The sequence below is a fragment of the Pelobates fuscus genome, chromosome 5 (assembly GCF_036172605.1).
Source record: "Pelobates fuscus isolate aPelFus1 chromosome 5, aPelFus1.pri, whole genome shotgun sequence".
Classification (NCBI taxonomy): domain Eukaryota; kingdom Metazoa; phylum Chordata; class Amphibia; order Anura; family Pelobatidae; genus Pelobates; species Pelobates fuscus.
In genome coordinates, this window is record NC_086321.1 from 356,980,961 (window position 1) to 357,125,139 (window position 144,179).

General features: G+C 45.3%; 4 protein-coding genes across 5 annotated transcripts; 2 read left to right on the forward strand and 2 right to left on the reverse strand.

The window, feature by feature from the left end:
* Positions 1-38,943: 38,943 nt before the first annotated feature.
* Positions 38,944-42,780, reverse strand: LOC134611773 (protein S100-A13-like). The gene is made up of 2 exons (XM_063455988.1): positions 42,712-42,780; positions 38,944-39,640 (listed from the first exon to the last, which is right to left on the reverse strand). The coding sequence occupies exon 2, from the start codon at positions 39,589-39,591 to the stop codon at positions 39,307-39,309; it is 285 nt and encodes a 94-aa protein (XP_063312058.1). The 5' UTR covers positions 39,592-39,640; positions 42,712-42,780; the 3' UTR covers positions 38,944-39,306.
* Positions 42,781-43,032: 252 nt separating this feature from the next.
* Positions 43,033-69,774, forward strand: RPN2 (ribophorin II). 2 transcript variants are annotated; one of them, XM_063455982.1, is made up of 18 exons: positions 43,033-43,132; positions 53,718-53,911; positions 56,247-56,342; positions 56,520-56,695; positions 59,343-59,418; positions 60,334-60,468; positions 60,550-60,726; positions 61,289-61,407; positions 61,744-61,849; positions 63,005-63,096; positions 63,177-63,291; positions 63,998-64,192; positions 64,521-64,607; positions 64,986-65,081; positions 66,344-66,419; positions 67,030-67,159; positions 67,594-67,664; positions 69,290-69,774. In XM_063455982.1, the coding sequence occupies exons 1-17, from the start codon at positions 43,123-43,125 to the stop codon at positions 67,643-67,645; spliced, it is 1,932 nt and encodes a 643-aa protein (XP_063312052.1). In that variant the 5' UTR covers positions 43,033-43,122; the 3' UTR covers positions 67,646-67,664; positions 69,290-69,774. The 2 variants fall into 2 exon arrangements, with proteins under 2 accessions (XP_063312052.1, XP_063312054.1); XM_063455984.1 differs by lacking the exon at positions 67,594-67,664.
* Positions 69,775-71,156: 1,382 nt separating this feature from the next.
* On the reverse strand, positions 71,157-83,246 carry GHRH (growth hormone releasing hormone). The gene is made up of 6 exons (XM_063453338.1): positions 82,794-83,246; positions 81,673-81,753; positions 75,067-75,195; positions 72,516-72,620; positions 72,353-72,439; positions 71,157-71,387 (listed from the first exon to the last, which is right to left on the reverse strand). The coding sequence occupies exons 2-6, from the start codon at positions 81,747-81,749 to the stop codon at positions 71,339-71,341; spliced, it is 447 nt and encodes a 148-aa protein (XP_063309408.1). The 5' UTR covers positions 81,750-81,753; positions 82,794-83,246; the 3' UTR covers positions 71,157-71,338.
* Positions 83,247-129,050: 45,804 nt separating this feature from the next.
* On the forward strand, positions 129,051-138,265 carry MANBAL (mannosidase beta like). The gene is made up of 3 exons (XM_063453339.1): positions 129,051-129,116; positions 130,241-130,404; positions 137,758-138,265. The coding sequence occupies exons 2-3, from the start codon at positions 130,255-130,257 to the stop codon at positions 137,863-137,865; spliced, it is 258 nt and encodes an 85-aa protein (XP_063309409.1). The 5' UTR covers positions 129,051-129,116; positions 130,241-130,254; the 3' UTR covers positions 137,866-138,265.
* Positions 138,266-144,179: the final 5,914 nt, after the last annotated feature.

Below are 144,179 nucleotides of genomic sequence, written 5' to 3' on the forward strand. Positions count from 1 at the left end.
GAAGGATGTAATGGAGATGTTTGAAGAAGACTTGACGTGTCCCATCTGTTGCAGTCTTTTTGAAGACCATCCAAATGAGCTTTTTTTTGGCACAGCTTTTGCAATAATTTTATCAGAATGGATCCTTAGAGGAAATTCTACAAATACAATAAATATGGGATAGAGACAAATATAACAAAATTAGCTGCCCCGAAAACACCACTACGGAAAGAGCACAATGGTCCATCTCTGAATGTTACTTTTTTTTGTTCTACAGAAAAGAAACCTATCTGTTGGTTTTGTGCTACCAGTGGGAAAAATAGAGCGTGTGCATTTTTCTCGATTGGTAATGCTTATATCAATGAGAAGAGTTCCCTATTGGTCAACTTCAAGAACTTCCATTGTGATAGGACTTCCCACTTGAAATCACTGGAGGCAAATAAAAGAAATATTCTCCATTTGCTTTCTACAGATGCTGTTATATGGAAAAACTGAAACACATACTGAAAGATAATAAAAAAAAATACAAGGTTCTTTTTTTCTACAGCAAATTAAGGATTTGAATGAAAAAAAATCAGTATAGTCAATGAAGGTCTGATGTGACAAATAGCCCTTCTAAGGAGAATGTTGATACCAGCAAGTGGGATACCATTAAACCTAAAGATGCAGATAAACTCTGTTTGCAACCGAAATTAATTCTTTCTCTGATGGTGTTTTTTCGAGCAACCTTCAATGACCGTAATCAAAAATTTAATGAATAGGAATGGTCAATGCATCCTACATGTCGAACTTTACCGAAAAGGCAGCTCACCATATTTTCGCCTAATTATTGTCACATACACCAGCATCTTTACTGAGCCAGCATGCAGGCTCTATGTTTGTGAGTATGATAATTACCATCAACTTATTTCACTAAAGTATAATTGGATCTACACTATATTCTGTATATTCTGTATATTTTTACCCTGAGATAATCAGAGGAAAAGGGCGGGGGGGAATAAAAGTCACCACCATAACTACTACACCAACGAGGGGAGTGGTCGCCCAAAACGGACCAACAAGCAATACATACTGGAGCTAGGCTATATAGCTCTGGAAACTGTGAGTGTTAAATTGGCAACTTTTTTTTAAAGATTTCACACAATTACACTTTATGTCTTTGTTTACAAGGATATACGCTTGATTGAAGTTGCTCAAAAGAGAAAATTGAGCCATGTGCTTTCATGGTATATATAAATATATATGCATGGAATGTTTCTGACACTAAATATATAGCGCTCCACTATTTTTTATAAATTTGTCACATACACAAGGTGTTAAACCATTTATCCCATAGCCCATCAATGTGAGTTGATGCAGCATGAGAACTGTCTAAGAGAAGCATACTGTGTTTTTGCGGACACCAGTGCAACTAATGATGACCAATGCATGTCAAGATTGTCTTGAGCACTGTCTTACCCGGCTGTTAATGTAAACACCTCTTTGACCACCATATAAACTCCTTATAATCTGGCAGCCTAGGAGGTCCCAGTGGGTAAGTTCATCCCTCGAGAGCACTAAGAGTTTAGAGAAAACTAACCAAAGTCATACAAGTTTCATATTTACTCCTTATAGCATTTGGATGATAGGTTTTTATTAGGGCAGCGATGGCTAAGCTTAACACCATAAATTGTTTCTGGACTACATTTCCCATGATGCTCAGCTAGCTTTTAGAGTCTAAAAGCTAGCTGAGCATCATGGGAAATGTAGTCCAGAAACATCTTATGGTGTCAAGGTTAGTCATCACTGAATAAAGGCAATGGATGATGCTGTGAGATTGCAGTGCACTATCCTCTTCATGCCAGTGGACATAGTCACCCTGATCCCCTTGACAAAGTCCACCTGGGTTCTACTGTATGTTATCATTAACTTGAGCCATGAGTCATATATCCAATAACATAGAATATGTCAAGGTGTGTGCATGTGTCACTGAGTTAATAGTGTGTGTGTAAATAGTTGCAATATGTTGTTAATTAGTTGTATTCCATCATAATAAAATGTCCTGTCCTTGTTCATACATGTTTGGTGGCTGTTTGTCTGTGTGTGGTAGGGGTGAAGGGGTTCAGTGGCTGGTGAAGTGACCTACCTCAAACGTTTTTTTTACACGTTGGGATGTCTGGCTTTAGTAGTGGCTAGAATTAAATCAATCTAATTCAAGGAAGCAGAAGAGTGATCAACTACTGACATGTAGACAGGTATAACCATAGCCACGTCCTGGTCAGGATTATTGAGGTCAAAATAAATCTTAAAAACAAGTCGTTGGTCAGTACAGTCAGCAGACCGAACAAACCTTGGTCAGAGTAAATAAATGAAAAGTGACACAATGGGAGAGAATTATCAAAGTATCACTTAAACTGTTCCATCATTTTTATTATAAGTCACCTAAAATTTCTCAGAAAAGCCCGACCCTGGCTGCACCCCTAATATTACAATGTCCCTCTTTGTCCATTTGAAACATTGGGGAGAATGGATATTTACCGGTGAAACATAAACTACCAGCTTGACCATATATATTGGCAAGAAATTTCACAATTCAATATTAAACTGTTGGACTAATGTAGTACTCCAACAAACCGGCTTCTTTCTAATTCTCAGCCCACATTAAGCAAGCTACGATTACTGTTTATGGACAAAAAAACAAAACGGCTAAGAAGTTTATCAGTTAAATATCAATGTACTCAGCAGCACAGTTAGGGATGTTGAAAAAATAGACCCAAAATATGTTGAATTCAGCCATTCCATTTCCTCTTTTTGTTGATCCTGAAAAAAATGCAAACAAAACCCGATTGAAGAATTCAAATTCCTTCCTGACTCAATAGCGACGGTAAGATTACTCCATGGATCAAAAGCCTCAATCAAATTAAATTAGTATAACAGGATACGTTTCTCTTTGCCAAAAACAAAAAACCCAATTCTTCCTTAAAAATTGTTCACTATATCTTTCATCACCGTTTCCCTTGGTAATGCATTCCTTAACTTCACTCCCTTATATGTAAAGAATCCCCTGCTAAATCTGAAAAAATCCCTTTCCTCTAATCTTAAAATGATGGATCCTTATTGGCTTTGTTTATTTAACGAACATTTCCTTTGCGATATACTTGTGTTGATTTTGAATATACTGGTAAGCAATAATCAGACAATTTCCTAAGGTCCTCATTTCCAGAATGAACTAACTAGTTCATTGCTGATTTCATTAATATCAGTTATACTTTTTTTTTTTTTTTTAATTCTTTATTTTTGCTGTGCATTTGTGTAGTACAGGCAGGTGAGAGGTGCCCCAAGAGCAGTCCTCCAACATTTCCCACGCTCAACATGCGGGGCACAGGATAGACCAGCACAATTTTATATTGATAACCTGTATAAACAAACGATTGTATAGTAAGATGTATATGTCAGGGTGAAATATTCAGAGGTGTGACAAAGGTAGAGAACATGACATGTGCAAGTATAATATTAACATGGATATAGCAGGCTAGTAAGCTTCATCTTCTGGTATAGCATGCTAGATTTAAACAGACTGATAGCTTAATTGTATGCTTGCTTGCTTATTGACACGTTTAATTAGCTTAATTGTATGCTTGCTTGCTTCATGACACGTTTAATTAACATAAGTCAGAGTGTTTAGGTATTAGGTAGCATATAGGTAGGCAGTGAACTGTCCACATGAGTGATAAAAAACATTGCTTAATGGGATGCACATTTAAAGGTTATGCGTTATATGACATTATTGACATTTCCTGGTTTGGTTATAACCGGTTGGACTTAACAAGCTAGGTACACCTCCTGAGTGCACAGTAGCATAATATACATTAGATAGGGTTGCTGGCTATTCTGGCATGCCTCGCTACTAGATACAGAGCAAGCCTGCCCTAACAGTCTCAGGCTCACAATTCAAATGTGCACTGGTACTGCAGTTAAGTTTGAGTATTTAGGCATGTAGACATATGACTAGATAAACTGGAGTCTGTATTAGACCTTGCTCTTCAGAAGTGAGAATAATCAAAAGCAAACATACTAACTATATGAATAACTATATAAACCACTGTGTCCCCACGCACCCAATCGCTACTTGAGTTGTAGTGTAGAGTAGGCCCTGCAGAGTTTAGACTTATAGAATAGAGTGATGAAAGGTAGGAACTCAAGTCCAAATTAGTATTTTGCTAGGTTATAAATAGCACATTAGCGTAGGGTGGTGGCGTTGTCCAATTAGGTAACAGCCAAAAGTGGATGGGGACCAGACCTGTAATGTGAGTCCAGCTTCAGCCGATGCCAGTGCATGGGAGCCCGCTGAGGCAGGCATGGGGCATTTTGAGGCAGGTGTAGAGAGCGGCATCCCTCCAGCCCCAGGCCCTGATGAGAGCTTGCATCTCATTGCCACGGATTCGGTGGCTCAAGTTAGAGTCCGGATCCTTCCTGTCATGCCTTAACTATGGTATCCTCTTACTTCCTGGTTCCACGGAGCTTAGCCACACCTCTTTATGACACGGTCTCCCTATTTAATCCGACCGCACCAGCTGATCGACGCTGGATTATTGAACTACGTTCCGTACTCACGAACCGGCTACAACATCGTTGTGAAAGCCCTCTGTTACCGGACCGGACTAGAAGACTTCAAGTTCCCTTCACCTCTCCTCTTCCACGACTAAAGCTGAACTCTCTCCTTCCAGGATAACCGCCTCTGAGGAGATCTCGGGAACCAGTGTTCTATGTGCCGGAAGCTAAGTAAAACCTCTGTGATAAGCGTTGCATTTCAAAGCTGTTATTTCCTGTCCTTCGATAAAACAAAACCGTTACAGCTAACTTCAACTCATACTTTATCTCAGTTAGCTGCATCAGTATCGCTTCAGTTAAAGTCTATGGAACAGCTATTGTAACTTCTTATCACCTAATTCATTAATACTACTAAGAGACTCTTTCTGATTCAGTGTCTGCTAATTACTACCGTTTACTACTTAACCCCTTAAGGACCAAACTTCTGGAATAAAAGGCAATCATGACGTGTCAGACATGTCATGTGTCCTTAAGGGGTTAAAGCTACAGTGCCTGTAATTGTGGACTTCAGTTATCGTTTACTACTTAAAGCTACAGTGCCTGTAATTGTGGACTTCAGTTATCGTTTACTACTTAAAGCTACAGTGCCTGTAATTGCGGACTTCAGTTATCGTTTACTACTTAAAGCTACAGTGCCTGTAATTGTGGACTTCAGTTATCGTTTATTAATTAAAGCTACAGTACCTGTAATTGGACTTAAAGTCAATACCTTTTACTTTTGATAATAAATATTCAAACTATAAGAAATCTGCAGTTGTGTTCCTTCATAACAAATGTTTAGACGTGACACTTCCCATGTTGGGGATAGCATGAGCTCCAGGTGTTTCTTCGCCGCCTGCGGCGTCGGGGCTTCAGCGTTTGTGGATGATGCTGGGAGATTGCCTCCCTGTGTGTTCTCCGCCCGGGTGGGCCAGTGAATGCAGGTACTTTATGCGGCTTGGTAGTTGTGCCCAGAGGGGGCCCACTCTTTCCCCGCCCCTCTCCATTCCGCTCGCCACTCCAGCCCCGTGCCGGCTCCGCATGTGCATGAGCCTCCAATTTGGCCCAGAAGCGCTCGAAGGCTGCATCTATGCGCTGTGCTAGGGAATCCATTGTGCTCCCCTGGGTCGGAGCCGACAGCGTGTTCTCGTGTTGGGTCTGCACTGCCGCCATCTTGCGTGTTGTTGCTGCGGTCTTTGCTAGTGCCTTATTCTCAGGTTGTTGTGTGTTTGCATGGTGGGCCAGTGGGGACCAGGATAACCCCCGCCGGTCCAAAGGGGGGGGGGGGACAGCTTTAAGTGTAGGTAACACCGTCGGTCCTTGAACCGGGAGAGCGGCCGTCTCCCCTCGGTTCCAGCGCGGGTAGGCCGCAAGCCTCGAGTCGGGCAATTCAGCAGGGGAGACCCTTGCAACAGGTATCCCTGGGTGCTGCGTCGTTCCGTGAGCAAGAAGGTTGCAGTCTGCGGTCTGCAGGAGTGAGTGGACCGGGAGTAATCCCCATGAATTAGAGCAAGGCCTGGGAGCTCTAGCTGAGCACATCCAGGCAGCATGGCAGTCAAGCTCCGCCCCCCAGTTATACTTTTTATACCTAATAAAATGATGACAGCTTTTACAACTGCCTCTTGACACTGTGCAGTGTAATGCCTTCTAAAGTCAAAGATCAGAGTAGTTCTACTAAATAATATCCTATTGTTGTCTAAACTTTGCTACAAAACTGTGCAGTTAAAGTGACACAATTGCAAGGAATACAACCCTGTATTCCTAAAGCTATTGTGTCCATGTCCCGATATTTTCACAGGTACCCCAACCCTGTAATAAAAATCCCCCCCAAAAAATGAAAGCTTCACTTACCTTTTTATAGCGCCAAGGCTGCCTAAGTGACGCTTACCTCTCCTCCTCCTCATAAAGGAGCGCTGGGAGCCTAATGCGCATGCACGGTGGCATGCACACATTCAAGCTTCCCCATAGGAAAGCATTGAATCATTGGGGACCAAGTCCCCCCCCCCCCTCCTCCGTAATAGCCACTGAAGGTCGATTTAACCCTGCAATCTGCCAATCAAATCCTCTGTAGGAGCAACATTTGATAGAGAACCAAGTCTGACTCAGTTTTCACAGAGAAAGACAGCTACTAGAGGTGTGTTTAAACCTGCGATGGGAACATAGCTGTTTTTACAAAATTACAATGTTTTACATTGCAGGATTAAACCTAATGGACCACTCCACCCTGCCCACTTCATTGTAATGAAGGCGTCTGGATGATTTTAGTAAATGTTGTAACTGAAATCCCCTAAAGTAAGTGGACCCTCAATGCTTTTGAACGGCACCAGATAGTTTTGTTTTTCCGCTACAATAACCACTTAGTAACATAGTATTACCTTCCTAAAGTCCATAATGAATGCGCAGCCATGCTTCTTTCTCCTGCCGTTCCTCTCAAACGTCAACCCTCTGCCAATCATTACATTGGCTTCATGTACCCTATAGGATTCAGTTCAAAATATTAACCCTTACCTACAGATTTCTCAATAACTCTTCCCCCTCCTCTCAATCCCCCCCACACTACATTTCTTTACTAATTCGTAAGTATGTTCCTTTTCGGATGCTCCGCTCTTCCGGTGACCACCTCCTGTCTGTTGCTCACACCTGTACTGCTAACTCATGCTTACAGGACTACTTGTGGGCAATCTATTGTTATGGAACAGCCTGCCTACCACCATCAGACTCCCAGTCCTTTAAGAAGTTCCTAAAAACCCATCTCTGTAGAATAGTCTATTGAAACTCAAGGTAAGTGTCATTACTCTCTCAACTCTGCTACTTTCCCTACCCTGTTGTTTGGTTACCACTCTGCCCTTCCTATTGTGTGCTATATAGCCCAACACCGCAGACGAGCTTTATGGGGATGCTGACTTCATTTTCCAGCAGGACTTGGCACCTGCCCACACTGCCAAAGGCACCAAAGCCTGGTTCAATGACTGTGGAATTACTGTGCTTGATTGGCCAGCAAACTCGCCTAACCTGAAACCCATAGAGAATCTATGGGGCATTGCCAAGAGAATGATGAGAGACATGAGACCGAACAATGCAGAAGAGCTGAAGGCCGCTTTTGAAGCATCCTGGTCTTCCATAACACCTCAGCAGTGCCACAGGCTGATAGCTTCTATGCCATGCCGCATTGAGGCAGTAATTGCTGCAAAAAGGGCCCACACCAAGTACTGAGTCCATATGCATGCTTATACTTTTCAGAGGTCCGATATTGTTCTATATACACTCCTTGTTTTATTGATTGCATGTAATATTCTAATTTACTGAGATTGTGGATTTGGGGTTTTCATGAGCTGTAAGCCATAATCATCGCACTTATCACAAATAATGGCATGAACTATCTGGCTTTGCATGTAATGCGTCTGTCTCATATATTAGTTTCCCCTTTTACGTTGCATTACTGAAATAAGTAACAACCCCTGGATGTTGGGCTATGGTAACATCCCCAGGACGTACTTGGAAACCAGAGTAATCTGAATGTACCTTTCCTGGTTGTAACGGATCAACTGGCACCCCGACTGGGTACCTCCGTTGAAAGATGCTCCTAGCGCTTCCAGAGGACTCCAAGCACTCCACCAGACACCATAAGCACCGCAGGCTGCAGCTATCTCCCTTCAGAACGAAGCAGGAACAAGCTCTTACAAGAGCTCAGTGATTATAGCAAGGGAATATGCCTAGCATAGCAATCCCTTGTAGCAGATTCCCCCAATAAGAGACAGGACTCAAGTTGAGGGTAAAAATAGAACTCTCTGGCTGCTAGCTTGCAGGTGTGACACTGAATGTTAGCCCGGCCGTTGTATCGGGAGGGGGGTGGTGGAGTATTCAGTGCTGGCCTGTGCAGGGGTACGGTGGGGCCGGTAGGAGTAAAAGTATTGGGTGGCCCGGTAATCCGAGGGAGAGTCTTATTCTGGGGTCCGTGATGCCTCCTGGCATCAAAATGCTGATCCGCCAATCTAGCGGCTTCGGGTAGGGTGAGTGGTTTACGGTCTCTCACCCATTCTTGTGCCTCTGGGGACAAACCATTAAAGAACTGTTCCAGCAGCATTAACTGTCGCAACTCCTCCATATTCGTAGCGTTGCTGGCCTGTATCCAGCCTAGTGATGCTTGATCCAGTTTGTGCGCCCACTCTGCGTGAGAATCTTTCTCAGGTTTGCGCAAGCCCCTGAACTTGCGCCGGTACGCCTCTGGGGTAATAGCATACCTCTCCAAGATCGCCCTCTTTACTTTAGGGTAATCTTTGCTGTCCTCTCGAGGCACAGCACGGTAGGCTTCAGCTGCCCTACCCGATAATTTGCCTGCCAGCAGCGGCACCCATACTGCGGGTTCCAAATCGTGCAAATCGCACAGCCGCTCAAAATCCTGCAAATACCCATCAATCTCGTCCTTTTCTTCACAAAACGCTTTAAATGCGTGATGTGGGACTTTGGGCTTTACCTGTCCGTAGGTGGAGGCAGTAACAGACTCTGCCCTAGGCGGTGTCTCTGGGGTGCGGGTCGTCATCACATAATCATGTACATCTGATACCAGCACGGTCAATATTTCCAAAGGTACTGGTTGCGGTAGAAACGCCAACCTGGTTCGTAGCTCTTTCTGAAATGGGGTCTCTTCCATGGCTGGTGGAGGTGTAGCGCTGCGGGCTCTGTCTCCCTCCATCAGTTCAGCGATCAGCACAGCCTTAGATTTGTTGCTGGCTATCTTACCCCTGGCTTCCAGTAGCTCTTTTAAAGTCTGTAGTTTCAGTATGGTATAATCAATCTCCATACGAATTGCCCTTGCTTTCCTTGTTCGGTAGTTCCAGTTTACACGAACGCTGCTTTTCGGCTGTAAGGTTCGGATCCCGTCGCTTGCCACCAATTGTTGCGGACCGTTTCGCTCAGAAGGGGATAAAACCCAGTTTAGGTGATAATCCCCTTTTCCATAGACCAGCAGCTACTATAAGCACCAATTTCCCGAACTCCAAACTGCACGTATTCACCAACTCTCGAACAGCAGACACACGAACCCTGGAAGCAGCCGAACAGGAAAAGCAATACGAACAGCTTACACTCCTGGCAGTCAGCTTCAGGGTTAAGCAGGAACTCATTTACTCAGGGCTACCTGCCCAGTATTTATGCAGGTCTCCCACCTGGTGGACACTCCCCTAGGGGACCAAATGGAAGACTGTAACAAAGGACAGACATAAACCAATTACAGACACACAGCAGTAAACATTCCCACAATGCATCCTGGCTTCCTCCCTTCTGCCCTGTAGATAATTGGAGAAGTAATCCAATTATCTCCCAGGCCAGAGACAAAACTCCATTACACATGTGGGGACCTAAATGCAGTATTATGTTTTAAAATATATAAAGTCACTTTTATTACACCAAACACAGACATGTTACATATCCCCAGATAGCTCAGGTCTGGGTGCACATTATTAGGTGAATGGCACCCAGACCACACGAATACAGTTTAATCGCCATGGAGCCAAAGTCTTTAATCACACAAAATAGGCTCCATGGCATAGCTATCTGGGTTACTACAATTCACATGAAACATACTACCATATGAACGGCTGTTCGGCTACATCCCCACGAATAGGAACCAGGAGACGGACGGCTCAGCGGTGTTCGTGCAAGTAAGTGTCCCCTTATAGTTCCATAAGTTAGGTGCCGAACACCGATGGCCGTACGGTACTTGTAAAGTGGCTGCCGCCACGTGTTCGGTCGACGAACAAAGACCACCTGGCTGCAGGGTGGTCAATTGGCGGCACACTCCAGCTCCCAGGTGGCCGTGCAATCGGTAGTTTGTTCGGTAGATAAAATCTACCGAACACCCCGGCAGAAAGGGCACGAATAAGCCTTTCTGCAGGGAAAATAAGCTTTTTAAAGTCTGGTCCATAGTCCAAAGGAAGAAGGCGAGCAACCAGGCTTCTCCAGCTCATATTGGCGAGGTTGGTTTCGCCACACTGGTTAAATACTTTGTTATTATTATTATTATGAGCGCGTCTGAGCACGGTCTATTGCTCCTGACAAAATTTGTATAGATTGTCTCATATATAATTAAATTCCCATTAGTATTGCAAAGTGCTGCGTAAAAGGATGGCACTATAAAAAAGCCAATACTAATACTTTTCAAGTACTGCTGTAGGGTGATAACAGGAGGTCACATTTTCTAGCGACAAGTAAAATGATCTCTTTTAGAAAGAAGAGAGTGTAGAAAAAAAAGGAAAGAAATCAAAAGAGTGGAGGCAAAGAGAAGGAATTAACTGCTGGAAAATACACCTAAAATGAGTTCAAAAGCTCTATAAAGGCTAAGTTTAGCTCAGTGAAGCTAAACTCAAAAGACAAACGACAACTGCCCAGAGCACCTGTATTGCAAACACTGCTCATTGCAAAGTCTGTGATTGAACAGCCACAGAAAGTCTGGGCGGAGGAGGGCTTGCAAAGGTAGCAGACATAAGATTTGAAGGTTTTGGAAGCTGTTTTTAGATACACTCTCATTGAAAAAAATCCATAATTAAATGCATACATATTATCATTGAAAGTATGTATACTGGATTGTTGATTATTAATATTTTTTTCTGCAGTGTCCCTTGCAGTCTCAGTAAGTTAAAGGCACTGTTTCATTTGTCCGTAAAGGGTTACTCCAAAGCTTTTATTCAAACTTTTTTTTTCTTAACAGTGTCCTTTTGGGCACTGTATAATAGGTCTCCCCCTTTATGAGGCAAAAAAAAAAAAAAAATAGGTTAAAACTTACCTGGAATCCAAGGATCTTCCATAGCCTGTACCGGCATCACGCCGTGTCATTGGCTTCCTCTACCTAGTCCAAGCATGTCAAACTTTGGGGGAGGGAGGGGAGCAGTGTATTAAATTAAGTAAAGAAGGGGGCAGTGTGTTCGAGTGGTGAAAGTGGATGGGAGGTGCCAGGGTGTTAAATTAGGGAGGGGGCAGTGTATTAAATTGGGCACGCGCATTAGACTTCCCCATACAGCCGAACAGCCGTTCATTGAATCATTGCTATGGGGAAATATGTGTTTATTTGGCCCGTGTCAGCCTTTGACTTTGACATGCATGACCTAGTCCATTCAAATGCTTCTTCAAAAAACATTAGGGTATAGAGAGGTAGGAGACCTAAATTAAAGCAGAGGTGAAGGGGACATACATGCTTTGGGAGAAGCTAATTACGTCCGTTGCCAGCATGCAGGACACGCCGACGATGCACAGAATTGACATTTGGCAGTTTGGAATAGAGCTCCAGGCTGCCAAGGTTACTTGTTCCGGTGGTGGAACTAGCCCCTGGAACAAAAGTGCAAATATCGACGGTAAACTGCAGCATTCAAGCAGACAAGCTGCACATACAGACTCCGACCACAATGACCACTTCTAAAAGCAGACAGGTCACTCAGACAACCACTGGTTGTGCTGCCTGTTGCGGTTCAGCAATTGTTGCAGCACCGACGTTCAAACTCTGCATGAGGACGCCAAACGCTGCCCATAGAGAAGCACTTAGCCAATGCATCTCTGTGCTATTTGGGCAAGCGATACGTCAGGTACACTCAATGCTTGCCTGTCTGAGAAGAAGCCTGTCTTGTCTAAATGTGTTGGTTCAGATAGCAGAGGTGGACGGTCTTTCAAGTAAGAATTTAATAATTCTTGACTTTGGAAGGTAAAATTTTGAGAACGTGATGAACAAAGGAGTGAAAAATTTGTGTTGTCACGCTAATAAAAGAATATGAGACCCAGAGAGATGTCTTTAACTCTGTCAGGGCTATTTACTTAACTGTACATTTCTGAGAATTCAAAGTAAATTTCTAAATTTGGGGCCAAAATAACTGATACGGAAAAAAACAGCTTTGCTTTTAGTTTGGAGAGTTTGACTAGCTTTGAATTCTCTCTAAATTCTCCCCAAATCACATTTCAGATATTAATCCTGCGTGTCAAAAAGCTCCCCAATCTGTCAAGATTTAGTAATTCTCCCACAGACATCATTCAAGATTGGATAAATATCATAAGGGTGAAAAGAGTGAAACAGAGGAAGAGGGTGGGGGACGATCGTTACAGTAACACGGCAATATTTGTGTGAAAACAGAAAAGGCAGGAAAGGCAGATGGATTTAGAGAGAAAGTGAAAGGGAGTTTGAGGAAAGATATGTGGAGAAAATCTGAAGAATGAAAATGAGAGTGAGAGGCCGAGAAATGAATACAGAGTTAGGCTGAGACCCAGAAGAGATGGGGGAAGGAGAAAGGGGAGGCAGAGGGGGGCTGTGGAGTGCAGGAAGTAAGAGTGAGAATGGAGGTGAGCTCTGTCCTGGGAGCAGTAAATTTCTCCTGGACTTGCTGGTTTCCATTAATGTGTTGGCTCTGCATCACAATGTGTGTCACGGGATATGGAGCTGCTTCACGCATGCAGGTGCACAGTGTCCCATTACAGGCTGTGCTAAGAGAGAGGCAATCACTTCCACTGTACCTGTACTATACTGTGCCTGCACTGTACCTGCATTATATTGTGTCTGGGAGAGCCCTACGCCTGCACTGTACCTGCACTATATTGTGTCTGGGACTGCCCTGCGCCTGCACTGTACCTGCACTATATTGTGTCTGGGACTGCCCTGCGCCTGCACTGTACCTGCACTATATTATGTCTGGGACTGCCCTGCGCCTGCACTGTACCTGCATTATATTGTGTCTGGGAGAGCCCTGCGCCTGCACTGTACCTGCGCTATATTGTGTCTGGGACTGCCCTGCGCCTGCACTGTACCTGCATTATATTGTGTCTGGGACTGCCCTGCGCCTGCACTGTACCTGCACTATATTATGTCTGGGACTGCCCTGCGCCTGCACTGTACCTGCACTATATTGTGTCTTGGACTGCCCTGTACCTGCATTATATTGTGTCTGGGAGAGCCCTGCGCCTGCACTGTACCTGCGCTATATTGTGTCTGGGACTGCCCTGCGCCTGCACTGTACCTGCACTATATTGTGTCTGGGACTGCCCTGCGCCTGCACTGTACCTGCACTATATTATGTCTGGGACTGCCCTGCGCCTGCACTGTACCTGCACTATATTGTGTCTTGGACTGCCTTGTACCTGCATTATATTGTGTCTGGGAGAGCCCTATGCCTGCACTGTACCTGCACTATATTGTGTCTGGGACTGCCCTGCGCCTGCACTGTACCTGCACTATATTGTGTCTGGGACTGCCCTGTACCTGCACTATATTGTGTCTGGGACTGCCCTGCGCCTGCACTGTACCTGCACTATATTGTGTCTTGGACTGCCTTGTACCTGCATTATATTGTGTCTGGGACTGCCCTATGCCTGCACTGTACCTGCACTATATTGTGTCTGGGACTGCCCTGCGCCTGCACTGTACCTGCACTATATTGTGTCTGGGACTGCCCTGTACCTGCACTATATTGTGTCTGGGACTGCCCTGCGCCTGCACTGTACCTGCACTATATTGTGTCTGGGACTGCCCTGCGCCTGCACTGTACCTGCACTATATTGTGTCTAGGACTGCCCTGTACCTGCATTATATTGTGTCTGGGAGAGCCCTGCGCCTGCACTGTACCTGCGCTATATTGTGTCTGGGACTGCCCTGTACCTGCATTATATTGTGTCTGGGACTGCCCCATGCCTGCGCTGTACCTGCACTATATTATGTATGGAACTGCCCTGTGCCTGCACTATATTGTGTTTGGGACTGCCCTATGCCTGCACTGTACCTGCACTATATTGTGTCTGGGACAGCCCTGTACCTGCACTATATTGTGTCTGGGACTGCCCTGTACCTGCATTATATTGTGTCTGGGACTGCCCTGCGCCTGCACTGTACCTGCACTATATTGTGTCTTGGACTGCCCTGTACCTGCATTATATTGTGTCTGGGACTGCCCTGCTCCTGCACTGTACCTGCACTATATTGTGTCTGGGACTGCCCTGCGCCTGCACTGTACCTGCACTATATTGTGTCTGGGACTGCCCTGCGCCTGCACTGTACCTGCACTATATTGTGTCTGGGACTGCCCTGTACCTGCACTATATTGTGTCTAGGACTGCCCTGTACCTGCATTTTATTGTGTCTGGGACAGCCCTGTACCTGCACTATATTTTATTTGGGACTGCCCTATGCCTGCGCTGTACCTGCACTATATTATGTATGGAACTGCCCTGTGCCTGCACTATATTGTGTTTGGGACTGCCCTATGCCTGCACTGTACCTGCACTATATTGTGTCTGGGACAGCCCTGTACCTGCACTATATTGTGTCTGGGACTGCCCTATGCCTGCGCTGTACCTGCACTATATTGTGTCTGGGACTGCCCTGTGCCTGCATTATATTGTGTCTGGGACTGCCCTGTGTCTGCACTATATTGTACCTGCACTATGTTGTGTCTGGGACTGCCCTTTGCCTGCATTGTAATTTTTCTGCACTGTACCTGCACTATATGATGTCTGTAACTGCCCTGCGCCTGCACTGTAATGTGTCTGCACTATACCTGCACTATATTGTGTCTGTGACTGTCCTGTGCCTGAACACTACCTGCACTAGATTGGGCCCGTGGCTGCTATGTGCCTGCAGTCTAAAGTGTCTGCACACTACCTGCACTAGATTGGGCCTGTGGCTGCTATGTGCCTGCAGTCTAAAGTGTCTGCACTGTACCTGCACAATATTGTGCCAGTGACTGCCCTGTGCCTGCAGTCTAATGTTTCTGCACTGTACCTGCACTATATTGTGTCTGGGACTGCCCTGCGCCTGCACTGTACCTGCACTATATTGTGTCTGGGACTGCCCTGCGCCTGCACTGTACCTGCACTATATTGTGTCTGGGACTGCCCTGTACCTGCACTATATTGTGTCTAGGACTGCCCTGTACCTGCATTTTATTGTGTCTGGGACAGCCCTGTACCTGCACTATATTGTGTCTAGGACTGCCCTGTACCTGCATTATATTGTGTCTGGGACAGCCCTGTACCTGCACTATATTTTATTTGGGACTGCCCTATGCCTGCGCTGTACCTGCACTATATTATGTATGGAACTGCCCTGTGCCTGCACTATATTGTGTTTGGGACTGCCCTATGCCTGCACTGTACCTGCACTATATTGTGTCTGGGACAGCCCTGTACCTGCACTATATTGTGTCTGGGACTGCCCTATGCCTGCGCTGTACCTGCACTATATTGTGTCTGGGACTGCCCTGTGCCTGCATTATATTGTGTCTGGGACTGCCCTGTGTCTGCACTATATTGTACCTGCACTATGTTGTGTCTGGGACTGCCCTTTGCCTGCATTGTAATTTTTCTGCACTGTACCTGCACTATATGATGTCTGTAACTGCCCTGCGCCTGCACTGTAATGTGTCTGCACTATACCTGCACTATATTGTGTCTGTGACTGTCCTGTGCCTGAACACTACCTGCACTAGATTGGGCCCGTGGCTGCTATGTGCCTGCAGTCTAAAGTGTCTGCACACTACCTGCACTAGATTGGGCCTGTGGCTGCTATGTGCCTGCAGTCTAAAGTGTCTGCACTGTACCTGCACAATATTGTGCCAGTGACTGCCCTGTGCCTGCAGTCTAATGTTTCTGCACTGTACCTGCACTATATTGTGCCAGTGACTGCCCTGTGCCTGCAGTCTAATGTGTCTGCACTGTACCTGCACTATATTGTGTCTGTGACTGCCCTGTGCCTGCAGTCTAATGTGTCTGCACTGTACCTGCACAATATTGTGCCAGTGACTGCCCTGTGCCTGCAGTCTAATGTTTCTGCACTGTACCTGCACTATATTGTGCCAGTGACTGCCCTGTGCCTGCAGTCTAATGTCTCTGCACTGTACCTGCACTATATTGTGTCTGTGACTGCCTTGTGCTTGCACTGTAATGTGTCTGCACTGTACCTGCACAATATTGTGCCAGTGACTGCCCTGTGCCTGCAGTCTAATGTTTCTGCACTGTACCTGCACTATATTGTGCCAGTGACTGCCCTGTGCCTGCAGTCTAATGTTTCTGCACTGTACCTGCGCTATATTGTGCCAGTGACTGCCCTGTGCCTGCAGTCTAATGTCTCTGCACTGTACCTGCACTATATTGTGTCTGTGACTGCCCTGTGCCTGCAGTCTAATGTGTCTGCACTGTACCTGCACTATATTGTGTCTGTGACTGCCTTGCGCTTGCACTGTAATGTGTCTGCACTGAAGTTGCACTATATGGTGTCTATGACAGCCCTGTACTTGCAATGTAATGTGTTTGCACTGTAATTGCACTATATTGTGTCTGTAACTGCCCCTGAGCTTGCACTTTATTGTGTCTGCACTGTACCTGCACTAAATTGTGTCTGTGACTGTCCTGTGCCTGAACTGTAATGTGTCTGCGACTGCACTGCTATTGTATCTGCACTGTATGTGTTTAAGTTTAATTTTTCAATGACAACATTACCACCATATCCTCACTGTAATGTGTCAGACGAGACATTACTACCATCCCTGGAATGTATCAGAGATGACATTACCACTGTTCCCGCACTGCAATGTGTCAGAGGAGACATTACCACTGTACCCACACTGCAATGTGCCAGAGGAGTCATTACCACTGTACCCACACTGCAATGTGCCAGAGGAGACAGTACCAATATACCCGCACAGCAATGTGCCAGAGGAGACATTACCACTGTACCTGCACTGCAATGTGCCAGAGGAGACATTACCACTGTAGCCGCACAGCAATGTGTCAGAGGAGACATTACCACTGTACCCACACTGCAATGTGTGAGAGGAGATATTACCACTGTACACTACCCACACTGCATGGTGTACGAGGAGACATTACCACTGTACCCACACTGAAATGTGTCAGGGGAGATATTACCGCTGTGCCCACACTGCAATGTGCCAGCCGAGACATTACCACTGTACCCACACTGCAATGTGTGAGAGGAGATATTGCCAATGTACTCACACTGCAATGTGCCAGAGGAGATATTACCAATGTACCAACATTGCAATGTGCCAGCGGAGACATTACCAATGCACCCACACTGCAATGTGCCAGAGGAGACATTACCGATGTACCCACACTGCAATGTGTCAGAGGAGATATTATCGCTGTACCCACACTGCAATGTGTCAGAGGAGACATTACCACTGTACCCAAACTGCAATGTGTCAGAGGAGATATTACCACTGTACCCACACTGCAATGTGTCAGAGGAGATATTGCCATTGTACCCACACTGCAATGTGTCAGAGGAGATATTACCACTGTACCCACACTGCAATGTGTCAGAGGAGATATTACCACTGTACCCACACTGCAATGTGTCAGAGGAAATATTACCACTGTACCCACACTGCAATGTGTCAGAGGAGATATTACCACTGTACCCACACTGCAATGTGTCAGAGGAGATATTACCACTGTACCCACACTGCAATGTGTCAGAGGAGATATTACCACTGTACCCACACTGCATTGTGTCAGAGGAGATATTACCACTGTACCCAAACTGCAATGTGTCAGAGGAGATATTACCACTGTACCCACACTGCAATGTGTCAGAGGAGATATTGCCATTGTACCCACACTGCAATGTGTCAGAGGAGATATTACCAATGTATCCGCACAGCAATGTACCAGAGGAGACATTACCAATGTGCCAGAGGAGACATTACCACTGTACCGCCACTGTAATGTGTCGCAGAGATATTACCACTGTACCCACACTGCAATGTGCCAGAGGAGACATTACCACTGTACCCACACTGCAATGTGTCAGAGGAGATATTGCCAATGTACTCACACTGCAATGTGTCAGAGGAGATATTACCACTGTACCCACACTGCAATGTGTCAGAGGAGATATTACCACTGTACCCACACTGCAATGGGCCAGAGGAGACATTACCACTGTACCCACACTGCAATGTGTCAGAGGAGATATTACCATTGTACCCACACTGCAATGTGTCAGAGGAGACATTACCACTGTACCCACACTGCAATGTGTCAGAGGAGATATTATCGCTGTACCCACACTGCAATGTGTCAGAGGAGACATTACCACTGTACCCACACTGCAATGTGTCAGAGGAGACATTACCACTGTATCTTCACTGTAAAGATTTTGGGGTGGCAATGCCACAGACTGTACACTTGGCATGGAATGCTGCAGTAATTGTGTTGAGAGACTGTACAGTCACAATGCCACATACCATGGGTTAATGTTGAGCATAGTGAGACTGCATTGACATTAAATATATATTATTCATAGCAACACGCATGAGAAGGCCTTTAGTATAACTAATGTTTTTAAAATAATTCCCGGTCACAGTATGGTGATGTATGCATCCAACATTTGATACAGGAACTTTTAACTACTTGTGTGGGTCATATTTGTAAGTAGATGTGTGAGCGTGTATAAATATATGTAGACTTCCTGAGGTTTTCTATAGAACCGAAGAATGTATATTAACTTGTGATGGGGAGAAACTAGTTGGAGGGGTGGGATTTTGTAGAGGATGGGGGCTCATATTCCCATCTTAACCAACTCTGTATTTTATATTTTAACATTTTTCAGCTGTCTGTGACGGTCAGTTAGAAGAATGCACTGTTAGTGAGCTAAAGGAGTTGAGGGGGAGGTGAAATAGGCATGTATATAGGGATTAAGGGAGGTGAGGGTAATGGGGGGGGGGAGAGGGGCTCTGGTTTATGTTTTTCAGTTAATTTGAGGCTCTGGGGAATGAAAATGTGAAGCTATCAAGAGATCGCATCTGCGCAGCGGGAAAAGAAATTCCTATGTGTCTTGTGTAGACAGTGAGAGGAGAGAAAGGAATAGTTTAGGCAGTGATGGGAGAGGGAAAGAGGGCAAGATTGGGTGAAAAAAAGGTGGGGAAGGCAAAGGAAAGGGGTAAGAGAGTAAGGCAAGAGTGGGACAAAGCGACACTGCTGATAAATGCAATTAAACCTTATTTGGGGAAACTGACCATTTGAAAGAGAAGCAGAGGAAGTCCAAACCAAAATAAATTTGAAATATACAAATATACAAAAACTATATTTATAATAACAACGTGGATTGGTAAATGCATGCAGCCGAGCACCATTTATGGATGCATACGTGAAAAACGCAGAAACGCAGGGTTGCAGAAATGCATGCTTCTTCTCCAAGCGAAAAAAATAAAATAAAGCATTCCTAAAATCTGTAAATTATGAAAATATATGTACGGTCCACAGTGGAGACTTTGTCATCCAGGATTCAGCACCGCTGTGCAGCACACATGCAGGACACATGTTCATGCAGAAAAGAAACATTCATTTCTATGGGGAGATAATAAAGCATATTACAGGACGAAAGGGGGGAGGAGAGAGAGAGAGAGAGAGAGAGAGAGAGAGAGAGAGAGAGAGAGAGAGAGAGAGAGAGAGAGAGAGAGGTATGAAAGTAGATTTAAAAGAAAGAACAACAAAGGAGAAAAAGCATATATCCAGGGGAGGCTGGGATGGTTGGTAACTTTTGGCTTGTGGGAACAAGTTTAAATGTATGGCCTTTTTCTTTTGAACAAAACTCAAGGATCTCTGTGTGGATGTACCCACACACACTGCTGAAAAATTTGATTTGAAAGATGGAGACTGCGTAAGTTGTGAGGTGTGACATCATATATCCCTGCAACATCCAACAGTATGACATCACTGACTCGACTCATCTCACCTCCCACCCCCACCCCCCCCCACCCCTTCCAAACTTCTTTACATCATACATTCTCATCATCCTCTGGCTGCTTGGTTGGCCCCAGATAAAGCAGTCTATCAGGAAATATCCATGGATAGCATTGTGGGCCACCAGTCCACGCACAAACCCTTGGCTAGGAAGCCCTGTCAGGTGTCTGGGTGTCCCTCTAAGCCAGGGGTAAATGACTTTTGGGACACCAGATGCTATGGACTACATTATGGCTGTAAAAGCACAAAGAGATGTACTCCAAAACATCTGGAGTGCCAAAGCTTGCCTACCCCTGTTTCAAGCCACTCTACAAATTGTTAATATATTTGCCTATACCTGTCTACCTTTTCAATACGAAGTATCCTCTGACTTGTATTCCACAAGATGAGTGATAGGTTTCCGAAAGTCATTGTATGTTTACCAACAGACTGTGCAATAAATCTAGATGAGAAATATATCATGGTTGTTAGTAGGATTTGCTATAAATCAATGTGCAATAGAACATGATAATATGAAGACTCAGTATTAAATGATAATACAGCACGGGAACAGGCAAACAGCCTAATATTGTCTACTATGATTAATATAGCATGATTACAGGCAGGACATAATACACACACATGGGGAATGTGTAATGGCTACAGCGAGACATTGTAATAGACCCAAATGCATTATACAGTGTAATAAGATAGTGTGTAGAATATGCAGATGTGTAATACAGCAGACAAGACAATGTTTAAAATTATACTTGGATATGTAGACTACAATAATGTCCGGATATTATGTAGAAGTGCACAGCTATAAATTATACAACAGTATTTGACAGGGTTATTCAATAGTTAGGAAATGCAATTGAATGTCACATGTTAGACCAACATAGTTAAACAGGAAGCTGATACTTGGAATTTTCAATTCAGCCATTTTGGAGTTGAAGAATTAATCCAAGCATCATAAACTTTACAACTCGCTGTAATTGTTACAGTTTTCCCTCTGTCCCGCTGACCACCAGGTCTCCCCTGCTGGCAGGTTAACGTCTGTGCATAGAAATTTGCATAGAATAACATTAGCCAGCTGAGAACTCTTGTTCCAGGCTGGCTAGTGATGCCCCAATGATGCTGATATTGAACACCCTATCTAATGCCTTTTTGCCCACAACTGGTGTGTTTTTGTGGGACCCCCAGCCACCTAAGACAACATGGGATGCAAAACTAAGAAACAGATAGCAGACAAACCTCGACCGGGCATGAATATTAGGCATCTTCTATCGCAAAATGGACTATTTTCCTGAGGACTGCTTAGAGCTCTCAGATGATATGTCCTTTGGGCCTGAGGAGCAAAACTACCTGCTCCGGCAACATTAGAATAACTTGAAGATGTGAAGAGTTGTCTCGGAGAACATTTCGGGAGGCAGAGTTACCAAAATATTTTTTAGGTGGCCTTACTGTCACCTAGGTTGGCCATTTACCCAGACTGGCCAAGGCAGCAAATACTGCTCAATTGGTTTTGGTGGTCCACTTTCAGAATGAAAGGGATAAAGCAGCGGTCTTGGCTGCCCCCATGGGAAACTCTCCTTACCACTATAAGACAATGCCTCTTGCCATTTAGGCAGATATATCTGGCAGCACATTGGCATGGTGAAGGTCACTTCAGCAACTTACATCTCTTTTACAATAGTAACATCCGTTGGCGTTTATCCCGTACACCAAGCATGTCAAACTCGTGGCCCCGCGGGCAGTATGTGACCCACAATAAATATTTTTGCAGCCTGGCGATCCGCGAGTTTCAGACATGCTTACTAAGGCAGAGTAGGCACCTGCTCTCCTTACATTGCAGGTACCTACTCTGCTAAAAATTTACCCGGCCAGGGAGGAGAGGTCACTGGCGGCAGCGAGGGAGTTCAGTCTTCCTGCTTCTTGCGTGCGCCCCCTGTAGTGATGACGGAATATGACGTAATTCCAGCACCCAGCATCACTAAACTGAACGGAGAGAAGATCCCCACTGGACCTCAGGGAGAGGTCCCACACCAGCTCCCAAAGGTAAGGAACAATAAAGAAAATGATGTTAGTGTGTGCAAAAATGTGGAAATGTGTGTGTGTGTGTGTGTCTGTCTGTCAGTGAGTGTGTGTCTGTGTCAGGATTATAATGATCCAGCACGCAGAAAAGTATCACACCTTAGAACTAAGGGTAACGTCTTACCAGGTCTTAGAATGGCCGGACTTAACGTACCTGAGAATAGTCAGAAAACTAGCCGAGGTCAGGAACACAGAACAAGACACAGCGATAAGGAAAAGCCAAAAGTCAAGGTCACCAGAAATCAGGGATGTCAAAATGATGCCAAAGTCAAAAAACAGAAAAAACACGATCAGGAACACACTCTCGGATACCCATCTAAAGGAAACCACGACAGGGCAATGAGCTAAGGAATAAGTGAGTTGAAATAACCCTCTTGCAGATCCGATTGGCTAGCCCTTAACCCCAAAATGTGTGTGTGCGTCTTTTTTGACGTCATCTTCACCGTGGGTAAATTGCATGGGTCCGCAGCGGCCGGCATGCACAGACATGCAGCAAAAGCCAGACATCATGGCAGAAGACCACCGAGCAGCACTACCCTTGATCTTCGGAAGGTAATTATCTCCGTTTCTGCCACATGGAGACGAAGGATACGTGACAGTCTGTCAGTGTGTGTGTGTGCCTGCCAGTGAGTGTGTGTCTGTCTGTCAGAGAGTGTGTGTATGTGTGTGTCTGTCAGTGTGTGTGTGTCTGTTAGTGAGTGTGTGTCTTTGTGTCTGTCAGTGTGTGTGTGTCTGTCAGTGTTGCAATGGCCGCGGCTGGACAGTGGAGGACCTGAAGGTGCACAGAAGCACGCAACACCACGGCACAGTCTGACGTGATGTCAACGTGCTTCACCTTCACAGGTTTTCAAGGAGTAGCGTGAGAAACCAAGAATACCAGAGGCTGGACTCCAGAGTCGCATACTGGCAGTGGCAATGTGAGTGGAGTCTGCTTGTTGGCTAATATTGTTTTTTTTATTTTAAAACAAGGGCCGGGGTTAAATAGAGGGGGGTGCTGGGATTTAGTGAATGGGGAAGGGGGGGAACTGGGATTTAGTAGCTGTTTTTTTTTTCCCAAACCTACGTTTCTATGAAAATTTAAGGTTGTTTTTTTTTTTGCGGCCCACATTAACTTAAACCTTGTTTGTTTATGTGGCCCGTGCTAGCCTTTGAGTTTGACATGCTTGCCGTACACTCCTTGTTTCACACAGGGACACTTTGTATCCAATACAGGACCTCCAGGGAGCAGCAGCAATTTTGAGGGACTTGGGTCTCCCACCGGACTCTCTTGGCCAGAACAGGTAGGATACAATTACCAAATCACCTCATCGCTGGGACCCAGCGAAGATCACCCTGTTTACACCTCAAAAGTCCACATCCGACACCTATGCTACAGTCACTACCGGAGACCTACACAGGAACTACAATACAAGCCAAGATGGGGATCTCAACAGTTACTTTGTGTGGCAAACCTAGCCACTTCTGAACTATATGTATTGTAGGTTGTCCATAGGCTGAATGTATACTGTAAATCTTTACCTGTAATAATGCTATGTTACAGCCGTTCGCATACTGGCCGCCATATCCTGCCAGCACACAAAGCATTCGTTGACGGAACATGGCTATTCCGGCCGTTCACCGTACGACTGCGGGCTCCCCAGGTAGACCACACATTCACCAGTCGTGTGGCACCAATTAATCGATTGCAACAATGTTGCAATCGGTAATCAAGGGCTCTCCTAGGTGGCCGCCGATCGGCTACCGACCATGCGGCGGTCGGCCATCTTGGATCCTTTGTCTCTGCAGCGGTGTTCGGTCGTCGAGAGCCTGGAACCGAAAACGGCTACTCAATGATCCGAACACCGCTGGACTTCCAGAGCGTTCGGGAGTGCCGCGTTTGATATGTTGTGTTCCCCATAAATGTCCGGTACTGTTGGACCGAACTCCATGTTTGAATGTATTTTGTGCGGCGTTCGGTTGGTCTAGCTGGGATCGGAGCGGTATTCTCACTAAATGTGCCCGCCGACCCCAGCTATCTACCGAACGGTCCCTCGTCTAAAAGCGAGTAAAAATGTATAAAATATAGATTTCTCTATAAATTGTCGGTTTTGCGCCACGAGGGGATAATCCACTTAATCGTCCATTTTAGTGGGAGTATCCCTCTCGTGCCGCAATGCCTGTTGGGATAATTACAATGCCTGATGGGAGAAATCCCCTGTAATAACTGTAAGGAAACCCCTTGCACGGGGAACTGCATAAATACAGAAGTCTGTGAATAAAGCGAGTTAGTTGACTCCCAAACTGTGTTTCGTCCGGTTATTGGGAGGATGGGGAATATTGCCGTGCTTTCTGTCTTGACTGTGGATTTCCTGAAGATACCAACGGATATCGTGGACTAATATACTGCGTTCCGTTACAATTGGTGGCAAGCGACGGGATCCGAACCTTACAGCCGAAAAACGGAGTTCGTGTAACTGGAACTACCGAACGAGGAAAGCAAAGGCAATTCGTATGGAGATTGATTATACCATACTGAAACGACAGACTTTAAAGGAACTACTGGAAGCCAGAGGGAAAGTAGCCAGCAGCAAAACCAAGGCTACAATAATTGCCGAGCTGATGGAGGGAGACCAAGCCCGCAGCGCTACACCCCCAGTAGTTATGGAGGAAACGCTCTATGAAAGAGAGATGAGGACCAGGCTAGCTTTTTTGCCGCAACCGATATCAGATGCCATGTTGAATATGGTAATGGCAAATGTGCAGGAATATGTTATGGCACACAGCCCGCAACACACCCTGACTCGAACCGAGTCCAACACAGGGTCCCTCTACAACCCAGTAAAGCCCAAGATCCCGTACCAGGCCTTCAGGGCTTTTTGCGAGGAAAAGGACGAGATAGACGGGTACTTGCAGGACTTTGAAAGACTGTGTGATCTGCATGAGCTAGAACGGTCCGTATGGGTGCAACTGCTAGCAAGCAAACTAGCAGGTCGGGCAGCCGAAGCGTACCGTGCTGTACCCAGTGAGGACAGCAAAGATTATGCCAAAGTAAAACGCGCAATCTTGGAGAGGTATGCCATTACCCCAGAGGCATACCGGCGCAAGTTCCGACACTTACGCAAACCAGAGCGAGATTCGCACGCAGAATGGGCACACAAATTGGATCAAGCCTCCCAAGGGTGGATCCAGGCCAGCAACGCCACCACCATGGAGGAATTACGCCAGCTGATGTTGCTGGAACAATTTTTTAATGGATTATCTCCGGAGACGCAAGAATGGGTGCGGGACAGGAAACCCCTCACCTTAACGGAAGCGGCTGGATTGGCCGATCAACACTTTGATGCCCGGAGACCCCAGGGACCCGTAGCCAAAAGCTACCCCCGACCCCCAGGACTACCTAGCGCTACACCACCTCTAGCGCCCACCGCTGCCCCGTTCCGTCCCTCACAAGGACAGATACCGCCGCCTTCCAGATACAACGGGCGGGCCAACATCCAATGCCATTCCTGTAAACAATGGGGGCATATGGCCCGAGAATGCACCCAGAATCGCAGCAGGCCCACCTGGAATCAGGGCCGTCCAAACCCCGCACCCAGGGCGGCTGCTCACCATTACCAGAGGGAACCCGCCACTCAGGATTTATGGAGTGTGCAGGCGGAGGAACCTCTGGGTATCTTACACGAAGTCATGTCGGTCCGAGCCACTGATAACCGGCAGCATCACCGACAACTGGTAACACTTGAGGGAAACGAGGTTCAGGGACTGCGGGATTCGGGAGCTACCTTGACCCTGATAGCCCCCCATTTGGTTTCGGAGGGCACGCATACCGGCGGATCTGTGGCTGTTCGGGTAGCCGGGGGAGCTGTATACCGACTACCCACGGCGAAAGTACATTTGAACTGGGGTGCGGGAGAGGGGACAGTAGAAGTGGGGCGAATGCAGAACTTACCAGCAGATGTTGTGCTAGGGAATGATTTGGGTCAGATGACCTCTGCCTTTGTTCCACAGGCCCCCTACCAGGAAGCCCATCCAGTAACCACACGGCAACAGGCTCGCACCACGGCTACACCGATACACTCTGAGGCTCAGGTAAGAGACCACGACTCCCACCCGACTTCCCTATCCTGGAATACCCCGACTACCTTTGTCACTGAAGTACAGACTGATCCCACTCTACAAGTCTATAGGGACCGGGCACAAGCTGACCAGGCCGGGCTAGAGGGGGAGCACTACACGTGGGAGAAAGAGCTATTGTACCGTATCACGGCCAAGGACGTGGGGGGGTCTGTCACCTTGACTAACAAACAGCTAGTGGTACCCCGGAAGTATAGGCAGGAGCTGCTCAGAATTGCTCACGATATCCCCTTGTCCGGACATCTAGGGATGACCCGTACCCGATACCGCCTAACGCATGCGTTTTTCTGGCCCGGAATCTCACAGGATGTACGACAATATTGCACCTCCTGCGACGTCTGCCAGAGAGTAGGTAAGCGAGGGGATCGCCACAAGGCAAAATTATGCCCCCTCCCCATTATCGCCGAACCCTTCAGCAGGGTAGCAGTAGATATAATAGGGCCCCTGCCCAAACACAGTCCCTCTGGGAAAAAGTACATTTTAACCGTGGTGGACTACGCCACCCGATATCCCGAAGCGGTAGCCCTCTCTAACATTCACGCTGAAACCGTGGCGGAAGCTCTAATAAAAGTATTTTCCCGGGTAGGGTTTCCCCAGGAAATAATATCCGACCGGGGCACCCAATTTACTGCTGAGGTTACCCAACAGATGTGGAAGGTGTGTGGCATTAAGCCAATAGTCAATTCAGCCTACCACCCCCAGTCCAATGGACTATGTGAACGATTCAATGGGACGCTGAAGCAGATGCTTCGGACGTTCGGGGAAACCCACAAAGACTGGGAGAGGTTCCTACCTCACCTGCTCTTTGCGTATAGAGAGGTTCCCCAAGAATCGACCGGGTTCTCCCCATTTGAACTATTGTTCGGGAGAAGAGTACGGGGGCCCTTAAACTTGATTAGAGAGCACTGGGAGGGGGAGAGTACCGCTAGCGAAACCCCTATCGTATCGTATGTACTGGAGTTCCGAGACCGACTGGAGGCGCTAACCCAGGCTGTGCACACCAACCTCCAGGCAGCCCAGCAACGTCAGCGACGATGGTACGATAGGGGAGCCAGGGACCGCAGCTTTCAAGTGGGACAGAAGGTTTTAATTTTAAAACCTGTCCGCACAGACAAGCTGCAGGCCATCTGGCAAGGCCCATACCAGGTAGTGGAGCAGCGATGCGACACTACCTATGTGATCGGCCCCTGCTCAGGGGTGGGGAAGAGACGCATGCTTCACGTAAACATGCTCAAACCCTACCACGAGCGGATAGAGGATGTGACGGCAATCTGTGCCTCCGCCATAGAAGATCAGGAGAACTTGCCACTACCTGATCTACTAGAACCGGAAGAGCCGGTAGAGCCCTCCCGGGGAGTTCAACTGGGGGAGCGGCTAAGCCCTCGCGAGCGTGCCCAGATACAGGCGCTGATCGTAGCTAAAGGGGCTACCTTCTCCAATTTACCTGGGTACACTCCGCTGGCCACCCACCGAGTTGAAACTCCGGGACAGCTACCTATGCGACAGGCGCCATATAGGGTTCCGGAATCAGTCCGGACCCATATGAAGGCCGAGCTGGAGGAAATGCTGCAGTTAGGGGTTATCGAACCCTCAGATAGCCCCTGGGCATCGCCGGTAGTCCTGGTGCCGAAAAAGGACGGCACGACCCGATTTTGCGTTGACTACCGGAGGCTGAATGACAAAACAGTGTCTGATGCCTACCCGATGCCGCGGATAGACGAACTACTAGATAAGATGGCACGGGGTCAGTATCTCACTACCATTGACTTATGTAAGGGATACTGGCAAATTCCTTTAGCCGATGATGCCATCCCCAAGTCGGCGTTTGTCACTCCGTTTGGCCTGTACCAGTTCAAGGTCATGCCCTTCGGAATGAAAAACGCTCCGGCTACTTTTCAGCGGATGGTAGATCGGCTACTGGACGGCTTCCAGGACTATGCCTGTGCCTACCTGGACGACATAGCCATCTTCAGCCAGACCTGGGAAGATCACCTCCAACATATAGGGGCGATCCTAGACCGTATTGGGGAAGCCGGGTTAACACTAAAACCCAGTAAGTGCCACATAGGGATGGCCGAGGTGCAGTATCTAGGACACCGAGTAGGGTGTGGGCAGCAGAGACCCGAGCCAGCCAAAATTGAGGCCGTAGCTAAGTGGCCTACCCCCAGGACCAAAACCCAGGTGCTAGCGTTCCTAGGGACTGCAGAGTATTATAGGAAATTTGTACCCGACTACAGCACCCTGGCCAAACCCCTGACGGACCTGACCAAAAAGAACCTTCCTCGACTGGTTGTCTGGGCCCCAGAGTGTGAGCAGGCATTCCAACAGCTCAAGACCGCCCTAACTAATGCTCCTGTGTTAACGGCTCCTGATCCAACTAAAAGATTTCTTGTCCACACAGACGCTTCAATGTTTGGATTGGGGGCAGTGCTAAGCCAAGTGGGAGCCGATGGCGGAGAGCATCCCGTAGCATACTTAAGTCGCAAGTTGTTACCCCGTGAAGTGAGCTACGCCACCATTGAGAAGGAATGCCTGGCCGTGGTGTGGGCCCTTAAAAAGTTACAGCCGTATTTGTATGGACAACCTTTTTCCCTACTCACAGATCACAACCCGTTGGTGTGGCTAAACCGTGTATCTGGGGACAATGCCAGGCTGCTGCGCTGGAGTTTGGCGCTGCAGCCCTTTGACTTTACCATTCACTACCGGCCAGGAAAACAAAACGGTAACGCCGACGGGTTATCCAGACAGACTGAATTAGAAAAATGATCTGTGAGTACTCCCCCGGACATCCCCAAGCCGATCCGTTGGGATCAGACTGTGTATGCCGGCTTGGTTCTGGGGGAGCATTGTGGCAAACCTAGCCACTTCTGAACTATATGTATTGTAGGTTGTCCATAGGCTGAATGTATACTGTAAATCTTTACCTGTAATAATGCTATGTTACAGCCGTTCGCATACTGGCCGCCATATCCTGCCAGCACACAAAGCATTCGTTGACGGAACATGGCTATTCCGGCCGTTCACCGTACGACTGCGGGCTCCCCAGGTAGACCACACATTCACCAGTCGTGTGGCACCAATTAATCGATTGCAACAATGTTGCAATCGGTAATCAAGGGCTCTCCTAGGTGGCCGCCGATCGGCTACCGACCATGCGGCGGTCGGCCATCTTGGATCCTTTGTCTCTGCAGCGGTGTTCGGTCGTCGAGAGCCTGGAACCGAAAACGGCTACTCAATGATCCGAACACCGCTGGACTTCCAGAGCGTTCGGGAGTGCCGCGTTTGATATGTTGTGTTCCCCATAAATGTCCGGTACTGTTGGACCGAACTCCATGTTTCAATGTATTTTGTGCGGCGTTCGGTTGGTCTAGCTGGGATCGGAGCGGTATTCTCACTAAATGTGCCCGCCGACCCCAGCTATCTACCGAACGGTCCCTCGTCTAAAAGCGAGTAAAAATGTATAAAATATAGATTTCTCTATAAATTGTCGGTTTTGCGCCACGAGGGGATAATCCACTTAATCGTCCATTTTAGTGTGAGTATCCCTCTCGTGCCGCAATGCCTGTTGGGATAATTACAATGCCTGATGGGAGAAATCCCCTGTAATAACTGTAAGGAAACCCCTTGCACGGGGAACTGCATAAATACAGAAGTCTGTGAATAAAGCGAGTTAGTTGACTCCCAAACTGTGTTTCGTCCGGTTATTGGGAGGATGGGGAATATTGACGTGCTTTCTGTCTTGACTGTGGATTTCCTGAAGATACCAACGGATATCGTGGACTAATATACTGCGTTCCGTTACACTTTGTTTTTTACTTTTGAATGCTTTAAATATTTAGTTTTTTCACAGGGTAGTTCAGATACCTGAGCTTATCTCAGACCTATTGGTTTAATTACCAAATATACACCCCCTCCCTCTTACATTTCAAATTGGGAAATGTCAGCATCAAGCACTTGATGCTGACATTTCCCAATTTGAAATGTAAGATTTTATATGTTTTTTTAATAAATAATACTTTGGATATATTTCTAAAATTGGTGTTTTGCCTGCTCTAGTTCCCTCATATTTTGAGGTTCAAGCTCCAGCCTTGTGGACTTCAGAGGAAACTCCTCCCTAAGCGCTTTTACCTGAGCCAGTTTATTTATTGACAGGCTCCAACCCATGTGAGTGGGACCATTAAGACTGCTGTATTTGATTTATATTACACTGCAGTATTATACTATGACTTTTTTTGTTTATTATGTATAGGAGCTATGTTTATAGAGACCTATTATAATAAGGTATTTACCTTTATCTTATACATACACCTTGGGATATACCACTAATATATTACTGTGTGTATTTATCACGAGCGCTGCACACTTTCTTGTATTTTTGTGTTATGCTTACTGTGGGATTGTGGTGATTAAATCCCACTAGTGTGTTCCAGCAGCTGTTTCTTAGCGCCACAAACTACACCTTTTTTGTTTGTTAATGTTAGGTAGATGTATTATTATTATTATTGCCATTTATATAGCGCCAACAGATTCCGTAGCGCTTTACCATTTTATGAGAGGGGGGATTTAACTATAAATAGGACAATTACAAGAAAACTTACAGGAATGATAGGTAGAAGAGGACCCTGCTCAAACGAGCTTACAGTCTATAGGAGCTGGGGTATAACACACCTTAGGACAGTGACTTTGCACCTGCAAATAGATGCACTCACTCTGACACTGCATCACCAGATAGATTATTCACATTGACCTTATACTCACTACTAAAAGCATTCACACCGACACTGCACCCTCAAACAGAAGCATTTACACTGACAATGTGCCCAAAAACAGAATAATTCACATTACCTCTGTATTCATTACCAGAATAATTCACACTGACACTGCACCCAATACTACAAGCATTCACATTGACACTGTGTCCGCCACAGAAGCATTCACACTGACAATGTTACCATAAATAGAATCATTCGCATTAACACTGCACTGACTACCAGAATGATTCACACCAACACAGCACCCAATAGTACAAGCATTCCCACTCACACCGCTCCCAATACTACGATCATTCACACTGACATTGACCCCGCAAACAGAAGCATTTATTTTAACAATGTGCCCACAAATAGAATCATTCACATTAACACTTCACCAACATCCATAATGATTCACACCGACTCTGGACCCAATGCTACAAACATTCACACGGACACTGGACCCACAAATAGATGCATTCATGCTGACACTGCATAATGCATAGCCAGTAGACCTCTCAGGGCCAAATCCCAGTATGCCACACTGTCTGACGGTTCTTGTAGTCTTTCATTGCTGATACAAGCAAACACTCAAACGGTCACCTGTTTTCAAGTAAGGGAAGGCATTTTTGAAATGCACCATTGCCAGTTCTCTGTAAAGCTAGTCCATGGACTCATCAACCTTTCTGTACCATTGTAGACATTCCTACCACTAAACGATCTCCCATCTAACATTACAGGATGACCCCTGGTCTCCTTACTAAGAGGTTTTTTTGTGAAACTGCGCCATAAATCCATACTGGAGAGAGAAGGGGGGGGGAAACACATCACAGTATTCCCTTCTTTAGATGGTCTGTTTAGCTTTTTTCTTTCTCCCCTTGTGTTTGGGATTGTGTATTGGAAATAAGAGGCGATCTCTGAGGAAATCAAGACCAGGGGACAGTCCTTTGATGTGGCGAGAAAATTATTTCTTTATTTTTACTTTGTTTGGTATTTTAAGGCCTGCTTTTCTGGTTTTCATAAATCTAAACCAGAGAGTGAAAAGGCAAATGTAGGTTGGGGAGGGCATAAGAGAGAGTTAAGCAGAATGACGGGGAAAGAGCAAACATAAGGAAAACATTGGGATAGAAAAAATATATATACCATAACTTTAGAAAAAAGTAAATGTCATGAGCTCTATATCTGCCAGGTGTGGGATGTTAAAGAGAAGGGAGAAAAGGTTATTTAAAAGCTAGGGACAGTTAACCCGGTTTGGGGGCTATAAATCAAAGGCCATACTCCGCTTGTTCCTTTCAATCAGCATGCTCTACTGCATTGCTTGCCATAGCACAATATGGGCTTTCTTCACAGAAGGGCATGGGAGCATGATATATGAAGCACCTTGGGTACAATTCATGGTGCTCGAGAGATTTAAACTAGATTTCATATAGGAAGCAAAGGGTCACGCAAAAAAGCAAAGCATCTTCCAGTGATATTTAATGGAATATCATGGCAGAGGGCTCCCCCTGCAGGACAATATAGAAATAACATAGTCTATACTATTTGATCGATTAATTAATCTAAAACCTCAGATTTACATTTACATTCTATTTTTCAACTATGGGACGGAGGGGATGCAGTGGTACTGATAAAAAGCATGGAGAGAGGACAATGGGAGAACAAGCATTGGGTGGAAGGAAATGAGATTGATAAAAAGTAATACATAGTGCTAGACATAGGACACAAGGTCACGCATTTAGGCTGGAAGAAAGGAGATTTCATCTAAGGCAAAAAAAAAGTTTTTTTTACAGTAAGAGGAATAAGGATATGAATTGTCTGCCTGAAGAGGTGGTTTTATCAGAGTCCATACAGATGTTTAAACTGCAATTGGATAAATACTTCCAAAAACATAACATACAGGGATATCATTTCTAAATAGAGGGGTAATAGCTGCTTGATCCACGGAGACATCTTACTGCTATTTTGCGGTCAAGAAGGAATTTTTTCCTGGTTTGTTGCAAAATTGGAAGAAAAATTGCGGCAAAAGGAGATGGCGGCAATGAAGTCAAAGGGATGAAAACAACTAAAAGGCTGAGAAAACAACAATGAAAAATGGTGGATAGAGAACAATGCTGAGAGGAGGGGAAGCTGTGGGACTGACAGTAAGAGATCTATGGGCTAAGCTGTGACAAAGCATCTTCATTTTGTTGACTTTTCTGTATTTTGTCACCCAAAAGGTCTATTTTCACTACTCCTGCTCCTTCCCCTCCAAGCTAACTGCCCTGGAGCGCCTTCTCCTGACAGTAACAGGAGTCCAGAAAGCCGTAAAGATCGTAGCGGGACTTATGTGCAACCCGTCTGGAACTCTGGTCCAGTCGCGACAAGTTCCAACTCCCAGCCAATTTCCACCCCAGTTTTCCCCTACTTCTATACCAGCTACAAGAGAGCTTTTTGGAGGGAAGGTGCCTCAAGTGGTGTGAAACAATCACTCCCTAGGAGTCAGGAGGAGCACCCCTTACTTCGTTCACAGGCGCTCTGGACATTTCCCTGTGATATTTTGCCAACATGGGTGCTCGGATCAGAGCTATCCGGGGTTCCTGTATGTTTTTGTGTTGTGCTCTCTGTATCCGGGAGATAATTAGTTTAGCGAGCAGCAACTCAATTATCTCCCAGGCTCAGAAAGAGCAGAGTGGGATCACTGTATTGTGAATAGGGACCTCCTGCTGGGGGTCCGTGTATAAATGACCATGGTTGAACCTAATAAAACGAGATCCAGCATTAAGTCTCGACTAATGTATGGGGGGGCGGGGGGAGAACCAGCTATAGCAGCTATAATCAATACTCCCTCTGGAAGAAGCTATAACACTACGGGGAAGGGAATCCTTGGTGGTGATACTACGGTGGTCCGCCACATAAGATTGTGAATAAAGGACCTGTAGGTTGAATGTAAAAACACTCTCACTTTACAAATAAATATAATAGTTTGTAACGTACTAAGTTTTCCTTAGTAGCTATTAATCTTGCGTGTATTCCAGCTCTAAGACAGTCTCCTTTCTGCAGTCTGACCCACCTACTGTTAAATTATCATCATTCAGATTATGGCTATTTTAAATGTGGGCATGATTTATTGCACTGACACTTTAAATTGAATGTGTGGAGGAAAGATTACCAGGTATATAAAGAGTAACAGTAAGCAGGGCAACTACTGGTTTGGAAAAAGCCCATTGGATAGTGAAGAGCAGTGGTGTTGTCATCAGACTATAATGTCATCACGAACGTCCATCCATTTGGAACCCGGGAAACTGAAGGTGGGAAATTTGGTGATTTGATGAAGCAAATTTTTGTTGAGTGCAGTCATGCCATGCTGTTTATATTATAGCTAATGAAAAGGTGTGTATGTTAAGTATACCTCACTATTGCAAGTATAAGCACTATGAAGGGACCTCAATCACAGGAAATTGAGGAAATGTATTTTTCTGTAGATCTGTTGATTTACAAATGTGTATATGTTTAAAGGCATACTACTTACAAATGGTTTCTTAAGGGCAAAACTGAGGCTAATTAAGGGCAGAATATCCGCCATACATTTTTGCCATTTACCAACTGACACAAGCAACAATTGTGGGAAATGGATTTTTCTTGTGCATTGCCAGAGGCATTTCATGAAAGACCTCCATGCAGCTTTACAACATTTTCCATAGACCTCTGGCAGATGGCCAATATCTGAAGAATGACCCCAGAATATAAAATGGCAAGACGCATAAAGGAGAGCTTCAGGTAAGTATATCTCCCATTAGCTCTTCCTCCACGGCCATCACAATAAAATAGGCAGAGACCTCAAAGATGACTGAGCTGTTTTTTATTGTTTCTCCATCCACAGGTTTTTGGGTTCCTATTATGAAATTTCTCAGTAAATTCTGTCCAACAGCTTTCTTAAGAGTTTTAAAGGGATACAATAAGCACAGGCCTGCTGTACTGGTTTCAAGGAGTTTCACAAAAACAAAGGGTCTCTTGGCATCCTCACTTGACAGATTGCTATTGTGGAAGTAGTACTTCCTGATTAGCAACATCAATTTTGTCCAAATGTAGACAGCATTCACGGGCTTAGTGTCTAAGCTAACATTCAAAAACAGTTTAACAGCAGGAACAGTGCCAGGGAAGGCTGGCACCAAACAAACTACTCTGGACTGCGGTAGATATGAAGCTAAGAGACCACCTGTAATTCTAAGTTGAGCACCAACAGCTTTTTTTTATACTAATGAGTAATTAGAACAGCATAATTTTATCCAGAGAAAAAAATAAAAAGATATGCCTTGGTGGTCTTTAAAACAGACTATGAAATAAACATCCTTATTTATGCCTGTTTTATATTAGCAATCAAAGAAAGCATGTATTTTATACACACAGAGAACCCTCAGGATGATTCCGCAGTTTTGTTTTAAATTCCCCTTCCAGCTGCTATATGTTCTGGAATACCCTTGCAGGTTTGACGGGAGTTTGTGTTCAGCTCTGCCCACTTCCCGCCTAGGCCATCACTAAGCACCAGGAAGCCGGCCAGAAATTTTTCGTTTCCAGGTCTGGACAATTTAGCAAAATCTCTCTAAAAGACAAGTACTTAGAACAAAAGATATTTTAAGTTAAAAACAGGTTAAAATTTTAAAATATTTTATGTCCTTTTTTATGATTAGGATTTTATCCTCAAAAACATGTCTGATGGTAGCACCTCCCCGCCCCAAATACACACACACACATTCGAGGCAAAGTGAGCACATTGGGGGCGGGGCCGGGCCGCCGAGCTGAGCGGCAGCCATCCGAGCTAGCTCCGGCAACGAGCAGCCTAAATACAAACAAAATAATGCTTTAAAAGCCCACCTGGACCCGAGACAAATACGGGCATCGAGTGAGAGGTGGAACGGGAACACATCAAGTGAGCCTCAGTCGGATCATGATTGTAAAACCCGCCCGACTTGCAGGTTGAGCCCACGGGGCCTACACACATGTGGCGACGAGAGACAACACGGCAGAGGGAGAGAGGGGGACCCGGCCCCGCTCCCCCCCTCAGGCCGGCGGGGGTGATCCCGGCCCATAAGTCACATCTCCGGAGCCTGGAGGAGAGAGGCCTACATTGTGGGGAGCCCTTCCCTATGAAGAGCCAAGAGGGCCGCAGTATGAGCTATCTGCAGGGAGGCACGCAGGGTCGCCTGGGCCTCCGTGGTGACGGATCCCACAGATTGACCCCTCCAGGCGGCAGAATGGACGGCGCGGAGCCGGCCCCAACCCCAGGATTTGGTGGTGGTCCAGGGAAGGATGCCCCCAACTTTGTGAGCCCTGTGTCGCAGAGGCGCGCTGGACCCCCGGCAGACCGGTAGCCGGGGAGGCGAGCACCGGTGACAAGCGTGAGACCGGAGAAGGGTGAGGCACCATGGGGCTGGAGCTCCGACGGGGTACTGCAGGAGTTGGGGAGGTGCAGGGGATAAGGGGCCGAGGACTTTTCGTGGGTGGGAGTCTGCCGGACTGCCGACATCCCTGAGTGCCCACAGCACTGCGGTGTACCCGGCTGCACGGCCAGAGCAGGCCTGGATGGAGAAATGGGGGGGACAGATGCACCGGAGGTGCTCGGGAGACTCTGCACAGACCGACCGACTGGACATGTTTGAGCACCCTTGTCAAGAGCGCACCAGAGGCCAAAGTGTACCATACCGTGCCAGGCATGACTAAGCCACCTCCAGCGGAGAGACTTTTTTTTCTTTTTTTTTTCATTATTATTATTATTTACTTCGCCTGAGCTCTGTCCCAAACAAGGAATGAACAACGCAACGAAAGACAGATAAGGGTATAGGGACAGTATTTAGATAATTTGTTTGAGAAACCGCTCTCTATGTAATTTTAGATTTCCCCTGTTTTGCTTATTTCATCACTTGTAACTACACGTCATTGGCTATTTACATTTTAAAATGTATCTATCTCTCTTTACTTTATTATTTCCAAGCAAGCATTTAATTTTTAAACGGTTAACATCATTGTGCAGGTCCTTTAAGAACTCAGGGAACGTTAGCTGGCCAGTTAAACATATAAACTGCCTCCATAACTACATAAGTGATTGCACTCCCATCTTATGGCGTGCTTACGTTGTCCGTGCCTAACTGCCAAAAACATGTTAATAGCTGGGATTTACTGATGCCTCACGATGCTAGACTAACATTGTGCCTCTGTCATGTATGATTACAATATTACACACTTCAACGGTTACCTGAGCTTCTATAGGGAGCATATGATTAATACGCGCTATACAATACATCCCGGATGCAAATTGAGGCCTATCTTTATTTAATTCCTTTATTAGTTTCTCTATGTTTACTGAGTCTTTGATGAGGCCTAGCCAGAGCAGCACTAATTAAATTAACTATGTAGCTAATAGAGGAGCAGAATGTTTATCCTAAATGGTGCTTATGTTTTTTACATACTCCATGGCATGGTTAATACATAGATAATTACATACTCACGCCTCAGCCACAAATTAAATATGCTGCTAACGATTATACAGAGTGTAGGCTCAGTTGACTACCTGCGTTATACGTCGGACCATGCAGCTTTTAGTTTAACAGTGCACAGGAATACCCTGGAGCGTTTACCTACGTAAGGATCTATAATGTTTGCTTGGATCTTATAAGAAAAATTAACTACATAGAGTACACAATCAGCACACGAAGCGCTAATCCGAATTAATTACATGTATCAGTTGATAATGTGAACCAATATGTTCTGTTATAACAGTTATGACAAATCCGTTTCTACGTAAGCGACAATGTGTATGATGCACCTTTATTTACTGATGCTTATGCCCCTGCGCGGGCAAATACTTGCTTCATTACGAATCAGTTTGATATCTGCGTTTATATTGTGAAAACAATAAAAATATTCAAAACAAAGTGAGCACATTGAAGCATCAATACTTCTGCATTCGTGGCTAAATAAGATATCTGGGATGAGTATTTTGACCTGGAAATCTGATAGCCTACTGGTGTGCACTAGTTTGTGTTTACTTTGTACACTATTGGGAGAGATGTACAAAATTGGAAGCGCTTCAGACTGGGATTTTTGCCTTCTTTTGGATCAACAGCAAAAGCATATGTGAGGAAGGCTGAACTTGATGGACGCAAGTCTCTTTTCAGCTATGGAACTATGTCTTATATAAATAGACAAAATCACAGGGATACTTCTCTACCGCTCCCCTGGGACATCTGTGGATATTTCATTAATATATTTAATTATTTACATTGTATTCCATGTAAAATAATAAGAGGGCATCTACTTTATTTCCTCTGATACAATGTTACTGTTTTTCTGTGAAAGTTGAGTGATTTTGTTTGTTTTGGGCCACAAAGGAGCCCATTATGACGCATAGTTTCTTTTTTGTCTCGTATTTACAGGATTTTTGAAAAAGTTTATAGAATAACATTAATACATTGTTGTTCTATTAAACTTTTTCAAAGGTGTTTTATAAGTGGTGAAGCTGTCCTGTTTAGCATTTGGCTGTAGACATTCCAGCTTACTACACTAAACACATAAACAAATATATTTGGTAAATCTACCACAAGTATGTTTCGAAGGAAATAATCTTCTGTTATTTACTAAACTAGAAATTGTGAAGCCTTGAAAAGGAAACGGAAAACATTAGCCGAAAACAGACAAATTGTTTGCCACATCTAAGAATATGTTTTGTTTTTCGTTATCGGGAATGCTAAATTTTTAAGGTACAGAGAAAATCATATTCTTTATTTCGTGAAAATCTCTTTGTACATATTAAGTTAATGCATCCATGTTTATTTTGTGCATAGAAAATGTCAGGTAGCAGTGTTTTTACTAAGATATGCTCACTCAGTGTACAAACATTCCCCAAACAACACTTCGATGACAAATACACTGCAAATTGACAAAATTATTCAGCAAAAAAAAATAAAGTTATAGACAATATGTTTATGGTTTTCCATAGAGTAAAATATATGCTAATTTTCCCAATGGCTTTTTTTTTATTATTTTTTTTTTCAATTAAGGATTGCAGCAATAGATAAATTGCCAACCTGATGCTCTTCAATGGAAGATGTGCATCTTAACTTTTCTTGCCTTTCACTTCACTCTTTAGATCTTTAGCAATGTCTCCAACAAGCTTCCAGTACTCAGTAAAGGTCAGCTCATTATCCTTATTTATATCCAATTCCTTCATCTTCTCCTCTATGGACACACCCTTCATCTGACGCTGGAATTCCTTAGCGACCAGTTTATTGAATTCTGCCATGCTCAGTGAATCACGCTTGCCTTCTGCTTGCGCATGCACATGGAAGCACTGTATGATAGTGAAAATAGCCTTTTCGACTTCTGTCTGAGATGCTGCCATCTCATAGTTCAGCCTCGATTAGTGAAAATCCGCAAATTGCAAGGATAATCTAGAAAGACAAAAACAGAGTACCTTTACTGTCTTTTCGATAAACTGGTACTTATCCATAACTGCCAGGTGTCTCGATTTAGGAGGGAGAGTCCCTATCAGTCCTAAATCCTTCTGTTCCTCTTTCTTATCATAATTCTGCCTCCACCGCCGACACCCAAGTCCCCCAGGTTGCATCCGAGTTACAGGAGGCGCAGAGTGCTGTCAGGCAGGGGCGGCACTGATTGTTTAGAGCAGTCAGCTGACGCTCTAAGCCAATCAGTAGCTTTCCATTACTGATCTAGCCAATCAGCGGCACCCCTATCCAATAATTTTTTGGGTGTCCTCTATCTGAAGAAGGTCTAACAAAATTAAATAAAAATTCTTGCTACTTATGGGTATTTGTAAGGAATCTGTTGGCATTTGTCGGAGTACATCATCCAAAAAAATAAAATTAAATTAAAGTACAACTCAGAAAAGTTCTCAAACATTTTTAACCCCTTGAGGACCAAACTTCTGGAATAAAAGGGAATCATAACATGTCACACATGTCATGTGTCCTTAAGGGGAACCATAACCACTACAGCACTGTGTAATTAACATACTCTGAATGTTCCTCTAAAGGGACACTCTAGTGCCAGGAAAACAATCTGTTTTTTCCGGGCACTGCAGGTCCCCTCTCCCTCCCAGCTCCCATCCCCAGTTGCTGAAGGGGTGAAAACCCCTTCAGTCACTTACCAAAGGCAGCGATGATGTCCCTCGTTGCTGCTTCTTCCGCCACTCCACCCCTTCATCACGTCAGCTGGCGGGGGAGACTGATCCCGCCCACCGGCTGGGGAGACCTAATGCGCATGCGCGGCACGCGCATTAGACCTCTCCATAGGAAAGCATTGAAAATGCTTTTCAATGCTTTCCTAAGGGGATTTTAGCGACGCTGGAGGTGCTCACACAGCGTGAGGACGTCCAGCAACGCTATAGCACAGACCTGTGCTATGGACCAGGAAGTGTCCTTTAATGGCTGTCTAGTAGACAGCCACTAGGGGAGGACTTAACCCTGCAAAGTAATTATTGCAGTTTATGAAAACTGCAATAATTACAGTTGCAGGGTTAAGGGTAGTGGGAGTTGGCACCCAGACCACTCCAATGGGCAGAAGTGGTCTGGGTGCCTGGAGTGTCCCTTTAAGATGCCATGAAATGAAGCAGCATGGGCTGAAAGTAACAGTGCCGAGGTATACAGTCAGTATATCTCCCCAACTGCCACCACCATAAAAATGCAAAGACCCTACCAGTGACAGTGAAGAATTTAATTATAGTGGTAAGGATTCCCAAGCACTGTTCTTCGGATTTATGTCAAACTGTTTTAAAGCAGATATGTCACTTTTGTGGGTCTATGCAAAGACCCCCAAAGGCGTCATCTCCGGTGAGGTACAAGTGGCCTTGGGTTGCAGTGGAAAATAAGTTTACTCATGTGAAGCTCTCTCTCGCAGCCACCACCATCTTCCTCCTGCAGACTCTCTCTGTGGTTGCCGGAATCTCATCTGCCAGGGGCTACATCAGTGCTGTACTTAACCCCATGCATTGAGACACTGGACGTTCCTTATAGAGATGCATTGATTCAAGGCTGATTGGCAAAGCACATCGTTTTGATGCATCTGCAGTGCTGTACTGTGGGAAGTGGAGCGTAGCAGGGTAGGCCACGGCGAAATCGGCACTGCGTGGGAGATAAGGCGAGTAAAATCACCTGTTTACTGCAAGAAGGGGGTCATTATTTTGCCACTATGTCAGCGGTACATGTTTGTGTTCCTGACCCTATAGTGTTCATTTAAAGACACATTAATGGGAGTATTATTGCTGTGGAGCTCTGTTATACACTCAGACACATTACTGGGAGTATTATTACTGTGGAGCTCTGTTATACACTCAGTCACATTACTGGGAGTATTATTGCTGTGGAGCTCTGTTATACACGCAGACACATTACTGGGAGTATTATTGCTGTGGAGCTCTGTTATACACTCAGTCACATTACTGGGAGTATTATTGCTGTGGAGCTCTATTATACGCTCAGACACATTACTGGGAGTATTATTGCTGTGGAGCTCTGTTATACACTCAGTCACAATACTGGGAGTATTATTGCTGCGGAGCTCTGCTATACACTCAGACACATTACTGGAAGTATTATTGCTGAGGAGCTCTGTTATACACTCAGACACATTACTGGGAGTATTATTGCTGTGGAGTTCTGTTATACGCTCAGACACATCACTGGGAGTATTATTGCTGTGGAGCTCTGTTATCCACTCAGACACATTACTGGGAGTATTATTGCTGTGGAGTTCTGTTATACACTCAGACACATTACTGGGAGTATTATTGCTGTGGAGCTCTGTTATACACTCAGACACATTACTGGGAGTATTATTGCTGTGGAGCTCTGTTATACACTCAGACACATTACTGGGAGTATTATTGCTGTGGAGCTCTGTTATACACAGACACATTACTGGGAGTATTATTGCTGTGGAGCTCTGTTATACGCTCAGACACATTACTGGGAGTATTATTGCTGTGGAGCTCTGTTATACACTCAGACACATTACTGGGAGTATTATTGCTGTGGAGCTCTGTTATACACAGACACATTACTGGGAGTATTATTGCTGTGGAGCTCTGTTATACGCTCAGACACATTACTGGGAGTATTATTGCTGTGGAGCTCTGTTATACACCAACAATATGGAGCTCCTAGAAAGTAGGGACAGAGGTATCTGAGGCAAAAATAAGTTCACTTGGGATGTATGTGGTTAAGAACAATAATCACTACCCTACCATGGCAGCTGTCTGTGAGAGCAGCCAAAGCCATTATACAGCTCTCCAGACCATGGTGTGCCATTTGTGAGCTGTCAAGGCACAGCCTGGCACGTCAGCCATATTACATTGGCTTCCCATGATGCATTGCCCTAAAGGTGAGCCCATTGCATGCTGGGTACACTGAGCCTAGACCAGGGGAGTCCTATCACCCCATAACCAGGAATGTTAATAAAGTTACAGCCGCCGCCATAACACACTCCGTGCAACGTCATCACTCACAGCTCACGTCGGAGGGCAGAGTCACCCACTGGCTGATGACGTCCGCTCGCAGGCTGGTAGCTCCTCCCCCTCACTCTGACAGACAGCTGCTCTGCCCAATGACACACTAACACATGTTCGCCGCGTTCCCGCCCTTTATCAGACGATACCATTCCTGACCTGCGTAGGGGTGGCAGCCTATATATTACTGGTTTAAGCAGCTTTTTTTTTTTTTTTTTTTTTTGTTCCACCATAGATAACCGATTCCACGGTGACGCTGAGTGGGTGCACTCGTGTGAAGGGTGGCTGTGCCGCGCGGCCGTTACTCCGCGTCACCTCCCCCGCGAGAAGCTTTGGCTCCGTCTGGGCCCGCCCACAGGAAGTAGCGGGCAGTCTGTGTCCGTGACGTGGAGAGGGGAGGGATCCAGCAACATGGCGGCGGGTGAGTAGATCGCTTGGCCTGTGGGTAATGAATGGCGGGGAGCGGAGTCTCGGTCACAGTGTCCGCGCTCTGCTCAGTGCGTCATACTGTAACCGCGGGATCAGCCATTACTGCGGTGCCTGATCCCCCCCTGACTCGGTGTTATGGGATTCCATCAAACCCGGCACCCAGGGGCCTGTCACTGTGTAATAGCCACCAAGGGCCCTGTCACTGTCTGTCTGATACTGAGCACCTACCCACCCAGGGGGCCCTGTCACTGTGTAATACCCACCAATGGGGGCTCTGTCACTGTCTGATACTGAGCACCTACCCACCCAGGGGGCCCTGTCACTGTGTAATACCCACCGAGGGGGCTCTGTCACTGTCTGATACTGAGCACCTACCCACCCAGGGGGCCCTGTCACTGTGTAATACCCACCAATGGGGGCTCTGTCACTGTCTGATACTGAGCACCTACCCACCCAGGGGGCCCTGTCACTGTGTAATACCCACCGAGGGGGCTCTGTCACTGTCTGATACTGAGCACCTACCCACCCAGGGGGCTCTGTCACTGTCTGATACTGAGCACCTACCCACCCAGGGGGCTCTGTCACTGTCTGATACTGAGCACCTACCCACCCAGGGGGCCCTGTCACTGTCTAATACTGAGCACCATCCCACCCAGGGGGCCTGTCACTGTGTAATACCCACCGAGGGGGCTCTGTCACTGTCTGATACTGAGCACCTACCCACCCAGGGGGCTCTGTCACTGTCTGATACTGAGCACCTACCCACCCAGGGGGCTCTGTCACTGTCTGATACTGAGCACCTACCCACCCAGGGGGCCCTGTCACTGTCTGATACTGAGCACCTACCCACCCAGGGGGCCCTGTCACTGTGTAATACCCACCCAGGGGGCCCTGTCACTGTGTAATACCCACCCAGGGGGCCCTGTCACTGTGTAATACCCACCCAGGGGGCCCTGTCACTGTGTAATACCCACCGAGGGGGCTCTGTCACTGTCTGATACTGAGCACCTACCCACCCAGGGGGCTCTGTCACTGTCTGATACTGAGCACCTACCCACCCAGGGGGCCCTGTCACTGTCTGATACTGAGCACCTACCCACCCAGGGGGCCCTGTCACTGTGTAATACCCACCCAGGGGGCCCTGTCACTGTGTAATACCCACCCAGGGGGCCCTGTCACTGTGTAATACCCACCCAGGGGGCCCTGTCACTGTGTAATACCCACCCAGGGGGCCCTGTCACTGTGTAATACCCACCCAGGGGGCCCTGTCACTGTGTAATACCCACCCAGGGGGCCCTGTCACTGTGTAATACCCACCCAGGGGGCCCTGTCACTGTGTAATACCCACCCAGGGGGCCCTGTCACTGTGTAATACCCACCCAGGGGGCCCTGTCACTGTGTAATACCCACCCAGGGGGCCCTGTCACTGTGTAATACCCACCCAGGGGGCCCTGTCACTGTGTAATACCCACCCAGGGGGCCCTGTCACTGTGTAATACCCACCCAGGGGGCCCTGTCACTGTGTAATACCCACCCAGGGGGCCCTGTCACTGTGTAATACCCACCCAGGGGGCCCTGTCACTGTGTAATACCCACCCAGGGGGCCCTGTCACTGTGTAATACCCACCCAGGGGGCCCTGTCACTGTCTGATACTGAGCACCTACCCACCCAGGGGGCCCTGTCACTGTGTAATACCCACCCAGGGGGCCCTGTCACTGTCTGATACTGAGCACCTACCCACCCAGGGGGCCCTGTCACTGTCTGATACTGAGCACCTACCCACCCAGGGGGCCCTGTCACTGTCTGATACTGAGCACCTACCCACCCAGGGGGCCCTGTCACTGTCTGATACTGAGCACCTACCCACCCAGGGGGCCCTGTCACTGTATAATACCCACCCAGGGGGCCCTGTCACTGTCTGATACTGAGCACCTACCCACCCAGGGGGCCCTGTCACTGTGTAATACCCACCCAGGGGGCCCTGTCACTGTGTAATACCCACCCAGGGGGCCCTGTCACTGTGTAATACCCACCCAGGGGGCCCTGTCACTGTGTAATACCCACCCAGGGGGCCCTGTCACTGTCTGATACTGAGCACCTACCCACCCAGGGGGCCCTGTCACTGTCTGATACTGAGCACCTACCCACCCAGGGGGCCCTGTCACTGTATAATACCCACCCAGGGGGCCCTGTCACTGTCTGATACTGAGCACCTACCCACCCAGGGGGCTCTGTCACTGTGTAATACCCACCCAGGGGGCCCTGTCACTGTCTACTACACATCACCTATCCACTCAGAGGTATCTGTCATTATATAATAAAGCCCACTTATTTGGTATTACATAGTGACAGATGCCTCTGAGTGGATAGGTGATGTGTAGTAGACAGTGACACAGACCCCTGGGTGGGTAGGTGATGGCTATTATACAGTGACAGAGCCCCCTGTATAGGTAGCTGATGGCTATTATACAGTGACAGAGCCCCCTGTATAGGTAGCTGATGGCTATTATACAGTGACAGAGCCCCCTGTATAGGTAGCTGATGGCTATTATACAGTGACAGAGCCCCCTGTATAGGTAGCTGATGGCTGTTATACAGTGACAGAGCCCCCTGTCTGTATAGGTAGGTGCTGGGTATCAGACAGTGACAGAGCCCCCTGTCTGTATAGGTAGGTGCTGGGTATCAGACAGTGACAGAGCCCCCTGTCTGTATAGGTAGGTGCTGGGTATCAGACAGTGACAGAGCCCACTTATTGGGTGTCATTGTCTACCCACGTGTCTTTCTCACTGTCTACTGCCTCTCAACTCATGGAGCTCTCACAATTCTCATTCTGAAAATGTCATTGGAATAACCTGTATAGGTAGCTGATGGCTATTATACAGTGACAGAGCCCCCTGTATAGGTAGCTGATGGCTATTATACAGTGACAGAGCCCCCTGTATAGGTAGCTGATGGCTATTATACAGTGACAGAGCCCCCTGTATAGGTAGCTGATGGCTATTATACAGTGACAGAGCCCCCTGTATAGGTAGCTGATGGCTATTATACAGTGACAGAGCCCCCTGTATAGGTAGCTGATGGCTGTTATACAGTGACAGAGCCCCCTGTCTGTATAGGTAGGTGCTGGGTATCAGACAGTGACAGAGCCCACTTATTGGGTGTCATTGTCTACCCACGTGTCTTTCTCACTGTCTACTGCCTCTCAACTCATGGAGCTCTCACAATTCTCATTCTGAAAATGTCATTGGAATAAAACTGTTAAGGTTTCTGGTGGCACTTGCTTACTTTTAGGACAGGGGTGGGGAACCTTTTATCTGCCAAGGGCCATTTGGATATTTAAAACATAATTTGCGGGTCATACAAAATTATCAACTTATTTGGTGAAACATTTAATTAACTCACTCCTAACGTCATGGCTAGAACTGCTTCTCTTTGGTGAGAGAGAGAGTGCGCGCGCACTTGGCTCATTGGCTGAGAGCAATCTGGTGATGTGCTCTGCCAATGAGCTAAGCTATAATAAAACAATTCTGACTGCTTACAATGTGGGGGGGAGGCGTGCCAGGGCATTCATGGTACCTTAACCACTACAGCAAGCATATCAAACTCAAAGTCTGTATCGGGCCGCAAAAAAATACTGTAAATTTTCATAGAAACGTAGGTTTATTTTAAAAAGTACAGTATAACCCCCCCCCACCCCAGCATCCCCCTCTACTAAATCCCAGCCTCCTCCTCCTACTAAACCACAGCACCCCCCTCTGCCACCCTGTGACAAATCTGATCCTCCCGCTGACACGCACACACACACTCGCAGGCAGACACGCACACACACACTCGCAGGCAGACACGCACACACACACTCGCAGGCAGACACGCACACACACACTCGCAGGCAGACACGCGCACACACTCTTACACATACTTTTTTTTTTTATTGCTCCTTACCTTATGGAGCTGATGTGGGGCATCTCCCTGAGATCCTTCTGCTCCCTCGCGTGGTTTAGTGATGCAGGGTGCCGGAATATGACATCATATTCTGGCTTCACTTCAGATGACGCGCGCGAGGGAGCAGTGAGGAGCAGGAACACTGAGCTCCCTCGTTGGCTGCCAGCGTCCTGCTTCCTACCTGGCCGGGTAAGTGTTAGCAGAGTAGGCACCTGCAATTTGGGGAAAGCAGGTGCCTACTCTGCTATAACACCAGCATGTACTCGCGGCTCAGCGGGCCGCAAAGATGGTCCTTGTGGGCTGCGAGTTTGCCATGCTTGCACTACAGCCTAATGTAGTTGTCCTGGTGTAACAAGACTGCTGCAACACTTGAAAAAAGCAGTGTTTACATTGCTCCCTTAGGACACCTGTAGTGTCTGTCACTCAGACCACCCCCAGGTGTGCTTCCTATTATGGACTTGCAATTTTTGCAACATTCCGTGTCTTCATGCTCTGCATGGAGATGCATTTGGATTATGCATCTCTATGATGTGGATTGCTGCACATGCAGAATAGACTCAACAATGCTTCTCTATTAGCTAAGAGTGAAGTGTCGAACACGGTGGGGGATTGAAGAAAAGTAAATTGTTGTATAGTATGGGGGGGGGGGTCTAAATGTTAGGGATTTATGCCATATACTACACAGCAGCATATTCTGCTCATACACATGTAGAATTGATAGAACTCACGGAAAATATGGTGAATCGGACACCCCTAGAAGGGACAGATGCCAGAGCAAAGACAGCAAGCAACAAGTGACTCTAGTGAGATGAGGATGTAATTTAAGGTGTATGCAGATTGCGACCTCTGCCATTGTTTAGCTAAGTTTTGACTACCATTTCCAAAAATAAATGTTACTTCTGATAGCAGGAGAAAATATTACTACAATTGCTTATTTAGTGCTGGAACGGTTTCTAGCATTTGTGGACACAACAAACACTAAAGTAATTTTTAAAGGAAATCATTGTAATGTAAGTATGCATCACATTGTATGCCACACATATGTTTAGGCGATCACTGATTGATCAAAATTGTTTAGCTACTTACTGATTGCTGTTGAGCTGAATTGTGGATTCTGATCTGCAAATAGAACAATTCAGAATCATATTTGTTTATTCCTTTTGCTATGAAATAACTACCTGATCTATTCAAGCTCTGGGTGAACAGCACCTCTTTAATTCTCCAAGTTTAGGATGACCTCTTTCCTGTTTACTTTTGGTTTGCTAGTCAGCTCTTCTGGGTGTTTTGAATTCTCTAGAAAATAAAATCTATGCAAATTTTAAATGAATAGTGATATTCTCTTTATTTGATAGTGAAAATGTTCAAACTATGAATTTGATTATGCCATTCTCTATCCCTATTTGGGAATAATATACCCTACACACACTCCATGTGGTAATGAATGCTCTCTGTTTCATTGTCAACCTGCCATTATTAGATATTTTTTGCTAGTTGGTTTCCCATGCCCCTTTCTTTTTGCAAAAGTAAAAAAAAAAAAATAATACTCCCCTGTCACCCCACCTAGTGTGAGATTACAGCAGTGACGTTGGCTCCTGATGCTGAGGAGCAGCGCGAGAAAGATGGTGGCCACCGGACCCCCAGTGGCGATTTTACTGCCTGGGGACTTTGCAAATACTATATATATATATATATATATATATGTGTATTTGCATATTTATTAGACACTACACTTCAACCTAATTCTCTGCGCAAATTTGCAAATACGTGGATCTGCTTTTTTCAGGCTTACCTACAGAAATCTGCACTGTTTGCATACTTAAAGTGCAAGTAGCCAGCGGCAAATGGATAGGAAAAAAAATTTTTTTTCAATGATTTCATATTTTGATTGTGATATATTGAGCCCCTCTGTGGAGTATAAAGTATTTTCTCCTGGTAGTTATTTATTAAAGGGACACTCCACTACCAAAATGGAAAATAAATAAAATAGAAAAGGATTTAGTAGATATACCCTAAATGAAAACTTGCACGAGTTTACCGTATATACTCGAGTATAAGCCGACCCGAATATAAGCCGAGGCCCCTAATTTTACCCCAAAAAACTGGGAAAACTTATTGACTCGAGTATAAGACTAGGGTGGGAAATGCAGCAGCTACTGGTAAATTTCTAAATAAAATTAGATCCTAAAAAAATTATATTAATTGAATATTTATTTAGCGTGTGTGCATGAGTGCAGCGTGTGTGCATGAGTGCAGCGTGTGTGTGTGGGCAATTTTTTTTTTATTATTATTTTAATATTTTTTTATGATTTTTATTATTTTATTTAATTTTTTTTTTTTTATTATTTTAATATGTATTTTGTATTAGTAATATTTATTTATTTTATTTTTTTTCGTCCCCCCTCCCTGCTTTATACATAGCAGGGAGGGGGGCTCCTTCCCTGGTGGTCTAGTGGCATTGGTAGTTCAGTGGGGGGGAGGAGAGGGCTGTCAGAGAGTTTACTTACCGCTCCTGTCAGCTCCCTCCTCTGCGCCGGTCCGTTCAGCACCTCGGTCAGCTCCCAGTGTAAGTCTCGCGAGAGCCGCGGCTCTCACGAGACAGTGGGAGCTGACAGAGGGAGCTGCACAGACTGCGCGGAGGAGGAGGGAGCTGACAGGAGCTGCAGGAGAGTTAAGTAAACTCTCTGACAGCCCCTGTCTGTATTATGGCAATGCAAATTGCCATAATACAGACTATTGACTCGAGTATAAGCCGAGTTGGGGTTTTTCAGCACAAGAATTGTGCTGAAAAACTCTGCTTATATTCGAGTATATACGCTAATTATGCATTTATATCTAAAAACAGCTTGCAAAACGTGCAGTTCTCTTGTCTGCAGCCTTTGCAAGCCCTCCTCTTCTAACTCCGCCCAAACTTTGTGACTTTTCAATCAGACTTCCCAACGCAGCTCAATGAGAAATCTTTGCAAGACAGGTGCTCTGGGCAATTGCTGCCTCTTGAGTTCAGTGCAACTAAGTTAACCGAATCAGGAAGTAACAGGACCTTGTTCCCTGCTTGAAAAGACAGGGAGTGTATCCAGTATAATTAATTAATTAAATCTGCACTTTTTATAAAACAAAAATATAGGACATTTAAGCTTTTCAACAAGCTAATGTGCTTATGGGGTCTGGAGTGTCCCTTTAAAACAACATTAATCAAAGCTTTCTATAGTGATGTTTCCTGAAATTGCCAATTCTGTCTAATGATCACTGTATTTTTGTTATTTAGTCTTCTATTTCAATTGTCCAGTTCTGCCATTAAGTTGCATCGGGTGGAATTTTAGTCTACATTCTCTGTAATTTAGGGGCTCTATTGCAATTTCTGAGCATTGGTAGCTCATGAGAAGCCTGGATGGTTTATATTCGCTAATCATTGTGCATTTGGACTTTGTGAATGACTCTGTGAGCAAAGGAGGTAGTTTGAAGAGTAAGACAACAGACTAGACTGAGAATACTTGAGGGAGAGGGCAGGACAAAAATATTAACTCGCTTATTAAAAAAAAAAAAAAAATGTATTTCTCCACATTACAGAAATTGGGCAGTTCTGATTATCAATAAGTGAGTTATAAACACCTTCTTTTGAGTGATGAACTGTTACAGTTTAATTGCAGCATGTCACTGAGCTCTGTAGCTTGAATTGAACCCACACAATCATTACAAATAATAGGTCTTTATTAAGAGTCCTATTTTACATACTCTTCTGAATAGCATTTAAACCTATAAATATTGACACATCATACCAATTACAGATGAATATCCAACTTCCATCTAAAATAAGGCTTTAAAGAGACACTGATGTATTTTCCAAAATTCGTTAAGTTTCCTCATCCCGTTTGCTCTGCAACTGTTAAAGTTAACTACCGATTACTTGTCTCATTTCCAGCACAAAGGCTTCTCTGCTGCAGCTGCCCTCTCATCATGCCTGCTGATATCTTCTTCCGTAAACTTTTCCAATCCTATGCTTCTCATAGAGAAGCATTGGATTGGAGATATTCGTGCACAGCCAAACACCGCTCCCCTGCAGTCAAATGCTGCTATGAGTAGGCTTTGGTTCCAGAACTGAGGTTCACTCGGCTCTGGAGGTTGAAGTGCCTCTAGTTGCCATCAGGAAAACAGCCACTAGAGGTGTTTTACCCTGCAATATAAACGTTGCAGTTTCTACCGTTTGTTCGTTGAGGTGAAGTAATCTGGGTGACTTTAGTGGTCTCTTAAGGACGTTTTTTTTTTTTTTTAAAGGGACACTATAGTCACCAGTGCAACTACATGTATTCCTGACCCTGTAGTGTTAACACCACCATCTAGCCCCCCCCTCATGCCTCCATAAATATAGTACAAATCTTACTGTATTCAAGCCAGAATCTGTAGATCTGCATGCTGTTTGCCTAAAAAAACAGTCTGCTGACATCATCAGAAGTTGTAGCCTGATCCAATCACAATGCTTTCCCGTAGGATTGGCTGAGACTGACAAGGAGGCAGATCAGGGGCAGAGCCAGCATGATTCAAACACAGCCCTGGCCAATCAGCATCTCCTCATAGAGATGAATTGAATCAATGAATCTTTGAGGAAGGTTCAGTGTCTGCATGCAGATGGAGGAGATACTGAATCACAGGATGCTGTGCACAGTGCTGCCCTGTGCTCTGCTGACAGCAGATCTGAGTGGATGGAGGCATATTATGCCTCTAATTCCGAAGTCCCTCTGGTTCACTGTGAGTGACTGCAACTTGAGGTGTTCCTAGCTTTCAATGTAAACACTGTATTTTCTCAGAAAATACAGTGTTTACATGAGGAAGGCTGCAGGGAGCTATAGTTCTCACCTGAACAACCTCATTAAGCTGAAGTTGTTCAGGTGACTATAGTGTCCCTTTAAGCCCACCTGTGCCATTATAGAGAGAATCTGAACCATTTGCACTACAGACTTATCCCACCCAAAAGGGCAGTCCAGATCCAAAATGCTGTCACACAGAAACTGGACACTCTGCTTGATAAATACCACTATTGAGTTCAAACCTTGCTGAGCTAGTTTGTCCAAAAGGCAAATTGTTCATGAAAAGCTGAGATACTATGGTTTGTGTTTCTGTCGGTCAGAGGGATAAAAGGATCTTCCCTGACAGGTTTGCATAGGCTGCAAAGCAGCAAGTTGACTCTGTACGCGTCCAGGACCCAGTGGTTCAGTGTGCTGTATGTTTGTGCTAGGGGACCCCTGAAGCTGTCACTGCAGAAGACCTGTTATACCAATGTCTCCGAATCTTGCTCTTCAGTTAGTCCCCCACTCCACCCATACCAATTGCATAATGGACAGATCCCACAAACAAGGACCGTTTAGTAACTAAATATTAACAAAGATGATTGTTTCTGCCTTCTTTGGGCTTCATCGGTGAGGTGTAGCTTGTCATCATCTAAGCACAGTGAGCCAGTAAAGTGAACATTTGTATTTCCCTTTTGATGTTGGTAGACCTTGTGAAAATACACGTCAGAGCACAATGTATGAGAGCACTGATAATCAGCAGTTAACTCCAATTAATTTGCACTTCAATTTGTCCCCACTAAAATTTAAGCTCATGACGACAGAGAACATAAAACATTTACAAAGGAGACTGAAGTCCTTACTGCAAGAAATATACACTAACCCCAGATGTTCAGTCTGGCCTGCTGTGTACGTGTAATGTAGGAGATGGGAGAACTGTCACCCAAAATAACTGAGATGTCTTTACACCCACACACCTTATTTCACTACACCGTTTTGTTTGAGATTAGCTGGAGGTTGAGTGAGGCCAGATGGGAGGTGAACCAGTCATAGTAAGTTGTGTACCACTATTAAAATTCAACATGGAATCTGGTGAGACTTTCTTGGTGTCATCGACAGCAATACCTACTAATTAATAATCAACGACATCTACTGGTACATTACCCTAGCACCAACAATATATGTGGTAGAGAAATTGGCAACTCATAGGGCCCTAACCCTTCACCCCAATACGCAATAGGTAAATTAAGAGCACCCCTTTGCTTGTTTTTGGACGGAAAGGAACATGCTAAGATTGCATTTTCGTTTTACAAAGGGATCCTAGTGATTTTTTGTTTTTTTTTCTTGAGCCAGAAGGCTGTACGATTTTACTTTCTTGCAAACCACAGGACAGGTTTAAGGACATTCCAGGCACCATAGCAACCTACACTCGGCCATGGAGATCTACTGTCTCCCAGAACTTATTTGCTTATTACAGTTGTTTTAAATACTGACACCTCTGCCCATTCATGTATCTGTGTGGTGTGTGCATGCTATGAAAACCCATGTTCCCATACATGCTACGTGCAAGGACCCAGCTGCAAAGTTTAGGTTGTCAGGTTATAGCTCTGTTCACAAAACTGTCAATGAAGCGGTGTGTAAATCAATAACAGCTGTTGTGCTGATTCCAGAGTGAGGATATTTTCCATCAAACCTATGTGATATATTGAAATATTGTTAAGTGCAGTACTATTTGAACCATAAACTACTGCTAAGTTTATAGGACAAGTTGAGACATCATTAAACGTAATTGGTTTGCTTTGCATTAGTTACGCAGACTATTGTAATAAAACACAATATTTCTTTTTTCTTTTCAGTTCGACATCTGGTTTTCATCTGGGCTTTCACACTCTTAGCCAGTACCCTAGCCTTGTCCCCCAGTCACTACCTGAGCCGAGATGATGTGGAGCGGCTAAAGAATTTCTTGGAACGTCCCGTAACAGACCTGGAATCTGCTTACTACTATGTTGTAGGGTTTTACCATCTTGGTGCCAGTGTGCTCGATGAACAGGTAAGCTAGCTTTCTATTGAATACGAGTATGGGAGGTTGTAATTTTAGTGAACTGTAGGTGCTGCACATCTTATTCCTGTAAAACTTCAAACCTAATATTAGGGATATCTTTAAATGGAGACTAATCACTATCTCACTTTATTTGAACAGTAAACCTTTCATTTAGTTTAAAAAAAAAAAACATTTATTTTTTTTTTGGTGGGGAGGGAGGGGGTATTGTTGAAGAATGAACGTTTCCTCCAAGTCAACTTTTTAACCTGGCTGCTTGACTTGCATTGATACTGTGTTATAAGAATGCATTGCACTTGCACACATTGCTGTTATATAGAGTGTCACTGAAGCAGTCTTTATGCTTCATGCGTAGCTACCGGGTTAAGTGAGCAATATCAATACTGTTTAACTTGAAGATTGCCACTTACATGAAGGCAAACTCACTGCCAGGACCTCCCTAACACAAGCTCTTATTCTAGTCTCCACTAGGTGGAGCTGTAATTCCTTTTATGCTTCTACGTAGAGCACTTTGTTTTGTTCTAAACTAATACCAGAATTATTTTAAGTCCTGCTCTCTGTTCCTTTTTAGAAGCATAACAAGAATGATATGAGGCTTAAAGGCTCACTATAGGGTCACGAACACGCATGTATTCCTGACCCTATAGTGCTAAACCCTCCATTTAGGTGGCTTGCCTTCTATAAAAGTATAAAACTCGCCTTATTTCCAGTGCCGCGCGGGTCTGCTGGCGCTGGCTCCGCCCCCTTTGAGACACTATCAAAATGGCCGATTTTTTGCCAATCCAATGCATTGGATTGGCTAAAATTGGCACAGGGGCAGGGCCCAATGCCTTTTTGGCCAATCAGGATGCTGAATGGCAGGGCTGCTTACTGTGCAGCCCTGAGCCAGGAAGCCCCTCCAGTGGCCATCTAAGGAGTGGCCACTTGGAGGTGTCCCTAGGGGCAATGTAAATACTACCTTTTCTCTGAAAAGGCAGTGTTTACGTGAAAATGCCTGAAGGGAGCATTTAACATTAATGCTGTAGTTCTGGTGACTATAGTGTCCCTTTAAAGGATCACTATAGGGTCACGAACACATATGTATTCCTGACCCTATAGTGCTAAATTTAGCTGGCTTGCTCCCCTTATTTCTAGCGCTACGCGGGTCTGCCAGTGCTGGCTCCGCCCCCTTTGAGACATAATCGAAATGGTTGATTTTTGGCCAATCCAATGCTTTCCCATAGGGAAAGCATTGGATTGGCTAAAATCGGCACAGGGGCGGTGGCCAAATGCCGTTTTGGCCAATCAGGACCTCCTCATAGAGATGCATTGAATCAATGCATCTCTATGAGGAAAATTCTGCGTCTCCATGCAGAGCGTGGGGACGCTGAACGGCAGGGCTGCTTACTGTGCAGCCTTCAGTGGCCATCTAAGGAGTAGCCACTTGGAGGTGTCCCTAGGGGCAATGTAAACACTGCTCTCTGAAAAGGCAATGTTTACATGAAAATGTCTGAAGGGAGCGATTATACTCACCAGAACAACTACATTAAGCTGTAGTTGTTTTGGTGACTATAGTGTCCCTTTAATGTGATCCATTTTAGGTTTCAGAAGAACTTGATGGGTGTGTTGTTGTGTGTGGGTTTTTAACAAAAAAATTTTATTATTGCAATCTACTTATGTGACTGATGTACAGACTATCTCATTCTACGCTATTTAGGAGATACACTACCATGCATTTGTGTGCCTTAACAAATACAGCTAGGGAAAAGCTATGTGCCATGGGAGTATGGCACATAAATTGCCTCACTGGTCCTTCATCGCTCATTGGAGCAGGCCAGAGAGATCTGAGATGACTCTCAGATATTTTTTTTCCTGTAAGACTTGTGGCAATCTCCCCTTAAAGTAAACTGATGATTTAGTATTTTCTTAATTGTGTAATGCACAAATTTTTTTGGATTATACTCTAGAGCAGCATGTCTGTGTCTTTTATCATATTTCAGTTTCCAGCTACCACTTTGTATAGCATTAGGTCCTTCACTTCAGATTGAGATTGTCCGATAATGTATTAATTGAATTTGTATATTGTAAAAAAAAAATTGCAGGCTAATGTGTAAAATATTTATTTTACTGAGTTATGGCTCTCTGGTTCTGCTGTGTAAACTCATGGCAGCTTCCATATATAAATAGATGTATAGTCCTTATAGTTGGATAAACTCTCTGCACTGTGTTTAAGACAAGTTATGTTCTGTAATTCCGCCATGAACTGTTTGCATGAAGATGCATGTTAAAACCACAGCAACAAATAGGCACTTTGTGACCTAGCCTATCTATGATTTCTCTTTCCTAGACTGCGTGTGATTTCATCCGCTCGAAGGTGGATCATGGTAGTGTGGATTCACTATTTTATGCTGCCCAGTCCAGCCAAGCCTTGTCCAACTGCGAGGTGAGTGAGATTAACTGGAATCCTATCTGGTGGTTTACTCTGTCATAGTTAGAAAATACTGTAGGGACTTCCCAACCGGCCAATATATTGTAGGTAATCATGCCTTTGTTTAAAAGTAGATTATTCTTTTTCTCTTTTTTTTTTTTTTTTAAGTCTCTACTATATCTGTCCCTATAGGTGACAATCTCCAATGAAACCAGAGACTTGTTGCTTGGAGCAGTAAGTGAGGACTCCACGGTCAATCAGATCTATCATGCAGTGGGAGCCCTCAATGGCTTTGGTCTTCCACTGGCCTCCCAGGAAGTAGTTGGGGCCCTCACCACTCGGCTCAGCAAGGAGGAGAATGTGCTTGCGTAAGTTTCAGTATTTGTAACACTATTGTGTGAGCGTGGTTTGTATTAGTGATTGCGTTCACCATGGACTTCAACCTAATGTGCTGCTGTGTGCTTTTTAAGAGCCCTTACAAACTTTGTGTGACCTAAAAAAGTACACTCTAAAATATCTTGTGGGCACCTAGACCACTTCAGCTCAATGAAATGGTCTGGGTGCCAGGTCCCCCTAGTTTTAAACCTGCAGCTGAAAACATAGCAGTTTTAGAGAAACTGCTATGTTTACACTGCAGGGTTAATCCAGCCTCTAGTGGCCGTCTCCCTGACAGCCACTAGAGGCCGCTTCCGCGATTTACACAGAGTAAATAGCACTTATTTGACGCTGGACGTTCTCACGGTGTCCAGTGTCAAAAAAGATCCCCATAGAAAAGCATTGAGTAATGCTTTCCTATGGGCGAGTTTAAAGCGGGCGCGCCCCTGGCCGCGCATTCGGCTCCACTCGGAATCTGACGTCGATGGAGGAGGAGAGGTCACCAGTGCCGAGAGAGCCTGGCGCTGGATTAACCATTTATTCGCTGCGGAACAGAGCTCTAGTCACCTAAACGGTGACATGGGCTCTATAGTGTTAGGAATACATATTTGTATTCCTAACGCTATAGTGTTCCTCTAAATACCAACTCTAATGCACCCTGTGTCAATGCTTCCATTGTTTTGTACGACTTTAAATGTTTATAGCGATGATCCCTGAAGTCAAGTGATCTTGACCAGGAATACCAGACGGGTAATATGTAAATATATTAAAACATTGTTAATTGTGTAAATAGGGAAGGTATTGCTGCTGGATGTATACAGATATTTTATAATGGTTCCTGGGCTAAGACATGTAGATGGTAATGTTGTGGAAGCCTTAGAAGAGTGCAACTTGCTCTGTAACGCTACATTTGGCTTGGGAATATAACACTGAGCCCCGCGATACTGCAAATATTTCATAGCTGCCATGCAGCCGCATAACAAAATATACCTTAGAAATATGGCTGCCGCAGTTGGATATGAGTGCATCTGAATGCCCCCACAAGTCGCATCCGACAAACTTCTACCATGTACAGACACTGCTGTTATTCTGCTTTATAGTGCCCAGAATTCTGACAAGGCTCTGAAATTATGCAACGTATAACCTTTTAATATGCATATTTATTGGAGATTTTAAATTTGTTGTCCTACTTATCTGAGGTTTGACTGGTCGTCCACATGTTTGTGGATGACTGAGTTAATTGCTGCTTCTTGCCAGACCTTGACTACATAAATGCAGTTAAATATAGGTTCTCCGGACTTCGAATATTCTTCTATTTAACTTCAGGCATTTTCCATCTAATATGATAATTTCATAGCACCTTCCTCTCCTTTTTATAATAATGTTATTTTCTAAAATGGACCTGATTAAATCGGCAATTTAGTAGTCATTGTGCAGCCTGCAAGACATGTGACCTTTAGCTCATTAATTCACAGTAATTTTATTTTCCTCAATGTATAACTTGAAGAACTTTGTATTTTAAATCAAACAGGTTGAATGTTTTTTCTGGATAGCAGCACAAAGTGGGTTTTTGTTAGGACCTTATAGGCAGGTACTAATGAAAGGGTTCTCTGTGAATGCTGTTGGGTCCGTATGTATCACCACATAGCCCTTTATCAGTTTTGCATTAGAGATTATAATCCATTAACCATTTTTTATTTGTCCTCAAGGAGCCAAAATTCCAAGATCTAGAAATGCATGCTCTAATCAGCATTTTTGTTTCATTTGTAAACTTTGTAGCGTTATTGGTTAAGATACAATTCCAAGATGGACACGTTTACAATGAATACGATCATATTTTTAAAAAAAACACTTTATTGCAGCCAAATGTATTCTGTCTTTCTTAGAAGAAAATATGAACCTGTCTTAAACTGATTTGTGTGAATAAAGTTTTTAGTGACTCTGCTAATGACTAAAGCCAAGTCAGTGCCTCTTTAGACTGGTGTGAGGTCATTTTCATGGAGAGAACTGTGCTGGGGCAAGACTCCCAACAGCTGATGGTGTACAAATACCTGTGACAAGTTAATGTGACTCACTTTACATGCAAGGCTCCTTTATACATTTAATGAGTATTTCTAATCTCCATATAAATGGGGAAGCTAAACAACATGTTTAATTCTGAGTAAGAATGCAGATGCAGTATACAAGACCCCTTTTAAACATGCATTGTAGAGCTAATTGCTGTGTCCCAAGTGACAGTATGAAACTGTCATACCTATAATTCCTTAACTTGTAGTAATCCCATATGGGCAGGTCTGTCATCCTATCGTTGTGCGATGTGACAATGCCGGGTCTCTCTCCGCTTCCCCAGGGAGACCCTTTCCATTATGATGGAAATGAGGCTGTCAGATGAATATAGGAAAATTTACCTTTTGGGCTGGGATTCTTCCCACATAAGAGGTACATGTGGTCCTTTTAAGGGAGTGATTGGTAAGATGAGGCATCTTGTGTATGGAAATACATTCTACATAATGGAGCTATTGAGAGAGACAATAGTTTTGTGATTAATGTGCCAGTCCTTTTGTTCTGGGGATTCTGCTTTGTTTGATAACCCCTTCATTGCCAGTAACGGGATATACCTTCACACATCTGTCTCTGCAGAACCATCGAAGCACTGCTGACCGCATCACTTCTGTCCCAGCAAGCAGACATGCGGGGGATCGTGGAAGAGATAGAGGTTGGTAGACTCCTACCGTCCCTTATAATATTCATATATACATTATTGAAGGGGGGTGCATGACACCTAGGTAACTTAGCAGCTAAGCTTTTCACTCACTATAGTTCAAAGAAAAAACAGATCATATGTGCTTATTTCACCCTGTGCCTCTCCCAACTTCCTTTTTCGTGTCAGCTGTAAAACCTCAGGCCTTGTTTGATGACTTTTGTTAATCTCCCATGTGTGTTTTCAAGGCCTTCAATTGGCCTTTGAACCAATACTAAAAAGCCAATCCATAATTCTATCATTCTTTAAGGATACTCCCATGAGCATTAAAATGTCAATTCTAATATTCTAGCATTTTGCTTGCATTCCATCATCAGTTAAGGCAAACTAGCATAAGTAAAGAAAAATCACTTTTTCCCAATGGACGAAAACCTTTTCGCTGTCTTCCCATGTATGTGCCAGGGTGCAGTGGACTGCCGGCCATATTTTAGCACAGAGATTTGCAGGTTTCAACTTTTTACAGTGATATAGAAGGCATGCAGAAACCTGACTGCTGGAAATGCTGCTAAGACTTCAGATTTATCACCTGTCATGCATCAATTTCTCTGTGCACTCTTGCTAACCTACAGGAGGATTGTTTAATATGCCCTTTACATCCACTTGCAGAATTTGTTTACATTTCCAATACTTCGATGCAGCTGTTTAAGAATAGCACGTTAAATTTGTCCCTATAATGTGAGAAAATAGTGTAAAACAATGGTATATTTCTAACATATTGTTACAGTACCTAAATAATGTAAGTGCTTTTTTAAAATTAAATTTTTCTTCATTTTATACTTTTGCTTGAAGCCCCAATCCCCATTTTATTTCCTTATTTATTTTTTTATAGTCTTGTAATGTTTAAGAATGACTTCCCCCTCCTTTACTCAGGATTTGGTGGCACGTCTTGATGATTTGGGTGGTCAGTACCTACAGTTTGAAGAAGGGCTGGAAGCCACTGCTCTCTTTGTGGCTGCTACATACAGACTTTCTGACCATGTTGGCGTGGAGCCTGCACTGAAAGAGGTGAGTAGATCTTTCTACTAGTACCATTTCTCAATGTTCTTTTCAGAACCACCTTAATCTAATTCATCTCCTTTCTTCCAGGAACAAATCGTCCAGTTAATGAATGCTATCTTCAGCCGAAAGAACTTTGAATCCCACTCAGAAGCATTCAGTGTGGCATTGGCAGCTTCTGCTCTATCACACAACCGCTACCACATCCCTCTTGTTGTGATACCCGACGGTCCTGCTGCTGTATCCCATAAACAACCCCTCCTACGAGTAAGTGTACTGAAAGGAACTAACATTTTGAGATTGTGCTTGTGGTATGTTTTAGAGCAAAGTGTGTATTGTAATAGGGAATATAGGCAAGGATTTGTTCAATGGTTACTGAGTGACGGGATAACTAGGGCAAAGTCCTGCATGGGAGCATGTTTACGCACTTTCATTCTAGGAGTCGAATCTGGCCTCCTAGGACACTTGTCGTCCTAGAGTGGCAAAGGAGGGAACACATGTGCTAATTACGAAAAGCTAATTAAATCTGTCAGCGTGCATTGTGTGCGGACAATGGACATATTTTTTTGTGCTGAATTGACATTTGACAGTCTAGAACAGAGTTCTGGTCTACCAAAGTCACATGTGATAGGGGTGCAAATATTTCCTTATGTGCAGTGCTTGAAGCAGAAATGCCATCATGGCCCCTTCTAAAGGCAGTGGTGATCATGATGTTTTGAGTAACCCTTTAAGTTGTGGGAACTACTACTAATATTATGATGTCTAAGAGGGCAATTTGTGTCCTCCATCTACCGGTTGTGCCCTAAGCCTGCCTTTTCTCTAACTACAGCTGCGGGTTACAAATGTCCTATCTCAGTCTCTGACTGAAGCCAAAGTGAAAGTCAATTATGCCAAATCATCCAGCACCAAAGCCACAGTCCTTCAACAGACCACCTTCTCTGCATCTGGGTAAGGAAGGCAAGAATGTGTCTCTGTATTACCAATGCATGTTACTACATTTTAACCAATCTCTCCACTTTCCCTGGCGCTCAATCTCAAAGTCACATTCCTAATGTTGTTAGGTTTTCAAATCGAAATGAAGCAGAAGTGGATGCAAAGTAAACTTCCCTTTCACTAAACAGGCTGTTTAAATGAACCTGTTTACCTTTTAGATCACCTACACCTTCTCACTGGCTTTCTCATGGTTTAGTCCGTTTCTTTCATTCCTATATCCCCCACCCTGTCTATTGCTATGTCTCTGCTTTGTGTGGCTTCTCGTCTAATCCCTTTCTTTCCTTTCCACAGTGACGCCTTTGAACTAAACTTCATGGAGACCAAACCTGCCAGTGGTTATTATGACTTTTCAATTAGTGTGGAGGGAGACAGCCGCTACCTGGCAAGCCAAGTGGAGGTGAGTGGCCATTACCTAGGGCAGGTCAATTGCTGCTTCTCCTAAAATGTAGTTGCGCCTGCCGGGTGCCATAGTCTTATGTTGGACAGAGAACTGCTGCTGCTGCTTGCTCTAACCTGTCCCAGCCCCTTGTCTGACATAAACAATTAATCTGTCAGGTCACGCAATCATGCTTCAGGATATCATTTTAGAGAGCTTTCCAAACCCCAAATCATTTGATACGTACTACGCTAATTGCACTAATGACCCACTTGGACTGCTAGTGTGTAATTGGAGGACACGGCAAGTGATAAGACTGCTCCGTCCCTTGTCAAATATCTGAGGCTCTTGATATGACAGCTAGATGAGCGAACTAGCAGTAGAAATAGTTGAGTTAGATTGTGTAGAGCCACAGGATGTCTTCTACAGATTTAAATGTGTGAATATTAAATGAAGTGGAACTTGGTATATAAATGTTTTTTTTAGAAATATTACGCAGATTAATTGTTAAAAGAAAGCTGATTCAATTTTGTGGTTTATTTTTTTGTTTAAAAAAAATACATTATTATAAATGTTTATTGATTTTAAATTGTAGTTCTAAACAGAAAGGAAAAAATTTGCAGGCTCCTGGGGACCCTGAGAAAAAACAAAGGACATCGCCCTGGAACTACAGTCACCCAACAACTTTAGTGAGATTAAATGGTTATAGTTTCCATAGTGCTCCTTCATTCAGCTTAATGCACCGCATAATAACCCCAAACCCCTCTAATCTTTCTCTTCATGAAGTTTTGGATTAAGTGCTTCTTTATTAGAAGCATTGGATTTGCAGAGCTTGATGAATGCTTCAAGTCTGTCCTAAATTCTCAGCGCTTCTCTGTGAGAGACACTGGATTGGACCAGTGATAATCAGTCCTGTTATTACCATGGGTGGAAGGAGGAACAGTTGCTCCAGAGAAAATGTCATGGTGTTGGATTACAGTAAAGTTTAAAAGTACACTTGAAAGATGTATTCCGAACACTGACTTCCTTAGCTTATCCGATTCCAGCGCTAGGTCACAGTCCGCCTCAAAATTGAGTTGAGTATTGGGGAGCTTATAGAAAGCAAGTCTACTTAGGCCCTGTCCCCAAAGAGGCTTTTTGTATAAAATGTATGAATGTTTTTCTCCTCTCTCACAGCTCAAAGTGAAAGTATCCACAGAGGTTGGAATAGGAAATGTTGACCTCTCCATTGTAGACAAAGACCAAAGTATGTCTCCAAAGACTGCCAGGTAAAGAATCCAGTATTAATGATGTGTCTATGGGGACACAGGGTCAAGAGACAGAATTTTGACAGTTTCCTTTTCTGCAGGGTAGTGTACCCCTCTAAAGCTAAAGGATCCTTCACTGCTGATAGCCACCAGAATTTTGCCTTGTCCTTCCAGCTCACAGATGTGAACACAGGGGCTACTCTCACACCACACCAGGTACTAAATCCGGGTATATTCTGTGTCTTTAAGCATTCTTATGTTTTAGAACTCCTCAGTATTGAAGTTACTCCCCCACTGTCTAGTCCTTAAATCGAATCTCCAGTGTCAATATTAAACTTTTTATGAACTGGGGCTCTTCTCAGTGTCCAGTAACTGCCTCTGTCTGTCAAAATTATGAGGAATTTACACTTATCATTATCAGTGTCTGAGAACATTGGCTTATTGCAGGCATGTTAGCCCGGTACTTTCCGCTAGTCTGTCGTCCGGGTTTGACCAAATTGACACTGATTATACATTAGTGCTAATTTCGCATTATCAATGCTTCAGATTTATGTCAAATTGCTCGTAATGAGGATGTCCAGTATCAGGCGACCGAAAGTCTCCTAAAAAGCAGGAAGTGCCTCTCGTGGCTGTCTTAACCCTGCAATGTAATTATTGCAGTTTCTCAGAAATTGTAATAATTAACATTGCAGCTTTATGGGGACACGGTCACTACACCCAAACCAGCTCAATGCGATGAAGTGATCTGGGTGCCTATAGTGTCCTTTTATTTGTAGCTAATTTTGCCCATTGAATATGAAGTAATATATACCTGGTTCCTTGAGTATTCCTCTTATTTCTTTTCTGTATAGTAGATAATTTTGTGATATGACACTGGACTCTTTGTGTTGCTACATGTTTCTTTTCCTTAACATCCCCACAGACCTTTGTCCGACTGCACAACCCGAAGACCGGACAGGAAGTTGTATTTGTAGCTGAGCCAGACAGTAAGAACATCTATAGGTTTGAGCTTGATCCATCTGAGAGGAAGTCTGAGTTCGACTCTGCATCGGGAACATACACACTCTACCTGATCATTGGAGATGCCACCCTGGAGAACCCCATCTTGTGGAACATAGTATGTCTGCTTAAATGTTCTGTTGGTGATATAGTTTGGGAAGGCTTATCCTTGAGTTAATCATTATGTGTGGATTTTATGAGCAAGTTATAGTTTGAAGTTGGTGAGTACACAATGCAGGCTGTGTCCATGTATGGAGCACTTGTGGTGTTTGTATAAGCTCAAGGGGCTCCTTTACTGTATTTATCCTGTATAACTGTGCACTCTTGGTGTCTCTGCAGAGCACATGGGACTTGTTTTAATTTTAAGAAAACTGTTTAGTTTTGTAAAAAAAAATTTCAATGAGAGATGGCTGGCATGAGATTTTAATTTTGTCTCCTTTTTTCAGGCTGATTTGGTCATTAAGTTCCCTGAAGAGGACATTCCAACTCCGATCCAGTCCAAAAACCTGTTTACCCCCAAGCAAGATATTCAGGTGGGTATGCTAATGCATAAGGACAAAGAGCAACAGAAGTGACGAGAAGGCCCTAGATATAAAAAATAAACCCTCTAGAAACCTAGGTCAGTATTTAACAGCCTCTTCCAGTGTGCTAAAGGTTTGCTGTTGCCTTGCCCTTCTTAGTCTTATGTTAAGATATGGAGCTATACATAGTAGGCAAAGCATCCACAGCATCGCGTTAAATGGTGGGGAGTTTTGTGGGAACTTCAAATTCATGCATTATAAAAGCACTTTTTTTAAATTAAATTGTAGGGGTTGATGTCACCATTGCCTGTAGGATCTTTTGAGTTAAATTAATGGATTCTGTGTGTAATGTCCACTCAAGTTAATCTATGCTCTCTATTTTCTTTCCAGCATTTATTCAGAGAGCCTGAGAAAAGACCTCCTAATGTTGTATCCACAACCTTCACTGCGCTAGTCCTTTCTCCTCTGCTGCTGCTATTCATCCTTGTGAGTGATATATTGCTAAACCGTTTGGGGGGGGAAAAAGGGCCGTAACTTTAACCCTTGTTACAGGCCTCATTCATTCTTGCTGTTGCAGTAACTTTTTCTTATCAGGCTTAGTCCCTGTCAGAGGGAGTGCAGATCATGGGTGGGCTTTGATCCAATATCTTAAAGGGACCCTAGTCACCAGAAGCACTGCAGCTTAATGCGGTTGTTTGTGTATCTATAGCCTGTCCCTGCAGGCTTTTTAATGTAAACACTGCCTTTTCAGAGAAAAACTGTGTTTACATTGCTGCTTAGTAACACCTCTGCATGGAGATGCTCTACGCTCCTTATAGAGATGCATTGATTCATGCATCTCTTTAAGGAGTTGCGTACTGGCGCAGCATTTTGCCACGCATGTGCAATAGCATCTTGGATTGGCTGAGCTTGGTGATCTCCAACAAGGATGTGGGGGCCAGACACGGCGAGACTGAGAAAAGGTGAGCAAAATAAATTTTCTCTGCAATCTGAAAGTGTCCGACACTGACTTTTTGTCTTGATATTTACCTGTTATTGGACACAGCACTTTAATTTAAATATAAGAAGACGTTTTATCAGAAGAATAGATTTTACTATAAAAAAAAAAAAAGTAACTTCTCTCGCCTATCGATTTAATTAATTGACTTCCAGAATGGTCTATGGCTCGTTACGTATACTTAGGATTTAGTGGCCGGTGAGAATAGAACCTACTTGTAGGCTGCTCTCTGTCACAAAAAAGAGAACATGTAGTTGCAGTTTTATATATTTATTTAACTATTTTATTTGCTTTCCTGGTTGCCTCTTTCACTTTATTGGAGGTATATAGGAACATAAAATATCCATACCTAACTTATGTTAACCTTCTTTTTCTTTTATCAATTTTCTTAATGATACAATTAAATCAAATAAATGATCTCGTAGCAGTTTCAAAAGTGATTATGATTTTCAGCACCAAATATACCATCCAACTAAGTAGAGCTCTCCACTTCTTTGGATTATGGTTTAGGAATAGTCACAGATGTCACCCGGTTCTGACACCCAAGGAGTTGGCAATGAAGCCAGTGTCTTGCTGGCCAATTTCTTGGGAGATGGAGGGGGGGGGGTGACAAAGAAATTGTCTAATTCACGAACATTGACTATTGGCATACCAGATTTTTAATAAATTGGGGGGGAAATCAATAAAAACAATAAATATCAGAACAGTAGTCACTTTATATTGCTTTCTAATGGATATTTTCTTTCCACAGTGGATAAAAGTGGGCGTAAATATCTCCAACTTCAGCTTCTCTCCCAGCACCCTTATCTTTCACCTGGGACATGCAGGTATGTGCAGTAATCCCCTCTGTAAATCTGGGAAGGTGTACAGGTCAAAACTGATATTGATGTGGAACTATGCAGTGCACACATTCTCTTGGGGATCCTTATATCCTTTCGTACCTATATACACCCTAGCTGGATGGAGCCGCAATCCTTTCTGGTCTAGTCTGTGGCACCAAGATTACCTATTTTGTTGATTTACATGGTCGTAAATATATAAACTTTGTGTGTTTATATGTGGTGAAAGCATTCAGTACACACAGCAAGAAAGTGAAGTCTTTGCTTCTTCACATTAGGCTGTTGGGAAACCAGGCAGTGGATGGGTATATAGATTGCATGAGGTCTCCTCGTGGGGACCTATTGTAATGCCATCTCCAAGGTGGTAGGCAGCTAAAGGTATTAGTGTTAAAACATAAACAAGTGTTTTTGTGCTGGTGTAAGTGTAATTTCAGTGTTTGAGTTTGTTGTGCTAATCACTTACAGAGCTGTGCTTAGACCCTTCTGGTGTGTGTGTGTTTGATTTTTAAATATTCTTGTGAGATCAGGTTAGCTTACTGTACTTGAGTGTTTGCTGGCTTCATAAATCCATTATCACATGCCTTTGTATGCCTTACAGCTATGTTGGGCCTGATGTACGTGTATTGGACACAACTGGACATGTTTCAGACCCTGAAGTACTTGGCGATTTTGGGGACAATCACCTTCCTGGCAGGAAACCGCATGCTTGCTCAAAAAGCAGTCAAAAGGTAATCAATTTTAGAGTCTCTTACAGGTATCTGTCCCACTGTGTGTATAAAACTAAAATGCTAGCTTTATCCTCTCCCCACTGAGTTAATGACTGTAACAATAGGTAATCCAAGGATGGAGCACACTGCAGCTTTACACTGGCCAGCACTCGATGTACGTAGGCCGAGGATTGTGCAAGTTGTAGTTCATCAACACTTACAGGGCTACAGTCTCCCTCACACTGGAGATCACCGATGTCCTTTAAAATTGTATTAATTAATTTTTAGATGAGCATATACCTTCAAAATATTTCATAGAAATTCCTCTCTTAGAATACTCTTGTTCATGTGGAGTGTCTTTATTCTGACTCCACTCCACATCTCCCTTGCTTTTATCTTGAGCTTTCTCACTTCCTCCTTCCTGCCTTTTCTTTCTCCTACCTTTTTCAACTCAGGACTGCAGCTGAGCAGAGCAGTAGGCTGGCAAAGTATAGAACTCTTCGGTAATCGTGGGGCAATCCATGAAGTAAGGCTGCCTTTTCAAACCTGCTTTATTCGATAACCATTCTTCAAACCTACTTGCTTGCATGCCTTTTAATACGTCCTACCATCAAATTGACTGCAATGTTCACCATCTTCCATCTGAGTGCTTCTCCGTATACTCTACAGCCATTAACCATTTGAGCGCTTGAGATTGTGTTTTGTGTGTGTGTCTCTAACACTTGTAACATTAGCTGAAACTTAAAGATAACTACTGTCTTAATCTTCTGGCACATGGAAGGCCAGTTTAGCAATGCAAAGAGGAATGTATTCGGCAGACTTAGAATTTTAAAGAATTACAACATTTGGGCCAAATAGCCTGATTGGAAAAATAACTTTTTTTTTTTTTAGAATGGCTCACAATGTGCAATCCCTCTGTTCTTGGAAATACCTGATATTGGTTAATAACCCCTGAACTGGATACCCTAATTCTGAGCCATTTCCCATTATCCCTCCCTGGGAAAGTAGCGGCTTACTATAATACCTTGCCTACTAACCGTACATCGGTATATTTTCCAACGCATGCTTTTTTCAGGCACAATTGAACGACTGAGTGTTAACACAACTGTCTGAAACTTTCTGATGAACATGAAAAATCTGTATGTCTTGCATTCCTACAACCTTCTAGATTCTAATTTCACTAGAATGCACTGTTGTACAATCTTTTCTATCGTTTATGCAGATTATAGAGTCCCTACATTTTATAAAGTAACTGACTTGATATAAAGCTAACATGGTTGCAGTTTTTTTATTATCACGATTCCTGTAATTGAAGTGTCAGACTTTTTTTTTTCTTCCCAAGCAGTCCTGTCCATTTTAAAAAGAAAAGCAGCAATGTGTCTGAACAGTAAATACAAATAATAGCCCTTTCATGCTTCACCTGACACTGCATTCTCCTAGTTTTACCAGTTTCTAGTTTAATAACTAGCCAAAAAAAAAAAGTTTTATGGATAGACCTTATTTTGCCAAGTGTCTTCAGTCATTTCTTAATTTTCTTAATTTCTTAATTTCTTAATTTTCTGTAGCGATAGGTGAAAATGCAAAGTTTAGGCATCCAGTTTCCCTGGAAATATTTTTCAGTACTTTGGGCAGTATCTTTGGGCAGAGCAAACTGAACGGTATGGTCATATTTTAATATGCTAAACAAGGCACGGGAATCAAGCATTTATTAATGGAGAGCTTTTCAACGGACCACAAAAATGCAGTGCAAAACCAGATGAATCTCTATAAAAACTTCAGAAAATGAAAGTTCAGTCGCATATCTATCCTGTGGCATGTCTTTACCCAGTGATTTTTCTGCATAAAGACAAGTTAAGAAGTCTCTTGTTAGTTCATTAAAAAAAATCTCTTAGGAGTTAATCTGATCTGAACTACCAGAAACAAAATATGTATAGATTTGCACATAACTATTGAAGCTAACCTCACAGCACCACCTTTCCAGTATGTACAGCTTGATTTGTGACCACATGTAAAATCACCCTCCCCTGAGCTGGATTTATGGCCAGTTTTCTTTTTGCATGAATGCTATGAGGCTAGGAATTATTAGAACTGTAAAATGTTTTACATGCATCCTTTATCTGTCTTTCCCCCCCCCCCCCCCCTCTTTCTTAGGACGGAGAAATGAGTCTGGACCATAAAATGAAGATGATATGAAGATGCCAGCCTTCATACGTGCATTTGTGAAAGTTCAAACTGCAGTCTTGTTTGTTTTTTGGGTTGTTTTGTTAGTTTTTTTTTTTAGTTTTTTTTTTTTTATTTGTATTTTTTATTTTATTTTTTTGGCCCAAATGAAGTTTTCTGCCCTGATTGTTCAGTGACCACTCCCATACACATGGCCATCTCTCCTTTCCAGCAAAATCACAACGGAGTTAATGGCCGACATACATGGACATCTCATACTGTGCCAGACAAGGTTGTGATTCGGCGGTGTCACCATGGCAACCTTGTTCCTTTACAGGCAGTCATATGGGTGCGAGGCGTATCGGGATCACTTTTTTTTTTTTTTTTTGTGGGATGAGAAGGGTTTTGGATGTCAGGGGAATAAAGGACTTTGTACAATTATTCTCCTGAAAATAAAATGGAAGGTTGGAGGGTAATGGTGTATTGTGTACTATTTATTTAAACTTTAGCTATTCCTAAAGGATGATTGTTATCAATCAATGGATTAAAGAGTTCAGGATGACCCTTAAAAAAATGTTTTTATAACTTTCTGTGAACTAGCTAAAGCCATAAAAAGGGAATTTGTGAGCATAGTAAAACATTCAATATATAATTTATTAAGGCCAGGTGAAGCAATGTCCATGAGGAAAGAAGTAGAGCATGCTTCGGAATGCCCAGCTGTTTACACTAGGGAGCGCATATTTAAATTAATAGGATGGGTTACATGGTACACAGTGGACTTATGGTTTATATTGATACATATCAAATGTTCTATAGCGAATAGAAGCTCAAAATTCAGCGCTGGTGAATTTCATGGACTCTTCAGGCTTGCAGTAGCCAGTAACATTAAAAGAAACACTCTAAGGGCCATAACAAGTACAATGCCCTGTAGTGGTTATGGTGCCAGGGGTACCCTGGTGCCCTGCCATGGAAGTAGTCACACAGTTTGACTTCAAAACCAAGGTCCACTGGATGCAATACCCTGCCTCTCTACAGACAGAAGCTTCTGCTAGGAACTTCCATTAGCTCTTCTAAACGAAGACATCTGCAGTACAAGGCTAGCTCATTGGTTGTCAGCAGATCGCTGTCTGTGCCTAGCCTTGCACAGCCAGGCTTGGTCCAGGAAAGAACTTCCAGCAGCTGATAGGGAGGGAGCGGCACCCAACAGAGCCCTGGTAAGAAGTCCAACTATTAACACATGGTTTGACTGCTTACGTTAGAGAATGCTGGGACCCTCCTGGCACCATAACCACTACAGTGCACTGTAGTGATTAGGTGGTTGGAGTGTTCCTTCTTAGCTCTTCATGTGAGTTATATAAAGAGAAGTGTTCATAGTATAAAAAAAAGTGTATTTTTCTTTTCTAAAACTTCCTTTTACATTGATAATAATTTATAGGTAATACTAATGTGCTACATTATATTTCCCTATGAACATTGAAGTGTGTAAGTGTGTGTGTGTGTGTGTGTGTGTAAGCAATCAGTACTCTTGTTATATTAGTTAGATATTATATATTAGTTCAAGTATTTTGTTTCTTGAACACTAGAAAAATAGTTTTGGGTCATTCACTAGTATTCATTGTAGTGTTTCATTGCAGACTGAGCACCAGGTGTTGTAGTGACTAACCTTTTATATATAATTTTGTTTTCACTACAGTTGGGTTAAGTTTCTTCAAAGCCACTACACGACGTCACAATTTTGTCACATGAGGTCATAATATCTTCTCCATAAATTGGGCAGAAACAGCATATTTTCAGTAAAATGTTTTATTTCTAACAGAGAAAATACACCATAACTATTTCATGGAAAGAGCATGGACGCTTATGATATGAGACAATATTTATATGCACACCAGGAAGGAGTTAAGCCTTCATCTGCCATCTGAATATACATAGCAATTATATTCTTTTTTTCAGCAACTTCAGGTGGTTAAACCTCACTAATCCCTGCCTGTGGTTTTCACTTAACAGTGCAGTTCTCTCCTCTTTCCACCGGGGTAGCTGCTAAAGCCAGGCGTATGGAGGCTGCTCTTCTCTCCTTTCAGGACCTTCACTGGAATGAGACAGAGCTGTTACATGTTGTCTCTTTGGTATCCAAGTACAAAACATGTAGATGGACCCGTCTACAAATAAACACAAGCAGGCTGACACAAACAAACAAGCGGGGGGGGGGGGGGGGGGAAACAATGGCCCTCAAACAGACTTGCATGTTTCACGGTACACATAATACAGGTATAGTGGCACATGGTGCTTTTCATTACTGTTAGCATCAGAATGACTGACTCAGCAATGCTATATTATAATGTCTTTAACGTAAATTAAGGAGTAGTTAACCAAATGTTAGGCAAGCAGCTCTTCTCGTCAAATCTATGGTGCTGCTTTGGCACCATGGTCTTGTTAACAGTAGTAGGGCAGCTTGCTGCCTTTAGGAGGTGCCCTCGATGGAAGTGGTTACTTTTGTCCCAAGACATCGATCTGGAGAATAACTAGCAGGTCTAGACTGCACTTTCAAACATATGTTAAGAGAAAATCTATCCATAGATTTTGCCCCCGACCAACTGGGTCCTTAAAGAATACCTCCATAAATGATGAACTTGTAGTTAAGAGGATTAAGGTAAAATGTGTGTTACTGATAATGCCAAGTGCCTTACAGCTAATTTAACAAGCTCCAGTGCAGGGGTGCCCAAAAGGTAGATCCCCACATGTTTTAAAAGTACTGCTTCCATGATAAGGGATTCTGAAGGCATGCAAAGCATCGTGAGAGTTGTAGTCCAACATCTGGGGATCTACCCATTGAGCACCTCTGCTCTAGTGAATCAATAAGGCATTGAAATGAAGTACCAACGTAGCAGAATGTTGGAGATAATGTCTAATGAGCTCCTCCAACCAGCTCTGCTATTATGGCCTAATTTGACATTTGGTGTTTGGCGACTAAAAAATAAAAAAGTTTGATTATGAGAAACATCTGTACTAGATTATAGGATTTAACCGTAGGAACTAAAAATCATATCTGCTCACCTTTCCCTCAGAAGAGTCTCCAAAGCATCTCTAATTGTCTTGTCATTGTCACCAAGCTGCAGTCCTTTCCATTCCTTGTTGTCTTGCCTGTGGCACAATGAGTGTTCAGAAACCGTGGATAATAAGGTTTCCCCGTTTCCCCGTTTCCCCACTTCCTACTTACCCTAGTCGTTTTCCCATCATGTTCTGTAAGTACCGTCTGGCTGAGATCTGGCCCAGGAACTTTCTGTAGGTATTGGTGAACATAGCATCCACATGCCTCTCCATCCTAGTTATTGAACAAAAATGTTCTATAATTTGGTTTATGTAACATGTCAAAAGGCTTGTTAAGCACAGTGAGTCTTAATTCCTTATTGTCATGTTTGCAATCATTTTGATTCATGAAACTTTACTCCGGTCTGACGTAGTTTCTTTCTCATTCTTAAACCATAGGCTAACCTGGTGTTTGACGATTCATATGGGAGAAATATAGTCTTTGCTTTCCTTCTGTCTGACAAATCTCTTTTACCACACTGTATATTAAATGGCTATCATCTTAAAACACAAACAGCAGTGTGGTGGATTCTTTCAGATCCACAAAAGCTCTATATACTGCAGACTGAAGAAATCTGTTTTTATTATGTCATGTTTAATATTCTTGGCATTTATCAATCTCTTCAGATCTCTGCTGGGGAAGCTTCCTAAAAATCTACTTCTACCTCTATTCGGAGAAGCTGCATTAATAAGATTTAGTCGTTCTGGGACAGCGTCCAAAAAATAATTTGCCATACAAAAACATGTTTTAATACTTATTGCAGCATCTGTGATATTTCAACATACTAGTATGGGTTCTATAATATCAGTGGTGACACAGTTACTCAATGATCCTCAGACTCTGCACCCCTGAAATTTAAGATGGAACTGTTAGAATGGAGAATGTCATATCTGTGCAATAAATTAAATTTTTCTTGCAGAGGAGAGGGTAGAATTCTGGTCTCCTCTCGCTGGTCAGGGGTGAGTTCTTAATTCAAACATGTTTCTTACCCTTAGAACTGCGACTTACTTAACTAATTTCACTTTGTGGTTTTCATTTCTGTAATTGTATCCACACCTATCCCAGGTGCAATTTTCCCACAGCATTTATTATTGGGTCCCCAATGCACCTTTTGCACTGCAGCTTATTGCTGTTATTTGTTTTCTTGACACTTGTACAACATACCTTAAAAGTAATCTATAAAAATACATATATCTCTTTGGCGAACCTAATTCTTCTTAAAATGCGCACAGGCAAGACTTTTGCTTTTTTGGGTGGCGGGGGGGGGGATTTGCAAGTTTACCAACAATAATTTCCCTTTAAACTGTGGTTCAGTCATGTACGATATTAGTAATGAGGAACTTGTTGCTGGCAGACTAACAAAACTTGCGAACAGACATGATTTATTGTACAAAGGGATCATGGGAAATTTAGCTTAGTTTGCATGAAGTGCCTTGTCTGTGCCCTCTTAGAAGGGAGATGTGATGTCACAGCACAGGTCTATCAAATGGAATGTTTAAAAAAAAAAACGTGTTATAGCTACATTTGTGTGCTAAATACAAAACAGGGCTATTTAGTAAGGTGAGAATTGTCATGAATGCAAAATTAATTTTAGATTTAAGGCCAAAGTAGCTAATTGGACAAATTCTCCAAGTCACCTATGCTTCCAGGGCAGCTTCTTTGGGCTTAAATGTGAAATTCCCTTTCAATTATTATTATTTTATTATTTATTTAGAACCATTCGGCACATCTAGTCTGCCCAGTTTCCTAAATACTTTCATTAGTCCCTGGCCTTATCTTATATCTACAATAGCCTTATGCCTATCCCACGCATGCTTAAACTCCTTTACTGTGTTAACCTCTACCACTTCAGCTAGAAGGCTATTCCATGCGTCCACTACCCTCTCAGTAAAGTAATACTTCCTGATATTATTTTTAAAAAACCTTTGCCCCTCTAATTTAAGACTATGTCCTCTTGTTGTGGTAGTTTTTCTTCTTTTAAATATAGTCTCCTCCTTTACTGTGTTGATTCCCTTTATGTATTTAAATGTTTCTATCATACCCCCCCTTCTCGTCTTTCCTCCAAGCTATACATGTTAATATCCTTTAATCACGGGGGTAATAAAGTCATTAGATAGACAGAAAAGTAAACCCTTAAAGGAACACTATAGGATCAGCGTGGTGGTGTCTTCCCCTGTTGTGCAGTCTTAGCTTTGAATTATAAATGAAGAAATAAAGGAAATATGTTTTACATGCATTAATGCCCATTTGGTTTTTTTCCCCTGCTTGCTCGGCTGGCTGGAGTCCTTAAACATTCATACCCCATTAACACGTGTATAGTAAGACGTATACTTTTTAATATTATTTCAAGATAATATTGAGCATATGGAATATAGCGCCTTTCTCCCAGTGAGACTCAAAGCAATTTTCAGCACACCCCCTTAGAATTAACCAAATCAGCAGCTGAATAATAATAGATGTTATTATTACCAAATTGCTGATACTCATTTATCGACCTTGGATTTGAATTTATCTTGATTTTTTTTTTTTTTTTTTTTTTTTTTTTAAAACCAGCTCTGTAGTCGGGAGATTTACCAACTGAGCTACCTTACCAACACTGTAATTGGAGGACTTTCTCTTCCAGAGCTGTCACAGTTAAATTCATTTTGAGAGCAAATAAAACATTGATCGTGAAACTCACCTATTGTCCGAAAGTCCCCTTACAAAGTCTTCTTCTTGCTCATCCATCGATCGGTCATTACTCTGTATGGGATCGTCGCCCTGTGTCTGCAAGTATATCTCTCTGATAGATCTGGGCTTCTGCTTATAACTGTAGGATATAATGTGCGTTAATAAGAATAGACACATCACAAGCTGTTCCCTCTCTTAAAAAAAAATAACATAAATGGTTTATCTTGTAGAGTTGCTTCAATTTTAGCATTTAAATTCCTGCGACTGCTTCTTTAAGTTTGTTTCGGCAGGGCCTACTTCACCCGTCCTGTCTGTCAGCATTTATTTAATTATACAATTACTTTCTGTTGTATACCCCCACTGTATAACTGTAAAATAATCTGGCGCTCTTTGAACGCTTAGAATAATAAACATACCCCTGCCGTTTTTGTTTACTTTTTCCCTTATGTATATTCACTAAGGGAAACATTTACAAACCAGAGGTAAAATGAATGATTTGTTCTAATTTTACCGTGTTATTTTTATGGTCACTCCTTTTGTATCATCTTGCGAAAAAATTGCATCTACATTTTTTTTTTTTTTTTTTTTTTAAATAGCCACAAAAACAAAAAATTGGGTCATAGTTTGGCGTTTTTTTGCCCACATTTTGCAATATAGAGTTTAATTACAATTTGAAGTTTTTTGAGAAACCCAGCGAAAAATTGTGAACAACTGACACAGGAATTTCCCATTTTAGCCCTAAATAACCGAGCTTTAAACCTGCTGAGCTGAAATGCTCTAATTTATCTTAATGAGAGATGGCCGAAGGGTCGAAGTTTGTTGATCTCATGAGAACAGAGTGAAAAGCGGGGGTAACCCACAGAGAATTGGGAGCCCTCTACCCTAGCTGCCACTATTGACTTACTGTCTAGTTAGACAGCTACGGCCGAGTTTCTTTTTCCAGATTGGTGTCTCTTACCCAATGATTAAAGTATAGTTCAGTTTTTACACTGTTTATGTGAACCTAATATAGGCAATGGGAACAGACTTTCTCTCTCCCTATTTGCTCTAATTTATCTATTTCAGTCACACCTATGCAATCAGCTTGCAGATCGGCATAATTCCTGGTTTAGTAAATAAGATGTATGCAGGAGCCTGTGTTACAGTCAATTAGGGAGAAAACAAAAAAGTACATTTGTAATACAGAGTACCATGTTAAATACTCTACACCAGGAGTGCCCAAAAGATAGATCCCAGATGTTGAAGTACTACAACTCCCATGATGCTTTGCATACCTTTGTAATGGCTTTAGAATATCAAAGCATTATGAAAGCTGTAGTTTTTAAAACATCTGGGGGTCTACCTTTTAGAGACCCCTGCTCTACGCTATATATTCCTGAATTGGTTATCTTAATTTAACCCCTTAAGGACCAAACTTCTGGAATAAAAGGGAATCATGACATGTCACACATGTCATGTGTCCTTAAGGGGTTAAATGTATCAAATACAGTGTTTAGTTCACCACAATTTACAGTTTAGTAAATTGTTAATAAATTCTTCACAATTTAAAAATAGGGCTTATCTAGACTATCCCACCGCAAAGTCATGATTAAAAAAACAAGTATAGACACATGAACACTAGCCGCTGTATATCTTCCTAAAGCCGACATTGAAACACATTAAAATAATAAGTCAGGTGTAAAGCACAACATACACCGTCAAATCAATGGGATTTTCTTTACTGAACCTCCAATAATCAGTTTCCAAGCGTTCCATCTTTCTTTCATTTTCCAGCCTCGTGATATTGTATGGGTTAATACAATCGTGATCATGAAGATGAAAGGATTTATGGATGGGCAGAGAAAGAGCAATCGAGAGGGAGAAAGAAGAGAGAATGTCTTCAAACAGATGTCATCGTGACCCAACTCACAAGAGGGTACACTTGGCTCTTATCTCATCTCATAAAGAGAGAATATCATTGGTCGGGCTTATAGCAAAGAATACACAGGGTTAACAGTCACCGGTAGCATCTGTTTCACTATATTGCTATTGCAATTTATATACAGCTCTGGTTACATTTATACTTTCCGTGTTCACCTCCATCCCAACATTCTCCTTAATTTTCTTACCAGGGTATATTGGATAGATATGTTTAATTGGGATTGGGGGTTGCAGGCTATAGCGTTGAACTGTATAATATTGGTGGCACTATTGCGTAATTGCTATAGATAATATTAGGCCGTTAAAGTTTTTTACATTTTTTTTTTTTTATTCTTTATTTTTATTGTGCATGAGGTAACAACAGGCTTGTAGAGCCACAACAGCTGCTACAGGCTTTTTCATAACATTTTAGTATTTTAAAGTGTGGCAGATTAAACAGCACATTTTACTTTTAGGAAAACATGAGAGTAACTAACTACATAACATCGATGAGTTGGTTTAGACATGCTAAGCTAGACAAGTTTATGAGGAGTTAGGTCACGTTTACAATTATGTTAACTACATGACTTTGCGTTCCTGAGGGGGTCAAACAGGTATACTTATGCCTTATTTACACCTGCTTGGGTGCTCGCTTTAATTAAGGATCCAGAGGAGCCTGGCAGGAAGGGGGGGGCCAAGGGATAGACACAGAGTGGAAGGGGTGTCATAGTATCAGATTATCAACGTTATGGTTCAAACATAGCTGTAGGTTATACAGTAAGTAGTGCTGCCGTCAGCCGATGCCTTGCGGGGCAACAATGTCGTCCCGGTATGGTGCTCTGTGTCTCGCTTTCGGTGATCCGAGAGAGCAGGCAGCTGTGTCTTCCGTGGGGTGGTGTGGTTCGTCCATTGGGTAAGTCATAGTCCCGGTCGTAGGTCGTACTTTTGGCTGTAGTTGTGAGCCGCTGTGGGTCCGCTGCAAGTGCTCTGGGGTCGCTGCTTTTTCCGGCTTTACCGGTCGGCCATATGGTGCTGAGATTCTCCGGGGTTGTGGTATCGCCATTGTTTGTAGGCGGTGTGGCCTTTGCTGTTTGCAAGCTTGCGTTGCCTTCTTTCGGGTTGTTGCTCCCGTACCACGTTTGCCCCTAGTGTGTCTCCGAGCAGCAGCCTTTAATTCAGCCTCTCTCTGTTGCCTGGGCGCCTTGGTAGGGGAGTTCGGGAGAACTTCCATGCCCCTTTCCCTGGCCTTCTGTGCCCGACCCCTTGGTGTGCCGTCGGGTGTTGTTGCCGGTTCCGGGGGTCTCTGAAGTGCCTCCAGCTTGGCCCAGAATGCTTAAAAAAATTTGTTGAGTCTGAGCTCGGTTTCGCTGGCGGCGGTGCAGGAAACGGTGGTAAGCGAAGCGTCTGCCATATTTTGGGCCTTAGGTGTGCCGCCTAGACCTTGTGGCCGTTCTGTGTGTGGTCGGCTTGTCCGCGGGCTCTTGTGAGGGTGGCCCGGGATAACCCCCGCCGGGCCATAGGGGGCGGAACGAGGGCTCCTGGCCATGTTTCCAGCCACTTTTGGTGGCAGGAGAGCAGCCGCCTCTCCCGCGCTTGCCACGCTTGGAGGCCGTTTCGTGGTATCTGGTGTACGTCTCATGGAATGTCGCTTGACAGGTATCTGTGTATTCCTCTCGTCGTGCCCCTACACCGGGTAACCTTTAGTTTTAGTTTAGTCGCTTATTTTCCTTTTTATTTCGTTTAATGTGGTCCCCTGTGCCGGAGCTCTGGAGGCACGCGTCCTCTCTGCTCCACGGTCAGGCCCCGCCCCCCAAGTTTTTTTAATTTATTATATTTCTTAAGTATTACATGTATTATGACATTAGGTAAGGACTGATAACGTTTACACTGATATAAAATTTTTATTAATGGTATATTTTATTAATCGTTACTGTGTTTCTGATCTGATGCCAACTGTTTCATTGTCTTTGTATGTACACTGCATGGTGATAGTTGAATCTTATCTGAATAGACGTCAAGGTGCTTTTAGGCTACAACTCCCATAAGGCTAAGGCAGCCATTTGCCTACAGAAGATGTCAAGTGTTTCAACACAACAGTAATTTTAGGAGCACATGTGGGCCAGCCCTTTCCTTTATTTCAATCCCCTATGCCAGGTATAGGCAACCATCGGCATTGCAGATGTTTTGGACTACACCTCCCATGATGCTTTGCCAGCATTATGGGTGTAAAAGCATTATGGGGGATGTAGTCCACAACATCTGGAGTGCAAAAGGTTGCCTACCCCTGCGCCTATGCACATCTTACATGTATATTTGAAAGTAGTGAATCCGGGTGGACAAATGCCTCCAACAAGCTATGCGCATGTATGTCTGTCCAGTAGCAGGGGCTGACTGATGGACCACCACCCATTTGTACCCAATTGTCTGCATCCACGTTGTTAAAAAAACATATTGTGTGGTGCTTTCATTCTGCATTCTTCAGTCTGCTGCCTATGAAGTGAGATAGGGTATTTAATTTTGTTAGTTGGGCAAGAAATTGGGTAGCAGTGACGGTATTCTCACAAAAGGTTCATGAAACATTATTTATATTGTATCATTTTTATACTGTTGTAAGCTTGTTTTTTCCTAATTACTTAGCTATTCATTAGACTTAAGTGAATGGGCACTTCTGTACCTGTGTGTATATAGAGCTAGACTTGTGCTTGAACGCATCAATGTGTCCTGATTTACTTGTTGAGTCTTTTTTTTATTGAATAAGGCTTCACAGGTAAATACTGGACAGATCGATTCATTCGTACCAGCTGAAAAGCATTAAATCACAAGTCTGCTATTCATTATTATTCTATAATGCATTCTGTTTCTGATTAATATCTAAAGGCTTGACAACATACATGGCACAAAGACAGTCCCAATCCCATCTGTGTACACCTTTATCTTTACGCCTAACTCCATATACATAGAGCTACAGAGGCGCCCACCTAATTACTTAAATAGATTGTCTTTCCAACACGCTTATTTTTGCCAAAATGTAATTCTGTCTATTCGCCAAAGACAGAATAGTGTACAATTAACCTGGAAACTGGTTAAAATAGATTAAAATAGCATATTGTAGGGGGCGGGGCCGGACCGCCGAGCGGGAAAGTCGCATGAAAGAGCAGCTCCTGCTACTTTACAGCCAAAACCGTGCATAAAATCGACAAAAAAATGTTAATTTCGGACCGACAGCAACAGTTCTCAATGCCGAAGAGGTGCTGGTTCCAGGGAGAGGCCGGCTATTCAAGTTTCAGTCCCCTGGAGGGAAGGTCGCCGTCAGACCGGGCGAGGCCTTCACCGGCGGTGAGTGGGGCAGACGGCCGCTGCCCCACTATCCTGCCAGAAAGCACCCGGCCAGAGACCCAGCCCCGGGCGGAACCGGCCCCGCTTCCCCCCCCTATGGACCGGGGGGGTGATCCCGGTCCTCACCCAAAGGCTACACGAGCAAGGCCCAGGGAGATTGTCGCCCCGCATGGGGACCCAGGCGCACTACCTAAAATGGCGGACGCCATGTGTACTGCAGCGGGAGAAACGGGCCACCACCACAACGAGCCCTCGGCAAAGATCAGCACTGCGGGTAGGAGCCTGGATGTAGCGGAGAGGCCTGCGACCCTCATACCTCGCACCATAGCTCACCAAGCGAGGCCTACACTATCTCGCCACCGAGAGATACCACGGGTAAGCGGGGCACGTAATGGGACAAAACTGCTGAAAGTGCTTACCTACCATGGCGTACAGGGACTACTACACACAGCGACATGCCCTCACAAACCGACCACAAGCTTGCCCGCTGACCATAAGCTCTGCAAGGCGGCAGCCCAAACGAAGGGGCGCAGACGACACCAAGCGACAGACCTCCTCAGACATAAAATGTATCCCAATGGACTCTGCCAAGCTGAGGCCCGACCCGGGCGGCCTGCAGGACACCAAACACTTGACTCTGCCCAAACTCCCACTCCGGCGGAAAAGTGTACCCGACAACCCTATCTAGCCCAACGAGTCATCAGCTGTACAAGAAGCGACGCATATCGAAGAGGCAGCTTCTCCGTCCCACGGACATTTCCCAGGGCCTACACCAGCAAGCGCAAATCAGACCAGCCTGGGTGATACTACTCATCTAGACCCATCTTAAGAGCATGTTAAACCTCAGAACTCCTGAGTAAATATATTGAGGCTAATACATGGTTAAACATAGCCCACTTAAACGCCACGTACAGCCTAACCGAGCGCATGACCTTTATTTTGGCCTACCACTTATATTTTTTGTTTTCCTCACTATACATCTCAATTGTATCTAGCATGTTCCAACGTAATACAAAAAACAAAATGTGCAGTTTTTACGTGCCTATCTGAAAAATCTGTTGACTAATCTATGCGTGCTGTTGTGGCACTTTTGCTATACTTGTAATTCTTCTTGCACAGTAAAAATAAAGAATTAAAAAAAATAAAATAAAAAAAAAAAAAAAAAAAAAAAATAGCATATTGTAAATATGGAGTTGGAGATTTTTTTTTATTTGTCTATTTTCAATTTAAATTTGCGGTTCAGTTTTCAATTCTTCACATTTACTGGTTTTGAAAATAAACCGCAGCTTTGAACTAAGTCACTATTTATTGAATAGACCCTTCCAAAAAATATTTGCCTTTTGCCGAGACTACTGGTGAAAGCAGTGAGGATGGTACATACCTGTAATTCGGATACAGAATGTCACATTGAACACACCAGCCGAGATGGAGCAGCACAAGGTATAGGGACAAGTGCATTGTTCTGAGGGAAAGGGAGATACAAAGCACACAGTCATAATTTCACATTGGGGTGGGGGGGGGGGGGGGAGGGGAAGATACAATATTTAACATTCCCCATATTTGTTTGCTGAGATAGGTGACTTTAAGTAGCCGTGTAAAATTAAAAACTGTATTATCATGTGTGTGTAGTAACTTAATCTGCATTTTGTATACATTTTGGTCTCTACAGCAGCACCATTGCTGAGCAATGCATGTGCCGTCTTTGCCCCCAATTTCCTTTTTTTTTTTTTTTTTTTTTAACTATATCCAGACCAGATTCCTTTTGGGTTAAGCACCCCATCCTGCCCCCAGGTTCAGATGCCTCTTTGTAGGTGACCACAGGAAAGTATAAATTTGAGGAGGTTTTGGATAGCAAATGCAATGTCACTTTAATTACAATTTTAATTTGGTATAGAGCAGATATACGATATGCATTGTGAGTATATAAATCTAAGTACTATCACTTTAATTGTTTAGTTTTGACACTCTTTTTTTTTTTTAATTGTGTTTCTTATCACTTCAGTTTGCAATATATATATATATATATATATATATTTTCACAATGCTCTTACAACAGATTAATTAAATACACTCCAGTGATTTAGCACGAGCATTATTGAATTTGCCTCCTATGTTGGAATTAGTGTAGGACCCACCACCATTGAGGTACTGTGACGTAGTGGTGGGCTTAACATGATATGACCTTATGGTAGAACTGAATCCCCATGATTTTTAGTAGCCTTGTAAAATGTAAAGCTGTGTTTTTGTGTGTGCGCTTTTCCTTAATCTGTATTATGTGTTAATTTTGGTCTCTATGGCAGCAGCTTTGCTGAGAAATGGAGGTACTAGGTGTACCTCCAATTCCTTTTTTTTTTTTTAACTTCTTATCAACAGACATTTTTTGTGAGGTGGGAGGAGAGTTAAGTCATAAAGTATAACATTTTAAAATCTTGTCATGTAACAGAGCAATAATTGTATATACATTGCATTCTGTACCTCTGTGCTGGTTACAGAGTTACTTACGGTCTTTGGGATATTCGATCTTCTTCCCTGTTTCCAAGATTTAGGTTTAGAGTGCGCACTCGATCGCTGGAAGTGCTGAAATATGTGCCGAAGAGCAGGAGAGATTTAGTTTCTCGATATAAAAGAACTTCTTTATATACCCCTTAGGCTGGGGGACTGGAGATAAAAGGAAAGGAGGGGATGACGTATACGGGGTAATTATCCTCTTACACACTCATCTTGGACAGATCTGTATGTGACAGTGATAGATCTAGATTAGGGCTCAGCGTGTTCATTTCCAGTGCGGAGATACTCTGCATTATTATATAGTGCAGGATGTTCTTGCACATCATCGTGCTCTGGGTCCGTGTATCCACTTTGCTAATTTGTCTTTTTCCCTTACAGCAGGCTTGCTTTAACTCATTATACAGAGCATGGATCGTGGTTAATATAAAGCGTTTAATATTATACAGTGAAATATTTCATCGCCAGTATAAAGAAATTAAACAACGATAGGAAATTCATTGTTTTGACTGTTCATAAGAAATTTTCCGCGTTACAGACATGGAAAACCTTAGCAGCCCAGATGTTTGTGAATTACACTTGTCATAATGCACAGACATCTGGTTGGCCAGGTTATACCTGACTTTGCTATACGCACACATAAATGAAAACTAAAAAGGCCAACATTTTAACCTCATCAAACAGAGGTTCTTCATCACGTAGAACAAGCCACATAACTCTGGCAGTGCATGAGTTAAAGGAAGAGTCCAAGCCCCTGAAGACAGTCTGCTTGATGAGCTGCTTGAGAGGTTTAATAGCATGTCCTATTTATCTTATTTTATAAAAGTGCTGATTTGACGACACCTCGTTGTAAAACTGACAGCTGGGAGAGTTTCCTTGATGGGAGAGCTAGCAAAGCATGGGAGAGTGGGGGGCAATAGGATGGAGGAGCTGGCAAAAGGGTTGTGGGCTGCAGCCTCAAGGCATTCATCTGAAAAATAAAATACGGTGAGGTGTGTTGAGATGTCTGTTGGCACCGTCCTGCAGGAGAAGAAGAAGGAAGTTATTGTGCAGGGCATTTGCTAACTGGACACTGTGTGGATTGTGCATGGCTTGGAGCCCTGTGTTCTCAATGCTCTCCAGGCCTGGAATGGGGTATTTCTGGGTGGCCACAGGTACCAGAGACTGCCAGACTATTATAAATATGTACAATATCCCTGCAAGTGCTTACAGGTAATTGCACATCAGTAATGACATTCGTAACATACTCCAGTTGTCAATGGTGGCAACGGATTCACAGAAAAAGAGTCTGTAACTCATAGGCGTGTACAGATTTATATGAAAGTTCATTCCTACTGTGCAGGTCAAACTAAACGAGGGTATATAAGATGGCACACCTTGGACCTCCAGCAGCCTCCATCTTTCAATCCAACATATATTGTATGCTCCACGTGTGTAGACCATCCACACTGAGATCTGCTCCACGTGTGTAGACCATCCACACTGAGATCTGCTCCACGTGTGTAGACCATCTACATTGAGATATGCTCCATATGTGTAGACCATCCACACTGAGGATTGCAGCAAATACTGTGCATGGGCCTTGTGTCCCAATGATTCTCTGTTGGGTTGGCCAGGAAGCCATCACTAGTGGTAATCACTAGACAATCTTGCCACTCAATTAGATGTAAGAAAAATTTTTTTTTTTAATACACTGGCCCTAAATCTAAAATAATGAAGAACAATCCAGCATTAAAAAATTTATTTTGTTCTAACTATTGAATGACCCTTTTATTAAGGATGACCACAAACCCCTATTTTCATCAAGAAGGAATGAATGTCCGGGTCACTTAAAAGCATTCTGTACAGATATTTCTGTGGACAGTCTTTCTGCCAGGATAATAGAGGATGACCTTACGGTCCAAGCAAATAGTGCAGGTGTATGTATGTAAGCATGGCTTCTGACAGCTTTTGATATACTTTGAGTGCATTTGCTATGATGTAACTGAAGTTTTCCCTTTGGTCTTGATGAGATGAAGGTCAATGGTGGTTCCACGACAGTGAGTGTTGGTTAACAGTATACTTAAAAATTCCCTTTGACTATAGCACATGGGATAAAAAGGATAAAATACTTCATATAGGCAGGAATATAGGGTGTATCGGTTTACTGAATACATAGAAATAAAACTGGCAGAAGATTCTCATTAGTATGGTTTATTTCTGTATGTGTTGTTTAATCTAGGTAATTATTCTGTCACCTTCCAGGAGTTTATTCATAATGTTTTCAGGGGAGATTTGCAGCAAAATTAGATACATTATAATTCTAGTTAATAAAATCGACTACCCACTGAAGACTTTTTAAGCTGGTCCTACCGAGACTTTGTGAGCACAATCTATAAACACAAAGAGGCTTCCTCTGGTTATATCATGATGGCCAAGGATTACAAGATGGATACAAAGAAACTATAAACTATTATCCGGTGTCCGTGGCCTATATGATACCATATCTGCAGTAGTTTTCCGTGACCCAAAAGACTAACATATCTGCAGTAGTTTCTCAAATGTATAAATTATTTTAGATGGTCTGTACAGATCTATCCTAATATACCTGCTGCATTCAGTAGGTCTTCTAAGGGTGAGTACAATTAAATCAATTAAGGATGTATCCACTTTCTCTAAGCCTCATTTCTGGTTCACCAGGATTCACATTAACTATCTACAATGGAGGTGAATTGCTCTGAGATAGGAGCTGGGACAGTGTTTTTTCTGCCTGGAGATAATTGGGTTAATACAGTATCTGACTCAATTATCTCCCAGGCAAAGGGGAGGGATTGTATGCCATGTGTGGGAGTGCATTACATTGTATATGTGTTATTATTGGCAGGGGTCAAGTCCTGGGGGGAAAAGTGTGGGAACTCACCCGAAATCCCCCCCCCCCCCCCCCCCCAAAGATACACTTGTATGCATAGACGCACGCACACACACACACATACTGATGACATTCATGTGCACACACTCTGACAGGCTCACACACAAATACACTCACAGACAAACACACTTCCAGACACACACACTCACAGACAAACACACTAATAGCCACACATACATAAGCTCACACTCACAGACACGCACACTCCCATAGAAAGATACATACACTCACAGACAAAGACACATACACACACTCACACTTCCAGACACTCACAGACAAACACACACACACACACTTCCAGACACACACACACTCACAGACAAACACACGCTCACAGACAAACACACTAACAGCCACACACACATAAGCTCACACTCACAGACACACACACTCACAGACACACACAAACAAAGATACATCCACTCACAGACAAAGACACATACACACACACACACACACAGACAAACACACTCACAGACACACACACACACACACACTTCCAGACACACACACACTCCCAGACACACATAAACTCACACTCCCAGACACACACACACATATACACTCCTAGATTCACACTCACAAACATACATTTTTACAAAATGCTTAACAAATGTCCACCCAGCCTCCCTACCTGGAGAGCTGGCGTGGACTTATCCCTGGGATCCAGTGGGGCTAAAGCCCGGCGGGCGGCTGTGGTGCCTGATACACGCGGCGAGGGAGCTGCTGGTCTGTCTCCTCTGCTCCCTCGCGGGCTGTCTATTAATGCCGGGAGCCGGAATATGACGTCATATTCCGGCTTCTGTAGACAGCGCACGAAGGAGCAGAGGAGACAGACCAGCAGCTCCCTCGCCGCGTGTATCACACCACAGCCGCCCGCCGGGCTTTAGCCCCACTGGACCCCATAACAGGGGGAACATGGGGGTTCCTGCAGGAGCAACGGGAACGGCGTTACCGCTGTAAACAAAAGTGCAGGAACCAGGGGAGGGCTGGCAGCCTTAGGCCTGGGGGGCAAAACCAGTCAATTGGCCCATTGCGCCACCAAATCAGTTCACCATCCATGCCCACCTTTTCCTGGTTTTATAACGGATATTGATGTTATGGTAATCAGTAGCTCTTTGCCATACCCGCTCCTTCCCGGCTCTGACTTTCAATGTTGTCAGAGCACAGGCTGAGAATCTCTGAGCCTGTGCTCTGACTCACTAACTGAGCGCCGGAACCACGAGGGAGAGGATATAATCTGACTGCACCTACTGCTGGTGCGCACCAGTGGACCACCAGCGAATTGTTTAAATTAATTATGCTGGTGTCCCCAACTTGTGAGCTGTGTTGGCCGCCGGGTGCCTCTGTTGTCATGGCACCCTGCGTGACCGCACAGCTTGCCCACCCTAACGGCTGGCCCTGCTGACACACACTGATGTTACTACTTAGACATCCCTCAATATTAATACAGACATCAGAGTAAACACCAATAAACTGTGTAAACAGAGCTGATCCCCCCAAATTTATAAAGGTTTGCTTAGAGGATTTATTGTAAGATTAAATCATGCCTCCTCCTCTCTCTCCCCCATGCGCTGCTCTGTAGGCTGGGAGAAAGTAATCACAGTCTCCCAGCACAACGCCACCTGTGGCTGCATGGGGAACAGCTGTTTAATGTAATGCTTGCAGGACGGCCAGCTGCTGCAGAACCTCTTTGTTTCCGTCTCTGCAAAGGGCTCCAGGCACTGCTTGTTGAGAGTGTGAGCCACTGTAAATTAGGGGCAGAGGGCATTTGCACTGCGGTCAAGACGGGTCTGGGCAGGAGGAGAGTGCAGTGCAATCAGTGCACTCCCCTCCTGTGGGTCACCAGTAGACTGGTGCACCTGCCCAGGATCAGAGCCGGTGCAAGGATTTTTGCCGCACTAGACAAAATATAAATTTGCCGCCGCCCCCCCATGTGACATCACAATGCCCCACCCATATGATCTGCCATATGAACTAACACCAGTGCTGCACACAGTGTGTGTTTACATTAAAAAGCCTGCAGGGACCAGCTATAGACACCAGAACCACTTCGTTAAGCTATAGTGTCCCTTTAATGTGAGGTAAATTATAGATTAGTGTCACTAATAATATACTAGATTGCCTACTTACAATTAGATGAGGATGATGATGGGCTGCAGTTTGGCTCCACTGGTCTGGTGTAGAACAGGATCTCTGGAGGCTGTTTTCAACTGTGGTCACAAAATTCAATGTTCTGGGAGAATTGGAAGCAGCTCCATTTTTTGGGGCCCCTTACACAGCTCAAGGTCTGGGTCCCAGGGCCTGACGGTGGGTATGCCCATAAGGCCCACTCATAAGTCCACTTATATGTTCCACCCACCCATGAGTTCGCTCACAGGGAGTGGAGTGTGTAGGGGATGTGTTATGTGTTATTGTAAAGGATCTAATATGTGTGCTTATGGTATGTAGTGTATAGGGATACCAGTTTGTGCAGGTGATGCAGTGTGTTTGTGTGCAGTGGAAGCAGTGTGTATTTGTGTATAAGGGATGTATTATGTGTTTCTGGTTGTGTGTAAGGGATGCATTGTGTGAATCTGTGTTTGTATGCATAAGGGATGCAAGGTGTGTGTCTGTATGTGTGTGCATTGAGTGTAAGAGATGCATTGTGTTTCTGTGTGTATGTAAGAAAAGCAGTGTGTGTGTGTTTGCATTGTCTGTTTCTGTGTATGTGTGCAAAGGATGCATTGTCTTTGTGTGGGGGTTGCATTGTGTGTGTGTGTAATGGATGCATTGTGTGTTTCTCTGTGTGTAAGGGAAGCATGTTGTGTTTCTGTGTATGTATAGGGATGCATTGTGTGTTTCTGTGTATGTATAGGGATGCATTGTGTGTGTGTGTGTGTGTGTGTGTGCGCATAGTGTGAAAGAGCTCCCAGTCTTGCCCCCTGTCCTATAGAGCTGTCCCTTCTGTCCCTTAGAGCTTCTTAACCCTCCTACTTCTTCTTACCCCCCTTCTTTTTCTTACCCCCTCTTCTTCTTCTTCTTACACCCCCCTTCTTCTTACCCCCTTCTTCTTCTAACTCCCCCTTCTTCTTCTTACTTCCCCTTCTTCTTCTTACTCCCCCCTCTCCTTCTTACTCCCCACTCTTCTTCTTACTCCCCTTCTTCTTATCTCCCCTCCTTCTTACTCCCCCTCTCCCTCTTCTTACTCCCCCTCCCCTTCCCCCCTCTTTTTCTTATCTCCCCTCCTTCTTATCTCCCCTCCTTCTTACTCCCCCCTCTTCTTCTTACTCCCCCTTCTTCTTCTTCTTACTCCCCACTCTTCTTACTCCCCCCAATTTTTCTTACTCCCCCTTCTTCTTCTTACCCCCTTCTTTTTCTTATCTCCCCTCCTTCTTATTCCCCCTCTCCCTCTTCTTACTCCCCTTCCCCCCTCTTTTTCTTATCTCCCCTCCTTCTTACTCTCCCCTCTTCTTACTCCTCTTCCCCCTCTTCTTCTTACCCCCCCTCCCCCTCTTCTTCTTACTTCCCCTTCTTCTTCTTACCCCCCTCTTTTTCTTATCTCCCCTCCTTCTTACTCACCCCTCTTCTTACTCACCCCCTTCTTTTTCTTATCTCCCCTCCTTCTTACTCCCCCCTCCCCCTCTTCTTATTCCCCCTCCTCCTCTTCTTCCCCCCTTTTTCTTATCTCCCCTCCTTCTTACTGCCCCTCTTCTTACTCCCCCTTCCCCCTCCCCCTCTCCCTCTTCTTACTCCCCCTCCCTCTCTTCTTACTCCCCCTCCCTCTCTTCTTCTTACCCCCCTCCCCTCTTACTCCCCCTCCCCTCTTAATACTCCCCCTCCCCTCTTCTTACTCCCCACGTCCCTCTCCACCTCCCCTCTAACTCCCCCCTCCCCTCTTACTCTCCCCTCCTCTCTTCTTACTCCCCACCCCTTCTTCTTACTCCCCCCTCCCCTCTTCTTACTCCCCCCTCCCTCTCCTTACTCCCCCCTCCCTCTTCTTACTCTCCCCCCTCCCCTCCTCTTACTCCCCCCTCCCCTCTTACTCCCCCCTCACTCTCCCCCTCTTCTTACTCTCCCCCTCCCCTCTTACTCCCCCTCACTTTCCCCCCTCCCCTCTTCTTACTCCCCCCTCTTCTTATCCCCCCTCCCCTCTTCTTATTCCCCCACCTCCCCTCTTACTCCCCCTCCCCTCTTCTTACTCCCCACCTCCCTCTCCACCTCCCCTCTAACTCCCCCCCTCCCCTCTTACTCTCCCCCTCCGCTCTTCTTACTCCCCACCCCTTCTTCTTACTCCCCCCTCCCCTCTTCTTACTCCCCCTCCCTCTCCTCTTCTTACTCCCTCTCCTTACTCCCCCTCCCTCTCCCCCTCTTCTTACTCTCCCCCCTCCCCTCCTCTTACTCAGCCCTCCCCTCTTACTCCACCCTCACTCTCCCCCTCTTCTTACTCTCCCCCCTCCCCTCCCCTCTTCTTACTCCCCCCTCTTCTTATTCCCCCCCTCCCCTCTTCTTATTCCCCCACCTCCCCTCTTACTCCCCCACCTCCCCTCTTCTTATTCCCCCCTCCCCTCTTCTTATTCCCCCCTCCCTCTTCTTATTCCCCCCTCCCTCTTCTTATCCCCCCTCCCCTCTTCTTATTCCCCCCACCTCCCCTCTTACTCCCCCCTCCCCTCTTCTTATCCCCCCCTCTTCTTATTCCCCCCCTCTTCTTATCCCCCCTCTTCTTATTCCCCCCTCTCCCCTCTTCTTATTCCCCCCTCTCCCCTCTTCTTATTCCCCCCCTCCCCTCTTCTTATTCCCCCCCCTCCCCTCTTCTTATTCCCCCCTCCCCCCCCTCTTCTTATTCCCCCCCCTTCCCTCTTCTTACCCCCTCCCCTGTAGCGTGGCCGAGCTGCTTTCCGGTCCGCGGTGCCCGGCCGGAGTGATAGGAAGGTGCACACTCAGTGTGCACTTCCTGTCAGTCCGGCCGGTTACAGGAAACAGGAACTCCACGCGGAACAGGAGTTTCTGTTTTCTGTACCCGGCCGGACTGACAGGAAGTGCACACTCAGTGTGCACCTTCCCATCACTCCGGCCGGGACCGCGGACCGGAAAGCAGCTCGGCGGCCACGCTACAGGGGAGCGGAGGGAGGGAAAAGCTGCTGCAGCCATCTGAGCGCTCTTTACAGAGCGCTCGGCGACTGCAGCATTTAAAGGGCCGGCCCACCGCGGCCGGTCCTAAAAGAATTTCGGGCGGCGTGGGGGGCAATTGCCTCCCTGCCCCCCGGCCCAGCCCGCCCCTGGCAGGAACGCCGTTCCCACGTGTTCCTGCAGGACTCGAGCCCTGATTATTGGTTTGTAAGTTTGGGTCCCTGTCCCCAACAGGGTCCATATGGGCATACCCCTTGCTTGGGGACTTGCATAAAGGCCAGTGTGGCACCATTAAAATCAGTTCCTCTTCACCCTCATCATAGAGTCTCATGTTTGTGTGGAGGGGACAGCTCTATTCACACTGGCGATTGCTATACTCCTTATACTCCCCTGGGTTCTAATCACTAGCTCTTATAAGAGCTGTTCCTGCTACACTCTCTGGAGTAGGAGAGGTCCACCCATGGAAAGCTCGATCCTGGTCTTGGGTCCAGGGTGGGTGGTGGACAGCAAGACACCAACCAAGCTGCAGTGGTTCGTGGGGGTCTACAGTGCTTATGGTGTCTGGTGGAGTGCTTGGAGTCCTCGGTAAGCACTAGGACTGATGGAGGCACCCGGTTGGGGTGCCAAGCAGTCCGTCACACTACACATGTGTGTTAATAGTCAAAACGAGTATGAAATACAGAGTATAACGACTGTGTTATACGATTGTCTTTCAGTAATTAACTACCAACTGAAAGAGTGGGATAGAAAAAAACACTCACTCAAAAGTGAATGGGATTCAATCTCACTCTAGAAGATTACCTCCTAAAGTAAACGTAACAAAGAAAATGGTAATAACCTTTATTAAACTAAAATTAAGCAAAGAAAATATATATAATAGGTATAAAGCTTACCCTGGATAGAAACACCATAGAAAGTTGTGTTAGTGAAAATCACATAAAGGTGAGGAATTAAAAACCTGGGGATATGTTCCTTAATCTCATAGAAAATGATATATATATTTTATGTGCACATACGTATAAAGTCCACTAAAATAAATAGTAGTAAGGCCTCTAAAGAGGACCAAGTAAAACTATAGGGACATCCGATATGTGGACCAATATATAAGAGAAACGGAACATAAGTACAGACTGCTCCGTACAAAAGGTGAAAATTAAATAAACCAAGTCGCGCTAAAACTGTAAAATCCGTAAGTAATATATATAGCTGGGATTGTAGTACCTAACCATAGTAGAAATTCCGATATGGTACTGGAGTTAAACTGCGGTCATTATAAATAGTGTCTCAATAGAGTATATCAAGATAACTCACTGGTGGAAAATAAATTCACGAAGAAGCACAAACGGGTGTAGAGCTATGTTGCCGACCCTGCTGTACAGACTCTCTGGGAGGATATATGTCTTGTTTGGCAATATAAACTATAGGGGAAATCCAATAGTGATATATCCCCTAGTGTGAGACTAAAAGATACATTAAAATCCACAGCGGTATATAACAGCAGTACCTATATAACAGCAGTACCTTAAATCAAAATTGTCGTTTGTTGATGTAGCTGCTGGAGTTCTGACATTCAGTTCTCTAATTGTTCTGATTTTCTGTTGAGACCCGGTTTGCTGTACTAGATTTTATATAAATTTTCTCTTCACATCCTCCTTTCACAAATAAATAAATGGAATTAACGCATAGCAAAAAAAAAAAAAAGAGGAGATATTGCTCTGCATCCAGAATTGAGCCAGGGCTCATCTAGCTGTTGGGGAAATTTTGCATACTAGCGTCTGTTCTCTTGAAAAACTAAATGTCTAGATAGGAGATGAGCTCAATGATCCAGGGTTAGTGGTCCACGAAAGATGCTGCTGGCTACCAATGTACAGATTTCTCCTCATAACCTAGTGACCTTGGGGTAACACCACCACATGTGCACAAAGTGCCTTGGCCTCCACACATGAGCCAACAGCTGTCTGAAGCGGATCTATCCATAAAAAAAAAACACATTTGGACTGGTGTGAGGTACCACCGAAAAGGCATTTTATATGATTGCTCCTGGAGTGACACAAACACACAGGTTTTTTTTACAGCAAGCCCCCCAGATCTCCTCTTAGTACCCTCCCTCCAGCTCCTCTCCCAGGTCGGCATCCAATTGTTCCACATATGTAAGTCTTTTCCATTTACTGTAAGTTATCCCTGTGTGGTTTCCTTCAAGTACATTTAAAAAAAAAAAAAGGTTAAGCTGGTGATGGGGACTTGCTTCACAGTGGCTTGTTGTGCAAAATCTGTGATTTGTAAATGTCTCAGACGGAGTCAAGTTTGCATTTTGTTGGAATTCAGAAAAACTGTCAAGCAATTGATTATTATACAAATGCAAGTATCTCAGCCCTCATGCCTGGTAGGATGGCTCTATTTAGTAGCATGAGGGTATTTGTAACTGCCCCGTGTAACAGATTTGAAGAGAATTTGTGTGGTGCGAAGAAGCAACATTTGTGGCCTTGGAACCCAAACTTAAAACTGGGAATCTTCACCCATGAAGAGAGACTCACGGGACTCACAAATATTTCCAACTGGGCCCATAGACAGTTTAGTAATTATACGCCAGGTGCTATCACTCTGGCACGTGTAAAATACAGTAAAGATTCAGAAGTAAAAGACGTCAGTCCGCAACATAGTAGGTCCATAGATTACTCTGTCCAAATATTCTAGGAATTCTGAACTGTTTGCCAAGCAAGGATGTGCTGATGGATACAACGGGTATTGCGTAAATTTGATACCATTTTGGCAAAGCAAAACATGAAAGGACTTATTCATTGACAGCAACAAAGGAATTGTATAAAGAATAATCATGCTTGTAATTTTTAGTTAAGAAAGACATTTGTTTTATATTACCGGCTATGTAACTTCATATAGGATTAATGCATTGCTCTACAAGCTAAGTTATTTAAACTACATTAGCACAGCAATGGATAGAATAAATCTCTTTGGGCAATATGCAGCTCGCCAGCACCCTCTGCTGATCACTAAGATTATCAATCATACATAGAATGAAGACATGCGGGGTGGGGAGAAAAGAAAAGGGGGAGAGCAGGAGATAAGACTTCCCTTTAAACTTACTAAAGGGCATATCGCTCTCTTTACATTGTCTTTAACCGTAGTCTCGAAGCACAGTTTAGACAGTAATCCACATACCTGATTGTGCTTCTACTTGTTGTTAGTCTCCGACATGTGCTAACCCAACCCTGTAGGGCATTTTCTTTCCCAGATATTATGTGAAACCGTAGCGACGCACAGTTTAGATAACAATCCCCAAACTATGCTGGTTATCTTGACCGGTGTATAGTCGCCATATGGGCTGGCGGAACCTTGGACAAAACCCCCCCACATACCTAACCCAATAACACACTGACACCTGGTATATGGGAAAATTTGTCCACAGCTTTATTAAATAATTTATATAATATATAACGATAATATTGCTTTAAATAAATTAACATATAAACATGGGTCATTGCCCCCACCTTCCGCCCCTCTCATCCGTATCCTTCTTTTTAATAGAGGGCAATGACCCCCAACATAACAAATACAAATATATAACGACATTTTCCAACCTCGCCAACTTGAACCGAACAAGTGCCAACCATAAGTAACCATGGCAGGGGTATACCCGGATACCCCTGCCCCACCAGGTTCTGAGCCACCTCCAGGACTCGAAACCACCATTGACCATAATTCCAATTTTTTCCATGTTCCTCACGTTCCTCATAGGGAGCCTATGTCCTCTCTCTCAGCTCCCTATCCCGCCGCTGTGAAAAAACGGGATAACTTCTATCTAAACATAATTATACAGGGAGGGTGGGCGGGACAAACTAACCGGGTAGGAAATTAGAAGTGAACCTCACAAAATGGCTCCTCCCTTAAATAGCCAAACCCCCATATCCCATAACCCACCTGTCCTGTCTGTTCCTCCTGGGCCCGCCTCCTAACCCCTGTCAAGGCCCTGTTCCGCTTAAGCTGTGCTTTTGGCTACATGGGGCTACATGACCGGTGTATAGTCGCCATATGGGCTGGCGGAACCTTGGACAAACCCCCCCCCCATACCTAACCCAATAACACACTGACACCTGGTATATGGGAAAATTTGTCCACAGCTTTATTAAATAATTTATATAATATATAACGATAATATTGCTTTAAATAAATTAACATATAAACATGGGTCATTGCCCCCACCTTCCGCCCCTCTCATCCGTATCCTTCTTTTTAATAGAGGGCAATGACCCCCAACATAACAAATACAAATATATAACGACATTTTCCAACCTCGCCAACTTGAACCGAACAAGTGCCAACCATAAGTAACCATGGCAGGGGTATACCCGGATACCCCTGCCCCACCAGGTTCTGAGCCACCTCCAGGACTCGAAACCACCATTGACAATAATTCCAATTTTTTCCATGTTCCTCACGTTCCTCATAGGGAGCCTATGTCCTCTCTCTCAGCTCCCTATCCCGCCACAAGCTCAGACCTTGACCCCTTAAGCTGTCTGAGCTCCGCCACCCCGAAGAAGGAACGCCCTCTGCATCCCTGCCTGCAGACCCAAGTTCAGCAGGTCGTAACCCACTGCCGAAAGGTGTACACCGTCCGAGCGGTAATACCCATCCAACCCCTCCTCCAGTTCCTGGTGCCTTACCACCACTCCCCCCAGTTTCCTGACAAAACTCGCCATCAGGCTGTTCACCTTACCCCTGCATCTGTCAATGGCTACTGGGTCCCGGGCGTAACGCCACCGCCGCCTCGGAACAATCTCAGACCATACCAGCATCACCCCGGGAAGCAGATCAACCAACCGGTTAAGATCCTGCTTCATCCATTTTACCAGCCTCCGCTGCGGGGTGAGGCCCAGGTCATTACCTCCTGCATGTAAAACTAGCATATCCGGCCGCGCCCCGCCTGCGACCATACCAAATATTGCCCTGCAGACGTCCCCCCAGCAGAAGCCCCGATACCCCCACCAGCGCACTACGAGCTGGTCCTCCGGAAAGCCCAGCTGCTGGCCTTGAGCTCGAGCTGCAGCCCTCCGTCCAGCCCAGAAAATGAAGGAATGACCCACGATCCAAGCGACCCGGCCTGGGGAAGAAAGAAAACACAGGATAAAACCACCCGTACCCCCCAGGCCGCCCCAATGCCCCTTAGTGTTCCAACAAACCCAAGCGTACATATGAGCGGAACCTAACAGATTCCCATCTCCCAATCCGCTTGACTACCTCATCCCCCAAACCTAGACGTGTGGCCTCCGTGGCCGCCCCAATACGAAAGGAGTGGGTACCGTATGTGCCGGCATCCAACCCCATCCGACCCAGACTGAAAACTTTCCGAAATTGGAAGCGAGAGAGCGACGAGCCATCCGCGTGGACCAACAGGGACCCGCCAACCGCGGGCCTCTGATCCAAATACTCCGACACCGCAGCTACTGGGCACAGTGCCGAGCCCGGCAGGGCCCCCAGCGTAACGTCCCGGCCCTTACCTTCCACATCCGTCTTGGACCTAGCCAAGTGTACCACCAGCTTCCCATCCAGTATACGTACCCCGGACACCTGTAGGCCCCCCGTGGCCGCCCGGGTGTTGCTCACCAACTCCCCGACGCGGAACGCCCCAAAGAAAGCCAAAAGAAATGCCACACGGAATAGCGACACCTCAAATGCATTGAAACAAATGGTGGGCAGCGCCTGAACAAGCCCTTCCAGCACATGCACCGACACCGGGCGCCTAGCGTCGGGGGCCCTCCGAGCCCTCCGATACCCTTTGAGTGCTTGCCGGACAATAAACGCCTTGGTAAGGTCCGGTCCCCCATGGAGCTTGAACCAGAACGCCATTGCAGCCATGTTCCTGTCAATCACCGCCGGGGAGGCGCCCCCCGCCAGTAATTGAAAGGTAAACCACAAGAAGGCATCCAGAGGCGGCTCCCCTCGTACCCCTCGGCCCAGCCCGCCCCAGGAACGTTCCCATGAACTCCAGACCTTACTGTATGCGGCCCATGTGGCCGGTGCCAGCGAAGCCTTCACGAGTCCGCCAAGCAGGACGCTCCTAGCTGCCACATCTCGATCGGGCACGGCTGACCCCTTTCCTGGGCCTCCGGGGCCATCGGTCGAAACCGGGACCACTGAAAACGAGACAGAGCGTCAGCCACCTCGTTCAAGTACCCAGGCACATGGCGCGCGCGAAATACCACATTCAGGGACATGCACAACAATACAAAGCGACGCAGCAGAGTCACCACCGGCCTCGATGCTGCAGACTGATTATTAACCGCGTGCACCACGGACATGTTGTCCGAGAAGAAAACTACCTTCCTGTCCCTCAACCGGTCCCCCCACAGCGCCAACGCCACCACCAGTGGGAACAGCTCCAGAAACGCCAGGTTACGCATGAGGGGGCTCTGCCCCCATGCCTCCGGCCACTTTTCTGCACACCAGCTCCCGCTGAAGTAGGCCCCAAAACCCACGCTACCCGACGCGTCGGTGTACAGCTCCAGCTCAGCTGTCGACACGCCCCCTTGCCGAAAGAACACCGTCCCGTTAAAGTCCCTGAGGAAGGTATCCCACACCCCCAAGTCTGCCCGCATGGACGAAGATACCCGGATGAAATGGTGAGGGGACCTAATCCCCGCGGTAGCCGCCGATAAGCTGCGGCTAAACACCCTACCCATGGGTATCACCCTACAGGCGAAATTGAGCATTCCGTGCCCGACGCACCTCTGCCACCACGCCGCGCAACCCTTCCAGCTTTGCCAGCGGCAGCCGACATTCCCCCCGCACTGAATCTATCTCCAGACCTAGGAAACTAAGGCACTCAGTCGGGCCCTCAGTTTTATCCGCCGCCAGCGGCACCCCAAAGCAGCCCGCCACCCATTGAATAGTACCTAATAAGTGCTGGCACGCGGGAGATCCGGCCGGCCCCACACACAGGAAATCATCCAGATAGTGCACCACCGCTTTATCTCCCGCTTCCGTCCGCACCACCCACTCGAGAAATGAACTAAACTTCTCAAAGTAAGAGCACGAAATGGAACACCCCATGGGAAGGCACAAATCCACAAAGTAGCCCCCCTCAAAGAAGCACCCTAACAGGTGGTGACACGCCGGGTGCACCGGAAGCAACCTAAAAGCAGCCTCGATATCCACCTTGGCCATCAACGCACCACGCCCGGCTCTCTTCACCAGCTCGACCGCCTGGTCAAATGATGCATAAGAGACCGAGCATAGGTCCCTGTCAATGTCGTCGTTCACCGACTCCCCTTTAGGATAGGAAAGATGGTGAATGAGCCGAAACTTCCCCGTTTCTTTCTTGGGGACCACTCCGAGGGGAGAGACCCGAAGGCCCTCCAGCGGCGGGGCCAAGAAAGGCCCCGCCATCCTACCCAACCGCACCTCCTTGTCCAGCTTCTCCCGAACTACCTCTGGAAACTCCACCACTGACTTGAGATTATGAGGGCACGCAGTGCCACCCCTCTCCCGAAAAGGAATGACAAACCCTTGCCCAAACCCCGTCCTAAGCAGCTCCGCGTCTGCCCTGTTACCGTAGCGGTTTAGCCAGGGCTCCATCGCGTCTAGTTTCACTGGGGTTAGCCCCCGAGGTAGTGGGAGACCCTCCACCGCCAACCGCGGCAGAGGCTCCCGTCCCCCCGGACTTTCCTTTCTTGAAACAACGTTGGAGCCCATGAGCCCCCACCGCAGCCCGAGCACTCGTGCTTGAAGCGGCAGGCTGCGCCCCACTTGCACTGGCCCTCATTAAAGAGCCAGCATAAGCCCTTCTGCGAGGCGGCCGACGAGGAGGACTGACCCTTAGCGCCAGCCGCGTGCTGAAAGGGCTGCGCCTTCTGCGCCATCATGAGCTTCATCCAGAGAGGCAGGTCCATCTGGTCCCACCGCATGCCCGGATTCGCCGCCAGCCGCTGCCGGAACTGCTCATCATACCGCCACCATGCCAATCCGCCATAGGTGCGGTATGCCTCCCATATGCCATCCAAGTAGCAAAACAGGGACGAGCAGGAGCCCGGCGATTTTTCCCCGATTACGCTGGCCAGGATACAGAATGCCCTTAGCCAGTTACCAAAAGACTTCGGTATCTTGCGATACCTCCGCCGTTTCTCCTCCTCCTCTTTCTTTTCGTCCTTCTTGTCCTCCTCCTTGAGGTCAAGAAAGTCCTCCAAGGGAAGAAGCGAGAAGATCTCGCAAAATTCCCCCTTCCAGATTTTATCTTTCACCTCCTGCTTGAGGTGCACCCCCAGCGGGCCCGCGAAGGACACATACGCATGTTGCCTCGCTGCTTCCGTCACCCCACCCGTCAACTCCGCCCGTTCGCTTCCCTCCTCACCCGCGCTGGAAGCCGACACCGCTTCCCCGCCCGCAACTGCCGCCGGGGTCCCTAGACCGGACCCCGCCTCACCTCCCCCTTGCGTCCACACCTGCCCTACGCTACCTTGTGTGCCACCCCCCGCCCCCAGTGAGTGGAGTAGTGACTGCAGTGTTTGTACTAGTGCACTGGACTGTAGCGATTCATTAGACTCACCGGCCAAGCCCCTGGATCCGATGATACCCGGGGCTGCGCAGTCCGTCACTGCCCGTCCAGGATGAACGCCATCCGCCGATGTCCCGCCAACCAGGGATCCCACCCGGTGCCTGGAAAACTCAGATGAGGAGCGACTCCGGGACCTGGAAAGAGGAGAAGAAGTCCTGGGCAAGGCGTACTGTTCCCCCACCACCTTCCCGTCCCGAACCGGGGAGCGCCTGCCAACCGCCAAAGCCTCCCGCCGGGTATCCTCCCGCCGTCGTGCCCCAAAGGCCCTGAGAGCCCTGCCACGTGGACTGCGACTCCTACCGTCGCCTTTGGATGCCAACCCCCGTCGATACAACCTGGGGGACCCGGACCCTGCCGAACTCCCTGACGTTGCGCGCCTGCGCCGGGGCCTCCGTCTGCGTGTCCTGGGGGCCCTAACCGGCGAGGGGCTAGCACTACCCGACTCCGAACTAGACCCGCCCTCCCCGCTTCCCGCCCCGCGCCCCAGCCCCGCTGCAGCCCGACCTACCCCTGCTCCTACGGAACCCAGACCAGGGACACCTCCCCCGGGGCCCTCCACGGACGCGGACGGTGACTCCCCGCTCCCCGAGACAGCTATCCCCGACCGACCGGACCTCGGAGCCTTACCTTTCCCCTTACCCTCTACCACCCTCCTAACAACCACCGAACCCGCAGGCACTACCTTCCGCCCCGCAAGCGAACTACCGAGAGGCCCCCCACCCTCCCCCACGGAAGCCCGCCCAGTCTGCACTCCGCGAGACCCCTTTGCAGCATCCCGCACCCCCCCCAGGGGCCCTCCGCCCGACCCCTGCTCCCCTTGGGCCGCTCGCCTACCCGCCCCCCCGTCCGCCCGCTCCCTGGAATCGGGCCTCACTCCCCGCCTGCCCACCACGCCAAGGGGACCCCCGGAAGGGGCACCTGCACTTGCCTGCAGTACGTTGGGCCCGTCGTGGACCGTCCCAGTCCGCGTGCCGCAGTCCACTGCCAAGACCGATGGGGGTGCCCTCCTGGGCCGAGACCCCGCCCCGCCAGGCCCCGCACCAGGCCGTCCGGCCGCCATTTTGGATCCTGCTCCGCGCACGGCCCCATCCGTGTTAGGGGGTGGCGCAGCGATGTCCAGGGCAGCCGCCCGTCTCGACTCACCACGCCGAAGCCCCGGCCGCACACTGGGAGGCAAAGCCTCGACCAGGCAGCTCCTGGGCCTGCTGCGACTTCCACTGGCTGTCTCCTGCACTCCCGTGCCACCGACCTCCGGTTCTCCTCCCGGGCTCAAACGCCTCGGGGGCCTCCTGGCCCTCGCCGGGCGCGAGTCTCCGGCCTCCTGTCCTGCCGCCGCAGCAAGGACCGGGCCCAGCTGGGCCTGCACCCAATCCGCTCCTTGTTGCCGCGCCGCTGTCCTGATCCCCTCCAGAAGCTTCTCCACGATATCCATGGCCCTGCAGAGGAGACAAAGAGAGAAACCCTACCCAGCAAGTATAGAGAGCACCGGGATGCACACAAACTAACCGGGTAGGAAATTAGAAGTGAACCTCACAAAATGGCTCCTCCCTTAAATAGCCAAACCCCCATATCCCATAACCCACCTGTCCTGTCTGTTCCTCCTGGGCCCGCCTCCTAACCCCTGTCAAGGCCCTGTTCCGCTTAAGCTGTGCTTTTGGCTACATGGGGCTACATGCTGTTAGTCTCAGACAGGTGTTGTTTTTATTCGTACACTTAATTTAAATACACGTGTGCTTGGTGGTGTTTTAATACCAACGAAGAGGTTGCACTTTATGTTCTTGTATGTTCCCTATTTCGTTTCCCATTACCAGTAGGGAACCCCACTCCTTAGGATATTCTATCTTAATCCTGTTTCTCTTGCTCTCCCCCTTTTCTTTGTGCATTATTAGTGAATTTTCTTCCTAGGGGTTAACCCCCACTGAGGAGAAAAGTTATTTGGTACCTTCTCTACTTTTGACTAACCCTTCAAATTGTATTTAGTTTGGTGCACACTTGCTATCTCAGTGTTTTAATCAGGAATGGTTAATAAATAACCGATACTTTAGGCTAAGGTAGATTTCAGTCAAGCTTAGGCAACACCATTATACAGTACTACTCCTGTCCTGCTAACCACCATCACGATGCACACATATGTGTTTTTGAAGAAGGATGGATCAGGCAACCATAAGTATGCAGCACAATGTAAGCCCAAGTGTCCCTATTTATGAGGGGCAGTCCCTATGTTGTGCCCAAATCACTCTTTTCTATCCAATTGTCCCTCTTTTCTAGGAGCTCCGTATTGTTGGTGTGTCTGACTGTGTATCACAGAGCTCCACAGCAATAATACTCAAAATAATGTGTCTTTAACCCCTTAAGGACACATGACATGTGTGAAGTTGTTATGGTACTTTTTAGCAGTAAACCAAAATGTTTAAATGTCTATCTGTTCCTGTCCAAATTAAAGAAAATTGAATTGCGTATATACGCTGAAGTAATTCAGTCTGACACACGGAGTTCAGGTTAAAATAACTTCGAGGAAATTTATTGGCAAGTGAAGTAAGAACGGGCTCGCAGGCCCTTTTAAGAGGCATTTTGCGTCATCATTGATTATCAAGATATCAGTAAATAAACATCATTAATTGGATTAATTGTTAAGTGTCTGGATTAGTGTCCACCTATCAATATAATTAATTGGCTCAAAAACTAAGTGGTTAGCTAAGTGTCCACCCACCGAGAGGTGGTATTGTTTGGACACGGGTGGGGACAAGGGGCTCAGGCGCCATTTCCTTTAGCATGAGGTTTACTCGGTGGAAAGGGGGGCTTGAGCGTCATTTTACACGGTTAGTGATGTCAGGTCTTGTGGTCAGGTGCAAGGTCTCTTATGAATAGAACATTTCATTACTACAGTGTTCTCATGGCCTTCAAATTATACTATGTTGCGAGTTAGGGGAAATTCAGCAGTTCCTGAGTTAGTCATGTCTTTATAGAAAATACAGTCTTTGTCCATTGTGTTAGATGTGCTGGGAAATTCTGTCATGTAATGAAGTCTCAAAATGGAGAAGTCAGGTTATGAGGACAAAATGGAGGATTTGTGTCAGTATGGGGTTAAAATGGAGTTAGAGCAATAATTCAATACAGGTTCAAAAAAGATTTTTAATAATTCTACATCAGTCCCCCCTATGAAATGTTAGATTCTAAGAGATAAACTTTATTTGTTAATACCAGAAGACGAATTAACCCAAAGGCACAGAAACCCCGTGGGTTTCATCCATGGTGGCCCATAATTTTGCCATGGGCCCAAGATCATTCCATGACCTTGTTTTCAACTTGGTAACGGGAATATGTGGAATAGCAGTATCCCAATGACGGTACAGGTAATTGAGTTCTGGAGGTAGTTGGATCAGGACCATGCTATTACCTTCAGAGTCACAATAGAAATCTTGAGCAGTGAGCTTCACATCAATCCAGTGGTAAAGCTCATCTTCGTAGCAAGGTTCAGGAGTAATGTTTGGCTTGTACCACATGGTACAGAAGGCATAATCCGGGCCTTCACAGAGAGGTGTCTTGTCTTCGTAAAATGTTAAATGTGGATGCATTATTTTCTTGATACATCCACAGAGAAGGTAGATGTAGGTTTCATCTGTGATAAATCCATAGTAGATACCCCCCTCAGGGAGTGGAAGAAGAGTGGATGGATTAAGAACTTGACATCTTTGTATGGAAATGTTGTCAGGCAGAAGAAGATGACATTGTAGGCGCAGGTGTCTGGCAGGAGACACGTGCTTGAGCTGGACTTGGTTGATAATGGCAGAGATGTCATGAGGGGCCAAAACAACCAGAGGGTGGCCAAGGACTAGGTCTGCAGTTCTTTCAATGAGTTCTCTTGCAGCAAAAACAGCCCTAAGGCAGGAAGGGGTCCCTCTGGCCACAATGTCCAGTTGACATGAGAAATATCCAATAGGCCTCTGGCGGCCTCTTAAGTCATTAGTTTGGGTAAGAACTCCTGTAGCATGGCCTTGTCTTTCAGAGACAAATAATTTGAAAGGTTTGGTATAGTCTGGTAGACCCAAGGCAGGAGCAGAAGCTATGGCACGTTTAAGAGATTTGAAATTATCCAGAGCTTCATTGGTCAGGCAGAATGGGTCTGACTTGAGTGCATCATAGAGAGGTTGCATAAGCAGAGAGGCTTCTGGGATCCATGCTCTGCAGTAGGAAATGAGGCCTAAGAAGGAATGAAGAGACTTAGAAGTCCTTGGAGGTGGGATATCCAGTACTGCCCTTACCCGGTCCCGAGTAAGGTGTCTGGTACCTTGAGATAGGCAATGACCAAAGAAAATGACTGAAGGTTGGCAGAACTGCAGCTTAAGGAGTGAAGCTTTGCATCCTTGTTCTGCCAAATAGCAAAGAAGACTAATTGAACACTTTTCAGTAGTGGGTATATCATCTCCACAGAGCAGTAAATCATCCACATACTGGACCAGAACAACTTCTGGGTGTTCAGCTTGCCATGGGTCAAGGATGGTGCACATGGCTCTTGCAAATTGACTTGGAGAATTTTGTGCCCCTTGGGGCATGACAGTCCAGGTATACTGTTGCATTTCATGGGTGAAAGCAAACAGGTATTGGCAGGATGGATCCAGTGGAACACTGAAAAAGGCATTAGCCAGGTCAATGACTGTGAAATACTTAGCAGATGGTGGGACTCCAGAGAGCAGAGTGTGAGAGTTTGGTACAAGAGGGGTGTCCAGGACAGTTGCTTCATTGACGGCACGGAGATCCTGAACCATCCTGTACTTCTCTGGCTCACCTTTTGGAGTTTTCTTCTTCACAGGAAATAATGGAGTATTACATTCTGATTTACATTTCACTAGAGCACCCTTCTCCAAGAGTGCTTTGATTTGGATAGAAATGGCTGCAGCCTGTGCTGGTTTTAAAGGATATTGTGGTTTTCTTGGTAACTTAGCTTAGAATAAGCTTTACCACCACAGGTGGGACATTTAGGTGACCTATGTCCTCTGGGCCTGAGGACCATAATTTAGCAGGCACCTGTGTTTTTAATACCTCTAGGAAATTGGACCTCGGTTCAACTGCTTCCCCACGGGGTCCCTCTAAATGCAGCATCAGAGGTAGGGAGCACAAGGCTGAGGTGTCTGATTCAGATAGAGGTGTAGACATTTCTACTTGTCCATCTGGAGTGAAGGTGATAGATGCCTGCAGGCGTGAGAGGACATCAGCGCCTAACAGGTTAATTGGGCATGTGGAGGATACCACAAAACGAGCAAGCAGGCTAGTGCCAACTCGTAGTGGAGTTGTTAAAGGACTGTGTCTTGGCTGGCCATCCACTCCAACACAAGAGACATCAATATTAGACAGAAAAGATGGGTCTGGCAGGTCTTGTTCTCGCAGAACACTTCGGGCTGCACCTGTGTCAACAAGGAATGTGGTGGGTTGGCCTTCAATAGGTAAAGTCACTGTAGCAAGTGGCCCCCCCTTGTCCCCTGTAGACACTGCCATGACAGGGGTTAATGACACAGGCTTGCCAATTTCCTAATCATCTGGTTCCTCAACTATTGGAACTGTTTTAGTGGCTTTGGAAGCCGGGGCAGGCTTGGGCAGCCTCTTGGTTTCTTTCTTGGGTTCAGGGCAATCACTTCTAAAGTGTCCCTTGGCCCCGCAATTAACCCCTTAAGGACACATGACATGTCTGACACGTCATGATTCCCTTTTATTCCAGAAGTTTGGTCCTTAAGGGGTTAAAGCAATGTCCATCCTCAGGTTTGGTGCCTTTTGGGACAGGGGTGGAGCGGGACACCATGAGAGGAGCTGAGGTGGGTCTTCTTGGGGGCTGGGCAGATTCCAGACCTCTAGCAACTAAAAGTAAAGTATCCAGAGGAACAACCTTATATTCAGGGCGTGCAGCAATGATTCCCTTGCGTATGGAATCTTTAACACCTTGGACAAATGCACCAGACAGCATTTGTGAATGGATCTTATCAGTAAGATCAAACCCCAAATCTGTAAACATTTGATACAGTCTTGCATGAAACCTTTCCACTGATTCTCCTTTATCTTGTATAACATCAGTAAGGCCAGCAGCCTGATCTGCAAGTTTGTCCTTAGCCCACTCTCTCTATTGGTTGCAAAAAGTTACTCCGGAGGGGTAATCAACATCACTGGTGAGCAGATCTGTACTCAGGGGCGGACTGAGCACTCGGGCAAATCGGTCATGGACCGAGGGCCCGAGGCTCTAGGGGGCCCGCCTGCCTGCCATGCACTAAAATAATAGCTGGGCTGGGGAGTTAAACAATCTCCCCAGCCTGCAGTTAGTCAGTCAGGGGCCCCGCCCGGCACTCCGCGGGCCCCTGTTACCAAATACATATCCCCCATGTTCGGGCAGGCACAGTAAGAGACAGCTAAAGGGCCCTCCTAAAGACCCACTATGCTGTCTCTCACTGTGCCTGACTGGTGAGCGGAGCAGGAGAGCTGTCTGTAGTGCTGATCAGGCAGCTCCGTGCGGCTCCTCATAGAGGAAATGACATCATGTGTCAAAAGGTCAGGGAGCCGTGCGGAGCTGCCTGATCTGTGTTAGAGGCAGCACTTCAGGGAGAGACAGCATGCTCCAGTGCTGCTGGGAGAAGGATTAACCCCTCTGGCCAAAGGTAAGGCTCCTCTTCCCCCAGCAGCTCCTCTTCCTTCTACCCCCTACAGCCCCTCTACCCTCTGCTGCCCCTTTGCCCCCTACTCCCTGCTGCCCCTCTACCCCCAGTAGACCCTCTGCTGCTTCTCACCCCATACTGCTCCTCTACCCCCTGCTGTCTCCCACCCCTCTGCCTCCCTACTGCCCCTCTACCCCCAGTAGACCCTATGCTGTCCCCCTGCTGCTCCTCACCCCATACTGCCCCTCTACCCCCTGCTGTCTCCCACCCCTCTGCCTCCCTACTGCCCCTCTACCCCCAGTAGACCCTATGCTGTCCCCCTGCTACTCCTCTACCCCCAGCAGCCCACTACAACCCCTATACCTACCACAGCCCCTACCCCTACAGCCCCTATACCCTCTACTGCCCCTTTGCCCCATACTCCCTGCTGTCCCTCTAGCTCCTGCTGGCCCCCCTATCCCCTGCTGCCCCTCTACCCTCTGCTACTCATCTACCCCAGCAGCCCCTTTGCCCCCTGCTGCCCCTCCACCTCATGCTGGCCCCCCTGCCCCCTGCTGCCCCTCTACCTTATACTGGCACCCCTACTCCCTGCTACCCCTCTACCCCCTGCTGCCCCTTTGCCTACTACTCCCTGCTGGCCCCCTTACCTCCTGCTGGCCCCTTTGCTCCCTGCTGGCTGCCCCCTACTCCCTGCTGCCCCTTACCCCCTGCTGGCACCCCCCTGCTGGCACCCCCTACCCCCTGCTGTCCCATCTACCTCCTTCTGCCCCTCTTCCCACTTACTCCCTGCTGCCCCTCTACTCCCCCGCTGCCCCTCAACCCCCTGCTGCTCCTCTACCCCCAGCAGCTCTTCTACCTACTACAGCCCCTACCCCTTACAGCCCCTCTACCCTCTGCTGCCCCAGCAGACCCCCTGTCGACCCTCTAGCCCCAGAAGACCCCCCACTGTCCCTCTACCCCCTGCTGCCCCTCTAGCCCCAGCACACCCCCTACTCCCTATTGCCCCTTTGCTCCCTATTCCCTGCTGGGCCCCTTACCTGGTGCTGCCCACCCTACCTCCTGCTTGTCCCCCTACCTCCTGCTGGCCCCTCTACGCACTTACTCTCTGCTGGCCCCCTACTCCCTGCTGCCCCCCATACTCCCTGGTACTCCTCTACCCCCAGCAGCCTTTCTACCTACTACAACCCTATACCCACCACAGCCCCTATCCCTTACAGCCCCTCTACCACCCCAGCAGACCCCCTGCTGACCCTCTAGCCCCAGCAGACCCCCGCTGTCCCCCTACCCCCTGCTGCCCCTCTAGCCCCAGCAAATCCCCTGAGACCCCCTACTCCCTGCTGGCCCACCTACCTCCTGCTGGCCCCTTTGCCCCCTACTCCCTGCTGGCCCCTTTGCCCCCTACCTCCTGCTGGCCCCCCTACCCCCTTCTGCCCCTCTACCCACTTACTCCCCGCTGGCCCCCTACTCCCTGCTGCCCCCCTACACCCTGCTTCTCCTCTACCCCCAGCAGCCCTTACCCCTGCGGCCCTTCTACCTACTACAACCCCTATACCCACCACGCCCCTCTACCCTCTGCTGCACCAGCAGACCCCCTGCTGACCCTCTAGCCCCAGCAGACCCCCTGCTGTCCCCCTACCCCCTGCTGCCCCTCTAGCCCCAGCAAACCCCCTGCTGCTCTCCTACACCATGCTGCCCCTCAACTGCCCTGCTGCCCCCCTACTCCCTTTTTCCCCCTACTCCCTGCAAACTCTACAGACCCTGTACCCCTATACCCACTACAGCCCCTTTACCGCATGCACAAACCGCATGCCTATATATTCCTTACAGCCCTTATCCATTATTATATTATTTATATAGCGCCATCAGATTCCGTAGCGCTGTACAATACCCCACTACACCTCCTATAGTCCCTATACCCACTACATTCTCTATATACCATGCACCCACTACAGCCCCTATATCCCATAAAACCACTAGAACCCCTGCAGCCTCTACACCCACTACAGCTGATATACCAACTACAGACCCTAAACACCTGCATCCACTACAACCCTATATCCATGAAAGCTCCCATGCCCACTACTGCCCTTTTTCCCTGCACCCACTACTGCCTTTATTGCTGTCTGCACTTACTACAGCTCCTATCCCCCTGAAACAACCACAGTCCCTATGCCTCCCCTGCAACTACCACAGTCCCTATCACTCCCCTGCACCCACTGTAGCTTCTATTACCCCTTGTCTCCACTGTAGCTTCTATTACCTCTATTACCCCCTGCCCCTCTATAGTCACTATTTCGCCTTACCCCCACTATAGCCCCTATTATTCGCTGCCCCCACTATAGCCTCTATACCCAATACAGCCTCTGCCCCCACTACAGCCCCTATAACCACTACAGTTTCTATGCCCCAGCACCCACTTCAGCCTTTATTCCCCTGCCCCCACGGCAGCCCCATGTCCCCTACACCGACTACAACACCCCACAGTTTTTATCTACTTAAAGGGAAACTATAGTGCCAGGAAACATGTTTTATTTTTCCCTAGCACTATAGCTTCCTAATGTGCCCCCCTCCTTTACAGGGTTAAGGGACCTGGGACACTGTACCTACACCACTTCAATGAGCGGGAAAGGTCTGGGTGCCTATAGTGTCCCTTCATAGATACTCTGTATTTCGTGTTAGGATATGAGGATTCAAAGGCCTTCATATATCCACTTACAGTAAATATACACAGAAACATACATTCACTTCACATGCACATACAATCAAATATATTTTGAATCCTAATATCCCAACACGACTTACAGTAAGTATACACAGAAACATACATTCACTTTACATGCACATACAATCAAATATATTTTGAATCCTAATATCCCAACACGACTTACAGAGGGTATACACAGAAACATACATTCACTTTACATGCACATACAATCAAATATATTTTGAATCCTAATATCCCAACACGACTTACAGAGGGTATACACAGAAACATACATTCACTTTACATGCACATACAATCAAATATATTTTGAATCCTAATATCCCAACACGACTTACAGTAAGTATACACAGAAACATACATTCACTTTACATGCACATACAATCAAATATATTGTGAATCCTAATACCTCACACAAAGACATACATATATTCACTTACAGTGAATATACACAGAAACATACATTCACTTTGCATGCAAATACAAGGTACATCTATATGTATGTATGTATGTATATATATATATATACATACATACAATCTCTGGAGGGGGCCCAGGTCCTAATTTTGCCCGAGGGCCCAGGACTCTCTCAGTCCGCCCCTGTCTGTACTGAGGTGGCGGGCCATGCTGGGCCAATATGCATCCCCTGCTTTAATAGCACAAATGCTCAGTAAATCACGCCATGCGGCGGAATAAGTCTTTTGAATTTGAACTATCCCTCGGTAAAAAGGCATAGGCTGCTTTTCTGGGTCAGGGAGTGATTTCATTAAAGCACTAGCTTGAGTGGGGTTAAAGGCAACATATTTAGGAGGGGCCCGTTCTCCCCGACCCTTGTGTCCAAAAGGATCATCGATAGAACGATGAGCTGAGGCTCCCGCAGCCTCCAATGAGTCCTGGGATACCCTGTCATCCTCTTCCTCCTCTATTTCTACGATCTGGGCCCTTCTACGTGAGGGGCCCGCTTGAGGTGACAGAACCGGGGGATGGGAGGGAGTCCCAGATGCGGGGGTGGCTTGTGGGTCATAATCTTGGGATAAGTAGTCACCGGGAAGTACCGGCATCAGGGGTGCTGAATGACTGGGGGCCGCCATATTGGGGGCGTGAAAGGAAGCTGCATTGGGGTTAAGGGAAGAAGTGGCGGCCATGTTGGATGTGGGCACATCCGGGGCAGACTGTGCCGTACTGGGCATGACCGGAACCTGGGGAGTGGCTTGGGGAAGGGGGTATGGATAATTTGGATAGGGCAGGGCCATGGGATATGGGAAAGGGTATGGCCAGGCTGGGGAGGGCAGGAGAGTTGGGTGGGGAGTTGGGAAAGAGGTGGGATATTGGGCCGGGGTGGGGGCGGGTATGGGAGAGGACGGAGAGGGATTAGTAGGGGTGGGTGTAGAAGGAGGAGCCGGAGCAAGGGAGGAGGGGGTAGTTAGCTGGGCGGACGCAGATGGGAGGGTAGGGTTATCAACGGAGAGAGAGTGTAGAGAAGAAATGGCAGATGAAATGTTAGGATTAGGTACAGAAGGTAGTGTAGGGATGGATGAGGATGATGGGAATGTTAGAGACGGGGAAGGGGAAAAGAAAGATCCATCAGAATTCAGGACCGGGCAAACAGGGGAGGTGATGGGATGGGCATCGGGAGGATTGGGAGTGGGGAACATAGTCAGCTGGCTATCACCTATTGCTGACTGAACCTTGGGGATAGACATCCCCCGGGCGCCATTTTGGGGCGCTGGCTGAGGGAATACCCCAGCAACACAGTTATTATGATACACAAACAATTTCACACCTTTGTGATTTATTTCTTCCTCAACCCAACCTTCCTGCTGAATAGCCTTCGCTACTCTGTACCACGCTTCAGCAGTCTTTAATAAATCATTATCTGTGAGCTTGCCTTTCTTCTCTGTCAGTAATCTACGCCAGCTTTCTGGCTGCAATCTACCACATGAAGGCACAGCAATTTTACACACTTTAGCAATTCTTTCAACACCTCTAACCATTTCCTCTCCCTCTCTGTCTTCAACTAAATCACATGCGAGCCAGCCCCTACCGGGCTTACTCAATTCCTGCCCCATATTCCCCCTCCCCCTACACCAGCGTCCTAGATATAGGGAAAGAAAAGGAAAAAGGAACAAGAACGTCTACAATGCTCGACTGCCACTCGAGGAAAGGGTGGGTCCCCCTCAAGTGCGTCTTCCCAAAACGTAGACTAGTCACTGAATCCGCCTACCCGGGGTGGTGGACACGGATTGGAGCGAGGTGAGAAGTGTGTGACCAATCACTTCTCTGTCAAGGGAAATAGGAGTGGATAGAGTAATAATATAGGAAGTGTAGAGAAGGCAAAAAGGTAAGGAGAAATCCTTAGAGACAGATACAGGAGTTTGAATGACTCCTTATTAAACAAACAAGACAACAATACAATTGAAATACAGTGCATGCATCACAGTTCAAATAAAATCAACAGTAAACCTTTCCTTTACTCGCGTGACCTAAGTCACCTCCCTCAACCTCGTAGTGTCCCCGCTCGGAGAACGACTTCCTCAAGTCTCACTACCAGCGGCCACAGGAAACAGCAATCCTCTCCGACCCGAATCCTGTCTAGCCTCCCTCGTTACGGCAGTCCACTAACAGTGGCCACCTCTATCCTCACTCCCGTAGTGCCCCTATGAAACCCACTCATAAGTCTCACTACTACGTGGTGCTGGAGACAAGCAATGCCTGCTTGAATCCGCCCGCCACAAATAAAAGAAAATTGGAATTCCACCAGCCTCAGCGCTCGAAGCTGTGGGTTACCACCTCTCTGCAAGCAGAGTTACGTGCACAATGGAGCTAGCTAGGCTGTCAAAGTGACACAAGAAGGATCACAGGAAATTATGAGTCTACACAAAATCCACAGTTCCAACACTCCTCTTTTTCCATACAGCCACAGCCACGAGGCTCCTAAAAGAGGTAAACAGGCAAAGAAGACCCCCAGGAAAACTTCCACAGGTCAACCCCCCTTTTTCCCTACAGCCACAGCCACGTGGCTCCTAAAAGGAGTAAACAGGCAACAGGACTCCAGGCAAATCCCCCGGGTCCACCCCCCCTTTAACCCAAAAGGGGTAAACAGGCAAACAGGCGAACAGAGGACCCCGGGCAAAACCCCCGCAGGTCCACCCCCCTTTATCCCAAAAAGGGGAAAACAGGCAAACAAAGGACCCCAGGCAAAACCCCCGCAGGTCCACCCCCCCTTTATCCCAAAAAGGGGAAACAGGCAAACAATTCAAACACACCCAGGCAACAGATAGACTAAATGCAGGTAAACAAGTGAGTAACGAGACCCCGGGCAAGATATTACCTGTCTTTGATGTCCTCCCGGGAAGCAGTCACAGACACGTGGACGGGTCAATCAAAGGGGCCGGAACATACCGGTGGCTCTGCAGAAGTCTCTACCGTGTACCTGGAGGTGATCAATCTCCTTTCCTTCCCCCCGGATTCCTCCGTCCAACAGCGTCTTCCTTAGGACGGCTCACCGGCCAGACATAGCCCGGGGCCCCACGTTGGGCGCCAAAGTTGTTATGGTACTTTTTAGCAGTAAACCAAAATGTTTAAATGTCTATCTGTTCCTGTCCAAATTAAAGAAAATTGAATTGCGTATATACGCTGAAGTAATTCAGTCTGACACACGGAGTTCAGGTTAAAATAACTTCGAGGAAATTTATTGGCAAGTGAAGTAAGAACGGGCTCGCAGGCCCTTTTAAGAGGCATTTTGCGTCATCATTGATTATCAAGATATCAGTAAATAAACATCATTAATTGGATTAATTGTTAAGTGTCTGGATTAGTGTCCACCTATCAATATAATTAATTGGCTCAAAAACTAAGTGGTTAGCTAAGTGTCCACCCACCGAGAGGTGGTATTGTTTGGACACGGGTGGGGACAAGGGGCTCAGGCGCCATTTCCTTTAGCATGAGGTTTACTCGGTGGAAAGGGGGGCTTGAGCGTCATTTTACACGGTTAGTGATGTCAGGTCTTGTGGTCAGGTGCAAGGTCTCTTATGAATAGAACATTTCATTACTACAGTGTTCTCATGGCCTTCAAATTATACTATGTTGCGAGTTAGGGGAAATTCAGCAGTTCCTGAGTTAGTCATGTCTTTATAGAAAATACAGTCTTTGTCCATTGTGTTAGATGTGCTGGGAAATTCTGTCATGTTGATACCGGAGAAACTGACGGAAGCGAAGCACAGAGAGATGGACACAGGTTTCTTCAGGAAGGAAGAGATTCTTTATTGGATCACCGATCGTGACTCAGAGGGACTAGCGTCACCAAAATACCACAAGTTCTGAGCCCCGGACAATAGTGCAGGCTCCTTATATAGGCATATAACTCCTCCCATATTAAGCTCCACCCGCACATTCTCTTAACCAATCAACACAAATAAGAATTAACTTCCTGTTTGACCGCATGGCCTGTCCAGCACAATGGAGGAGGGGAATACTATATCCTGTATTCTTGCACATGCTCCGTACACTACTGATCGTATCTTGCCACGTGCAACCAACTGATCGATACGTCAGCATATGCACGTACACATGCCACGTGGTAATCTCGGCCTACTAAATTTATTTTTACCGAGATTCCACCACATTCCCCCCTTTGATGCCTCTTGATATTTTACAATTACTTGAGGCATCACTTAACCTTAGTTTGCATACACCGCAAATTACCTTGAACCAGACCAGACTTATCTTATGATGTGAATCTTCAACATTCATCTTCCTGCATTGGTTCTCCCTGATCTAGAGCCTTATATTTATAAATTGCCATTATCTGTGCAGCAGCCTTCCCCTCTGCTATATTTTCTATCAGGCTTTGCACAGACCTAACTACTAAGGGTATAAGACACGGTAAGAGTAGACACAACATTAAAATCAGTAGGACTCCACCTACCACTGCCTTAAGCCCTCCAAACCACTCATACCAGCTACCAAACCAACTACTTGGATTGTACCCTTTCCATACCTGAGTAGGCACATGCGCTAGTTTAACCATATGGCTAGTAAGCTCAGCTATTGCTTGCCCTTCGTCATCTATTTGAAGACAGCAATTGCTTAGGTTAAACTTCCCACATACACCTCCCTCTACTGCCAAAAGGTAATCCAAGGCTAATCTATTCTGGTATACTGCTGTCCTCATCCTGGTATTATGCTTCGCTAGGAGATTGAGCGCTTGTGATGTCTCGTTAGTGATAATCTCAACCACCGCCTGTAATCTTATAATGCGGTTGAGCATATAAATAGGGGTTCTATAACCAAAGGTACCATCTTCTGCCCACGTGGCTGGCCCATAATAATCTATAATACGCTGGGGAGGCCATTCATTATCTTCCCAGGCGCCTATCTCTATGGGTCCCCTTTTCTTCCTATGATTCACATCATACACTTTAACACCTAAAGTCTCACCTGTTTCAATAGGTAACAAGAAGAAGGATGGTTTGAGCATACCCAACACACATGCCCCTTCCCAGTCCTGTGGCAACTCCGAATAGGCTTTCTTACCACAGATCCAGTACAAATTTGCTGGGGCTCTCCAGGTAGATGTGATGGATAGATCAAACCACACATCCTTTAAATTGGCGTATCTAGCAAACGGGTTAGATGGTTCTGAGACATTTGAAGCCGACCACCAAGTTGTATTTTTAGTATCATCATCATAAGCTTTTTGCCCTAGACAAGTTAATTCTCCTACAGAAGTATTATACATTATTCCTTTCCTTGCTATGCAAACATAACCTATGATGGAGGTCTTTAATCTCCACTCAGATTTACCTCTAACACTCATATGATAATCGGCTTGTGTAGATATTAGTTGGTCAACTGCCTCAGAACCGGACATTACCTCCTTTGCTTCCCAAGGCCATTGGTCTCCCATGTTAGTACCTCCACACACATAGCAGTTGGTAACATTAAGACTACCGGCAATACTTTCAGCTAAATCGATGAACAGGTTTTTAGCATTATGGGGGATCTTATTATCTATACTCATCTCTTCATAAAAGGAATGGTATACTTGATGAGTCTGGGAGGATACCGTATCAGTCTCTATCCCTATAAACAATATTGTCCCAGGATCTAAACCCGTCCCGTATATCTGAAACCCAAATAAATTGCCATATTTGTCTAAGAACTTATCGGGGTTATTTATAAGTATATGGACTGGGTTGCATTCCATAGACTTACAATATGGACTAGTCGGCAACTTAGTCACTATCATGTCTTTGTCTACTGTCTGTCCCCAAGTCGCCCACCCCACACAAGACCAATATGGGCAAAAGTTATACTCTCTATTTGGGCATCTAGGACTCACATATTTATTTTTACTACTGGGACAAATATATTTATCGTTAGATCCATACGTCCTCTCCCATCTAAGATCCCCACATACATTCCACGGCTTTCTACCACTTGATATCGCCTTACATGCATCAAATAGCAGAACACCCGAAGAATGTACGGATTCTAACACCGTCTTATTAATTAGGGTCCCCTGAGGATCTCCATTCCTGAGAGTCAACCAAATTGAATGGGGTTTATTCTCCGGACTGAAGCACTTAGGTTCTCCTACTCCTAAATGGCACACACTATAGTCTATATTTAGGTATCTACATCTCGATACATCTCCTTTACACCCGTATTGTGAATGCCAAATTAGGGTTTGGGAAATATGGTTACCTGTTCTCGTAGTCTTAATGCATACCTCACAGCTAGGAGTGTCGGTACCTCTACCTTCCTGAATATAAAAACACACATAAATAAACACTATCAAAAACACATCTTTCGCCGTCATCCTCAGTCTTCGTCCGTGCAAAGGCACCTCAGCTTCCAGGATGTAAGGGCTGCAGGGAATGGAGTTCTGCTCGTCTTCACAGGTGTCCCTTCGAGACTTTCCTGGCTTATATACTATGTGTTGGTAAGCGGACAGGCTTTATTATGGCCTTCTCACTCACGCACCAAATCCCAAAAATAATAAAATTTGCAATCCACAATAATTCCTCGTTACTCCGACTGAGTAGTGCGTTTTAACCGGATCTTGCATGGATTCTCTGGATCTGCTGTAACTTGCCAAGAATCGACTGCTGCTGGTTTAACCCTGGAGTGATGTATCCACGGAGTCACTTCGGCTACTTTTATCGCTGTAGGGGTAGACAAAAGAACAACATAAGGACCTCTCCACTTGGGCCCTAACGGTACATTATTCCACTCTTTAATCCACACTTGATCTCCTGGATGATAACTATGAACAGGGGGATAAATATTCACAGGTAATCTATCTTGTACCCATTTCTGTACCTCCTCCATAGTCTTACCCAACTCTACAACCTGCTGCCGGGTAATTCCTTCTCCCAACTGACTCAAATCCCCCCTTAAGTTACCAAGTACGGGAGGTGGTCGCCCATACATGATTTCAAAAGGAGAGAGGCCCATCCTTCTGGTAGGGGTACTGCGGATTCGCAATAGAGCTATGGGTAAGAGAACATTCCACTTAAGTTGGGTTTCCTGACACATTTTAGCCAACTGGTTCTTAATAGTTCTATTCATTCTCTCTACCTTACCAGAACTCTGGGGTCTATATGCCGTATGAAGCCTCCACTTTATACCAAGCATATGAGTCAGTTGTTGTAGGCACTGGTGAACAAAAGCTGGACCATTGTCCGATCCTATAGAACAGGGTAGTCCATATCGAGGTATTATTTCTCGTAGCAGGAATCTCACAACTTCTCCTGCTTTCTCTGTGTCAGGGTACCTGAGGCCTCTACCTCTAAGGGAGGTAGAGACTTGGTGGTGTATCCGTCCAGGCGAGCGGTTTCCTCCGTTCCTCGCGGTTCATCCAGTCACTTAAACACCGGCCGCGAGGAATCCACGTCCTTTTCTAGCAGGACGCTCAATACGTGACGTCATGACGCTATCACGAGCGATCTGTCACTCAAGTGTCCGATATCCAATCGGTACTTGTCAGAGGCGTGATTTCCATCCAGAGCCAGGGTATTTAAGCTTACTCCTTACTTCAGCTCATTGCCCTGTCGTGGTTCTAGCTTGTCTAGTCACTCAGTGCTCTGGTATTCTAGTTTGCTCTATTGGTTTTGACTCGGCTCGTTGTACTACCCTGCTTCTCTGTTATCCCTTGACCCGGCTTGTCTCTCGCTTATCTGTCTTCTCCTTCCCTCGACCTCGGCTTGTCTCTGACTATTCTTTACTCTCGGTACGTTAGTCCGGCCATTCTAAGGCCCGGTATACGTACCTTTCCACTCTTTGTACGCTGCGTGTTGGATCCCTGTCCCGATCCTGACATTACGACAGGGCCAATGGATCCTGCAGGTACAAACAGTCAGCTTGGTTCTTCGGATCCCAGGTTTGACGCCATGGAACATAGGATGGATCAGATGGCTTTGGCACTACAGGCACTTTTGTCTCGTGCTAGTAATCCACCTGAGGAGACACGTACTCCTTCTATCTCTCCTGCAGTCTCAGGTCTAGAGGTAGCCACTGTAGGTGCTTCTTCCCGTATTACCCCACCAGTACGTTATGGCGGGTCACCGGAGAAGTGTCGTGGCTTTCTAAACCAGATTAGCATCCATTTCGAATTACAACCCCGCTCTTATCCTACAGATAGAGCAAAGGTTGGATTTATTATTACTCTGCTCATTGAAAAAGCTTTGAGATGGGCCAATCCTTTATGGGAGAATGATAATCCACTAGTCTATAATTATAATGCCTTTGTAGCTGCGTTTAGAAGAACTTTTGACCCTCCTGGCAGAAAGGTCAATGCAGCTAGATTAATGTTGCGCCTTAAACAGGACAATCGAACACTTGTGGATTATGCACTAGAGTTCAGATCCTTGGCGGCAGAAGTTAAGTGGAACGAACAGGCTTATATAGATGTGTTTCTGAATGGGTTATCAGACGTAATTCTTGACGAGGTCGCTACTAGAGAACTCCCTGAAAATTTGGAGGATTTAATTTCTTTTATATCTCGTATTGATGAACGCTTAAGAGAGAGGCAGAACACTCGAGATAGGACCCGTAGACCCTCCTTTAAACTAGCGCCTACCTTTCAAATCTCTGAGTTCGAAGACTTACGTATTCCTGAACCTATGCAGATAGGCAGTACTCATCTCACTGAAAGGGAGAGACAGTACAGGAGAAGGGAGGGTTTATGTATGTATTGTGGAGTCAGGGGTCATTTACGCCTAAATTGTCCCAATCGTTCGGGAAACGCTCGCACCTAAGTTCCTCTAGAGGACAGGCCTTGGGTGTTTCTACTTTGTCCTCTATTCACAACTACAAGGAGCTCAGGCTTGTGTTACCCGTTTCTTTAAAGTGGGAGAAGGGAGTAGTTAAGACTATGGCACTAATCGATTCTGGAGCTGCTGAGAGCTTTATAGATCAGGGTTTTGCTGCCAAGCATACTATTCCATCCCAGTTAAAAGAGACACCTCTGGCTGTCGAGGCCATCGATGGTAGACCATTACTTGAGCCTGTTATTTTCCATGAGACCATACCGATTAACTTGACTGTTGGCATCCTGCATAAAGAGGATATATCCTTAATGCTCATCTCTTCTCCGTCTATTCCCATAGTCCTGGGGTACTCCTGGCTGAGGAGACACAACCCTATTATTAATTGGGAATCAGGGGAGATAGTTTCGTGGGGAGAGAATTGTCAAGAAAGATGCTTGCGGAAGGTCTTACCTCTTGGATTAACTAATACATCGAATACCTCTGACAATCCTACAGAGACACAAATTCCGCCTCAGTATCTAGATTTAAAGGCAGTATTTGACAAAAAGAAAGCCGATACCTTACCCCCACACAGGTCCTTTGATTGCAAAATTAACCTACTCCCTGGTACCATGCCTCCCAGAGGTCATGTATACCCATTATCTATAAAGGAGAACTCAGTCCTAGAGGAATATATTCACGAGAATTTAGACAAGGGATTCATCAGGAGGTCCTCCTCCCCTGCCGGGGCTGGATTTTTTTTTGTTAAAAAGAAAGATGGTTCTTTGAGACCTTGTATTGATTATCGAGGCTTGAATAAGATAACCATTAAAAATGCCTACCCGATTCCCTTGATCACCGAACTCTTCGATCGTTTGAAGGGCTCTACAATTTTCACCAAGTTAGACCTCAGAGGGGCATATAACTTGGTGAGAATCCAGCAGGGACATGAGTGGATGACGGCATTCAATACTCGATATGGTCACTATGAATATACTGTTATGCCTTTTGGGTTATGCAATGCGCCAGCGGTATTCCAAGATCTGATAAACGAGGTTCTTAGGGAATTTCAGCAAGAGTGCGTCATTGTATACCTAGATGATATACTCATTCATTCTAGTGAGATTGAGATTCATCACAAGCAAGTCAGGAGGGTTTTGCACAAGCTTCTCCAGCATGGCTTGTACTGCAAGTTGGAGAAATGTAGCTTTGATCAAACCCAGGTAACCTTTCTCGGCTATGTGATCTCTGGGGAGGGATTTAAGATGGATCCGGATAAGCTCCAATCCATTCTAGAGTGGCCTTTACCCACAGGTCTTAAAGCCATACAGAGATTTATTGGCTTTTCCAATTATTATAGGCGCTTTATTAAGGGCTATTCTTCCATTATTGCACCTATCACGAACATGACCAAACAGGGGGCTGATACTAAAATTTGGACTACTGAAGCTCTCCTTGCGTTCAAGACTCTCAAGGAGCTTTTCGCTTCCGCTCCAATTTTGGTTCACCCTGACACTTCTCTGCCTTTTTTGCTCGAGGTAGACGCATCAGAGACTGGTTTAGGTGCTGTTCTATCTCAAAGGTTGGGTGTTGATAAACCATTACATCCATGTGGATTTTTCTCTAAAAAATTGACCGGTACTGAAAGCAGGTATGACATTGGTGACAGAGAATTACTAGCGGTTATCAAGGCTTTGAAAGAATGGAGACATTTATTGGAAGGTACATTACATCCTGTTACCATTCTGACAGACCACAAAAACTTGTCCTATATCGGAGAGGCCAAGCGCCTGTCCTCCAGGCAGGCTCGTTGGTCGTTGTTTCTTACCCATTTCAATTACGTTCTGACTTACAGACCTGGGTCAAAGAATTCTAAAGCCGATGCGCTATCTCGCCAATATGAACCCTCTGCTTCAGTTGAACCACTTTTGTCTTCCATTGTACCCAAATGCAATATTATTGCTAATACCAGTCTCAAAATTCATTCTCCGCTACTTGACCAGATCTTGAAGTCACAACATCTAGCTCCCGGAAACACTCCTGAGGGAAGAAACTTTGTTCCTCCTGAACTTCAACTGGAGCTCTTACAATGTTTTCATGAAAGTAAAATAGCTGGTCATCCTGGTATTCGCAAGACATACTCTCTGATATCCAAGGATTTCTGGTGGCCTTCACTTCGAAAAGATATTGAGGAGTTCGTCGCAGCTTGTGAGACTTGTGCCAAGACTAAACTACCTCATGCATCCCCATGTGGCCTGTTACACCCCTTGGACATTCCTGAGAAACCTTGGTCCTGTTTGTCCATAGACTTTATCGTTGATTTGCCTGCTTCCAAAAGACAGACTGTTATTCTCACGGTGGTGGATAGATTTACTAAGATGGCCCATTTCGTGCCATTACCTAAACTTCCGACTTCTCCTGAATTGGCGGAGATTTTTGCGAGAGAAGTTTTTCGCCTACATGGGATTCCTTCAGAGATTGTTTCTGATAGAGGTTCTCAATTTGTCTCACGTTTCTGGAGATCCTTTTGTTCTCAAATGGGCATCAAATTGAACTTCTCCTCTGCCTATCACCCTCAGTCTAACGGAGCTGCTGAACGTACTAATCAAAAGATCGAACAGTATCTGCGTTGCTTTGTTTCCGAACACCAGGACGATTGGGTCGGTCTGATTCCTTGGGCGGAGTTCGCACACAATAACCTTGTTTGCGATTCAACTCGCTCTAGCCCTTTCTTCATGAACTATGGCTTTCATCCTTCGATTTTTCCTTCGGTTTCCTCTTCTCAGGGGATACCGTCGGTTGATGATCATGTCGCCAACCTGAAGAAATTATGGGATCAGACTCGGCAAATTCTATTACATAGTTCCTCGCTGTTCAAGAAACACGCTGACAAACATAGAAGAGCGGCTCCTGTTTTTGTTCCTGGGGATAGGGTATGGTTGAGTACTAAGAATATTCGCCTAAAAGTTCCATCCATGAAATTTGCTCCTCGCTACATAGGCCCTTACAGGGTTCTCACTCGTATCAATCCGGTTGCGTATCGCCTTGCTCTGCCACCTGCCTTGCGCATTCCTAACTCTTTTCATGTCTCCTTGTTGAAACCCCTCATTTGCAACAAATTCTCCTCTAAGGTCCCCTCGCCTCGTCCTGTTCAGGTGGAGGGTCGGGAGGAGTACGAGGTCAGCTCCATCATTGACTCCAGAATTTCAAGGGGAAAATTGCAATATCTGGTCGACTGGAGGGGATATGGTCCTGAGGAGAGGAGTTGGGTACCTCAGGAGGACGTCCATGCTTCTCGCCTTCGCAGAGCATTTCACCTCCGCTTCCCATCTCGCCCCGGTTCATTCCGCCCGGTGGGCGTATCTGAGAGGGGGGGTACTGTCAGGGTACCTGAGGCCTCTACCTCTAAGGGAGGTAGAGACTTGGTGGTGTATCCGTCCAGGCGAGCGGTTTCCTCCGTTCCTCGCGGTTCATCCAGTCACTTAAACACCGGCCGCGAGGAATCCACGTCCTTTTCTAGCAGGACGCTCAATACGTGACGTCATGACGCTATCACGAGCGATCTGTCACTCAAGTGTCCGATATCCAATCGGTACTTGTCAGAGGCGTGATTTCCATCCAGAGCCAGGGTATTTAAGCTTACTCCTTACTTCAGCTCATTGCCCTGTCGTGGTTCTAGCTTGTCTAGTCACTCAGTGCTCTGGTATTCTAGTTTGCTCTATTGGTTTTGACTCGGCTCGTTGTACTACCCTGCTTCTCTGTTATCCCTTGACCCGGCTTGTCTCTCGCTTATCTGTCTTCTCCTTCCCTCGACCTCGGCTTGTCTCTGACTATTCTTTACTCTCGGTACGTTAGTCCGGCCATTCTAAGGCCCGGTATACGTACCTTTCCACTCTTTGTACGCTGCGTGTTGGATCCCTGTCCCGATCCTGACACTCTGTACGAGTAGGACATGCTTCTACCCAGCCTGAATAGGTGCACACAATTACCAGCAGGTAACGATGTCCACCCGATTTAGGCATCACTGTAAAGTCTATTTGTAGATCGGACATGGGGAGTCCCCCCATAAACTGGACTCCTGGTGGCTTTACTGGTCCTTGTCTTGCATTATTTTTAGCACACGTTACACATCTGCGTACAATGGCCTGAGTCAAGTTGGACAATCTTGGTATGTAGAAATGTTTTCTGAGAGATTCTTCAGTACTGTCTCTCCCAGAATGTGTCCCGTTATGATAATTTTGGACAATTTCTACCGCTAGTGATGCTGGTATGACTATTCTTCCATCTTCTAGCTGATACCACTTGTTCTCCAAATACTTTCCTGGTTCAGTCTTTAACCACTCCTCTTCTTGAGCTGTATAAACCGGAGTCCATTGAGACAGTGGAGTTGGTATAAGAGCAGCTATATGCCCCACATATTCCTGTCTTCCTGATTCAGCGGCACGCTTAGCTGTACTGTCTGCCATCCGATTTCCCTTGGTTACATCACCATCTCCTCTCAGATGCGCTCGACAATGTATAATACCGACTTCTTTCGGCTCCCACACTGCTTCCAATAGTTGTAGGATTTCAGCTGCGTATTTGATTTCTTTGCCTTCTGAATTCAGTAGTCCTCTTTCTTTATACAAAGCTCCGTGGGCATGAGTGGTTAAAAACGCATACTTGGAGTCCGTATAGATGTTCACTCTTAAACCTTCAGCCAATTGTAACGCTCGTGTCAGTGCTATCAATTCTGCCTTTTGTGCTGATGTTCCTTTCGCCAGTGGCCGAGCTTCTATCACCTTGTCTATTGTTGTTACTGCATATCCTGCATAGCGGATCCCTTCTTTCACATAACTACTGCCGTCGGTGTAATATTGAACATCGGGGTTCTGGATGGGAAAATCACGAAGATCTGGTCTACTTGAAAATACTTCATCCATTACTTCCAAACAATCATGTTGACTTTCAGTAGGTTGTGGCAAAAGGGTAGCTGGATTTAAGGTGTTTACAGTCTCTAAATGCACTCTTGGGTTTTCACACAACATTGCTTGATACTTGGTCATACGGCTGTTACTAAACCAATGATTTCCTTTGTAATCCAACAACGTCTGTACTGCATGTGGGACTCGTACATAAAGTTCTTGACCCAGAGTGAGTTTATCGGCTTCAGCTACTAGCAGGGCGGCTGCAGCTACGGCTCTTAGACAAGGTGGAAGTCCGCTGGCCACTGCATCCAATTGCTTAGACATGTAGGCAACAGGTCTTTGCCATGATCCCAAGTACTGTGTCAATACTCCCACAGCCATTCTTCTTTGCTCATGTACATACAGGTAGAATGGTCGTGTGTGATCAGGTAGACCTAATGCTGGGGCACTCATCAAAGCCTTCTTCACATCTTCAAATGCCGTTTGCTGTTCTTGAGTCCATAAGAAGGGGTCGTGCTCTGTACCTTTGATAGCTGCGTACAGAGGTTTTGACAGTATCGCGTAGCTGGGAATCCATATCCTACAGAAGCCTGCTGCCCCCAAGAATTCTCGCACTTGTCTTCTATTCTTGGGTATTGGTATTTGGCAGACAGCTTCTTTTCTCTCTGGCCCCATAATTCTTTGACCTTCAGAGATATGGAATCCCAGATATTTGACAGTTGGCAAACACAACTGAGCCTTCTTTCTAGACACCTTGTATCCTGCCTTCCAGAGAATGTGTAGTAGATCGTGCGTTGCTTGCTGACATTTTTCTTTTGTAACTGCTGCTATCAACAAGTCATCTACATATTGTAACAATACACACTATCCTGGGATGGACTCGAAATCCAGTAGATCTTGACTTAGAGCTGAACCAAATAGGGTAGGTGAATTTTTAAACCCTTGGGGCAGTCTTGTCCAGGTCATTTGGCGTTTTGAGCCCGTTACAGCGTTCTCCCATTGGAAAGCGAAGATACATTGACTTTCTGCGGCAATTCGAAGGCAAAAGAAGGCATCTTTGAGGTCTAAGACTGTAAAATAGGTTGCCCCGCCCGGAATTAAAGCAAGCAGGTTATATGGATTGGGCACGACTGGATGTATACTAACAACCGCATCATTGACTGCTCTCAAGTCCTGCACAGGTCGATACTCATCTGTACCGGGCTTTTGAACAGGCAGCAATGGGGTGTTCCAGGGGGAAGTACAGAATTTTAGGATACCATACCGTATGAACTTATCCAGATAAGATTGGATGTTCTTCTTAGCCTTCTGCGGGATGTGGTATTGTCTTAGGCTTACTGGATAAACCCCAAGTTTTAGTTCGATTTTAATAGGTGGAATATTGCGGGCCAGTCCTGGTGGGTTGTTCTCTGCCCAAACTCCTGGTATGTTGAATAAGGATTCATCACTCCTAGGGTTTTGGCTAGTCAACACTGTATAAAGTCGCCACTCTTCTTCCTTTGGTACGGATAAAGTCCTGAAGGATAAAGTCCTGAAGGTCCGTTAAACTTTAAAGATGTTGTTCCATTTGGTAGGAACGTAATCTGCGCTTGTAATTTAGATAGCATATCACGTCCCAGCAATTGGACTGGACATTCAGGCATATAAAGGAATTGATGTTTTACTACGTGGCCTCCCAATGTACAGAGTCGACTTTTAAGAACCGGTTTTTCAGCACTTCTTCCAGTTGCTCCTATCACAGTAATAGTCCTTCCAGATGGAGGAGCAACTAGATTAGTCACCACTGAATGTTCAGCACCAGTGTCGATCATGAACGCACTCCTTTTTCCCCCTATTGATACATCGACCATAGGCTCCGCTCGACCAAGGGGGATGGAGCCCGGTCGGTATCAATAGTCCTCCATGACCGTGTCAGCCAATCCTACAAAGTCCCTACCTTCTCTATCGCGGGACCTTTGCGCTGCTGGAATATACCTGTCTTCCCTAACACTTCCTCTGTTCCCATTACTCCCTCTATTACCATTACTCCCTCCGGGGCCTCCTCTACCTCTCGCTCTGCCTCTAAAGTTTCCATAACCTGTCCTAGGTCTGTCTCTCTCAGACTGTTCTCTTCGCGGACACTCATTTCTCCAATGCCCTTCTTCCTTACAGTAAGCGCACTGATTTCTACTTAGAGGTTCCTCATTCCACTTACTATCGCCTCTATCTGGACCCCGTCTATCTACGCCTGCGATCGCTACCGCTAGCATATCAGCCTTTTTACGCATCTTGCGCTCTTCCTCTTTCTTACTTTCTGTATCCCTATTCATATAAACCTTATTCGCTACCTCCATTAGTTGGGTGATGGACATACCTGCAAACCCTTCTAACTTTTGTAGCTTGCGCTTAATATCTCCGTATGCTTGGCTGACAAAGGCGGAGTTCACCTTTCGGGAATTATCTGCGTCTTCCGGATTAAAGGGGGTATACAAGCGGTATGCCTCCAATAATCGGTCATAAAAGACACTGGGCGCTTCATCGCTTTTCTGAATCACCTCAACTGTCTTCGACATGTTAATAGCTTTCTTTCCTCCTGCTTTCATGCCAGCAATTATAGCGTCTCTATAGGCTCTGAGTTGAACCATATCAGCACCATTTACGTTCCAATCGGGATCGGTGTTGGGATAATGTGTTGCGGCCCATGCTGCTGGATTAGCTTGGTTCAAAGCACGGGCTCTATCCTCTAGTGCTTTAATGGCTGCTTGATTAATTCTTGTCCTTTCCTCATTGTTAAACAAAGTCATTAATAACTGCTGGCAATCAGCCCATGTCGGATTATGCGTCTGTACTATTGAGGTGAACAGATCAGTCATAGCTTGTGGTTTCTCAGTATACGAGGAATTGTGGGTCTTCCAGTTTAAAAGATCGGTTGTAGTGAATGGGACATATACGAAGACTGGGTCAGCATGTGCCATTTGACCTGCGGCATCGATATAGGCTGACCCGGGATTCAGGCGAAGAGGCATCTGATAGTGCTTTAATTGTTGGGTACCGGTCAGTTGTCGGGTTTGGATGGGGCTACGTAAAGGGGCGTCAGTCATGGGTTCCGGTCGGGAAGAGATAGGGTATGGGGATGTGGGAAGTTGGTTTTGGGAAAAGGTTGTAAATAAAACACTTCGAGTCGAGCTAGATGAAGCTTGACCGGAAGTCTGAAGTTGCGCCAAATCAGGATATTCGTTTTTAATGGGGGTTGGTTCTGATTCCGGAAGGGGAGATTTAGTACGAGTGGGGGTGGATCCTGTACTGGAGGAGGAAGCGGAAGTGGATGAGGGTAATGAGGGGAGGGGTGCAGGACTTCCTGCATTTGCGTCACTTCCTCTTAACGGAAAGTAAGGGGGCGGCAAAGGGATCTCGGACTCAGGGGGCGTGTCCAAAATAGGCCTAACACCAGTCCTAGTGGACAAACAAGTTCTAGCTACCATGAGGCGACACTGCTCCTCGTGGCATGTCTGAAGCCATTTTGGCGAGTCATTTACGGCCTGTCTCCAACAATCAATATAAGGAAACTGGCCGTAAAGTTCAGGCCTACCTGATACAGCCACGTGTAAGCGCTGTACCAGAGTTGGATCCAAACTGCCACGTGGCGGCCATGCCGCAACCAAAGTAGGCCACTCCCTAGTACACAGAGTGACCAAACGTACAGGAGACATTTTAACCCCAAAATCACAAGTTTTGAATCCCTTTTTAAAATTCTTCACCATACAACCTAAGGGATCCGGAATCGTTGACTGCGACGCACCCATACTTAACAATGGAACGTCGTCGACAACGAATACTATTCACGCGTACTATTCAACAGTCACACCCGTTTCCTCTGGCAACAGCACCACGTGGTACGGTTACCAAGTGAAACGTACACAATAATACAATGAACACTCAGGGAATTCCCGTACACACACAGCTGTTACACCAGTCACTATATAATCAATATTATGCCCTTTGGCGTAACTATACAGTCACCCACGCTATAATTCTCTATATACGAATTACCCGTCTATAACACACCCCAGTAACATCGTCTTTTACAAATAGCGGTTACAGTACGGTTAGCATAGGTCAAAGCACAAGTTAAGGTCACAATACAATTATTAGTGGTTATGGTGTTAAACATGCAATGGACGACAATAATTAGTACTTATATACAGTGTCAGTAAATATACAGGGTTATGGTACCGTGCACTATAATACAGCAACACACTATTAACACTCTCGCTAGACGGCTGAGCTCGCGCTATCTAACAAGATATACACTTTACTAAACAATCTTTATCACATTTACAATTCCCAACTAAACTATTGGCCAGTACCTTGAATGGACTACCTAAAAACAATCTACATACGTTTTGGTTAGCCACACTGCCCAATCACCACATATATAGCGAGCTAGAGGACCGAATTTACACAGACGCCTCTTAGTCGCACTATCAAAAGTCTAGTGGGTTCCAAATTTACACGCCTTCCCACTTAGCCCAGATAGATTGAGAGCTAGCGAACCGAATTTACACAGACGCCGCTTAGTCTCCCGGTCCCTCCGACCTAGCGAACAAAATATACACCCTAGAACGCTAGTCTAGACAAGACACCGGTGTCCGGCTAGGGCTATTTACACCAGAGCCCCGCCTGACTAACAGAATCAAACGGTCTGACTAAAGAGCGTTCGATCGAGCGGTGCGCCTTCGCTCCTTCCCTCCGACAGAGGGGGCAGATACACAGATTCAAAACCCCTTTGGGCCTACCGCACAATCGGTATACCCCTAGTGGGTCCTGCCGTCTAAAACAGCAGTTGTCTTACCTCCTCGTTCCTGAACCTGAGTTCACACTCATCGACGGGGACACCCCAGCACTTCTCACGTAGAGGCCGATGATCTCCTGGACAACGGCCCAGTGGCGCCGAGACGAAGGGAGGTCCACGCAGAAGTTCAGGGGTGCAGCCGTAGAGAACGTGGGCAAAGATAGACCGTCTCACGCCTCTGCCTCTCAGCTACCGTTGAACGATGAGCTTCCCGGCCAATGCACCAAATGATACCGGAGAAACTGACGGAAGCGAAGCACAGAGAGATGGACACAGGTTTCTTCAGGAAGGAAGAGATTCTTTATTGGATCACCGATCGGGACTCAGAGGGACTAGCGTCACCAAAATACCACAAGTTCTGAGCCCCGGACAATAGTGCAGGCTCCTTATATAGGCATATAACTCCTCCCATATTAAGCTCCACCCGCACATTCTCTTAACCAATCAACACAAATAAGAATTAACTTCCTGTTTGACCGCATGGCCTGTCCAGCACAATGGAGGAGGGGAATACTATATCCTGTATTCTTGCACATGCTCCGTACACTACTGATCGTATCTTGCCACGTGCAACCAACTGATCGATACGTCAGCATATGCACGTACACATGCCACGTGGTAATCTCGGCCTACTAAATTTATTTTTACCGAGATTCCACCACAATGTAATGTAGTCTCAAAATGGAGAAGTCAGGTTATGAGGACAAAATGGAGGATTTGTGTCAGTATGGGGTTAAAATGGAGTTAGTGCAATAATTCAATACAGGTTCAACAAAGATTTTTAATAATTCTACATCAGCATGTCATGATTCCCTTTTATTCCAGTAGTTTAGTCCTTAAGGGGTTAAACTACAATAAATGTGTTAAGAAATCAGTCTGTGTAAATCCGATACGTTGTTCTTGTTCTACATTACATTTCAGTTGGATAGTTATTAGTAAGTCACCAAATATTTCTCAGAACTATCCCCCTGCCCACACCCCCCCCCCCCCCCCCCTAAAATGTAAATGTCCCTCTTTGTCCTTTTGAAATGATGTAATTGTGGGACATGGTTAGCATTTTTTATTTGGATAAATATTTTTACAATAAATCTGAAAATAATGTACAATAACAAATAATAATAATAATAATAAAAACCTTCTCCATTATAAACTATATTGTATCTACTATTTCTTTATTTAATGGGACTAGTAAGATAAAGTATTAAACACTAGAGTCACGCTGCAGCTGGGTGTGTATGTCCCCATTACAGTAGGCGTGTCTGGTGTTTAGAACGCAGAGGATACATTGTAACAAGCAAAGCGTTCTCGGTTGCTAAGGCAGTGGATTGCGTCAGATCCAGTCTGTTGGAGAACCACTTCCGGTTTCCAGCTGTGGATTCCTATTGTCTGTGAGTTGGTGATAACTCTCTCATTAACCCTCCAATGACCAGTCCAGGCACCCTTTACCCTTTAATGCCAGCTTTCACATTACATAATTAGTGCATGTTATCAGTTGCTATAGAAACCCCTTCTTAGTACCCCAGCTACCCACACCTTGTTTCAGCAACACACTTGATTAACCTCCATATTTCCAGTTCATCAGGTTAATGGGCTGCACATGACTTGTGCTGTCCTACTGTATGTAGAATTGATATGCTGTATTTAGTATTACTATGCTGTATGTAGAATTGATATGCTGTGTTTAGTATTACTATGCTTTATGTAGAATTTACATGCTGTATTTAGTATTACTATGCTGTATGTAGAATGCATATGCTGTATTTAGTATTACTATGCTGTATGTAGAATTTACATGCTGTATTTAGTATTACTATGCTGTATGTAGAATTTCCATGCTGTATTTAGTTTTACTATGCTGTATGTAGAATTTCCATGCTGTATTTAGTATTACTATGCTGTATGTAGAATTTCCATGCTGTATTTAGTATTACTATGCTGTATGTAGAATTTGCATGCTGTATTTAGTATTACTATGCTGTATGTAGAATGCATATGCTGTATTTAGTATTACTATGCTGTATGTAGAATTTACATGCTGTATTTAGTATTACTATGCTGTATGTAGAATTCATATGCTGTATGTAGCATTGACATGCTGCAGGATTCCTGTCTTCATTTCCTACATGCACTCTTTTTGAATCAAACATACTGCAGGGCAGCACCTTTCCTTTGTTGCTCATCAAAATGTGCAAGTGATATGTATCCAGGAATATCGCTAACGATGTGGAAGCAATGCATTCTAAACTCTCTGTAACCCATCCCTAATATTTTAAACTTATGTCAAACTCTTTATAAACTTGCACAATCAAAGCGCTTCCTGTTTTATAAATTAAATATGTATATGAGGGGCGCTTTATATCACATTGTTTCTCACAGCTTATTAATCCAGATCTATTTATATTCCTATTATTTTTAAAGGTAGCCATCACATGTATACTGTCTGTGATGGGAAGCATGCATGCTACTGTTTGACAGCAACTAATTGTTTCACTGTTTCATATTTCTAATGTAGGATCCTCCTGCATCATGGCAGAACCTTTGGACCTCTCCCCACCAGACATCCCAGAACCAAGCTTTTTGGAGATGCTACTCCGCTATGGCCTTTTTTGTGGAGCCATTTTCCAGCTGATCTGCATATTGGCCATTATCTTTCCAGGAAGCAAAACACAGGATGTGGTAAGACATGAATTGGGTATTTTATCCTTTATGGGATTACGTTAGTCTGAGTCAGACATAAAACCGCATTTTTTAATGCAATATGTGACACTATATCCTACTTCAGTAATTCTATAAAATAACATAGCACTCAGAGCGAGCACCTGCTATGCAGTGTTTAGCTAATGTATCCAATGCATGATTAAGAAAAGGGTACATTTGTTTTACAACAAACATTGCATTATGTTCTCCAGGATAGATTTACGTGCAGTGGCAATGGTTTGATAGTCTTGTGTGCTAATCTAAAGTACAGTTACACTGCCTACAGAGATCACAACAGACAATGGTCTGTGAGAAGACCGGGGCATTCATGTGAACTATTAGGACATTTCATTTTGTCAGTGTCCTAATTTATTACCATATATAATTTCAGTTTTATATTTTGTTCCCTATTTTGTATGCGGTAGGATATTGTATTCAGATTCATTATCGATCCATCTGAGGCAGTTATGAAACCACACCTTCTACAACTTCATCTAATCCTCAAATGAGTCATCACGGAGAGATGAAGATAGAAAGTTCATATTTGAGGGATGTATATTCTGTATAAAAGCTGTTCATGTCTTTTTCCAGAATACTAGATGTGGTGTGACAGAAAAGTAGCCAATAAAACCAGGAATGTAAAATGTTATATTAAACTGTTCTAGAGTTAAAGGGACATTATAGTCACCAGAGCAACTACAGCTTATTGTATCTGTTCTGGTGAGTATAATCGGTGCCTGCATTCTTTTTGTTATAAACACTGCCTTTTTAGAGAAAAGACAGTGTTTACATTACAGCTTAGGAACATCTCTTATGGCGACTTCCCAGACAGACACTAGAGGTGCTTCCTGGGTCATTGCTGCACAATGTGCAGCACTGACGTTCAGTGTCTCCACGCTCTGCATGGAGGCGCTGACCGTTCCCCACAGAGATGCACTGATTCCGTGCATCTCTATGAAGAGATTATGATTGACCAGGGTGGCGTACCCCGCGGTGCTGGAGATAAGGTGAGTTTTGACCATATTTAAGGGATAGCAGGGTGGACAGGGTAGCTAAATAGTGTTGCTAACACTATATGGTCAGGAATACGCATTTTTGTTCCTGACTGTATAGTGTTCCTTTAACCCCTTAAGGACCAAACTTCTGGAATAAAAGGGAATCATGACATGTCAGACATGTCATGTGTCCCTAAGGGGTTAAGTACCTGGGATTATTTGGTAAATCACCTCTGTTGGCCCAGGAAAATTAATCTCAAATAATGGTCAACTTAGTTACATAGTTACATAGCTGAAAAGGGACTTGCGTCCATCAAGTTCAGCCTTCCTCACATTTGTTTTTTTGCTGTTGATCCAAAAGAAGGTAAGAAAACCCAGTTTGAAGCACAATTTTGCAACAAGCTAGGAAAAAAATTCCTTCTTGACCCCAGAATGGCAGTCAGATTTATCCTTGGATCAAGCAGTTATTACCCTACATTGAAAGATTATATCCTTGAATATTCTGTTTTGCAAGTATGCATCTAGTAGCTGTTTAAACATCTATATGGACTCTGATAAAACCACCTCTTCAGGCAGAGAATTCCACATCCTGATTGTTCTTACAGTAAAATTGAAAAAAAAAAAATAATAATGGTCAACTTTGACTCAATGCATTCAGTGTCAAATGCAGAGATATGGCATAGTCTACAGTGTTTCAAAAATATTGAGGGACATGGCATCTACCAAAAATATGGCATCCACTCGTCAAGGTGCAGGATTCAGGCAAACACTGATATTTGGGCACAATTACTAGATTCTGATATTCCCCACTCAGAAACCCACCTTGCAGAGGTGTTTCAGCTCCTAGTTTGACGTTAAGATTTCATTTACTTGCCAAACATTTTTACATGTGCCACTACTCAGATTTCCATTGGGTGGGAAGTAAATTTATTGGTCTACTTTATTAAAAAGCACCTCATATTTCATCTACCAAATATGCAGAAGTGGCATAAACTACTCAAAATGTCCATCAGTCTCTAAATTGCTCCGTAATCAGCTACCTTCTAATATAGTTTTCTAACATTTTCCAATATTATGCGATGAATTGCGTGTACTACATACTTATACTAATGTCAATAACCTATTGAATGTCTCTGAAAACACCCGTAAACAATGATTTGCAAAAAAAGGCATCATGATTTATATGATGGTAAAATGTCTATTATTGTAATGCCATTACATTGCCTACCACTCCAGTAAGAAGTAATGAGACACTGTCAGGAAATCTATCCCCCATATCCCCCTCCTTTAACATACATCCACTAGACACACATTTTATTTAGATGAATATATCGATGAGGGTCATTTTTTTTTTTTTAAATGATTGGAAGCTGTTAGTGCATGTACAACCTCCGATCCAGTACCAGCACTTTTAGTCTACCTCAGTACAAAAAGAAAGCAGCCCGATCCTCCTTTTCCTACAGAGCACCGCAATTATGGAACGACTTTCAAATCTTCCCCAAGCCTAAAATACTTTAGGAGATCCCTCTCTACATACATCAAAACATAATGCACCTGTCATGGTTGATTATATATTTCCTACCTGTTCTATGTTACATTTTGTATATATTGTGTATTAATATTGTTTTTGTATTTTATTGTACCCCATTGTATCAATGCAATGTTTTGTAGACCCAGGACATACTTGAAAACGAGAAAAATCTCAATGTAACCTTCCTGGTAAAATATTTTATAAATAAATAAATATAATAGAAAATATCAGGACTCTGAATTTTCCCTTGCCCAAAAACCATTTACATGTGGAAATTTAAGCCTGGTAGTGTGCTATGGTGTGTCACCCCAACAGCCTGTCAAGGTCATCAGTGCTGTTTGCAAGCAGAACGTTTTTATAACAATAGCCCCACAGCTGATACCTGCAGCTGGAGTAGTGTTAAACTATGGGATTGAGCAGCTGCATGCTTGTAGAATAGGTAAGAAGAAACTTTTAAGAATCACCCCTACTACTGTTTAAAACTTCACAAAGAATTTGAAAATCTTTGTGGAGTTTCTGGCAGTCACGGTGTAGGGGGTAGTTCAAAGGCTACAACAAATAGCCTGCGTGTTTCCCAGACAGGCTGACAGATTTCTATGGTAGAGAGATCAAGAGTAAGTGCCTTTCTTTTCCGTTTCATATACATGGATTGCAGGTGTATCTCTGCCAAATTACAAACACATAGCTAAAAGGTTATTTCCATGATTTTCATCAATCACTTTGTCGATGCTGCTAGTTTATCAATGGGAAGCGTGTGATAATTCGATAGGGTTTATCTTCTAATGGGCAGGGGCGGACTGAGCACTCGGGCAAATCGGTCATGGACCGAGGGCCCGAGGCTCTAGGGGGCCCGCCCGCCTGCCTGCCATGCACTAAAATAATAGCTGGGCTGGGGAGTTAAACAATCTCCCCAGCCTGCAGTTAGTCAGTCAGGGGCCCCGCCCGGCACTCCGCGGGCCCCTGTTACCAAATACATATCCCCCATGTTCGGGCAGGCACAGTAAGAGACAGCTAAAGGGCCCTCCTAAAGACCCACTATGCTGTCTCTCACTGTGCCTGACTGGTGAGCGGAGCAGGAGAGCTGTCTGTAGTGCTGATCAGGCAGCTCCGTGCGGCTCCTCATAGAGGAAATGACATCATGTGTCAAAAGGTCAGGGAGCCGTGCGGAGCTGCCTGATCTGTGTTAGAGGCAGCACTTCAGGGAGAGGCAGCATGCTCCAGTGCTGCTGGGAGAAGGATTAACCCCTCTGGCCAAAGGTAAGGCTCCTCTTCCCCCAGCAGCTCCTCTTCCTTCTACCCCCTACAGCCCCTCTACCCTCTGCTGCCCCTTTGCCCCCTACTCCCTGCTGCCCCTCTACCCCCAGTAGACCCTCTGCTGCTTCTCACCCCATACTGCTCCTCTACCCCCTGCTGTCTCCCACCCCTCTGCCTCCCTACTGCCCCTCTACCCCCAGTAGACCCTATGCTGCCCCCCTGCTGCTCCTCACCCCATACTGCCCCTCTACCCCCTGCTGTCTCCCACCCCTCTGCCTCCCTACTGCCCCTCTACCCCCAGCAGCCCACTACAGCCACTATACCCTCTACTGCCCCTTTGCCCCATACTCCCTGCTGTCCCTCTAGCTCCTGCTGGCCCCCCTATCCCCTGCTGCCCCTCTACCCTCTGCTACTCATCTACCCCAGCAGCCCCTTTGCCCCCTGCTGCCCCTCCACCTCATGCTGGCCCCCCTGCCCCCTGCTGCCCCTCTACCTTATACTGGCACCCCTACTCCCTGCTACCCCTCTACCCCCTGCTGCCCCTTTGCCTACTACTCCCTGCTGGCCCCCTTACCTCCTGCTGGCCCCTTTGCTCCCTGCTGGCTGCCCCCTACTCCCTGCTGCCCCTTACCCCCTGCTGGCACCCCCCTGCTGGCACCCCCTACCCCCTGCTGTCCCATCTACCTCCTTCTGCCCCTCTTCCCACTTACTCCCTGCTGCCCCTCTACTCCCCCGCTGCCCCTCAACCCCCTGCTGCTCCTCTACCCCCAGCAGCTCTTCTACCTACTACAGCCCCTACCCCTTACAGACCCTCTACCCTCTGCTGCCCCAGCAGACCCCCTGTCGACCCTCTAGCCCCAGAAGACCCCCCACTGTCCCTCTACCCCCTGCTGCCCCTCTAGCCCCAGCACACCCCCTACTCCCTGCTACCCCTTCTGCCCCTTTGCTCCCTATTCCCTGCTGGCCCCCTTACCTGGTGCTGCCCACCCTACCTCCTGCTTGTCCCCCTACCTCCTGCTGGCCCCTCTACGCACTTACTCTCTGCTGGCCCCCTACTCCCTGCTGCCCCCCATACTCCCTGGTACTCCTCTACCCCCAGCAGCCTTTCTACCTACTACAACCCTATACCCACCACAGCCCCTATCCCTTACAGCCCCTCTACCACCCCAGCAGACCCCCTGCTGACCCTCTAGCCCCAGCAGACCCCCCGCTGTCCCCCTACCCCCTGCTGCCCCTCTAGCCCCAGCAAACCCCCTGAGACCCCCTACTCCCTGCTGGCCCACCTACCTCCTGCTGGCCCCTTTGCCCCCTACTCCCTGCTGGCCCCTCTGCCCCTTTGCCCCCTACCTCCTGCTGGCCCCCCTACCCCCTTCTGCCCCTCTACCCACTTACTCCCTGCTGGCCCCCTACTCCCTGCTGCCCCCCTACACCCTGCTTCTCCTCTACCCCCAGCAGCCCTTACCCCTGCGGCCCTTCTACCTACTACAACCCCTATACCCACCACGCCCCTCTACCCTCTGCTGCACCAGCAGACCCCCTGCTGACCCTCTAGCCCCAGCAGACCCCCTGCTGTCCCCCTACCCCCTGCTGCCCCTCTAGCCCCAGCAAACCCCCTGCTGCTCTCCTACACCATGCTGCCCCTCTACTGCCCTGCTGCCCCCCTACTCCCTTTTTCCCCCTACTCCCTACTCCCTGCAAACTCTACAGACCCTGTACCCCATGCAGTCCCTATACCCACTACAGCCCCTTTACCGCATGCACAAACCGCATGCCTATATATTCCTTACAGCCCTTATCCATTATTATATTATTTATATAGCGCCATCAGATTCCGTAGCGCTGTACAATACCCCACTACACCTCCTATAGTCCCTATACCCACTACATTCTCTATATACCATGCACCCACTACAGCCCCTATATCCCATAAAACCACTAGAACCCCTGCAGCCTCTACACCCACTACAGCTGATATACCAACTACAGACCCTAAACACCTGCATCCACTACAACCCTATATCCATGAAAGCTCCCATGCCCACTACTGCCCTTTTTCCCTGCACCCACTACTGCCTTTATTGCTGTCTGCACTTACTACAGCTCCTATCCCCCTGAAACAACCACAGTCCCTATGCCTCCCCTGCAACTACCACAGTCCCTATCACTCCCCTGCACCCACTGTAGCTTCTATTACCCCTTGTCTCCACTGTAGCTTCTATTACCTCTATTACCCCCTGCCCCTCTATAGTCACTATTTCGCCTTACCCCCACTATAGCCCCTATTATTCGCTGCCCCCACTATAGCCTCTATACCCAATACAGCCTCTGCCCCCACTACAGCCCCTATAACCACTACAGTTTCTATGCCCCAGCACCCACTTCAGCCTTTATTCCCCTGCCCCCACGGCAGCCCCATGTCCCCTACACCGACTACAACACCCCACAGTTTTTATCTACTTAAAGGGAAACTATAGTGCCAGGAAACATGTTTTATTTTTCCCTAGCACTATAGCTTCCTAATGTGCCCCCCTCCTTTACAGGGTTAAGGGACCTGGGACACTGTACCTACACCACTTCAATGAGCAGGAGAGGTCTGGGTGCCTACAGTGTCCCTTCATAGATACTCTGTATTTCGTGTTAGGATATGAGGATTCAAAGGCCTTCATATATCCACTTACAGTAAATATACACAGAAACATACATTCACTTTACATGCACATACAATCAAATATATTTTGAATCCTAATATCCCAACACGACTTACAGAGGGTATACACAGAAACATACATTCACTTTACATGCACATACAATCAAATATATTTTGAATCCTAATATCCCAACACGACTTACAGTAAGTATACACAGAAACATACATTCACTTTACATGCACATACAATCAAATATATTTTGAATCCTAATATCCCAACACGACTTACAGTAAGTATACACAGAAACATACATTCACTTTACATGCACATACAATCAAATATATTGTGAATCCTAATACCTCACACAAAGACATACATATATTCACTTACAGTGAATATACACAGAAACATACATTCACTTTACATGCAAATACAAGGTACATCTACAACAGTGTGTGTGTGTGTGTATATATATATATATCTCTGGAGGGGACCCAGGTCCTAATTTTGCCCGAGGGCCCAGGACTCTCTCAGTCCGCCCCTGCTAATGGGTGAATCATTTGGGGGCATTATCTAGAGTTCACATTGCAGAATGAAGTTAGATGTGGTGAGGAACACTTAGGCCTGGCTAGTAGAATGGTTCTGAAATTCTTACCAACCTTACTTTGTATAATCACTTACCTTAGCTATTATAAACCTGTGTCTGTTAGTAATTCTTCCATGAATCAAAGACTAGGGCTGGCAGGTTCAGGTGCCAAGAAGGGTCAGTACATTTGCAATAATGTACAGACCAGACTCAGAAGTCAGCTGAATTTTAATTTGTTAAAATGATTTGTCCACTCTACTGGGTAAACCTACAGTCAGAGACTCATTATATTAAGTGATACTTCCTTTTACCTTCCAGGACACTGATTCTACTGAAACCAAAGTATCCGAGGTGATCAGAAAACCCAAAATGCCAGCAGTGCCCACTGGTAAAAAACAAAAGAAGGAAACAAAGAAGAAGAGGTGAGAAAAGGGAGCGCAAAAGCCAGCCTCTCCTGCTACCCATGCAAGCACATCAAGGCCGTATACACCTCCACTGCTATTTCCTGCAGATCATTTACAGCACTTCTTTTTATTTGCATTTTTCTACAGTTTTTGTACTGCGTAACATACCAGACGGACCTGACTCATGGTTTATTGTTCATGATACAAACTTATTGACCTGTAAAATATCAGTATAACGTATTGGTGGTTTTTTTTTGTGTGTGTAATACTGAACATAACATTTTGCTCTGCTGATTGTAATATCTGTACACGCTGACTATGCATGGTGAGTATTATACAAACATATCTGTTTTGTATTTTAAATGGATTGTGCCGAACAGATATAACATTAAATAAAAACTCTAGAACAGTTATATAGCTAAGATTGACAAAGAAGTTTTTTGTCATTTAATTATTATTTCTATGTGATTTCCCATTCTTGAATGCCATTAACTACATAAAACAAACATTCTTACTGTGAGTGTTTGGAACTTAAAGTGGCTCTATCACCATATGGGGTCTTTTACATATTTTGCAAAGACCTCCAATGATGACTGCTCCTCTTCCAGTGCGTGGGCCCATCAGTGCATTGGAAGGTAAGTTTTACCGACATGAAGCTGCCCCTTTTGTCCGCCACCATCTTTATCTGACGATTCTTCTTCAGCTTTTCATATGACAAGAGGCAACGTCTCATGCTTGTGCAAGACTAAGACCCAGGGGTCTTCAAAGGATACCTCGAGATCGTGGAGGCTTTCATAGACAATGCCGTTTTCCCCTACAATTGTTACTAGTGACATCTGGGGGAAATGACAAAACTTGACAGTGGTACCTCGACCTTTTGGCATGTTTTGACAGGCAAAAAGATAACGTAGTCCATAGTTTGTCTTATGATATGTGTTTATTGCATTGCATTGTATTGCACAGTCAATTGTTTTCATAGAGATTTCATCTGGGTGGAGAGGTAACAGAGGTGTTTAAAAATGGATTACATTTTTTTTTTTTTTTTTTTTTAAACTACATACCGCAACTAATTAATGCACATACATAAATGCTGTGGGACTTTCCTGATGCAGGGTAAGGGTATACCTGTGTGTTGCAAGTTAGCCCCAAACCATTATTTCTTTACTGTGAATTGAGAATTAGCTTTTCAAATTTATTCCAAAAGTACACAATATAAATTATTTTACAACTTTGATTTTTCCAATATATTTTTTTTTAATCTCATTTTATTAATCTCCATTTTGTGAAATAGATCCCCAATATTTTTTTTACATTAAATAAACAGTAATCTGTTTTTTTAGGATTATGAGAACAGTTGGTTGTCCGTGTTTGGCTACGGGGTTATTCTATAATGTTTAAATGTTCAACTCCTTATTATAGATGTACTAGATTCACAATATGGCATGTTGTTTGTTTTTGTTTTTTATCGGAGGGTGAATAGGTTTGTGAAAACCCTAATATTAAATATTTCAATACATAATTGATTTTGGAACAGATTAGAAATCCTGAGCAACTTAATGATTGACAAACGTCTGACCAGGCACGGCCCAGATCTATTCTGCGGAGACCGTCAGGCCGTAAGCATCTACTTTGAAACAAGATAGAATTTAAAGTCACCCCTCATTAAGTATAAACAGTGCTCTGTAGGTTATTGCGTGGGATTCATTATGATGGAGCACATGACTAAACAAAATCCACTAATCTTCAGTGAACCTCAATCATAAGGAAGGATTTATTGTGTAAGACTTCACGTGCCCAGCTTTGGCCAAGTAGGATGAAGTCTGAAAGCTCCAATGAAGTCACCACTTCAGGAGCACACGTCCCAGAAACGGGCTAATATGATGGGCATTGTTGAAAAATTAAAACACAAGAGAGTTAGACTCACCTGGAGTGACCTTCCAACTGCTGTAAGTCACATTAAAAGTATGGATATAATGAGATAATATTTTTTAAATCAATGATATAGGTTGTGGGAGAGATTTATACATATTTATTTATTTGTTTTTGTGTTCCATGAGTTAGCTATGATATAAGAGCATGTTTTCCAAACTTTAAGACAAATTATGTAATGGAATGTTAAGTCTCAGGAGAACTTGCTGTAATTATAAAGGATTATAGGATGTCAAATAGCGCAATAAGTGGATACACAGTGCACTATAACCACTGAAGCTTAGTGTAAGGGTTCAAGTACAATGAATTTTTGGGTGCAGTCTGTCCAAATTTTGTTAAACTGTTTTTTTTAGCAGTTTCATAAGTAATTGTACTCTCGCTGCACCAACTCTAATCCTGACCCTTCCCTGCAATCTAAATGTTAACAGAAATGATAGGCTATAGCAGGGGTGTCCAAAAGGTAGATCCCAAGATGTAGAACTACAACTCCCATGATGCTTTACGTGTCTTTGGGATGCCTTTAGAATGGCAAAGCATCATGGCAGCTGTAGTTTTTAAAGATCTGGGGATCTACCTTTTGGGCACCCATGGGCTATAGGCAGGCCTTGCAAAAGTTCTGATTTCAGGATTTTCCAATTTTGTTCCCTGGGGTTCCACACAAGGGAACTGTCTGCAGGCAGCATTATGCAAGTATTAAATGGGATTGCACTGCTCTTAGAGCTTTAGGACCATGCAGAGTCTTCTGCCTCAGTAGGGTCAGCCTCAAGGCTGTCAATCACCCGGATACGTTCATGCCAGACTGGCATGCCTCCTCCATGGACAGCACGCCACTTTCTGGATAGAACTTCCCATTTTGACCAGAAGTTTCATCACTGGTACACACCGTCTAAGCCCTCCTCCTCATTCAAATTTAGGCTTTATCAATGAGCACTGGAGGCAGCTAAACCCGAATGCTTAAAGGGACACTCCAGGCACCCACTTCTGCCCATTGGAGTGGTCTGGGTGCCAACTCCCACTACCCTTAACCCTGCAACTGTAATTATTGCAGTTTTTTAAAACTGCAATAATTACCTTGCAGGGTTAACTCCTCAAGTGGCTGTCTACTAGACAGCCACTAGAGGGCACTTCCGGGATCATAGCACAGATTATCTGTGCTATAGCGTCGCTGGACGTCCTCACGCTGTGTGAGCACCTCCAGCGTCGCTCAATTCCCCATAGAAAAAGCATTTTCAATGCTTTCCTATGGAGAGGTCTAATGCGCGTGCACAGCATTGCCGCGCATGCACATTAGGTCTTCCCAGCCAGTGGGCGGGATCAGTCTCCCCCACTGGCTGACGTGGCGAAGGGAAGGAGCGGCGGCTGAGGAAGAAGCAGCGACGTGGGACATGTCACTGCCTCTGGTAAGTGACTGAAGGGGTTTTCACCCTTTCAGCAACCGGGGATGGGAGGGAGAGGGGACGGATTGTTTTCCTGGCACTGGAGAGTCCCTTTAAATCCTTTCATTGCAGTTCAAACGTGGCTAGATAATTTGGAATTGTCGTTTGGATAGAATAGACAAAATTTAAACTTTTGCCATAAAATCAATATGTGAAAAAAAACAATATCAGCCCAAATGTAGTGGAGGGGAAATAATGGTTAAATACTCATTTATAGTCTCAGGACCCACATGACTTACAGTCACTGATGGAAAAAAACACATTCCGAATTGTGCCAAAAAAATGCAACAGGAAAATGTTAAACTATGAGCGTTTCTTAACAAAATGTGGTAACATGACAAAGATCTGAAATTCAGAGGTAAGTTTACAATCTGATGGCCAGAGCAGAAGAAACTTTGTTCTTTATAACAGCCGTGTCAAAGCCCTTATGTAAACACAACTGTATTTTGTAAAGATTAAAAGGCCAAACTATCCTATCTGATATGTGAGATTATTTACCTTTTTAAGGAAGTTTTCAGTGTAGGAAAGTGTCTTGAACCAGATCAATCAGCACTTAGAAATTAAATTTAAAAAAGTGTCTGAAAATTCTAAATGTATCGTGGCTAATGGAATGAAAAATGAAAAAAAAAAAACTAATCATTGCCACGAGGACGTAGTAACAAGTCATAAACACGCAGGTGAATCTCAGACTGGAGAGGAAAACAAATAAAAATGAACATAAATCATAAATAAGCAATCTAACGACATTCGAGAAATCTAGTACAAAGGCAAACAGAAGTACTGTACACTGTAACATCTCAGTATCAAAGCAGAAGTTCATATTTCTAAGACTAACGAGAACCTGTCAGTACAGGGTCGACCTAATGGTATACACTTCCTAAAACAATAAATATATAATTCATCATAAAGAGAAATTATATATCTAATTGCTTTAGGAGCTGTTGTGTTAATACTCAGCTCCAGCACTACCACTGATGCCATTACGGAGAAATCATACTGAGACCCCCACCCCTTTAGAGATTGAACCTGCGTGAAAAATCCAAGCTGGAGGGGGAAAAGTAAAATATGTCCTTGGCCTTTAATTGGGACGCTGCTAAATAAATATCCTCTCTTCACAATTCTTTTTTTGTTTTATTGCATATACACCACTCTCTGTGCAAATGAGTATAATAAATAAATAAAACTAATAAATAAAAGGATATATATATTTAAACTATGATAGATCGTTTTCAGTGTGTCTTCATAAATCAGAACTGTATACTAAAAACATAAAAAGAGGATCACCAAAGAGTGCTTCCTGTTTTAGAATCAATATTACATTCTCACAAACTTCTAGTACAGAACTCACATGTTCCAGAGCCATAAATCAGCTCTAGTATAGTTGTATTCAGTTAAAAGGCTATGCAGTTACCAAACATTCATCAAAGAACTTTTGCCCACAACTACATGCTCAATGCAATCATAATTTTTTCACAGGTGCCCTACATCCCTAAATGTTACAAGCACATATCATAACACTCCCTAAACTGGGCAAATCTCAAGACCAGTGTTCAAACTTTTGGCCCATTTCGCTACTCAACAGCGACACTAAACTCTATACTATACCTATTGCCAACTGCATGTCTCCGCTATTAAATACCAACCAGTCAGACGTTGTTTATTCGCATAAGCACTCTGATATTACCAGGAAATTCCTCAATATTCTTTGCCATATGGAGAGTAATGAGATAGAGGGTATTTATTTGGCACTGAACACCGAAAAGGCCTTTGATTTATTGAACTGAGCATTTATGAAGAGTTTACTGGCCAAATATGGCTTTCCCCCCCATGCTTTATAGCATCCATCATGGCACTACATCAGCAACAACACTCCATCAGCTAAAGATTTCATGGGTGGCTTCCTGTTTACCACTTTCAACATGAATGGTACCTGTCAGGGATGCCCACTATCCCCACTCCTCTTTATTCTATCTTTAGATAGTATAGCCCCTTAGCTCTTCTCCTGCAAAATATGATATGATCCAAACATTCTAGGTGTCTGTGTCAATTGAGCAGACCATTGAATTTTGTTATTTGCAGATGATATTCTATTGATGGTACATTTTACTGAGAGCTCTATTTCTATGCTTTTAACCCTTTTACAACAATACAGGCAAGTATTGTTCTGCAAGCTGAACCGGGCTAAAACTCAAGCACTCCTGATAGGCCTATCAGCCACAATAATTGCAAGTCTCAAGATGAAATCCTGTTTTGACTGGAGAACTCACCACATACTTCATTTATGTATCAAACTGTCCAAATCTAAGCACACAGTCTTGAAATACAATTTCACACCACTAATACACAGATGCAAGGAGGAATTGGCAAAGTTGATTTTTTTTGTGACTTACATGGGCAGGTAAAATTATTGCCATAAAAATCATGCTACTCCCACGCTTGTTATATAATTTTAGATTACTGTCTATTGCTATACTGGCTTCTTATTGCAAAACTATCAAAACAATTTTTACAGTTTTTATTTGGGACAACCATAGATCCAGACTCTCAACGGCCCTGCTGCAAAACCCCATTGCTAAGGGAGACATGGGTCTTACCAGTATCCACCTTTATTATAAAGCGTACTGTAAGTATGTGGTTACATTGCACTTACCAACCACTGAGTGCAACAAGCACTTCCTGTCAGATTGGGTACCTTGGTCCCCTCGGCCACTCTTCATGGAGGTACAGAACAGGTACAGGAGGGAAGGGGGAATGAGACATATTTGGAGGGGATGGGCGGTGGAATGAGACACATTGAGGGGCTGGGGGAAGAATGAAACACATGGAGTAGCTGGAGGGGGAGTAATGAGACACATGGAGGGACTGGGGGGAATAAGACACATGGAGGGACTGGGGGAGAATGAGACACATGGAGGAGCTGGGGCGAGAATGAAAGACATGAAGGAGCTAAAGGAAGGAGAATGAGACACAT

What these genes read in the sequence shown, in the direction of transcription:
- LOC134611773 (XM_063455988.1), bottom strand. Translation starts at nt 39,591, where the DNA reads ATGGCAGCATCTCAGACAGAAGTCGAAAAGGCTATTTTCACTATCATA.
- RPN2 (XM_063455982.1), top strand. An exon ending in GGATCGTGGAAGAGATAGAG is followed by an intron (nt 59,419 to 60,333) that starts GTTGGTAGACTC and finishes TCCTTTACTCAG; the next exon opens with GATTTGGTGGCACGTCTTGA. An exon ending in ACCTGGCAAGCCAAGTGGAG is followed by an intron (nt 61,850 to 63,004) that starts GTGAGTGGCCAT and finishes CCTCTCTCACAG; the next exon opens with CTCAAAGTGAAAGTATCCAC.
- GHRH (XM_063453338.1), bottom strand. Translation starts at nt 81,749, where the DNA reads ATGCACTTGTCCCTATACCTTGTGCTGCTCCATCTCGGCTGGTGTGTT. An exon ending in ATTCTGTATCCGAATTACAG is followed by an intron (nt 75,196 to 81,672) that starts GTATGTACCATC and finishes TATATCCTACAG; the next exon opens with TTATAAGCAGAAGCCCAGAT. An exon ending in GAGACTCTTCTGAGGGAAAG is followed by an intron (nt 71,388 to 72,352) that starts GTGAGCAGATAT and finishes GTCTCATTCCAG; the next exon opens with TGAAGGTCCTGAAAGGAGAG.
- MANBAL (XM_063453339.1), top strand. Translation starts at nt 130,255, where the DNA reads ATGGCAGAACCTTTGGACCTCTCCCCACCAGACATCCCAGAACCAAGC. An exon ending in GAAGCAAAACACAGGATGTG is followed by an intron (nt 130,405 to 137,757) that starts GTAAGACATGAA and finishes TTTACCTTCCAG; the next exon opens with GACACTGATTCTACTGAAAC.